Below are 144179 nucleotides of genomic sequence, written 5' to 3'. Positions count from 1 at the left end.
TCTTAGTCTTCTGCTGCGTGCGTTAAGTGTTATAAATATGATGTGATGAATCTTACGCATGCCCACAAGGTCTCTCTCTCCCTCTTCAGATAGCATTCACGCTACTGCACTAAGGAGATTTCCTGGCACGGCTTCTTGCCCGTCACACATAGTTAGGCTCTTGGTCAGTGTGAGAATGCTCGAGAGAATCTGCAGTAGATATTCTACGGTTGACCAGAAAAAGCATCAGAGCCTCATGACGTCGTAAATATCGTCCGGCAAACAATGTGTGAAAAAACAAAGTCTACAAACCTGCGGGTGAGCATACATTAAAGGTATGTGCTCAAGACTTGACGAAGCATTTACTAAGAATTACAAATCATTCACGAAAAATGACTAGAAACTTCTCTTATCTGCTTCACAACATACATCAGAAGAAAAAGAACGAGTAGGCAAGCATCAGATTTGAGAAACAAAATGGTGAAGAAGCTGCGACTTCACAGATACGTCTGATAGTTACTTAAAGAAGGGCAAATATAAAAATCCAACTTCAAGTGCAAGGTACATCTAATCTTCCTCTTCAGCCTCATTGTCGGCGATGTTGAAATATCTCAATTCGTAAATATTTCGATCCTTGTTGGAGGCGATAACTCGCAACCAGTCCCTAACGTTGTGCTTCTTCAGATACTTCTTCGTCAAATACTTTAGGTACCTGAGAAAATCACAAGAACGTGAACGGCCGCGGCGAACTAGGCCATATGCTAGGCCACTCGAGGAGAATGAAATGGACAAAATATCACATAACGCAGGGCAACAAGGCAGCACGTTACTATCATCCCATCCATACAATCTCTTCCGCATCTAGAGGCACTTCTTGGAGAAAGAAGAACCAGAATTAAAACGCAAAAAAAACAGAAGATCGAAGCCTGGACAGAGCAGAGAGAGCAGAAACATACAATTCTCCCTCAGGAAATCATTTCTTCGAAACAGAATCCATCGAAGGGAGCAGAAGCAAACGTTACCTCTTGGAGAAGGCACTCTCGGAGGTGACACTGATCTTGTTCTTCTCGCGGACGATGGTGACAGCCTCGCCGAGGACGCCAGCCTTACCGCCGACCTTGATGCGATCCTGGAGGAATTTTTCGAAGGAGGCGATGTCCATGATCTTGTCTTCAACGGGTTTTCCACAATCAATGGTGAAGGTGGAGGCCTTCTTCTTGCCCTTGGAACCTAAAGCCTTCTTGGCAGCTGCTCCAGCAGCTGGTGCCATCGCCACAACAGAGCTCTTGCAAGCTCCTCCAAGATTCACAAAATATGAAAGAGAAGTCTATCCTCAAACCCTAACCTTTCATCTATGCCCTTTTTTCACCTCAGTTACCCTAACCCCTCGTTTGTTAACTCCTGGTTTAGAGCATACGAGTCAAACCAGAATCGGACTCCATTCACCTTAAACCCCTATTTAAGAGCATCAGAGTGTTTCACCTGAGCTTGCTCTTCCTCCTTCTCCTCCCCTGCTCCCCCTCTCGCACCAACTCCTCCTTCTCCCCTCCCCCTCTGTCTCCTTAACTCCTTCAACTTTGGCCTTTCTCGTGGGCGGTGTATCCTTAGCTGCAGCCATAGTAGGGCTCGGGGTTTACAAAGGCTCACCTCTCCAAAGACTTTGGGGATGTGGATGACGGTAAGGAGGCTACGTGAACTGAGAAGACATAGCTCTCTAGGCCATAACTTTAGGCCGATGTGGTAATTTAATAGTTGGAGTAGTCGTCAGAGAGAAAAGAGGTGAGGTCGGTGGAGGGGCAGCGGTGCTGGGAAAGAAGATACAGGTGGGACGTGAGGGGGTATAGGGGTGGAAAAGAATGCTATGTTCTATCATTGAACAAGTTTTTTCTTTGCTGTTGAAGCCCTCTGAGGAAGCATATTGATTTAATCATAATCCTTGATATATCTCCTCAGGTGGACGAGTCAAAGAAAGGGTTCAAGAGGTGAGTGTTGAAACGCGGTCACCCTTGGAGAGGTGAGCCTTTGTAAACCCCGAGCCCCACTATGGCTGCTACTAAGCATGCGTCGCCCATGAGGAAGGCTCTCCTGGGTGACCCCATGGTCACCCTTGGAGAGGTGATCGCGGTGCCATACTTCGAGTATGCTACAAGCTTCGAGCTACAACTCCCATTGTTCAAGATTTTTGTGAAGCCCATGGGCCGTCGTTAAGAATGGACGCTAAGTCAAGGTCACAGCTTCCATATCTTTGTCTCATTTCCATCCCACCAATCTGACTTCTATCTCTAGGCTCTGACTTCGCATTTATTCCGTTGCATGCAGTTGTGTACACATTTCGAAGGGAGGTTCGAACTTCAACTACCCAAGGAAAGGAAGTTTTAGTTTTTGTTAGTTTGCCTAACCTGTAAGCATAAAATGATAGAACTACGTCTATTTTCGGCGTTTCTATGTCGCAAAATTGGCTTTGCGCTAATTCTACGACATAGAAACGCCGAAAATAGACGTAGTTTTGTCATTTCAATGAAAGCAAGCATAGAGCCACATGGCTCGGATGCTAGCTAGAACTCACACATGATAACACAAATGCCCCGCATTATGCTTGCTTTCAGTGAAATGACAGAACTACATCTATTTTTGGCGTTTCTATGTTGTAGAATTAGCGCAAAGCCAACACTACGACATAGAATTGTCGAAAATAGACGTACTTCTGTCATTTACGCTTACAGGACAGGCAAACTAACCAAAACTAAAAATTCCTTTCCTCGGACAGCCAAAGTTCGAACCTCCCTTCGAAATGAGTACACAACTGAAGCAGCGAAACATAAAGCAAATGCTTGCTTTCATTGAAATTTAAGTGTTGTGGGGATCCATATTATGTTAGACTCTGTTTTGAGAGGGTTTTAAAAGACAGCACAAACAACTTGCATCACAATTTGATTGGCATGTAAAGACGTCCCAGAACCTCCTTCTCTCACTCACCTCCTCTCTTCCCTTCTCTCGTCCACCTCCTTCTCTCTCCTACCTCCTCCTCTCTCGCCTCCTTCTCTCAAACATCAAGAGAATGCAAATAAGCATAGGTTAATTGAGTATAAGCATAGGTTAATCAAACAATTGACAAACCTAGCTAAAGCGATATGCAAAGGGAGAGAGAACAGGAGAGGGGCAAGGAGGGCCAGAGCTCAAAATTAGAATACCTTCCCATTCAAAAGCGTGAATGGTGACCGAGAATAGGGAGAGTGAATAGGGATTAGATTAAGCATGCAAATAGGGCATGCAACCTGAAGTTCAAAATCTCTTTCTACAAACAATGGGTGAAAGAAATAGGAAATGCAAACAAATCCCCTTTATAAAAGATCGGACTCAGAGAAAAGTGAGAAGTTTGGGCACCTTGAAAGAGTCTAGCACTCTCATTTAGCAACAAAAGGAGTGAGCAAAAATAATGAACATAGAGAGTAATATAAGGGGAGAGAGCAAAAATATTGAACATAGAGAGAGTGAAATAAGGAGAGAGAGCAAAAATATCGAGCATAGAGAGAGTCATATAAGGGGAGAGCAAAAAGATTGAACATACAAAGTAATATGAGGGGAGAGAGCAAAAATATTGAACATAGAGAGAGTAACATAAGGAGAGAGCAAAAATATTAAACATAGAGAGAGTAATAAGGAGAGAGAGAGAGAGAGAGAGCAAAAATATTGATATAAGGAGAATAGAGGAGAGCAAAAATATTGAACATAGAGAGAGTAATATAAGGAGAGAGCAAAAATATTGAACATAGAGAAAGTAATATAAGGAGACATGAAAAACATTGAACATAGAGAGAGTCATACAAGGAGAATAGAACAAAAATATTGGACATAGAGAGAGTAACATAAGGAAAGAGAAAAAATGTTGAACATAGAGAAAGTAATATAAGGAGAATAGAGGAGAGCAAAAATATTGAACATAGAGAGAACATAGAGAGTATAATGTAAGGAGAGAGAAAAAATACTAAACATAGAGAAATTAATATAAGAAGAGAGGTAAAATATTGAACATAGAGAGAGTAATATAAGGAGAATAGAGAAAAAATATTGAACATAGAGAGAGTAACATAAGGAGAGAGAAAAAATGTTGAAGATAGAGAGAGTAATATAAGGAGATCTTAGGAGAATAAGCAATATAATAGCATATTTGTTTGTGGCATATGTAAATGTATAAAGTGTGAGCATAGAAGCTAGTAAAATAGCACATTTGTTTGTGGCATGTGTAAATTTGTATGTGTTGTGAAGTGTTAGCATGGGAGCAATCATTTGTCTAGTTGATTTCCTACATCGCCTAATAAAAACAAAAGCATAGTTCTATTTCCCATAATTTTTTTTAAAAATATAGTTCTATTTGCCATTCATTTGCTCTCTCCCTTAGCAATTAAATTGCACATATTTATGTGTCATATGTGTAAAATTTTATATCCTTATATTTGTGTGTGGTATGTGTAAAATTTTGTCTTGTAATTTAGCAAAAAGTGAATTGTACGTGTGTGTGGTATGTGTAAACTTTTAGGTATGTGTTATGTCTCATAATCTAGCAAAAGTTGAATCTCACATATGTGTGTGGTATGTGTAAACTTTTATGTGTTGTACATGCATGTTGGATCCCTCCCCTGGTACTCAAGCACAACTTGTTCTTACAAACAAAGTACAGGAGGAGGTGACTAGATTTTATTAAGAGTAGACTGACAACCTGCGCTAAGCCGAGGAAGATTTATCAGCAGAGTGCAAGTCACTGTAGAAGTAGCTCGCGAAACCGCAGTTTATGACTAGTTGATTTAGTCCCACTCCAGGCCCACAATGAGTTCAATACAATTTTGCTAACCCACAATACGAAGTGGACAAGCTAAATGTGATCTCGAGCAAAGCCTAGGCAAATGTCGTAACCATTGCTAGGAAAAGTTTGAACTTGTAGCATGCCAGTAGTGCTTGTAGAAGCAGATCTCGGAGAATCGGCAAAGCAACAAGTAACTCAAGGCTCTCAAGCAGGAGAATGCGCACCTAAGGGAGGCTACCATAGATAGCCAAGCATTGAAGAAGGAGAACACACAATAGTAGGCCAAGATGGAGAGATATGGTCAACTCGAGCACTTAATCCATCTCCTCTAGGTATTTGGTGGCACCCAGACAACCTGCCTTGCCAACTGCCACTAGACAACGATGGCACAGATGGCCAGACTAGTGCATATAAGTCTTGCACTTCGAGCAAGAAGGTGGGCACCTCGAGTCAACACTCCACTTAAGGGGGAGATTCCTTGCAAACAAGAGCAACAAAAGGGATATCGGCGGAAGCACTCTTGATGCTACAATCAGGAGGCCGAGCAAAGAGTGTCGAGCGAGCTACCCAGACCGACTGCAGTTTTGAAGATGCAACAATGCAGGTCCGATTTCCGGTAGAGATAATAGATAATAGGGTGCAAACGGAGCAAACATTAGGGATGATGAGCCCATTTTTCCATCTAAGGATCTCCCTATTGTAATTCTCACCATGGAAGGTTTGTGTCACGTTCCGAATTGGGGGGAGATGCCCATCCGCTATTGGGTATATCGGCAACTGAAGAAATTGAGAGGTTTGCTCACCCCCCACAAAGTTTTGATGGTCCCATTCTCTCACCTAACTAACTCAAAAATGCTCAGTTCACAGCCCAACCTTGTGTTATGCTCGATGAAGATGATGGCTCTTGCAATAGTGGGTGTAGAACAGGTGCCAACATATAAACCACTAGGAAATCAAGGCTAGCTATTGTAGGAGAAGCGTGTGATGATGGGAGAATACCGAGTCATGAATACACAAGCACTTAGACAATGGACTATAGAAGACACAATTGAATAGAATAGGCAATCAATTGATTACTCACTTCTATTGAATCAAACTCTCTTGATACAACCAAGCCCGCCTCAACTTGTAGTGAATACTCCCTATCCTAGCAAACTCAAGTCAAAGGAAGAGAACTTGGCAAACTACTCTCTTATTCTCCCCCCTTCCTGTTACAATCATATCACTACCTAAAGAACCGCCTTCTAAACATGTATGCGCTTGGTGCACCAAACTCCATTAATTGATTGGTTGTGTCACTATGATCAATGATACCTCTGCTACAAAATTAGTGCTTGGCCGACTCCACTGCTTCCAATTGAGATTGATGCTCGGGGACCACATGCATGTTAGCCTTGCTCGAGGGCTAACATCTCGCCTCAGCTATCCTTGCCCATCTCCTCACGAACTAGCACGGATGACTCACTAGTCAAATGCAGCGACTCGTAGGTTAAATCCTCGTGTTCGTCGATGATGCCTCAAACTGGCTATTCGGATGACCAACCTCATCTGCAGTCATACTACAAGGAGGGACGTGGTGGCTCAGCATCGAAATGATGTCCCCTAGGTAGCCAAGGATAGATGTCGCTAATATCAATAGGAGGCGGGTTGGTGAGCCAATCCATTGTCCAAGCTTCAGCTATTGGGTCTTCAGAGGGTACATAAATATCCAGTGCTGCCATTGTAAAATTGGTATGGTATCAAACTGGACCTGACTAACCCACTCGTTCCACTTCACACTGGGATCCTTACATAATTCACGGATATTGTCTTGCATAGACTTTGCTTCTATGACATGGCTACTTATTAATTTTTTGAGCTCTTGTAAAAGATTGTGGTAGTAAATGGGTAGGTTGGGCATAGTTGGCTTTGGCAGCAAAACTGGCGTACTCTCACAAGGATAAACCTATGCTTGGTCTTGAAAATGTTATCTTGCTCCATCGCTAATTGTGCTCCTCAACAACACGGTTGAATGTTCTTATTGCTCGGCCATATATCGAGACGATCGGCCGTATGGGTTTGGTGCATAGAGTGGGGGGGAGCAAACATCTCGATTTCTTCAGTTTTCAGATATATCTAATAGTGGATGGGCATTTGCTCTCGACCCGTAACACGACACAAAACTTTTGTGGTGGGAACTGCAATAGGGAGATCCTTGGATGGAAAAATGCATTTGGCATCCGCTGTTTGCTCCATCTACACCCTTATATCGATTGTCTCTGCCAAAAATTAGACCTGCACTATTGCATCTTCAAAACTACAGTTGGTCTGGGTAGCCCCCTCCGCGCTTTCTACTCGGTTTGCTAATTGTAGCATCAGGAGTGCTTGCGTTGAGATCCCTTCTGCTACTTTTATTTGCAAGGCACCTCCCCCTTCAATGGAGTGTTGACCCGAGGTGCCCACTTGCTTGCTCGTAGTGGAAGAGTTATGCACACCAGTCTAGCCATCCGTGCCATCATTGTCTGGTGGCTGTTGGCAAAGTGGAGGTTGTCTAGGTGCTCGTTAGGTACCTAGAGGAGACATATTAAGTGCTGGAGCTGATTGTATCTCTCCAACCTAGCATGCAATCATATGCTCTCCTCCTTTAATGCTTAGCTCTACGCGGCAGCCTCCCTTAGGTGCATATTCTCCTGCTCAAGAACCTTGAGTTGAGCTTGAGATATCGCTGTGCTACTGATTCTCCAAGGCCTGCTTCTGCAAGCACTACAGGGCATGCTGTAGCTTCACATTTTTCCTATCAATGGTCACGACATTTTCCTGGGCTTTGCTTGAGATTGCATTCAACCTGTCCACTTCGCATTGCAAGTTACCAAAGTCCCCGTCTAAATCATCTCATCTTAAACTTTAGTTTTGCCCTCGAGTTGCTCCAACAGTGACTTTCACTCTGCTCATAAATCCTTCTCGGCTTGGTTCAAGTTGGCAGTCTGTCTTCAAAAAATCTAGTTACCTCCTCCCAGTAGTTCGTTTGTAAGGACAAGTTGTGATTGAGTACCTAGGACCCGCCACTGGCTCTCTACATGGTAGCTTGATCCTAATGATCCTCCTTGGTGAGAAGGGGTTCTAAGGGAAATGGTTTCACATGTGCGAGGCTCTGAAGAGGTGAAGGAGGTGGAGGTAGATCAAGTCAAGCCAGTGATAAGCTACCTCCCTATTGCTCTCCCTATTTCACATGTGTGTAGGGGAAATTTTAGTACTAAGGTCTTAGTTTCATGTCTGATGCACATACTTCAACATCTATTTATACAAAGGTCTTATGTAAATGACCGCTAAAGTATGTGTAGGTGTGTCCATGTGATTGTGAAAGAATATTCCATTCGTGAGTGAATCCTATTTGTTTAATGGTTTTAATTTGATTACTAACCTACCAAGGAGTCTTCAAGGTCACTTGCATGCTAAAGGGCCTTTTGTGTTTTGGTTTTGCAAGTGTTTCAAATGCTAGATTTTGTATTGTCTCCTTTTCTATGTGGGCTTTTTTGTGGGTGTGCAAACCAAAGATAGTAAATCTAGTGTCAGCTAGGGGTAGTGTTAGTGCATTTAACTAGGGCCAAAAAGGTTGGTTATGGGTTGAGTAAAGGGCTAGTTAGAGGGTGTGTTTAAAGACTTGGTCAAAGGGTCAATTAGGACTGGTTAGAGGGCCTATTTAACCTATTCTTTGGAGTGTTTCAAGGTGTATAATTCATCCCTGGTGTGGTTCTTCAAGTTGTGGCTTTACTCAATAGTAAAGAGCAGAGCTTTTATTTTAACTATTTTTACACTTTACAATAATGTTAATTTCCATTCAGATCTATGCTAATTTGATTAGTAACTTGCAGAGAGGAGTCTTTGGACTCACTTGCAAGATGGAGGGCTTTTGTGTTTTGTTTTGCAAGTGTTCCAAATGCTATATTGTGTTTGCTATCATTGTGTTTACAAGGGTTGCTGGTAGATATATTTTGAAGTGCTTATCATGTTTAAATAGAAACACATTTTTCAAATAATGGTATAAGGATTTTGGTTGAATGAATTTGTGTTGGTTTTCCATTGAAACAGATCTTCTTTTGTATCATCTTCAATATAGATAAAAACTAGATTCAAAACCCTAAATTGGTGTTGGTGCATCTTCTTTTATAATTGGAGAAGCTACCTCAAGTAATTCATATCGGCACTATGTTTGCATTCATCCATACATATGCTCACTTGCTATCAAGCTTCCTCATGCTTTCAAGCACTCCTATGCTCTTAAGCACATTTAAAGGATTTGTTTGCATCCTTTGACGTGTTCTTCTTATGCTTTTCAACATCTTGATATGCTTTCAAGCATATTCCTCATGTTATATGTCCTTTCTTTTATGCTTTCAATCATTCCTTTTATGCTAATATATCCTTTTAAACACTCCTTATATGCTTCTATGTGCATTTTTAACTTCTCAAGAGCTTATACAAGCTTTCTATGTGATTTCAAACATTCCTCACCTGTTACATGTGCTTACATTTGCTTTGTATTGTGATTTTAAAATTCCTCATGTGCTTATATGCTTTCTATTATGTAATCCTCATGTGCATATACATGTGCTCTATTATTCTTTTAGATAGGCATATGTGCTTATATGTGCTCTCTATTGGGCTTCAAATAGTCTTCTATGCTTATATGTGGTTCCTCATGTGCTTTCATAAGTCCTCATGTGATTTTATGTACTTTCTATTTTGCTTCAAGATCTTAAATGTGTTATAAACATTTCTTATGTGCTTTTATGATTCCTCATGTGCTTTTATTGTGCTTTCAAAAAGCTAAGATTGCTTATATGTGAGTTATATGTACTTTTTGGCATTCTTTGAATTATTCCTTTATGCCTATATGGGTCAAAGCATGATTAGGTGTAGTCAATCATGAAACTACTTTTGGGGTATATCACAATGTGTGTTGGTGGGGGGGATTACAAAATCGGTGGCCGCTCATGATGGAACAGACCATGTGCTCATTGGATTTTTTAAACTATGTGAAAGTAAGAGCCCTAATTCTTGCCATGTCCATTTTTTACTAGATGCTATCTTGCTACAAACTCTTTTATTGCACTAGCATTGCTAGCATCATTAGATCTATTATGGAGTGGTGGCATGTCACATTGGTTTAAATGCTATAATTAATCTAGTGCAACCACCACGGTGGTTTCTGATGCAAAACACATGGTACTGCTCAAGCCATGAATATGATTCTTGGTGGCGGCATAGGTTCACGCCAACCATTGCGTTGCTGAAATTTACTTGGAGTGGCCCAAGTCAACCACTGCAATGGCCATGTCAACTAGTGCAACTATGGAGGCCATAGTCATCTACTACAACCACCATCCTAGTTGGCGATGTAGAACATGTGGCACTGCATAGGCAAAAGCGATATATGGCAACCATCTCAAAGGGTGAAATTACAATGTAGGCATAGTGGCCCACGTCAACCATCACAATGGTCAAAACAAGCCACATCAACCACCACGATGGTTGAAACCAGCCAAGTCCACCACCACATTGGTTGAAGCCACCTCTTTGCATCCAAAAGTGGCACTTACCACTTTAGTAGGAGGTAGCGCACACTGGTTGTCATGGCCATCGTGGACCTACTGAAACTAAAAAATATTTGGAAAGTTGTATACAACCAACTTCAACGAGCCGTACAGAGGGAACCAGAGAAGTTAGAAGAATGAGTGCAAATATGAAATAAACACCTTTAGGATTGAAGGATAAGAAAAGACAATTACTATATCTAAATGCATTGGCATCCACTAGTGGTGCTAGAAAGAGGAGAATCTGGGCTATAAGGTTGGTTCTCCAATGTTCCAATGAAATTTGACTCCTTTGTGCTACATTGTTTGTGTTAAGTTTTGCATGTGTTCTTCTTTAGGAACGTCATGGAAGATGTGATGGGAAGAATGGATGGGGATAGTATTGACTGCTCATATTCTCTAGCCAGTTTATTGAAGTCAAGCGATGTCATAGGGATACTAAAGGACCCAAGACACAAACGCCTTTGTGTGCAAGTTACTGAAGATGTGATGAAGTATTTCAAGGACATTGTAGATGCAAAGGAGATGCTTGGAGCTTGTGATGTTGCTGGTGTAGTCATGAAGGTTACACATCTATTTTTAAAAGTTTCAAGTCTACTCTTTTGGGAAAGTATAAGAAGTATATGGTGCCACTACCCACACCTTGGTTTGTGAGACATGCACAGAAGGAAAGAAACCAACACATAAGAGAAATGCTTGGAGGGTACAATTGCGTAAAGGGCACAATGGCTATGAAGAGTCAAAAGAAATCAGGTGTGCAATCATTTGAGATGAATGCTTTCAACAATGTCTACTTGGATATTGAGAAACTCAAACAAGCAATGGTCAAATTCTATGGCATGAGAGAGGATGGTAAGAAGAAATCCATCACAGCATTGCACTTTACTTAGTTTCATTTTCTATATCTTATATCCTAACTATTATTCTCTTTAATTGTATAGAGTGCAATGGCAAGCCCTTTTTTTTTCAAAATGGATGAAGCTCAATTGGTCAAAGAACACAAGCTAGAGAGAGTGAGCATCTTCATTGTGAACAAAGCCTTAGCCTTTGTTCAAGGGGATAAGGAAGTTGAGAAAGATCTCTCAGTTCAATCTATTAAAGACATATGGTGGCTTGCAGCATTTGAGACTCCAAAAGAGTGCCATGAGACATTGAAGTTGGTTCTAGAGAGAAAATGAATTCCATCAACTATCTGAAGACAAGAGAAAGGGCAAACATTGACAATGGATCGCTATGGAACATTTCGAGTTGAATGGCACCTTACTGGTGATTTGAAAACCTCAAGTGCTTGTATGGTTATGATACACGAATGTTCACATGCCTTTATTGCATGTGTTCTCAAGGGAAGTAAAAGGCAGGATTATAATTGGAAAATGGCATTCTCTTTTGTAGCCAAACTCTAGTCCTGAATCATGACAAGAAGGATCCAAAGTGGGATCCCATATTGCCCATCCCAATAGAGACAATACACATATGTAGTTTAGATGCAAAACTATGCATACTTTTGAAAAGTTGTTATATTTGCATCTTTTTTATGCTTGGAAACTTATTTTGCCTGAGAAGCATCCGCATGTTGCATTTGGAGATGCTGAGAAGTTCTTTCAAAGATGGGATTAATGGAGAACATGTCAAACTTAAGGAGGACAAGAAAATGTCCAAGGCAACAAAAAATCTTCCTACCAAAGTGTCCATGGGTGGAGCGAAGGCAAGGAGGTCCTTATCCAATCACAATCTTGAGAAAGAAAAACATACATTGAATCAAAGTACCTTGTGTTGGGAATATTAGAAATCCTTGTGTGAATGCATGACTAATAAGGATTCATCATGATTCCTCATGTAGCAACTTTGAGAGCAAAAGTGTGGACAAAGTTAGATGCATTAATAAAATTATTTTGCCAGCGTTGAATCGATGAGATGTATTATGAAAGGTTCAGGATGGCTTTGAAAGAGTTTATGCAATTAATGGTGAAAGCATGGGGGGAGTTGAATCGATGAGATGTATTATGAAAGGTTCAATATGGCTTTGAAAGAGTTTATGCAGTTAATGGTGAAAGCATGGGGGGAGTTGCACATTATGCATTACATGGTAATCCTATCACTATCATAATCTTTAGCACTTGCTTTATTTAAAAAATTTGTTGCTGAAATGATGTTCATCATGTTTGCAGCATATTCTCTATGCACACAGAACAGAATTGGGGCCCTTTGTCCATTTGGAATATACAAGGCATGGAGAAGTCACACTATCAAGCCAAGGTAGCCTACTTCAAGAACTCAAGGCATGGTGGTGGTGTCACTCATAGCAACGCACTGCACGAGATGTTCGTTTGGTTTTTTAGATGTTTACTAGGTAGGACTTTGAAGGCTGAAAAGGCTAAGGCATTCAATTTTGCAAAAGTAGTTCAAATTGTATCAAAGAATAGAAGGCATTGTACTTGGAAGGAATCCATAGGAAGTCGAGGAGTTGCATGTTGGTTACAAAGTAGAGTTAGACAAGGGACTAGATGGGTCCATAGGGAAACCAAAGCTACGGTGTAATTGTATACTGTGGTGGGGGGCAAGCTTGGGAAAGGGGTGCGGAGGTGAGGCAGGGGCAGAGGGGTTGGGGGAGAGCGGCGGGTGGGGTGGGGAGGTGAGGTGAGGGGCAGGGTGGGGAGGGATCAAACACTAAACCTAATTGAAAGGGGCCTAAACAAGATGATGGGCCTATATAAAACGTTTTTAAAGGCCTAACTCTCATTATTTGATGGCAAGAGTGAACATTGCCAATCCAACAGGACGTCACCTTCGGCCTTTACCCCAGTCTTCTTCCTCCATCTCCACAACCTCCTCCCACTTCAATCCCTCTGGTGGCACCTCCTATGAGTCCCCCTAACTCGCATGAGCCAAGCATGAGCCCTTCCCTATCTCCCATGAGCCCTCACCAAACTCGCATGAGCACTTGTATGATCACCCTAACTCCCACGAGCCCTCCCTAGACTTGTATGAGTAGCATGCCTTCTTCCTCTAATCATCATGACAGATCTATTCATCTCTCTCCTCCCCATGAGAAATAGGCCTCCCCTCCCATGAGAAGTCCCCTGGATCTCCTCTAGTTGATCAAGGACAGAATGCATTTGAGCATCTCGCCGACATTAAGCCCTCTTCTAGGAAAGAAGATCGCAAGTCCACAATAATTCCCCTACATCCAATCATGGATATAGTACTTGTGCCACCAGAAGGGGTCCCTTTGCCATCATAATTTCCCTTCCTATTCTATAGCCAATCATGGATATAGTACTTGTGCCACTAGAAGGGGTCCCTTTGCCACCACCTGTGCCACCTCCAGCTCTACAGGAAAAAAAAAAGAAGATGCCACAAAATCCCCATCGCCAGGACACTTTTCAAGGTGCAAGTTTGAGATATGCATGCCATGAGGATTCAGAGGAAGAACAAGTAAGAGAAGCACATTAGGGGAAGTTCAAAGCTGATAGGAGGCCATGGAGCCGGCGCCCGGGTACTTGTACGGCCCAAGAGTGAGGAAGCCATATAGAGTGAAACCAAGAGCCACGTCCGAGAACTGTATGGCCATCAAGCAGCACCCAAGAAGCCTCAAACACAAAGATATCCTATCCTGAAAAAAGAGGATTATGAGAAGGAAAAGTAGGAAAATCATTACTTTAAATGTGTGGGTAAAGGTCATGCTTTTTGGAACTACACTAAGAACAAACAAGCAAGTGCTAAGGCCCCAAATAAACCTCCACAAAAACAAATAGATGTGGTGCAAGTGCTACCACTTAAAGGTACCAAAAAGTACATTGAGGTAGAGTTTTATCATGGGTATAGCACCCACATGTGTTTCTTATCATCAATAATGTGGTAGCCCACCTTTGGTTCTCATGATTTAATGAGGATGCATTATAAAATTAAGAGGTCAAAAGTAAGAATCATCCACACAATTTCTTAAACTACTCTTTAGTTAAGAAATTGAAGTTCCCTTAGAGTCTAAGTGCCCATAAATATGTGGTCTCTTTGGCAAAAGGCAGTGATAAAAAAGTATGGGACACCATGGTACATGGTGTAGAGGTGGAAGTTCAAGGCTATCAGGATGCCTTACATTTCCAAATTATGCATCTTGACAGAACAAACGTTGTTGTTGAGAATGGATATATAGTATTGGGCTTATCTTGTAGTGGAGTTATTTACATAACTCCACCACTTTTGAAAAGGATGGTAGAGTCTTCTAGATTTAGGAGAACATGATGTGCCCACTCTCCAAGTATTTGTTCAATGGAGTTGGAATGCATTCTACATCAATAAGAATGGATTTGGAATAACTTCTCCAAGTATTTGTTCAATGGAATTGGAATGACTTCTACATCAATAAGAATGCGAGGTATATTTCTATGAGCTTACTTTTATTGGTGATTTTATGTGTTCAACATGTGAAAGAAGTAAAATTGTTCTTGATAATACCACCAAATGCCTCAGACTCTTGCAATGGTGGTGAGTAGGAATGTCCTCTTACTATGGTGAGTAGGAATGTCTTCTTACTATGGGAGTCTCATTTTTCCATGTTGCCAAAGAAGTGTATTGGTTTCTTGAGTTGGACTTGCATATGTAAATTCATCCTTCACTAGGAAAAAAAATGGTTGCTGGATTGTCTCAAAAAAAAAGGTTGTTGGATCATCTCTAATCCTTGAAAATGGAATAAGCTAAGGTAAGCCATAGTAAAACGTTCTTAATGACAACTTATATTCCTTGGATGACTTTGGATGGTGGTTACTAAACTTGACAAAGAACTCATTTTAGAGCATAGTTACACATCACCCCTACTTCACTAAACTACTTCTAAGTATCACATTCACCAAAAGTTAGCTCTAGCTTGGGTTGTAGGAAAGGAATTTCTCCCATTGGTTATGCTAGTGTTACAAGTGCATTTAATTGAGAAAAGGATCTCTAAAGCTTGTAAAGGCCATCCTAGTGGATATAGGAGCATTTAATACATAAAGAAGCAAGAGATCCCCTCCTCTTAAAGAGAGGCTATACTTCCCTCTATCACATAAACTACTTCTCCCTTTTTTTTGAAGTGATTTGAGAAGGGCCATGCATGGCCACACCCTTATAAATGTAAGGTGAAGGCTACCATCCTCGTTGGTCCAATAATAGGGGATAGCCTTTACATGTTGCATCCACATTGACACAAAAAATTTGCATCAAGCATATGAAGTCTACTCACTTGATGGCCAACTGAGAGAATTCCCTCTGAAGTACACTTAGTGGTTCTCAAACCCACACCAATTGACCCAAATGTTCTCCTTCATCCATTGCACCAATCAGATTAAATTTTACTATATAAGAAATGGCCAGTAGGTCCATTTTTCCTATTCTTTATCCTCCTCCACCCTCTTCTCTCATAGCCCTATGTCGATAAGGGGCTTTGCACACATTACCATTTTTATATGGCCAAAAACATTATAGTTTGGGCCACACAGTTGATTTAAAGGGCACTTTTATGCACCCTTATATGCTCTATTTCACACCTCCATTTCCTAGGGTGCCAATTCAAGAATAGCTGCACCAACAGCTTTCATCCACAATGGTTAATCAAGCCTTCACATGTCACCAATTTAGACACTTTAGAGGGGAGGCATAGGGGCAGTAGCCAATCAGTCACACTAGTAAACCTCATTGTTATAAATTGAGGGGTAATAATGCACATGCATAGACAGCTTCCATTTTGAGACTCCCTTGGTGTGTTGCTAGAATGCAGTCCATTTGTGCACTAATGGGCTCATGAGAATGGCCTCTAATAGTATAAGAAAAAAGACTCATGATTGCTATCCCTACTCTGTCCTTGTTAGAGATTGTAGTAATAGATCCTATAGTGATAATACACTTATGCCTTTTTATTAGAGGTGCATGGATGATAAAATGAATAAGGGAAAGAGAAGTGAAATAAATTCTCTTTTCTCAACTGGATCTTCTTTTCCATTGACATAGGCACACTATTTGCCTTTTAAGTAGTTATTTACATCCAAAACATGTTAAATAGGGCCAAAGTTTTTGCCTTACCGTAGCTGGGTTGGTCCTCTCCTTTTTGGCATTACTCCAGGACATGCCTATTTTCATATGTATGGCTTCCATTGGTAGTCTGCTTACTTGATTTGCCCAAGTTAGTTGCAATGATTAGAAAGCAAAACATAAAAGCATTTCCTGATTCAAGACAAACTGTATGAACTTAAGGATAAGAATAAGGCAAAATTAAATATAAAAGTGTAGTTGATCACATTCTTTGACAAGCAACGCATGACACTGAACTGAAAACTTGGTCTCTCATTTGCTTATTCTCCACTTGTCCTTGTTGAGAGTTCATGCTCAACATCATGTGATCACGTGTGCATAGCACCATCATGTGATCATATGTGCATAACACTAACCTTATAGAGTGCTATAAAGGAAAGGGTTAGATCCCCTAACCCTAGCCCTAAATTGGTTTGTATATATTCTATTTTTTCAACTAAATCTAGTGTACAGTTAGTCATTTGTGGTGTGCTCTCTAGCTATGCCCTCTCTCCTCTTCTCCTCTCCCCTCTTCATATTTTGTCATGGTATCAGAGCTCCCTTGCCTTCCGCTAAGACATTGCAATTCTTAAGAGTGTGAGAAAGTGATTAAGAGTTCTCGAGTGTTCTCTTCCGCTGAGAGAACTTTTGTTTTCTTTGAGAGAAATTTATGTTCATGTGAGAATTCCGTCCATGAGAAATTGAGAGATTTTCGTTAATCTCCTTCCATTCGATTCACTATTTCTTGAGAGATCTGCTTTGTGAAATTTCCGTTCATTTCTTGAGTTCTTTGTGAGGATTATCTTCATTCCGCTTATACTCCGAGTGAGAGAGAAGGATATGCTGAGAGAAAGAGAGAGACAAATTCATGTTTATGCAGTTCAGATTCTCATTGAGAGACTTCATTTGTGTGAGGAATAGAGGACTCTAAGAGATTAGAAGAAAGAGCCTCCCTCTCATAGAGAAAGTGAGACTCCAAAGGGCAACTTCTACAAAGGCTATCTCCCAACAAGCGGCTTCTACGGCATACAGCCTTCAAGGCCTCTCAAGGCGACTTCTACATCGAGCCTAAGGCTCCTCCAGCCTCAACAACAGCAACGAGCCGTTTCATCTACAAAGAACGAGCCTCTCCTTTCAGCCGCCATATTGAATTCAAGCCTCCTCTATTTGCCAGCCTCCTTTGGTCGACAAGGTGACCCTGCTACAAGCACACGAGACCTTCGCTTCTATTCCTTCATCAACAAAAGGTCAATGTAACACTTCTTGTGAGCGACTCAAGCGCATGCAAGTCAGTGCTTCTCTAGTCGTGCCTCCTCAATGAGTCTCTCCAAAACGAGCTCTTTCGAACTATCTCTGCACTAGCTGACAGCAGCCTCCTACGGAATCGAATCTCCCATAGCAACTCCTTTGACAAGGCCCTCCACGTAAGCGACTCATCGCTCTAAGCCTCTACATTAAGAGCAATGCACTGCCTTCTACAATGGCCATTGACAGCAAACCAGCTTCCAAGCACTAGCTCCAAGAAAAGATAGCCCATCTACCAACTGAAAGCTGCTCCAGGAGCCTGCCCTTGTTCCTCCCTCAGAACCTACAGAAAACCATGTCTACTTCCTCACCAACCTCGACCAAAACATTGCGGTTATCATCCAAACAGTGTATGTCCGCAAAGATACACCCAACGGGCTCCTTCTCCATAGCTTGACATGATCCCATGGAATCCACACAGCGAGCTCCTTACAGTTGCATCAAACTGATGCCATCGATGGGCAACACACCATCTCCATAGTGCCAGCTTCTGTAGCTTCAACAAAATCCGATAAGGTGATAGAATCTTTTAGATCCCATTAGTATCTATGTTGATATTATAAACTACAAGGCAAAACATGGCTCGTGTGCCACATCACCTTATCTGAAACATGGCAGATAAGGCTGTCTCTCCTATTGACACGTGACACAATCGTCTCCATCCACGTGGCACCTTATCATGCCATGTCAAAAGCAACTCCAATTGCCATGTCAGCAAGCGTGCCTAGCTACCACGTCATTAACTCATCAGAGCTACCACATCATTTGCCATGTCAGCATTGCCACATCATCTGTTGACATCATCAGCAGTGTCACCTCAACTATCCACAGTCAGCACTGACCCCTGTAGGCACAGTTACCTCTTCATAGTCACTACATGTGACCACTTCTGCCACCTCAACACAGGGCTCTACTGGCACACCTCTTGCTAGGTGTAGTGCCACATCATCATTGCATGTGACCCACAGTGACACATCATCATTGAGCACCATTTGCACTCCTTTTGCCCCTCCACCTAGATCAAGTCGTATCTCTTGATCCAGGAAGAATTCAAGGGTGCTCCAAAAGGAAAGTCGCTTGTTTTTTCGTGCTCTACGTGCTCATCACATCACGCACATATTTTGGCACAAGTTACACTCACATTTGATCCTCGTCGACAAAACCATTTCCTTCATGCACATTTGCCTCTACATCGATGCATTTGACCTAGCATTTAAAAAGAACAAAAGAAAAGGAATTATCTGTTGTTCTTTCATCGATCGATGGTTGGTATAGATCTAGATCACCATAGAGGGGACGCTTTGAATTTTCCCAAGTTGCCAATCTAAGTGATGCCCGAAATTCTTGACTAGTACCCACTCGGAGTCAGTCCATAAGCTCACATACAGTTTCACATCATTACATTATCTGAAACCTTACATTCATCAATTTAGTGAGCAAACTTCAGAGAGTACAGAGGCATTGCAAATTGTTTCAGTGGGCAAATAGCATTTGATTTCACACACACATGCCACTATTGTAAAGCCCATTCGGCTATCTCATGACATTGTGCACATCATTTCAGCCTTGTAAAGCCTCTTGGCTATTCCCAACATCATTGCCACAAGCCTTGTAATATAGATCAGATTTTATATATTGCACTTCTATCTTCACCAATGGTTCAAAGATTTCACTTGGCACAGTCAGTGTATTTGCAATTGATTCATATAGAGATTTTCATGACACTTTTGAGTACGTTTCTTGCACCATATCTATGACTAACAACCTCAATCTGGAGGCATCTGCTAAGTTATACAACTCTAATTACAATACATGGAAATACCAAATGGAGACCATTCTTGTACTTCAGGACAAATGGGAGTATGTCGATGGGTCTACACCTAAACCATTAGACGATCCAGCCACCGGTAGCTCTACTCCACCTGTTGTCATAGCACTAGCAATGGGATCTACAACTACACAAATAGTTTTTGCACCAGTAGCAGATCCTACCATTGCCTGAGCTCAAGCAGAATGGGATAAGAAAGATAAGTATGCCTATCATCTGATCAAGCAGAATGTGCAAGATGTCATGCTAGGACAACTCAACACAGTCAAGACATCGAAAGAAGCATGGGATATGTTCGCAACTCTCTAAGAGTCCAAGAACACATCTAGGATTCTCACACTGAGAAACCAGATCAACCAGAGTTTCCGCAACAACAGCGAAACCGACGCTTATGTACTCTACATAAAAGACTACAACAATCAACTTGTAGCAGTAGCAGGAGAGACTATGAACCCTGTAGAAATAGTTCAAGTCATTCTGAATGGACTAGGAGAGGGATACAAGAATCTAGTCCATAGTATTGCCATCCAATGGCAAATTCTGACACTGGAAGAACTTCAGTCAATCCTTCTTGGTGAAGAACTCAGGACTCAGACCATCCAAGCACGAAAAGGTCATTCTAAAGATCAGGCATTCACAGCTTCAGACAGAAGCAGAGGTAGAGGCAGAGGCAGAGGTAGATCATATCAAAAAAGTGGTCATCATCAGCAACAAAATCAAAGTCAGCATCAGCATCAGAATCAGCAAAGAGGAAATCATTCCAACCGAGGAAGATTTCAAGGACGAGGAATTACATCCACCAATATGTCAAACATTCAGTGCAACTATTGTCACAAGTATGGACACTATGAAAGAGATTGCCGCAAGAACCAGTATGACCAAGGTGGTTAATCGAGCAATAATTGAGGAAATTTTCAAGGCAGAGGAAATCATCGTTGGTGGACATTCTAGTCACAATCATTTTGCAAATGAACATGGAAATATGTTTCTTGCAAGCGAGGAAATGCATTAGACTGATACAATGTACCTAAACACTAATTTCAATCCCAAAGAGGATTTCAGCTATCAAGTCGACCAAGTGGAACAAGATCCTTGGTACATCGATAGCAGTGCATCATCTCACATGACAAATCATTAGGAATGGTTCATAGAAATGAAGCCATTAGAAGGACAAAAGAATGTCATCTACACAGCAGAAAATACACCAAATTTGGTTCAAGGGATAGGTGTTATCCCTATGAACAATTTCACTGGTATGAAAGGATTGGTGAAAGATGTACTCTATCTTCCGAAGCTCAACAAGAACCTCTTGTGAGTAGGTCAAATGACAGAACACAATTACAGAGTCATCTTCGATGGTGATAACTCAGCCTTCATTTGATACCTAGGGAAGAGTGTTTGAGAGCTCAATTAAAGCCAATGACCTTCTTCCACTAATTGGCCACTCCTATTTGTGACATTAGGTGAGCTTCCTGATCCTACATGTTGTTTCAGACACTAGAATCGTAGATCTTCTGGTCTCATTTGGATTTTCTTGGGGAAATCCCTCTCACTGAATCAAATCACATAGAACCATTTGAGTGGAGTCCTCCAGTCGCTCATCCATGAATCTAACCTCACAAACACACAAAATTGTTTGCTTCAATATCTCACACCTAAAAGCATGATGGAACCTTCCCGATGCCACCATGCAAATAAGCATTCCCTCCCTACACTTCCATAGACTGTCACATGAAACATACGGCCATACCGCCCCCATAGAAAAGGACGACCATTTCTCATAGCCGCTCCATTGGTCTTCTGGCCTACTACTCACAATACTCCTTTCTATTGGAACGTGGGGAAGAATAGGTGCATTGTGGCAAGACTCAGTGAGAACACAAAAGATATTAAAAATGAGTGTTCTATTGATTTGAGAGGAAAGTCCCTCTTTTATAGAAATGGAGAGAGGGTGTCCTAAATCAAGTGGCACCTCTCCTACATCAATGGAGGTAACTCCTAAATCATAGGAACTCCACAATCATTGGCACCACCCCATGTGGGGGCCTTTGCATTACATCATCACCTGTGTCATGGCCTATGGCACTAAGTGTGTCTCTTCTACACACACACACACAACCATATGACTACTAGTGGATGCATACATGCACCTAGCAAGCCCTTGATCACACATATCCCAACATACCCCCCCTCAAGGGTTTGCTTCTTGCTATGTCAAGGATACATCTAGTCACATAGTTTTACATGCCATCTCATGGTGGTCAAGATAAATTTATGGCTACGATCTCATGCTAGCAAAGGTGCCCAAGGTTCAAGGTTTACAATAATGGGATAGACCCCCCCAAATGGTTATCCAACCTTGCATGTACAAGGATTAATCTTAGGCCTTTGTGTGGACCTAGTTTCTCATGTCTGCAAGAGGTACCATGGGAGCAAAGACATATCACATGGCCTATATCATATGGTGACTGTGGGGGTTAAAGGTCACTGTGCCTTTACCCCCGGTTATGTACAATACTCAAACACATCTATAAATGAATGAAAAAGAAGATTAGGGTGTTCTGCACCCACCAAAACTTGTGTGGCTCTTTGTTTCTCTCTCTCCCTCTTCCGTTCTTGCTTCCGTTGAGAGCACTCTCAACTGGTATAAGAGCCCAGGTGATCTAGCTGAGCGTGCGTGAATGCTTGAAGCTCAGCAGCTCTGTGGGAGGAAGGAGAAGCTCTATGGGAAGCTTTGTGGGTGACTTTACTTGCATCCGAGTGTGTAGAGACCTTGGAGGAACCTTTGGAAAAGTCACTTTGGTTTTGCAAAGTGGTTTTGAGAGCCTATTAAGTGTTTTCAAAGAAAAAGTCATTTTTTGAGCTTTTTCCTGTTTCGTTCGATGACAGAGACTCCGTATAGACTTGTAGAGGCAACTATTGCTTGCTTTTGGTATCCACTTCACTTCAGGAGCTTGGAAACATCTTCATTCTTGAATCTGGGATCATTTCATTGGATTTCTGACTCACTCTATCAGTTTCTCCGTTTTTCTTCCCGGGTGTTGGAACTCAAGTTTGGAGCAACCATTTGCAGCTCTGTCAGTTCCAGTGGACTCAGGAGTCCTAAAACTTTTATGTTGCTCATCATTCACACTCCGGTGGAGTTTACAAACAGCTCTGTTTCCAAAAACGTTTTTCAGTCCGTGTGTTGGACCCAGTGATTGAGACCACAGTTTCCAAAACCATCTGTCCCATTGCATTCTGGACGCCTAAAAACCCCTACCTGTCAGTTCTTACACGATTCGGTGGAGGATTTTCAGAGTTATAGATCTCTGTGTATTCAATTTCGTCTCTCTGTTATGCATTTTTCATTCTAAGGTTTTGAAACCTTAGATTTATGGCACATGGCAGTGGATAAGTGTTGACTCCCATTTCTCATTCATCGGTTGGGATTTTGGAGTTCCGACTGAAGAGAGATATTTGCAAATTTTCTTGCTAAGTCCGATTATGCAATGGCGCCCATGTTTTGAGGCATCTCAGGTTCTATTTTCAGTAGCGGTCATTACCGTGGGACTATGATTTCTTGAGCATACCTTATGCAGATCACTCTGGTTGCAGTTTGAGAAATGTGCGCTCATTCGTGGTGTGCATTGGGTTGCAGTGGATGATTTATAGGCCATTTAGATGCATTGCGGTCCTTATTGGATGCACTGATAGGCCCAAATTGCCTTATGGGATGCTATTTTTATGGACGCTTTGCACACGGATGCTATTTTATGCTGAGGGACAGCTTTGACACATTGCAGGTGATGCACTGATAGTGCTATGCTCTCTTGGATGAGATATTATTAATGCATATGCCAGTGGACGGTGTTTATGCTTGAGTCATTTGGCACTTATTGGCATTTTGGATCGCCATTGCAGTTGGCATTTTCTTTTGGGCCAGATTTGCTCATATGGATGCATAGTATATGCACATGAGTCAGATGCTTTGAGACATGAGTTTTGGTGATATTTCACTCTATTGTGGCATACACATTTGGGTGCACCTAGTATTTGGTGTGATTCTCTCTTGTAGGCACTAGCATTTGGGATTTTTGCTTCATTTGCATCATGGCATCCTCTTCCATGTCTAAAAAGGAGTTTTTTAGCATTAAAAGGATTGATGGGACAAACTTTTCTTTGTGGAGTGAACAAATAAGGGATGTGCTTATTCAAAAGAAGCAGATTAAACCCTTGGCAGGGATTGAAGCTAAGCCTGCAAATATATCTGAGGATGATTGGAATGAGTTGGATGCATTAGCAAAATATACTATTAGACTTCATCTTGCAAAGTCAGTTTATTTCACAGTAGTAAATGATCAGACTACGAAAGATTTGCGGAAGAAACTGTGTGCCACTTATGAAAAGGAAACTGCCTCTACTAAAGTTTGTTGAGAGTTGTGGTGCCATGAGCACATGTAGAGCAAAGGTATGAGCAAAGGGTAAGCTGCCACATGGCATGGAGGAGATATCCCACATGTGAGCAAGCAAAATGGATGTAAGTACCCTCACCTATAAAAGGGAGGTTCATTTGAAGTAATATCAATCAAGCACTTTGCACTATCTCAAGATTCTCTTTATGAGTCCAAGCTAATCTATCTTGGAACCTAATTGACTTGAGATACATGTCATGAGCACTCTCTTCATCATGTTTCCACATACGTTCCATCCACCTTAGAGCGCTCCATAGATCTTGAGGCACACATGTTTTGTCATGGTATCAGAGCATAGGTTTAGCTCTCCTAGTTTAGCTCATTAGTAGTTCACTAGGATTGCTCCCATTCCTAGATTAGTTTTTAAATCTAGAGAGTTCTTTAGAGTGTTTCCTGAGTTGTGAGAGAGATCTAGATTCATTCTTCTTGTGAAAGATTTCCGTCATCTCCTTTGAGAGTTATTCATTTCGTTTATTCCATTCCTTGTGAGGACTTGAGAGTTCTTTGAGAGAGTTCAAAGAAAAAGAGAGTGAGAGGTCTCTTATCTTTTCTTCCATGTGAGAAACAGGAGTCTCCATTGTTCAAGCGAGGAAAGGTTCAGCCATCTCCTAGTCAATCACAAGCAAAGGCCCATTGCTCTATGAGACTCGACTACATCTACAAGGCATCTCAAGCCTTGCATGCAAATATGAAGGCAGCAACCATTCACAATGAACGGACTCCACTATAAGCTCTCGACTGCTCTAGTGCTCACAGCTCACAGCCATCAATGGCTAAGCTCTTTCGTCCAGCAACCTTCAACGAGAAACCTTGTTCGTAGCTTCTAGCCATCAGAAGACTTCGACGCCTTCTGATCTAGAGCCCACGACTTGCAACAACGAATAGCCCGAACGGCGCCTCTCAACCAACGAACTCTACAGCCCCGTCTTCAAGCGAGTCGCCTCCCTCAACAAAGCCAACCTGAGGCTCCTGCAACTCCCTGCGCCATCTCCGACAACCGGTCAGCAACAGCCCGAACAGCGATGCCATAGACCTGGAACAGCGAAGCGCAAGCTTCATCGACCGGCTCCCCTCGACTGGCGACTACATACAACCACCTCTCAGTAGCAGCAATCCAACCGAGAGCCGCATCTCCTGAGCTCCTCCGTCGGCCATCGTTGCCGTCATCGTCTCTGCAGCAGAGAAGCTTCAATGCTTCCTCATGTTCTAAGGTCCTAACCTTAGGACACGTGGCAGCCTAAGGGAGAGACACGTGGCAGATAAGAACTCACCTTGGGTTAGTCTACAAAGGGCCACGTGGCAGATAAGGTGTCAAAGCTAACTATGGTTAGGTTCAGTTACTTGGGTTAGTTGAACTATGGTAAAGTTTGTGTAAACCTTGGGTTTAACCAAGTTGGGTTCAAAGGTCACCACAGTGTCACCTAAGCACACAGCCCCTGCCAAGCACAGTCCTGCAAGCAGCATGTGAATAGCCAAGCCACATCATCAAAGGCCCCTCCTCTTCACAAAAGCTTCAACAAGCCATAACTTCCAATCCAGGAAGAATTTGCACATGCTCCAAAAAGGAAAAGTGATCGTCTTTTCGAGCTCTACGCACCTATCAGATCAGAATCATTGTATGCAATTAGACACTGCCAGATTTGAAAGTATCATCAACTGGTAAGACCTTTGCAATGGCAATCCGCACACCAACTGTTGATAAGTTCACCGGGGAAGGATTTCACACATGGTCTACACAAATGAGATATCTCCTGATGCACCAAAAGTTTTGGAAGACTGTAAAAGAAGACATACCCACTGCACAAAATGATGCCTGGAAGGAAAAAGATGAAGCAGCACTATCACTCATTGGATTGCACTTGGGTCCAAACATAATTCATCATGTAGACTCTAAGGATCATGCCAAGGATGCATGGGATGAGTTGAACACAGTGTTTGGTGCAAAAGCCAAAAACCAAGAAATCTATCTTAAGATTGAATTCTATGGTATGCACATGGGCTTCAATGAATCCATGGCACAATTTGTCAACAAAATCAAAAGCATTATGACTCAACTAGAGGAGGGCATAAATGCAAAAGTAGGAGAGAAAGATGCACTTGCAATTCTCCTTAAAAGCATGCCTGCAGAGTATAGTTCATTGACAACCACTTTGAAGAATTTGCCAGATCCAAAGTTTGAAGAATGTGTATCCTCTCTTCTTGAAAAAGAAAGAGAGTTGAAGGCATCGACATCAACATCGACATCAACACACAACAGCTATAATGAAGAACAAGCACTATTCAGTAAAACATCAGTGAAATGCTACCATTGCGGAAGGATGGGTCACTATCAAAGTGACTGCAGATTGAAGAACAAACCAAAGTGTCACCATTGCAAGAAGCTCGGACACAAGGAAGAAGATTGCAGATTGAAGAATCAACAAGTCAACTACGTGGAGTCATCATCAAGCCATGAGCCAAAAGGTGACATCAATGGAATGTATTGAAAAGCAAAAACCTTGCCAACCTTGCCTATTATTTTTTTTGTAATCAAGCCTGACCACCTGAGAGTAGCTATGAAAGCACCCAGGGGAGGTATTGACATGTAAAAGCCACACTTGACCACCTTAAGTAGCAATGCATGCACTAAGGGGAGGTGATGGATTTGTAACTCACATCTGACCACCTTGCAGTAGCCAAAGGATTATGGCACCAAGGGGAGGTGTTGAGAGTTGTGGTGCCATGAGCACATGTAGAGAAAAGGTATGAGCAAAGGGTAAGCTGCCACATGGCATGGAGGAGATATCCCACATGTGAGCAAGCAAAATGGATGTAAGTACCCTCACCTATAAAAGGGAGGTTCATTTGAAGTAATATCAATCAAGCACTTTGCACTATCTCAAGATTCTCTTTATGAGTCCAAGCTAATCTATCTTGGAACCTAATTGACTTGAGATACATGTCATGAGCACTCTCTTCATCATGTTTCCACATACGTTCCATCCACCTTAGAGCGCTCCATAGATCCTGAGGCACACATGTTTTGTCAAAGTTTACCTCATGAACAGGTTGTTTGAGCTACAGATGAAGGAAGGGGTCTCCATTGCTTCTCACTTGAATGAATTCAATATTATTTGCAGCCAGCTTCAGGCTCAGAAGATGAATTTTGATGCGGAGACTAAGGCAATATTTCTCTTATGTTCATTGCCATCCTCATGGGATACCTTCCGTACAGCCATCAGTAACTCTGCACCAGGTGGAGTACTAAAATTTGATGATGTTGTGGGTAGCTTGTTGGCCGAGGAGATTAGACGGAAGTCTATGGATGGCAACAAGCAGGATGCAACCTTAAATGTGCAAAGGGGCAGATCACAGTTCAGGGGGAAGTCCCAAGAAAGAGGGAAGTCTTGTAGCAAATCCAGGGCACGGAACATTGAGTGTTACCACTGTGGTAAGAAGGGCCATATGAAAAAAGATTGCTACAAGCTGAAAAGAGAGCAAAAGGATAAGAAAAAGAATGCAAATTGGGGTGCAAATCAAAAGGAAGAGAGTCCAAGGGAGGACAAAGGAAAAGTGAAGATCGAGGAGATCAAAGCAGTCACACATGATAGTGACAATGACATTCTCTTCATGTCTAGTTTATCTGCAGAGTTGCTTACTACTTCAGATGATGCATATTCCCAGGATTGGATTTTAGTGCTTCATTCCATGTTACTCCCCATAGGGAATGGTTCTCCACTTATGATAGTGGAAAGACAGGCTGTGTGCATCTTGAAAATGACTATGCATGTGACATAGTGGGAGTAGGTAACATAAAGTTTTCTTTTGCAAATGGGTCTGCATTTATTTTGAAACATGTGAGACATGTGCCTAAGTTGACCAAGAGTCTTATTTCAGTGGGTCAGCTAGATGATGTTGGTTTTCACACCACTTTTGGCTTTCAGAGTTGGAAAATTCAGAAGGGCTCTATGCTTTTGGCCAGGGGTGCCAAGTGTGGGACTTTGTATCCCTTACATGTATCAGGGGTATTTGATCATGTTGTTGCAATAACTGACAGCTAAGCACTTCTTTGTGGCATTGTAGGTTGGGGCACATGAGCCAGAATGGAATGAAACTCTTATGCCATTTGGGTTATGTACCGCATTTGAGTTTCTCTGATTTTGAATTTTATGAGCACTGTCTCTATGGGAAGCAGACTAAATCAACCCATAAAAGAAGGGGAAAGAAAGAGTTTGAAAAGCTTAATTTGGTGCATTCAGACGTATGTGGTCCCATGCTTACACGGTCATTAGGCGGAGCTGAATATTATGTGACATTCATTGATGATGCAACTAGGAAAGTGTGGGCTTATGCTATAGCTCGGAAGAGTGATGTGTTCCAGGTATTTTAGAAATGGCTGGCCTTGGTTGAGAATCAGTCAAGTAGAACACTTAAATGCCTACGGACTGACAATGGTGGAGAGTATCTCTCTCATGACTTTCAGCATTTCTGTGATACACGTGGGATTAAGAGGGAGCTCACATCCCCTCGTACTCCATAGCAAAATCCAGTTGCAGAAAAGATGAACTGTACCATTCAAGAAAGGTTGCAATGCATGCTTTCCAATGCAAGTCTTTCTAGTGTTTTTTGGGCTGAGGCAATGAAGATTGCAGTGCATGTGATCAATAGATCACCTAGTAAGAGTTTGGATGGTGATATTCCTAAAGAGGCATGGGGTGGCAAGAAGCCCTCTTACTCTCATATGTGTATATTTGGGTGTGAGGCATATGCACATGTGCCAACAGAGCTTCGAAAGAAGCTAGATCCTAAGTCTAGGAAATGCATCTTTCTGGGTTATGGTGAAAGAGGAGAGATGGGCTATCGTCTCTGGGATCCAGAAGCAAAGAAAATCATACACAGCCATGATGTAGTCTTCAATGAGAAGAAGATGCATAAGGCACCCATGAGGGATGTGGAAATGAGGAGAATCACTTTCCAGGATGTGAATTCACCTGCATATGTTGATAGACAGCAAGCTGTCCATGCACCAAATGTGCAAGAAATGGTACCACCAAGTACTCTCACAAGTATACAATCAAGGGTAGATGATGGATCATCTATTGGTGGAAATGATGAGCCAAATGTGGCTGATATGCAGGTGGGACAGCAAGCTGAAATGCCCTTGAGAAGATCATCTAGAGTGTCTAGACCGCTTGATAGGTTTGTTCCAGGGGTAGACTATGTGATGCTTACTGATTGCGAGGAGCCTTCTTGCTATAGAGAGGCTATGATGCGCGAGGATCAATGTAAGTGGGAGTATGCTATGCAATCAGAGATGAGTTCACTTATGAAGAATAAGACTTGGGACTTGGTTTCTTTGCCACATGGAAAGAAAGCATTGCCATGTAAATGGGTCTACAAAATGAAGGTCACAGGTGATGATTGGCCTAGGTACAAGGCCCGTTTGGTCGCTAAAGGGTTCAAGCAAGAGAAGGGTGTGGACTTTGATGAGATATTCTCTCCGGTTGTGAGGATGACCACACTTAGATGCATGCTTGGACTAGTGGCATCAGAGGATATGGAGCTTATGCAAATGGAAATCAAGATAGCTTTCTTGCATGGGGATTTGCATGAGGAAATTTACATGGTGCAGCCGGAAGGCTTTGCAGAAAAGGGCAAAGAGCATTTAGTTTGCAAGCTGAAGAAGAGTCTCTATGGTCTTAAGCAAGCGCCTAGAGAATGGTATCAGAAGTTTGATGCTTTCATTCGGCCCCAGGGTTTTAGAAGGAGTGAAATTGATCACTACCTCTACACTAAAAGGGCTAAGGATAATAGCCTGATAATCTTGGCACTATATGTGGATGATATGCTATTGGCTAGCAAGAATACTTATGAGCTAGATGCATTAAAGGCCAAGTTGCATGAGGCCTTTGATATGAAGGATTTGGGACTTGCAAGTCATATTCTTGGTATGCGCATCACGCGTGATCGGAGTAGGAAACTCCTTTCGCTTTCACAAAAAGAGTATGTTACAAAAGTATTGCAACGTTTCAATATGGAGGGGGGGAAGGCAGTGAGTACTCCATTGCCTCCATATGTGAAACTGAGTCATACAGATAGTCCCAAATTAGATGAGGAAAGGGCCATGATGGCCAAGGTTCCTTATGCATCAGCAATTGGGAGTCTTATGTATGCTATGATAGCTACTAGACTAGACATTGCATTTGCAGTGGGAGTTGCTAGCCAGTATATGGCTAATCTAGGAAAGAGACATTGGGAGGCAGTTAAGTGCATCATGAGATACATGAAGGGTACCAAGGAGATGTGCATCTGCTTTGGTAGAGGAGACATGCATGTACTTGGATACACAGATTCAGACTATGCAGGAGGGCATGTGGATAGTAGGAGATCCACTTCTGATTATGTGTTCACCTTTGCAGGTGGTGCAGTGTCATGGATGTCTCGTGCACAGAAGCGTGTTACTTTGTCTACCACAGAGGCTGAGTATGTTGCAGCCATAGAGGGTTGCAAGGAGGCTATATGGCTTGATCGGCTAGTGGGAGATTTGGGGATTCATACAGGTGTACCGACATTACATAGTGATTCCATGAGTGCTATTCAGCTAGCACGGAATCCGGTCTTTCATGCAAAGACCAAACACATTGAGGTCAAGTACCATTTCATCAGGGGGTACTTGAGGACAAGCGCATAGAGCTTGTCAAGGTTCATACAGATGATAATCCTGCAGATATGCTGACGAAGAGTCTACCTAGTCAGCGGTTTGAGTATTGTCGTGTATTGATGGGCATTGGATAGTATGCTCACTGGTTGTTCTCCCTTAAAGACACATTGTCCTTTAAGTGGGAGTTGTGGGGGTTAAAGGTCACTGTGCCTTTACCCCGGTTATGTACAATACTCAAACACATATATAAATGAATGAAAAAGAAGATTAGGGTATTCTGCACCTACCAAAACTTGTGTGGCTCTCTATTTCTCTCTCTCCCTCTTCCGTTCTTGCTTCCATTGACAGCACTCTCAGGTGACCAGAGGTGATTTACAAAAGACAAAACGCATAACATTCTTTTTGGAGTACTATTCTAGGCAGAGAACCTAAAAATTTGACTAAATAAAGCTCAAAAGACAAAGTGCTCAAAAGGCAAAGTCTTCATCTTCTATCACAAAGTTTGATTCTTCATTTGTTGATGGAGTTCTCTGTTCAACCAGATTTTCTTGTTGTTGATGTAGCTCTTCTTCACATGATATGATCCATTCTCTTTGGAGATGTAGTGGGAGTCATTCCTCTCCTCTTCTTGGGCTTGTCTCTTGGGAAGCAAGTGTAGAGAAAATCTTTTTAGGTGGCAATACTCCATAGTATGATTGGGTACTCCATAGATGGCATATATCTTTTTATTGGTGTTCACCTTGATGAAATATTCACCATTACAGGGCTTTACTCTCATTCTAGGCTTCTTTTGGAATGCTTTCCTCTAAGATACATAATCAATGTTAGAGGAAAAGGAACAAAGGTAGGCCCAATGCCCATATCCTACAAAGCCCCACAAGTATAATTGGTTGGAGAGATAGTTAGATACCCCAAACTCTTAGCATAAAGGAAATACAATAGTACTTTTATCATCCAAGATTAGGATTTCTGCTACTGAATCACTCTCAGAGTCTTGGCTTGTATAAATCAAGCTTTGTATTTCTCACTTAATGAATACTTGTTCTCATGTAAAGATTTCCATAGTGCATGTAGACAAGTATGCAAGCAATGTAAAGTTATATCTAATAAAAAATACTCAACTCTCTTCTTGAAGAATTTGATTTCTTCACATAGGCTTCAGAATTCAGAATTGCTCACAAATCAAATCCATCATATAAAGAATTGTTGACTAAAGACTATTTGACCACTCATATAGAAGTTTTGAATTAGTTACAAATGTGGTCAAAGTAATTAGATAGAGACCATATCAGTGGTCAACTAAAGCAAACATATATTGAAATTTTTTATTTTCACAAAAGCCCCAAAACATAAGTTTGACCAATCAACATTTTGATCACAAAACTGTCAAAAATAGAGTCCAACAACAGGCAAGGAATGGAGGGTGTAATTGACACTAAAGAGAAAAGATTTTAGAGGGCTTTTAAAGGTAAATGGAAGATTGAATACCACAGAGAATCCTCAGCCAAGGAGAGGCGCAATGTTGCGTCAGTTTGTCTATGAGAAGTGCCATTCTTGACTGGTTTTTTGTCGATTTCTCCTTTGTTTGTGAACCAAATGTGCTCAAACTTGAACAGCAGCTAGCTCATAAGGTCGCCCAGCCTCCCCTAAGAGGAATTAGAGAGATTTGTCTCCAACAGCTCATAATTGGCGAAATGGCCCAGACTGAGTATTGTGTTAGCACGGGCAGTTGTAGCGAGTATTTGTTAATTCCTCCTAGACAGAGGTTTTCCCTAGCATGGAGATGCTTCAGTTTAGAGGATGTGGGAAATGGTTGCTTAATGGAGGAGAACAGAGCTAAGCAAAATATGGAGAGAAAGAGGGTAGAAATGAAGAAGAAGTTGGAGGGTGGAGAAGAAGATGATGAGGTGGCAGTTTTGGAAGCTCTAGATGCTCATGGAGCTCGGAGTGGCTCTGATACCACATGTTGGAACATGGGGAAGAATAGGTGCATTGTGGCAAGACTCAGTGAGAACACATAAGATATTGAAAATGAGTGTTCTATTGATTCGAGAGGGAAGTCCCTCTTTTATAGAAATGGAGAGAGGGTGGCACCTCTCCTACATCAATGGAGGCAACTCCACAATCATAGGCACCACCCCATGTGGGGGCCTTTGCATTGCATCATCACCTGTGTCATGGCCTATGGCACTAAGTGTGCCTCTTCTACATGCACACACAACCATATGACTGCTGTTGGATGCACACATGCACCTAGCAAGCCCTTGATCACACATATCCCAACACTTTCCTACCACTAATCAGTGTTCTCTCTTACCAACAATTACCAATCTGCTTGCCCTTTAGAACTATCAAGCATAGCCTACCACTAACCAACATGTTCTCTCTCACTAACAACTGCCAATCCGCTTGCCCTTCACAATACATGCATAACCAAAAACAACCCGCACGTCTGCATAACACACAGACATAGAGAACTTCGAATCCGCTTTTGCTTCAGGGCTGTTGACCAAAACGACCGAATACCAACTATCACAATAGGATTCCCAAAGCAAGCAACACCTCCACAACAACACATGCATGCAGAGTACAACCACAAATCAAAGAACGCTCTCAAAGATACGATCTTTGGAATCTGCCATCTCAATATCTAGATCCAAACAACAAGAATCTCATAGAGCATACACAACCATCACAATCGATTGCAGCTCACAGAATGCCTAGCAATCTGTTCTTTTATAAGCACGAAACCATGCACAGAATGCATCTCTAAATCGATTCAGAATAGATAACTATTTGTCTAACACAATGGGCCCCCTCCATACAGGTGCGTCATTTGTACGAGCAGAAACCTATGAGTAGTTTTATCTGAGTGTGTTTTTTAAGAGATTTAAAAAATGGTATTTCTTTAGGAAACATGGTTTTTACACTTTTATTTTCACAAGAACTAGATCTCTTTATCATAAATATATATAGAATAGTTACTCATTCACTTTCACATAACATAAATTTCCTTGTTCATACACATCCTTTGTACCCAATTTATTACCTCAAAAGAGTGTTGAAAAATATAATCTTTAAGAAAAATCCCTCACAATCACTCTCACTATAATAATATTATGCATATATAATTACTTATTAAATATATTCATGTCAATATGACAAGAGCTTTCTAGTGTTTTTATATCATAAATAACAAGATATGTATGGATATGTTCTAAAGAAGTTAAAATTACTATAAATAAGTATTAATCAATGGACTTATGTATCTACTCTCATATAATATATGCAAGATTTAAGATAGTATATGCAAGATTTTGTAAAATTTAACACCCTATATGCTCAAATGGCCATTTCTGGTCAATTTGAGTGGTTGAATGACTATTGGATGTGAAAGTTATGTCACTTTTAAGGTAGTTTTGCAAGTGAAACTACCTTGGGAGACCTAATTCAAAGAGGTTTCACTAGCAAAACTACCTTAGATGGCTTGCTTCAATGAGTTTTGTTTGGAGAAACCTTTTCATAAAGATAGGTTCCTTTAAGTAAAAGTTATAAGAAGAATCACAAGGGAATTTTCATAGAGAAATCTACTCTACATGTGGTTTCTTCAAAAGCCATCCCATTATGTAATTCACCATCCCAAAAGATTCATGTAAAGATTTGTGTATGAAATAGGCATTCCTATAATACTTTGCATATTTCTAAGTGAGACTATGTTTTCTTGAGATCTATTTTTGTTGTATTTTACATAGTTGGAAGCTCTTTTTTTTCCTTCGCTTGGACGCTCGAAAAATGGCCGCCCCCTCCATACTTTGCTCTATGATCTTTGAAAGAGAGCAATCCAAGAATGGTTGCTCTCTTTAATGATCAATGATGCCTATCTCTAGAAATAAAAATCGTCATTCACCTCCATGATGAGATGCGCCCTTCTTCTATCTATAAATAGAGCGACGACCCGATGAAGACTTTGATCCCATCGTTCCACCTTGTGTGCCGACTAACACAGGCACCCATCGCTCATACGAGCCGCCCATCATGCATAGGAGCCCATGTCCTAAACCACCATAGAGCGCTTGCCCACCACAGACAACAAAGCCACATTCAAAACCTCCACATAATAACAAACAGCCAACCTAAATTCCCTCCAAATCCCTAAACTTAAGATTAAAAGGGGATTAAGTTTGGTCACGTTGACCAAACTCAAACGACAAATGCGGATGACGCATGTTAGGGCCACCCACCTAACTGGGCTAATCCCTAAGGGCCCTTGCAAGGCCAAAAAATGCTCAACCAGTGTGACTTTGATTATCAACTCCAATTAAGCAAATCTATCTCACATGAACCAAATGGTAGCATTCAGTACATTAGAGATATGTGACACAATTAAGAGTAACTATAATTGTATGATTTTCACAAAATTGTATATTCACTCTTCCAAGCTCTCAAGAAATTTACCAATGGGACCTTGACCAAATCTCTACAATAACTATGCTCTCAAATACTCCTGCACAAACATAAGAGCCTCGTCTTCTTAGTGAGTATACAAGTACAAATGCACAACACATCCCATGCACACCCAAGTGTAATCTAAACCATATGATCATGGTTTGTTGAATTGGACCTCTTTATGGTTTCATTGAACTGGACCTCTTTCATGTTATGGTTTGCTAGCTTATTGATTAAATCAATTCCTTTTGGCCACATCTTTGTTATGCATGTGCATGCACACATCTCCTAGGATGTAAAAGATAAAACATTCACACATGCATCTCTCAACTTTAACAATAACAATGATGCAATACCTATAACAGAAGATCAAACATATAAGCATGATAAAATAAACCATAGAACTAAACCTAGAGTTCACATAACAAAATATGAAAACATAGTTAATATCTACCAACATGTGTGCTTGTGTACGTAGGCATGTACATTTCCTAGGATACGAAGAGAAAAATGCACACGTGAAATATCTAGAATAGATAAATAAACCATAATACTAAACCCAGTGGCACATAATGGAAGATGAATACATATAGATGCCTACAATCATGTTCTAAAGGGAGAAAGAGGAGCAACAGAATAGCTAGAGAAGAGGAGCAAAAGCATATATAGAGAAAGAGGGGGAAGGAAAAAGTCCATTTAAATATCACTATATTGTGGATATTCTTGAAACTTGAAGGTGGCTTTATGGACAATCAATAGTAAAAACATCAAAAGTTAGGTAGAATGATGCTTTGCCACCTTATCTCAATAATACTTATTAATACCCATGTGAGTGGCAAATACAATTGCATAATCATCTTCCAACTTACAATTCTCATCCAAGCATATAATATGATCCATGGCGATTGGCACAATGACATTGTCACCTTTATTTTACCAGAGCCAAAGCACACCACAAAATAAAATAATATCATGGATTACCATTTTTAAGGCCTAGTATTTTTTGTTTGATTTCATTGCTCAAACCCATCCTCAAAACTCTCTTTGTATGTATCTCTCTCCATCAACCACAGATATTGAAGGGTACCAAACTATGGATAGTGAAGGACCCAAGCTTGAAGTCTCATACAAGAGTATCGTAAGGGTAACAAGATCTAGCAAGCTTTAAATCTCCAAAAGATGTTAAATCTTAAAGAGGTTATGAGTTTCTCTTTTTTTCCTTGTCAGAGGCATATTTGCACACCTATAGTATTCCTTGTATAGGTTATGTACTGCCTCTAGTGGACATTCACATCCTCTCTCTCTCTCTCTCTCTCTCTCTCTCTCTCATGGGAATCTAGAGCTATTCTAACCATTGAGTCAACCATAATATTGTGCAAGACTAGCATGTGCATGCATGAACACACATGCGTGCACGCAAACACGCACGCATGTGCACTTGCTAGTATACAAAATATAAAACATAAAACATGCACATGCAATAAAACCACAACGATTATATTCCCCTTGCACACATGCCATACCTATAATAGAAGAACGAACAACACTACCTAACGAAATAAACCAGACATATAAATAGAGTGGAACATAACAAAAGATTACACACACTAGATTCCCACAATCATGTTAAGAAGAGATGAATGAGGAGGTGGTGGAGGTGGTGGAGATGAAAGAGGAAAGGAGTAGAATGAGGAGGAGAAGTTGAGAATAAGGAGAATAAGAAGAAGCAACAGTAGTAGAAGCAAGAGAAGAAGTAGAAGCACTAATACCATATGGTCATCAGCAATTCTTTGAGTACTTGTGCCTATAGGTCTCCCTTTTGGATCTACATTGTAGTTGAGAGAATTTTGTTTAATTATAGTGGTATAATCTTTTGTCCAATACTAAAAAAATATTCATTTCACTATGAAATGGGGTTTGTCAAGTCTTCACACACACACACACACACACACATACACATTCATCCCCTTGGGGATCCTTGCATTCATTGGATCTTGACAAGACTTTGAAGACCCTGATAAACTTTATTGGCTTTTGCCCTGGTCGAGGGTATTGAAATGTATGTTACAACTTCACATTTATAGGATACAACACTGATGGTCATTTTCTACAAGGCTTAGTCACAAGAGAAAGTTATATTTCTTCTACCTCGCAAAACAAGACACCTCATGTATATAGTTCAATGTTAGCCCCATAGGACGAGGAAGACTTGACAAACAACATGTGAAGATAGTGGGAGAGAAGGAAGAAGTCTCACTTGCAGCTTTCTCACATACACAATGGGGGAATACACACAAAGGTGGAGGCTGAACACAGTTTTCCTCTTCTCAGTTGTGAAAGCCAAAAGAACTCTAGTACAAAGAAATAGAAGAACCCTATATGTGGGTCTCAAACCAAACTCAGCTAACTAAGGTGGCATACTAGCTAAGCCATGAGCTAGAGTACATAAGGATAGCTGTCATCCAGCTATTATTCATGGGCAGTGTACCAACCGCATCTGCAGCTAACAAGTCGGTGACATAAATGCACAACGGTCACCCTGGCATATCACGAGTGGAGCTCGATATCTCAACACTCCCCCTCGAGCTCAATCCCAATTCCTGCACACCAAGTAGGTCTTTGAACTTGCGTAGCTTCTCTACGCCCAATGCCTTCGTGAATATGTCAGCTACCTGATCCTCTGTGCTGACATAAACTAGAACAATAAGACCTAGTAAAACCTTCTCCTGCACATAGTGATAATGCACCTCAATGTGCTTTGTTCTAGCATGATATACTGGGTTATTTGCCATGTGTATACTGCTCATGTTGTCACAATAAATGATAACTGGCCCATCTGTAGACTGATGCATATCATAAAGTAGCTTATGCAACCAAGCTACCTCACATGTAGCCATTGCTGCACCCCTGTACTCAGCCTCTGTGCTCGACAAGGCAACTGTAGGCTATTTCTTGCTGCTCCAAGTGACTGCAACACTGTTGAGATATGGTGCCATGAGCACATAGATTAAAGGCTAAGGTATGTGCTAAGGAAAGAATTAAAGTAGCCACCCTAGGATGTGGACTACATGATGTGAAGATGTGGATTAAGGATATCCACAAGAAGAGATGTGGATCAGAGGATCCCACAGATGTTGACTATTCAAAGGGCACTCTCTATATAAGGGGCCTATCATGTATTGTTGAGTACAAGAGAGAAATGCACATACACTCAAGATTCTATTTATGAGTCCAAGCTAATCTATCTTGGAACCTAATTGACTTGAGGTACATGTCATGAGCACTCTCTTCATTATGTTTCCACACAGGTTCCATCCACCTTAGAGCACTCCATAGATCCTAAGGCACACATGTTTTCTTATGGTATCAGAGCTTAGGTCAAGTCTCCTAGATTAGTTGTAGGCTTGCCTTAGGAGCACATGTTTTCTCCTAGGTTAGTTTTAGTTTTTTAGATTGAGAGAACTTCGTCCATTGAATGAAAATTCTACTCATTGCTTTGAGATATTTCCGTCATTCCTGAAGAGAGAGAGAGAGAGAGAGTTCCTTTTAGAGATCTATTTTGTGAGATCGATCAATGAGGAGTTGTTCTTCTTCTTGTTCTTAGAGAGAGATTGTGAGAAAGAGAGTCTCTCATTGTTCAGTTTGTTGAGAGCTTTGAGAAAAGTTTCCTATCTATTGTCATTCCAGTGCTCCAAATCGACTAGTCGACCAGCCGCGGCTTCTAGCCTTGAAGCCGCCAAGCGCTATCTCTGCAAGCTTATCAACTAGCCCAGCAGCTATCTCAACAAGCCAGCCTCCAAAGCACACAGGTTGCCACAAAGCCTTCCAACTCTGACTCCTAGGCTTCAGCCATCGCCAGCCACAAAGACTGCCTCTCCAATGATGGTCGATTCAGCTCGAGCAACTCCATCTGCAATTGCAACTAGCCAAAATGGCTCTTCCACCCTCGTGAAGGACTCGTATGCATGCGCGTTGGATCTTCGATTGCCACGACCATTTGTAGTGACCATTTGCTCAAGGGTGACCTCAAGGTAGCTTCCACAATGGTGTGACGGTAGCTCCATCTACAACGCAATATAGCCCAAGCCACTCTGTCTACAGCCATGCTCGATTGCCATATCTGGCTCCCAACGTGCGCTGCCCCACAGCTCCATATCTGCAGCCTAGCGACTTTCTCAGCCTGAGCACCCACGAACGGGACTAGTAGCTCCAAAAGCAAAAGAACCGATGTGAGCAGCGGCTCCTCCTACAGCACCTACTCTAGCAGCTCGTCCAAAGTCTCCTACAAGACTTGCCCAAGCGTAATTGCCACAGTCGAATCCTGATGAACAGCGCCCTCGCTAGCACTACTCTAATGCCATCGACCGACTTCAGCAACGAGCTCATGCAAAGCAACAACTCCCTGCAGGATGTGCACAACTAAAGACGCTTTGCCTTAGTGTTCACAAGCTCAGTCTGTGAGCTAGCTATTACTGAGCACCTACGGGCTCTCCTGTTGAGAGATATGGTGCCATGAGCACATAGATTAAAGGCTAAGGTATGGTATAGGAAAGAATTAAAGTAGCCACCCTAAGATGTGGACTACATGATGTGGAGATGTGGATTGAGGATATCCACAAGGAGAGATGTGGATGAGAGGATCCCACAAGTGTTGACTATTCAAAGGGCACTCTCTATATAAGAGGCCTATCATGTATTGTTGAGTACAAGTGAGAAATGCACATTCACTCAAGATTCTGTTTATGAGTCCAAGCTAATCTATCTTGGAACCTAATTGACTTGAGGTACATGTCATGAGCACTCTCTTCATCATGTTTCCACACAGGTTCCATCCACCTTAGAGCGCTCCATAGATCCTGAGGCACTACTTTGTCATGGTATCAGAGCTTAGGTCTAGTCTCCTAGATTAATTATAGGCTTGCCTTAGGAGTTCATGGGTTCTCCTAGGTTAGTTTTAGTTTTAGTTTTTAGATCGAGAGTGTTGTTCTTGAGTGTTCTTTGCAAGAGAAATTTTCGTTCCATAGGTTTCTTTGGAAAATTTCCATTCATATACTCTTTCCTTTGTGAGAGATAGATAGGGAGAGAATAGACATTCTAGTTTGAGGGAAAGCTTGTCACCTTTCATCTCCATCTCTAAAGAGCTATGACACAGTAAAGAAAGTGCTATCTACAAGCTCCCAATCTTGAACCACTACCTACAATGAACACGGCTTTACAAGGCAGCCTTGCATAGGGTCCAAAGGCTCACACTTAGCTCACGACAGATTCCATCATCGATTGCCTACTCTACAGAGGTATTTATGACCCACAGACTGCTCTATCCTCTCAAGCCGGCCAACAACTTCTGCAAGATCCATCCATCTACAAGCAAGCAGACACAGAGATTAAGACAAGGCTTTGCAATTGCTCCCGCGACACCTTTGAGTGGCAGTCTATAGGCTGCCATAGCTTCACACAGCCAGCGGCTACAAAGCATGTCCAGTACACGGCTTCAGCACCTACGCTCCTGCAGTGCCTCCAAACCCACTGTCAAACGGTCGCCAAAGTTGATCGCGATGCCAACCATCTATGCGCCAGCAGTGACTCAGAGTCTCCGACAAGACTCTATGCTCCAAGCGATCTCTAGAACTCACTCCAGCGCTGCTCCACTCTTAGCTCCCCTGCTACATGGCCCATGCAAGCCACCTCTTCAACAGCGATCTCCTGGCTCCAAACGACTAACCAACTTTGGCAACACAACGCCCACAGAAGTATCCCGTGACTCAACAAACGGGCAAGCTCCAATGCTTCTCCATCCACCGCAAAGACTTCTCCAATCGGCTCTCCTCCAACAAACTCTGCCCAGGACACCGGAGACTCCACAACAAACATTTCCAATGCTCCTTCAACAACAGCCCATGGTTCTAGTCCACCGGCCAACGACTACTCTGTCTGCATAGGCTACCCAAACTGTAGCCAGTCGACTCCTTAACTTCTCCTATGCCAACGAAGCTCTCTGCCACAGCCATGCCTACGTGTATGAATTGGATTTGGCCACACAGCTTATGCAATGAATATCCAAAAGGGGAAGAGAGCTTGTGCAAACAATCTCCAAGAAGAGCGTGTGCGTCGTTCACCCACAAAAATCTGAAATCATTGGAACCCGCAAGTGACGTCCCGCAAGAGCTTCGACTTCAGCAGCGTTTCAAAGCTTCAATTTTCTGCTACAAGGGACATGTGGCAGATAAGCCACACTCACCTTGGTAAACAAATTGACACATGGCAAAATTAGATTTACTATGGTTAAGTTTGATCAAACCTTTGGTTAATGCAATTGCAGTTAAAGGATTGCCACATCACCACAGTGCCACCTAAGCACATAGCCCTTGCCAAGCATAGTTTGGAATTCAACATGTGAACAACCAGTGACACATCATCAAAAGCCCTCTTCTTCACAGAAACTTCGACAAGCCGTAACTTCCAATCTAGGAAGAATTTGCACACGCTCCAAAAAGGAAAAGTGATCGTCTTTTTGAGCTCTATGTGCTTATCAAGTCAAAATCATTGTTAGCAATTAGACACTGCCAATATTGAAAGAAATCAATTGGTAAGACCTTTGCAACAAATGGAAAAGCAAAGCATGATTGCACACATCGTTGTCATAAGCATGCCAAAAGCTCAAGTGCATGAGATGACCATAGCACAAAGCATGGCATCCACACATAAAGCATCAAGGCACATGGAAGAACAAAGCAACATGCATGAAGCTACACCAAACAAAGAAGCAAACGAGTCGTCATCAAGCCATGAGCCAAAAGGTGACATCAATGGAATGTATTGAGAAACAAAAAACCTTGCCAACCTTGCCTATATTTTGTAATCAAACCTGACCACCTAAGAGTAGCTATGAAAGCACCCAGGGGAGGTATTGACATGTAAAATCCACACTTGACCACCTTAAGTAGCAAGGTATGCACTAAGGGGAGGTGATGGAATGTAACTCACATCTGACCACCTTGCAGTAGCCAAAGGATTATGGCACCAAGGGGAGGTGTTGAGAGATATGGTGCCATGAGCACATAGATTAAAGGCTAAGGTATGGTATAGGAAAGAATTAAAGTAGCCACCCTAAGATGTGGACTACATGATGTGGAGATGTGGATTGAGGATATCCACAAGGAGAGATGTGGATGAGAGGATCCCACAAGTGTTGACTATTCAAAGGGCACTCTCTATATAAGAGGCCTATCATGTATTGTTGAGTACAAGTGAGAAATGCACATTCACTCAAGATTCTGTTTATGAGTCCAAGCTAATCTATCTTGGAACCTAATTGACTTGAGGTACATGTCATGAGCACTCTCTTCATCATGTTTCCACACAGGTTCCATCGCTCCATAGATCCTGAGGCACTACTTTGTCATCTCCCTCTCCTGCATAGACCGCATATCAACAAACGTCCACGCTCAGACCAAGCTACTATCAACACACAAAAGCTCCAGTCACCTAAACGGAGGTCACGCCCAGTTGCAGCAATGACCACACCTTGCGCAATCTCCCTGGCTTCAAAGGTAACAAACCTACGACTCGGCCTGCAGACTAGCCATATCGACTACCGAACATCCTCATGCATTTTGGGTTCCCGTCCCATCGCTCCTGCTTTGCGAGCCGCGAGATCTCCACCGGCCTTCACGAAAGCCTCTCCAACACTCTTTTCGTAGTGCAGCCAAGCAAAGGTTTCTCTTCTAAGGTCTAACCTTAGAAAATTGACATGTGGCAAAGATAACAACTAACAATGGTTTATGTATTTAACCTTGGTTGACTATGCATGGTTAAGTCACCTCACCCTCTACCACATCATCCATGACACGTGTTAGGATTAGATATGACCATGGTTAAGTTTTTATAGACTTGGGTTAATTCAGTTCAGTCATAAGATTACCACGTGGCATAGGGCCCCCTTGCCAAGCAAAATTTGTAAGCTGCATGTGAACAGCCTGTGCCACATCATCAAGGACCTCTCTTCTTCACAAAACATTCGACAAGGCGTAACTTGCAATCCAGGAAAAATTTGGACACGCTTCAAAAGGAAAAAGTGATTGTCTTTTCGAGCTCCACGCGCCTGTCATGTCAGAATCATTGTATGCAATTAGACACTGCCAATATTGAAAGAATTCAATTGGTAAGACCTTTGCAACAAATAAAAAAGCAACGCATGAATGCAGAAAGCATGCCAAAAGCACAAGTGCATGAGATGACCATAGCAGGAAGCATGGCATCCACACACAAAGCATCAAGGCACATGGAAGAACAAAGCATCATGCATCAAGCTACGAAGTGAACGCCATCGACATGAAGCATTGAAAAGTAAAATCCTTTCCACCTACAGCCCATATGTTTGTAAATCAAGCCTGACCACCTGAGAGTAGCTATGAAAGCACCCAGGGGAGGTATTGACATGTAAAAAACCACACTTGACCACCTTAAGTAGCAATGCATGCACTAAGGGGAGGTGATGGAATGTAACTCACATCTGACCACCTTGCAGTAGCCAAAGGCTCATGGCACCAAGGGGAGGTGTTGAGATATGGTGCCATGAGCACATAGATTAAAGGCTAAGGTATGTGCTAAGGAAAGAATTAAAGTAGCCACCCTAGGATGTGGACTACATGATGTGAAGATGTGGATTAAGGATATCCACAAGAAGAGATGTGGATCAGAGGATCCCACAGATGTTGACTATTCAAAGGGCACTCTCTATATAAGGGGCCTATCATGTATTGTTGAGTACAAGAGAGAAATGCACATACACTCAAGATTCTATTTATGAGTCCAAGCTAATCTATCTTGGAACCTAATTGACTTGAGATACATGTCATGAGCACTCTCTTCATTATATTTCCACACAAGTTCCATCCACCTTAGAGCACTCCATAGATCCTAAGGCACACATGTTTTCTTAAACACTCCCAAAAGAGAACACATATCCACTGGTAGATCGTCTATCAAAAATACTACCAACCCAATCAGCATCAATGTATCCATGCAACTGTATCTGAACGCCAGCCTCATAAAATAGTCCATACTACAACGTGGACTTCACATACCTGAGTATGCGTCTAGCCGTATCCAAATGTGGTTTCCTTAGAGCCTGCATAAACTGACTTACCAATCCAACAGCGCATAACTCAAATCTGGCCTGGTGATAGTCATATAAATCAAACTTCCTACTATGCGCCTGTACATGGTAGGGTCTTCCAGAAGCTCACTTGCATCTGCGCTCAGCTTCACATTCTGCTCCAAAGGAACTGAAATAGGCTTACAGCCTATCATCCCATATTTAGACAGCATGTTCAATCCATACTGCCTCTGCAAGAGCCATATCCCACTTGGTGATCTAATCACCTCAATGCCCAAGAAATAATGCAGCTCTCCCAAATCCTTCATCTCAAACTTTTGCTTCAATAGCATTTTCACATAAAGGATATCTTTATTACTATCACCTGTGATGATCAAATCATTAACATAAATGACAAGTAGCATAATACCTTTCTTTTTCTCACATAAAGTGAGAAATCTGCCTTGAAAATCTGAAAGCCAATAGTGACGAGATAATGTCCTATCTTGTCAGACCATGCTCTAGGTGCTTGCTTTAAGCCATACAAGGCTTTCTTCAACCTCCTGCAAACAAACTCAGGATGAACAGCATGAACATAACCTAGTCGCTGCTCCATAAAGACCTCTTCTTGCAAATCACCATGCAAGAAGGCATTCTTTACATCCATCTGATGTAAAGACCATCCCTTTGATGCAGCCATAGCACTGACTGCTCTTACGGCTGCCATCCTTGCAACCGGACTGAATGTTTGTTCATAATCAATGCCATATGTCTGTGCATACCCCTTGACAACTAATCTTGCCTTGTATCTCTTCACAGAACCATCTGCATTATGCTTCACCTTATAAACCCACTTACAGCCAATTGCATTCTTGTCTTTAGGAAAAGGCACCAATTCCCATGTAGCATTTGCTTCCAAGGCATCCATTTCTTCATCCATGGCTTTCTCCCATTTTTTTTTTCCCATGGCTTGCTCAAAAGAAGTGGGTTCTGGTTCCTATATCACTTTGACCATATAGGCATAGTAAATGGCTGTAAATCCCTCATATTTCAGCCTATCCACAGGATACCTAGCTCTGGTAGACCTGCACAAAATAGGCTCACTTCCAAGTGCTCTCAAAACATCCCTGGTCTTCCTTACTCCAGGTGTAACAATAGAAGGAATACCCAACTCATCATCAATGCTCTGTTCTGAGCCACTGGATTCACCATCCACGTAAGACTGACCTGCATTCACATCAAACATAGGCTGATCTACCTTCTCTTTTCCTTTTCGTGATACCTACATACCACTATCTGCATTGCTTTGAGGAGATTCTCCTGACCTCAATCTGCATGTCCATGGCAAAGTATGTGAACCACTACTAGAGGACACTGCAGGCCCACTAATATTTTGTGATTGCTGCTGTGAATTGCTGCACCATTTTGTGCATCTATATCATCAATCACATTTATTGGTTTATACCAGCTACTCATCTCATCAAAAACATCATCTCTACTCATTGTAAACTTACGAGTAGAAGGGTTATAGCATCTATACCCTTTCTGCTGCAGTTAATAACCAATAAAGATGCACTTCTCAGCTTTTGGATCCAACTTGGACCTCAACTCATCTGACACATGAACATAAGTAATGCAACAAAAAATTTTCAAATGAGAAATATCTGGTTTCCTACCAGTATACATCTCCTCTGGCGTCATGCCATGTATTGCTGGAGTGGGAGTCCTGTTCATTATGTAAACTGCTGTAGCAACTGCTTCAGCCCAATAATATTTTGGTAGGTCTTTTTCATTTAGCATGGCCCGAGATACCTCTCCAATATGCATGTTTTTCCTTTCTGCAAGTCCATTTTGCTGTGGGATATGATTGCATGAATATTGCTGCTTTATGCCATGCTCCTGCAGGAATCTTGCAAACTCATTTGAGAGGTACTCATCTGACCTTAGGCATTTTATTTGCAGGCCTGTTTCTTTTTCAACCATAGCTTTAAAAGCTTTGAAATGCCCAAACACTTCACTTTTCTTTTTCATAAAATACACCCAAACTTTTCTGCTGTAGTCATCAATAAAAGTGACAAAGTAATGACAATCTCCAATAGATGCAGCTTTAGTAGTCCACACATCAGAGTGGATTAATTCCAATGGCTTCTTACTCTCTTGAACATGTTTAGGAAATGGTTTCCTTGCCTGTTTTTCAAATTGACAGGCTTCACATACCTTATGCATTTTTGCAACCTTGAATTTAGACAATCCTGCAACAATGTTTTGGGCCTGCATTGATTTAAGTCGTTGTACATTAACATGACCAATGCGTTTATGCCAAATATCAATATCTACAACTACACCGGTCCCATGTGCAAACATTGCTGCACTCAATTCAGGCATGTCCGCATCCAACGTAAACATCATGTCCTTCTTTCCTTTTGCTATCAAGCGACCATTATTTTTCATATCCTCAACAAAGCATCCATGAGGATTAAATCTAACCTGCAAGCCCTACACTCAATCATTTGACCAACAAAAACTAGATTCTTGGTGATATTCGAGACATGAAATACATCAGACAGATATTTCTTTTCCCATCCTGCATAGACAAAGGAATTTTACCAATCTGCACAATAGGATGTGCAGTATCATCACCAGTCTCCACAAATCCTGATCTATCCATTTTCCTTGCATCCTACATCCATTTTGCATGACCTGTCATGTGGTTTGACGCACTTGAGCCAACATACCGCACATCATTTCTTTCTTCTGCACTTGTCATAGAATTGGTCATGTGCTGCACCATAAACAGATGCTCATTTCTATCATCACTCTGTCTACTAGAAGATGCATAATTGCATTGCTGTAATTTTCCATTCATAATGTCATTCTGCTTTTTGTAGCAGTCTTTAGCCATATGACCCATTTTACCACAATAGTAGCATTCAACATTGCTGTTTGTATTTTGGCCTCTTTGCCATCCACCACGACCTCTTTGGCTCCCCCTGCCTCTAGAGTTACCACGTCCTCCTCCATAGGACTGGTTTTCTTGAGTTTGCTGCACATTCTGATTTCTACCACGGCCTCCAGATCGGCCTCCTCTACCTCTGCCTCTACCTCTTCCAGCATTTGAGTAGAAGGACAGTTTCTTTTGAAGTTCCTCCTGAAGAAGATGCATCATCATTTCTCTGCTCTTCAAAAATTAGAAGAGCAAACAACTCCTCAAAATCAGAAAATTTTTCACGAACGGCAATGGATGTCTGGAACTGTGCATAATCCTTTCCTAGACCATTCAAGGTCACAGAAACTAAATCATCATCTTCCACTGGCGACCCAATGGAAGCAAGTGCATCTGTAATTTTCTTCACCTTCATGTGGTAGTCATTGATGCTCATATTTTCTCTCTGCATATTGTGCAACTAGTGCTTGAGCTGCATTTTCCTGGCTTGCATATTTGTGCTGTACATTTTTGTCAAAGTATCCCATGTCTCCTTTGACGTACTTGCATCCTGAATATGCACAATCATAGAATCTGAAATACTGATAGACAACCAGTACATAAGTTTTATGGCTCTCTCATGCCATCCTTTAAATGCCTGCATTTCCTGTTGATTGGGAACATTAGGAAGAACTTGTTCTTCTTCATTTCCTGTAATGAACTCCCAATAGCCTTTTTCCATAAGGAAATTCGTCATTCTAAACTTTCATGCTTGAAAGTTGTTCTTGTCAAGCTTTTCAGTGACAATCTGTGAAAGAGAATCAAACGCCATTACAGAACACTACAAAATATTATGTCACTGCAAAAAAACACAGCTTCTGCCTCACAATGGCAAATATGCAAAACTGACGAAAGTGATATTTGACCACACAGTCACTTCCTAGTGACGATTTTGCATCAACAAGCAATAAGGATGATTCTGTAACTCCCAATATCTCTACGCACAGGCATACGATGCAATTTCTGCGATAACTTTTCACCGACTTGCAGAGCAGTGGTCGCATAGAAAAAACAGGACCTTTTTCTCAGTGCTTGCGGAGAACTTCCACCTCCAAAACGGGACTCGAAATGACCTCGAATCAAAAAAATAGTCACCGAGGACTTCACCCTCGCCCGCAGCATATATTACCCTTGTCACACCGCGAAGGGCGTCTCAATATGAGACAATGCACTCTCGCACTTTTTGGCTATGCTACCTGCAGAGATTTGCTCCCAAACTCGAAAAAGAAAGGCAACACTAGTCCTCTTACCAGGACACCGCGAACTTGGTTTGCTTTCTTGAGCTCATTACCATGAACCAGGCTCTGATACCATATAAAGATAGCGGGAGAGAAGGAAGGAGTCTCACTTGCGGCTTTCTCACATACACAATGGAAAAATACACACAAAGATGGAGGCTAAAAACAGTTTTCCTCTTCTTAGTTGTGAAAGCCAAAAGAACTCTAGTACAAAGAAATAGAAGAACCCTACATGTGGGTCTCAAACCAAACTCAACTAACTAAGGTGACATACTAACTGAGCCATGAACTAGAGTACATAAGGATAGCTGTCATCCAGCTATTATTCATGGACGGTGTACCAACCGCATCTGCAGCTAACAAGTCGGTGACATAAATGCACAGCGATCACCCTGGCATATCACGAGTGGAGCTCGATATCTCAACACAACATATCTATAAAAAATAGACATTGCCTTGCCTTACACTACTGCTTTATGTGACAAATACACTATATATAATACACAATCCCAAAATGCTAAGTGCAAAGGATTTTGGCTTGATCAAGATTGTTAAATATTTTGGCATGATTTCCATGTGTAAAATTCCTTACTATTGCAAAACAAGGAAAATAAACTAAAGAATGTTACATGCCTAATAATGATGCGACAATCCGATTTAAGGAGTGACCCAAATTCAACTAAGCCCAATATAAGCTAAGCTAACTTAGTCCCATTATAGCCTAAATGTTTTCTTATCCTCAAGGTAGATCCTATGAACACTTGGTTGCAAAAGTTACACATCCACTTCTTAATTGTAACAACATCCTACTGGCTTCGCAAGACTTTGCCCTCGTTCATGAGTCTTGTTATACCGTTACTATTGTCCTACCCTATCTTCTCTCTCCACCATGATTGTTATCCTTTAAAAGAGATATATAAACAAAGATCCTTAATATGTTTTCAACAATTCAAGACCATGTCATTAATATGTCTTCAAAAAACTATCTAAACTATCTAAACTTCTCTCTCCACCATGATTGTTATCCTTTAAAAGAGATATATAAACTGAGATCCTTAATATGTTTTCAGCAATTCAAGTCCATGTCATTAATATGTCTTCAAAAAACAATCTAAACTATCTAAACTAAGGTAACCATACCCACCTACAACATATATGTTACATTGACGAATAATCAAGAAAAAAGGAGCAATGAACGCAAACATACCAAACCACCACGACGGATGTTGCAATGTGCAAACAAGACCAAAAAACCACCACAACACTACAAATGGACCTCAAGCTAGTTGAATCAATGAAGGCCTACAAGCAACGAAAGTAAGAAATTGCATGAATGATTTGAATTGGTGCTAAGAGGCATGGAAATTGATTTCTATACTTCAGTGGTGTGTAAATGAAATGAAAGATTAGTCACAACAACCAACCTCGGGAAGTGGATGAGGGCAAAGGTAGTACAATAACGAACCAATGAACAATCGAATTGCGAGCAAGAAGGCAATCACAATCTTGTAGACAAAGCAGAAGGCAATAGCAAATGATGGCAACAAGTCAAGAAAAGAAGGTTGATTGCGAAGGCAAGAGTACTTTTCGATTGTGTGCATCAGCTCCATAGATATACAACAAATGCATTTGAAACACAATAATCAATAAAATAATGCATACAAACTAATACATGGTCGATTACATTGCTAAAGTAATGGTTGTGCCATGAAATTAAATGGAAAGCAATCGTTGTGAAGAGCCCACAGTCCTTTGGATGTGATGGAGAGATAATAATGACACACTCGCCAACAAACGAGTCGGAGGACGAGGATGAAAAAGGAGGGAGAGGACTAGCGGCGGCAGGATCAAAAAAATCAAGACTATACGAAGAGAAGGTGGACATAGAGGAAAAAGGAGTAGGACATAGAGAAGGAACAAGAACTTGAAGGATGAGGAGAATAAGAAGCATAAGGAGAAGCAGCAGCAGCAATATATTTTTTCCCCAAAGAAAAGTCTTATATTTAAGTATGACAGAAACTCCTTGAGCGAAGCTCAAGAGGCAAGAAGTTCCTCTCTCTGGCTTATAGATAGACGACGAAGTTCTGGTGTAAAAACAATATATCCTTGAGAAATTTTAGTTCTATGTCTGGCCATTACAGTTCTCCAGTATATTGATGTTTGTATTGCACCTTTTCCAGCATTAGTACCAGGATGAGTACTGTTACTGCTCTTCCTGTGTATGCACTTGCGTGCATGCATGCTTGTTGGGGTCAGAATTAGAGTGTGTGGGCACAAGTGAAGAAGCACAAGACTGTAGATGTTCCCATGCAAGGGTTGTCTCTGCTATTTACCGATGAGTATATTCAGTTCCAAAGGATGCATAAAAATATCTAGCAATCTCAAGCAAGCCTAAATGCTTTGCGCTTGGCAGCTTTGCACATTATTGTATACAACTTAATATGGCCGCGAGGCAAAGAGAGGCAATGATGCATAACTACATCCAAACAAGCAATGCTTCAAAGAAGCAGAAGCAGGTGTTATTCAAGACTGATACATAATCCTGGATTGAATAAATGCAAAATTGTGTAGGAGTGGCTTTTGAGCTTACAGAAGAATGAGAGAATCCCAAATAATTGGGCAGTGCTTGAATCCTAAGCATTTCCAAAAATAAGTAACAAAGATAATTAGGCCTCCATCACTTTTACCAAAGGCTCCATTGTTGATTTATCATCACAACTAATCTCTCCATGTATTTCCTCTAACGCAGTCAGCTGATTATCATTTTCTCCTGCAAGATCCTCTAATACATCCAGCTGACGTAATGCTTCATAAACACCAATACCAGCAGAAACTGCAAGATTCAACGATCGAACATATGTGTCCAACATTGGAATTCTCACTTTCCCACCTCCGTAGTTTGACTCATCTGCACAATCTTCTAGTGCTTCAGGAGAAAGGCCACTGGTTTCAGAGCCAAACACAAGCCAATCACCGGCTTTGTACTCCTTTGCCTGCGCTTCGCTCAACATAAAACCACAGAACTGTATTTCAGTTCCAGTAAAGTGCTCTCTTTCTCCACAAATAACAAGAAAACAAACTCAAAAATACCCAAGAAATAGTAAGACCGTTAAAGACGCAGTTACCTGCAGGTATTTTATATTGTCTACCTAAAAAAACTTACGACGTCATTTCCTACATAACCACTGGGCATTCTTAAATATTCAGTTTTGATAATCAGTGCGCATGCCTTCCCATGTGACCCCTTCCATCAAGAGAAACGGAGGCGAAAGCATTGTCTCAGAATGCAGATGTCATACTTTTCTAGTAAGTGTGGAATCCCTCACTGCTTTCATCACTATATGAGAACAGAGAAAACTGACTAAGAATGTTACATGAGCCACACAACCATCTGGTGAATGCATGGAAGTCTGGACGGTTTCACAGAAAGTAATTTCAGTTAGCAGCCTGAAGGAGAGTTGCCCATCATACATCACTTTTTAACAACTGAGGCCTTCTGACCTGGTTCCTCAGGAAATGCACCTATGCTTGAGCCACTCTATAGATGTGACACTCCCAAGAGTAACATGATACTTTCCTTATAGAAAATCCATTATCATAGACACTGTACATGCACCACACAAGCATACACAATAGACACAGTAAGAAGGGGCAAGTGAGATGGGGGTCAGATTACCGTGTAAAGGCATGTTCCTCGCTTGGTAAAAGCTACAAGCCTTTTTTCCCCTTCCTGCATGTTAAATAGCTTTTAAAGTCTGGAAACTCTTGTGACTGCCATGCTTGGAACAATCCAACACAAACTCAATCGGTCATGACATATAGAACATTGTTCAAATACCTGTTGCCTGAAGTAATGCATGAATTCACTCCAAGAAGGATGCACCTTCACTACAACAAATCTGAGCTCATTGTCAAGGTGTATTCAACACTGATCCCAAACCTGTGCATCTGCCTTTCAGTATAAGTAGCACTCAATGCTGTGCTTGAATCATTTCCATGATGAAAACATGGACATCTGCATGCAATCAATGTCATGTGTATATTAAAATATCAGGAACTCCTTATAATATGTATGTAGCATATTGCAAACTTAATCGTAGCACTTTCATGATGCTTGTATTTAGGACTAAGAGACGTAGCTGAGAAACAATCTAACTCAATATAAAATATCATGTTCTGACAAAAAGGCTTCCAATAAGGTAAGATCCATCTTGCAGAAACATTGAGAACAGATACGTGTGACATGAACTAATCCAAACCCAAAAATGACTCACCTGGATGTTACTCAGTAGGGAAAAGAGGAGGGTATGAATCCTCATACCCACAACCATTACAGGTGTTCCTTTCTAGGGATTGGTCATCTGTGGCATCAGTGGAGGGTCAATCCTATTGAGAGGAAGAATCTATCGTGTCATGTCTGGTAGACCGATTCTTGAGAAATGACTCATGTCATGTCTGGTAGCCCGATTCATGAGAAATGATATTGATGAATAAATGCAGCAGAATACAGATTGTAATATCTTGTATGCAGTTCAGAAGAAGCTCCGCGCAATAGACCATTGTTGTCCCTGTCTGAAGGTTTTCCATTCATATATGGCCATTTCAACCTTATGACAATTCACCACAAGGTCGAAAACCATAAATTCCATCAAGGATGGCTACTATGCCATACCCACCCATGTCATCAGTCAGTGGTATAGGCCATAGGATAAATGTATGCCACCCACACAACTTTGAGCACTGTCCGTACTCCAGAGGTGAAGAGCACACTAAGGTGAGACAATGGCTAGCACTTTAAGACAGGACTAATAGAAAAGTAGTACACATTCTCTTTATTCAAGCTACAATAGCCTGTGAAGACTAGAGTACTTTATTTTAATCTCTACCCAATGAGCGTTTCAAAACAAAAAAACTTAGAAAAATAGCTGATATAGCAATGCAACATGGATGAAAACCTCAAAGTGTGAAACTTTCATGTCCTACAAAGAATATCTAGATGAATCTAGGAAAATGTCACACTCATCCTCTAAAAACAGACAAATAGTATGATTTCAACCTCATGATAATCACCCACAAGGTTGAAAACTGTAAACACGCATACCATTGATTCGCCTGAAAATGTGTGTAGACCATGGTGTAACGTATGGTCTCACACATACAATATATAAAACCACAAAACTACACAAACATGAGCATCACTTATAAAAAAGGCTTAGTTCAAATTTCAGTCAGCACTTTGAACATGAAGGGCAGACGTGACATAAAATGTCAGAATGGCACATCAACATGCCACGCATCCATTGATATACAACATGGCATGTCAGCGTGGCACATTGCCTGTAAACTGGTCTACTATAAATTTGTAGGGCACTTGCACATGTGGGTGTATGTATGTATGTATGTATGTGAGTATGCTTGTGTGTGTAAGCATCTATGGAAATTTATACTGAGAAAGAAAGAAACAACAAACAAAGAAAGATATATTAACATCCTCAGGAGGCCTTGCGGGCCTATGAGACAAAGTACATCAGGCAAAAATAACTCATACAAGCCTCAAGGGACTCAAGCAAAGGGTGCGCTATGGCCCTTGCTGAGTGCTATACTAGGCTAAAGAGCTCAAACAGAACTCAAATGCAAACTGAAACCTGAAAGCAAGCCGCTCAAAGGTATGTCACAGATTTCTATGCATTTGAGTCAGCTCCAGAACACAGTGGGGTGGAGGAGGAGGAGCTAGCTGATATGAGGGCAATATGGACCAAGAGAGAGACGCGAGCAAGGGATGCAAAGACTGGCCAAGGTACATACAATCGAGGTCAAGCCTATCTCAGCTCTCCTCAGAGGGGACCGCCAGAGATGAAGCATCAATCTTGACATAGGTCATCGAATCTAGAGGTCGACGAGACCACGTCCCCCGCCCAATAGCGCGGACGCAGGTATGAGATATAACCTGTGTTGTCACCTCATGCTGCTCTCTGATCTTTAGTAATAGTGTCTCTCTGTGTCGTCGCATCTCGAAGCAATGTCCCTCTTGGAAGAAGCAATGGTATCGTCCCTGGATCTCATAGTAGGCTGGGCAAGAGCATAGAAAATGCTCCTCTGTCTCAATCTCCCCCAACATGCGTAACCTATATATCCACTGCTCTCTAGGTATTCATGCCGCCCTCCCTGCCTTAATCCTCAGCTGAAGGGACGAGACTTGCATCTGCCCAATGGCAATCCTCAGTGAATGTGAGACTCTTCTGTCCTTGTACTGGGGTTTGATAATGAGTCCATCCTCCGATACTTTCAAAAAGTGGTCGCGATAGAACTGGATCTTGGTGGGAACTCCCTAAGTCCAAGACGTATGGAGCCAGAGGAGATCTAACCATGTGATACAGTTAATCTCATCTCGTTGGATCAACTCGTGTGGTGCATCCATGTTGTATTGCAAGGAGGGAAGCCGGTCCATCTAGATACCATGACTAGCAAACCATATGGATATACCATACTGTATCAACCCCACTCTCCGCTAGTCGCCTAGATGACTCTAGTGCTAGCCTCAGTAATCTCCAGTGGGGTATGGCCCAAACTCTGTGGAGGAATGTCATTGTCTGAAAAATGGCATCAACCTGGAGAGTTGTCATGGCAAACTTCGTCTGTACTTTCTAATGAGGAACTGAGGGATTCATCCTAGATACCATAGTCATTTGTAGCCGGTCAAATCTCCTCCACTCTGCTGCTGCAGGAAGATCACTCCTCCAAAAAGGTGCTGCATACATGACAGTCGGCCTCACTAGGGTGTTGAAAAGGCAATCCTTCCTCGGTGGATCCTGGACATGCACCTGGAAGCACTGCCTCTCTAGTCAGGCCAAGGCACCGCACCCTCCTGTGAATCGTGCTCTCATAAAAACTAGCCCTGTGAATACTGCCCCTAGGTATGTGTAGGACTGCACCATCTCCACTGGCTCACTCGGTAAGTGAAGCTATGTCAGTGAAGCACTGCATGTGAGTTGTTGAAGATCATAACCTTGTGCACGTGTGCATATGTATATGTATGTATGTGAGTATACATATCTGTGTGGTGTGTATGTGTGTGGGGTGTTGGAGGGGGGGGGGGGGGGGGGGGGGGGATGGATGCACATGTGCATGTGAGTAGTATGAACATTTATTCTACAAAAACTAGAAAAGTTTCAACATTTCGACACATTTTGGGCAAATGTTTATTGTGACCTTCATTCAAAGCCGGATGGGCCCTATTGGATGATCTAGTAGGTCCATTCCAACTATGACCAATCTAACATCTAAAAGACTATTTACTCTAACAGATTTCAAAGCATGCAAGTTACTCGCCTCCTTATATAGAGCGGTCCCGTTTTTAAGAGAGATTTTGCAGACCCCACCACCAAAATACACTTCCACTTGGTTTGTCTCTTTTTCTATAGTGGGAGTGGCTGCTTTGACCAAGCTGCATCTTGAGCTGGTATTCAACTTAACTATTGACCTTAGACTCTACCCTCTATATGAATTGTGTGGTATACCCTCTCCATTGATACCAAATCAAAGTTGGTTGGTTTGTTAGAAAAATAGAGATAGGTTGCTTGCTTAAGGCCAACACGACTCTGCTACAGACTATTCACCAAGAGCTAATGCAGAACACATGTGCTTTACTTAAATATAACAAGGCAACTCAGGTCTGAAAGAGTACTTAGTGTATAGCCAAAACAGAAAGATATATAGATGAATCTCAAGTACAAAAAACTTGTCGCGTCTCATGTTGATCTTTCAATATATTCCAAGCCTCACTCCCCTTGGATGTATGCTAAATCAACATCAAGACAGGTTCATTGACACTAGTAACAATAACACAATTGCTTGGGTCCAATGATACAACTGGTTCCGGATCCAATCATAGAACAATTTTGGTTTAGGAGCTCATATGCATCCAATATGGTGCTGATCTTGAACTTCCAAAGTGTGCAATTGGTCCCATCACGCTTGCCTTTGGTGAAGGCCAGTGGACGACTTCGCACGATTTGCACTTGAGTCACTCAATATGCCAGACTGCTGGTGGCCATCACTACAAATGTTTTCTACTACGGAAAGCTCATTGAACTTGCACCAACATTGTTATTCAGAGCACCTGTGCTCTGATACCATAAAAGAAAATGATATACAACGGAAGATAACAATGAAACACAAGTACACAACAGAAAAGAGGAGAAAATAATTTTTTTGACATACCAAAATGTTGATGCAACAGATGGCTGTTGTGTTGTCCACCCGTGCGCTCTCGAGAAGAGGTTAGATGGTGATCTAGATAGATGCTGGATGGAGGACTATGAACATTGAAGATTGGAGTTGACTCAAGATAAGAGGGGCAGCTATTATAAAGTGCACCATTGAGGTTTGACAGACTGGCCGACTACAGATGCTTTAGAAGTCTTATCATCAAGCCGATCGTTTACAAATCGTACTGTTGGCCGGGGGCCGCCGCATGCCCTCAGACCCCCGACTGTGGGGGCTGCCCCCCCCCTGCGACACACTTCTTGGGGGGTGTTAGAAGCTCTATCCCACTCAACTAAATGTCAAGTCCACATGGACCGTCTCATAACCATCTAGTCTACAAACTAAGACCAACTTCCAGTGTCTAGATTGGGGCCCTCCCAATATCCGGTGTCCATCCTGGCTCCCCCCCCCCGCGCGACACACTTCTTCGTAGGTCTTAGAAGCTTTATCCCACTCAACTAAATGTCAAGTCCACATGGACCGTCTCATAACCATCTAGTCTACAAACTAAGACCCACTTCCAGTGTCTAGATTGGGGCCCTCCCAATATTCGGTGTCCATCCTGGCTTCTCATATGGGACTTACAACTTTGGGGACTTGGAATACTGGTAGATAATTACATGAGAGGTGGACATTTGAGCTAACTCTAACAGACTGCTCGTATGACATCATGTGCAATGCCCAAAGCTCGGAGTCCTGCGACGAGGTGAGCCTGTGATACTAAATCGAAGGTGTTCCAAAAGTCTACAAAGCATAGCCTAAGCCGGATCCGCATGTATCGGGCATGATAATGCAAAGGATATTCTTGGAGCTTGCGATGGTGGTGGTGTAAGTAGTGAAGCCTTCTTAACTCCATTCAAAATTTTCAAGTCCATTGCTCTAGCAAAGTGAGCAAAACTTGTTGATTAAATTTTATGGCATCAGAGAAGATAGTCATAAAATTTCAGTTGAGAATGCAAGTTATGATTATCTACATGGAATTCAGCTGTGGGCGTGAATTTTTGAGATGTCCATCTTTGGGGAGGAGAGAGAGATACAATTACGTCACGCGAAATATACGGGAGTGAAAATGTATTTTAAATATTTACCATATTTTACAAGGTTGCAAAACATTCATTCACATAGTATTGAAAGAATAATGTTTTCTCGCAGTACTAAGTGTAATAATGTCAAATTCAAAGACATAAAATAATAGATATTTGAAAAACTAAAAAAATAAATCCTTTTCAGGCACCGTAGGGGTGTAGCTTGTAGTTATATATTTTATTTTTGTTATATTTATATATTTATATATTTATATATTTATATTTATTTATTTATTTATTTATTTATTTGGCTTGTTAAGTATCTTTGTAGATAGAAATTTCTGCTTTCGTGTACTGGTTTTTATATACGTATATAAAGCATTTGAGATTGGGGGCCGAAAAATCATCACGATCCCGTAAACCCCTAGCCAGGATTAGAACACAACGTTTCCAGAATTCTTGGGCAGACCTACAGCAAGCCAAACAAAAGCCATGGAAAGAACACCGATGCTTTCAGCAGGGAAGATAAGTCAGAGGCAGAAGACAGTATATTTTTATAAACCAGTAAAGTATACCATTTAAAATCTGCAAGCTGCTTCTTTTGTGTATTACTCTTATTATATACCTTTGTAAGACTAGAATATTACTCTTATTATGCCCGAAAGGTCAGCATTGGAGTGAAACGTGAGCATCTACACACCCGGATCCAGCCCTTAATCATATTTGAAACCAGAAGACAGAAAAGTCTTAACAACAAGTAGAATCGCATTTAAAATCTGCAAGCTTCTACTTTTGTTGCTTATTAATGTCAAAAAGGGTCAGCATTGACATTAGAAAAGCCTACTTTCACAAAATTATCGACTATGTGCATATAGTCTTCTTTTATTTATGTCATCAAGCACATCCCTGAAGTTCCAGAACTATTGAGCAGAAATCAAGAATGACATGTTTTCTCAGCTCAGGAAAGTTTATACATGATCCATTTCCATAAAATAGGATTGAAAAGAAATGGGTAAACTAACAATATCAAGCTAAAAAGGGCATAAAGAAGAAAAGGGAGAAGGGGAGTGTGATTCTCTCATGCTTACGGCGGGAGGAATATTTTTTGAACAAAAAATAAAGGAAAGAAGCATGTAATGTACGTAGAGATAGAATTATTGGCAGAGAACCATCAATAAAACAAGCCACAACACATCCCAAAAGGTAAATCTTCCCTCTATCTGAGACTGTTATTCTTCATCTTCCCATGAAACCAGTCCTGGTAATTCTTCAAGATGGTGCTAAACCTTACACTGCCAACAGTTCTTCCTACCAATTTTGAACACATGTTTCAACCTCTCACCAATGATGGACGGGCAAAGGCATGAGGAGAAAGATACATAACAACTCTTACAGTCATCAAAATGTACCTAGCCAATTCCACATAACCTTTTGCTAAATATAGCTAGTTATCAGCCAGCAGATTTCCTCATTTTACCAACTATAAGACAGAATGATTAGAAGGCACCAGGCTGCAAAGCAGGATACGGCCAATAATCTAAGCCAGCACGCTTCAGTTTTGCATCGTCGATTTGAAAACCTAATGGCTGCAAAGAAATATGTAGTTAAATTACTGCCAATGCAGAGCCAGTACCAATACTTGTTGAAAAAAGCCAAAAGAAACAAAACATATCAAAAAAGTACAAACTGCACGAAAATTGTGCTTAGGCCTTCATCAGATCAATCCACTTGGGAATCCAGCATCAAATCATGTAAACAAAGAAAGAATGCAGCATTCTGAGGGAGAAAATTCCACTGATTCATTTTGAAAAGTTATTCTGTTAAGAAGAAATAGAGGGGGACACAGGTTAAGGGTGAATGTAAGAAAGACAAAAAAATCAAAACTTCTCATATGTACTTGCCACAATGAGATCTATTAGACCCATGCCCCATGGTATTCATTTGTAGAAATGGCATAGAACACGGCCATCAAGTACAAGGGTTTGCTATTTTTATATATTTTACATGTGCAGACCCCTAATTCTTGCTCTAAGATATTAATTTTTCCTAGCCTGTGAAGCCATAAGAATATTACAAGGTGTGAGCAAGATACCCACGCTAATTAATTGTTTTCATTTTTCAACAATGATAGTACAATTTCAAGTTGCACTTGCGAAAACAAATATTTTTTACTTTCAAATAAATTAATTATAAAACATATTTTAAAGTCAAGTCATAATCAACGACTGCCCAATGATTACTCCACGTGTGTGTGTGTGTGTGTGTGTGTGTGTGTGTGTGTGTGTCCCCGACAGCGAACTAGGCAGTGCAGGCAAGAAGCCAGTAATGGACCGTTGTCTGCTATCTGGATCAGTAACCTATCGTGCCCCCCTGGCTGCTACCCGACGTCTGACAAGCGCCATTGTAACCCCAGTCGGCTGCACCCCAGGCCTGAAGAGAAAGGATATGTCAGTGAGTGTGATCTGTGCGTCTGTCCTCTGCCTAATGTGTCGCGTCTCAGTCTCAGGGTCTCTGCATCCGTGAGAGCAGGAGAACCTGTAATTTCTCCACTCGAGTCCACTCTATGTCGGAGAGGTTTGGTCCCCAACAATTGCTACCGTACTTGCACGCAAGTCGCACCGAGGAGTCGAAAAGGAGAACCTTGGTCCGCGAGTCCTGAAAGTGCGAGTGGAAGCATTGTCTCTCCAGTTGGGCTAGGGAAGCATAGCCTCTACTCGGGCGGGCCTGCATCGCCAATCTCATCGTGAAGATAGGTCTTGAAAACAGAACCCCCAACTATGTGTATGATGAAACGATCTCAACTAGTGCCCCATCAAAAGTAAAGTGCTCTCTGTGTGCGGCTGCTCTAGAGGTGTTGAAGATCATAACCTTGGTTTACCCAGGTTGACCCTCAAGTCATGAGACTCGCAAAAAAACCAGTAGTGCATCTAGATGTCTCTGGAGCCCCTCAACAGACGAGGATAATAGCACCACATCATCAACGTACAAAAAGATCTGGAGCAAGTAACCAGCGAGAGAACAACCAGCGCCTCCCAGTGTCCTCATAAAAGACTCCAGCTCGTCTATGTAGAGGCCAAACAAGGTCGGTGAGAGCGAACAACTTTGTTTTACCCCAATGGTGCTCAGGATCTCATATGTCCATCCGCCCCCCGTCCAAACCCTGCTGAAAACCCTCTTATAAAGTGTCATAACAGCCCAAACTATCTATGGCCCATACCCCAGCTCCTATGACCTCCTGATGAGACGTACTCGAGGTACAGTATCAAAGGCTTTGCGAAAATCCGCAAAGCGAGTGAGAGGATATGATCCATGGTCCAGTGGTCACGCCAAAAGCCTGCCTGCCCATCTCCTCTGAGTCCCTGCATCTCTGCATAGTGACTAACCTCCATATCTAGCACTGAAGCATATATCTTGGACATGACATGCCCAATCATAATGGTCCTATAGTTACTTGGATCCATGGGATCCCTTGCCTTGTGGATAGGTGTGATAGTGTTAATAGTCCAAGTGTGTGGGAAGCCGAGACAAACTCCTTCATTAAATAGCTTTGCTAGGATAGGGGCCAGGATATCAATCCCATATGCAACAAACTCGGTGCATAATCCCTCATGACCCTTCGCTCGGCCACCGCATCTTTGATGCTCCCCTTAGTGAAAAGAGTGCAAGAGGTAGGTCGTGGTATGTGCAAGAGATCAGGTGTGGGCTGGTCGGGGATGTCATAAAGTGTGCAGGCATAGTAGTGCCAAACTTGAGTGTCTGTGAGTGGTGAGGGGGACCGCCGTTCAAGAAACCATTGCCAAAAGGCCTTGGAATTATTACTGAAAAGGATGTTCAGTAATTCATCCTCATTTTAGCGAACAAAGTTTTGTTTCTTTTGGCGAACTAGACGACGATACTCAGGTAAGGTGTCTGGTTCACTTGGTAGGTAATATCAGGATTCAAGTCGGGGTTGTCAACGAAGAGCCTTACACTCATCAACGTACCACCTATTACATGGCACAAAACCTAAAGGCAGTGTACGGTTAGAACATGTGGTGTACGCGAAGGCATGAAGGACAGCTTCGTGCAGTGATCGGCTAATCAACGTGGCCCGGTCCTCTAGGAGGAGTATATGGTCAATATAGGTGAGTAAAGTGTAAAGCAGTGCAGAGTATGTAGCCAGCCTTTGACTATAAAAGGCAGTGTATCTTACTCTACTTTCTCACAACACCAAAATACAACCACCATGTTCCATTGCCATTGCCCAAACACAATACTTAGAGCATACAATTCCACAACATAGCATCACTGAATCATACAAAACAAGGGAGGCTAGAATACCCCTACTCAATAAGCATACACAGTGACACTTGTTGGTCCCAACACTTGGCGCCCCTTGCGGTATTTATTTATTCATTAGTTAGTTCAATTACAAGGGACTCCCTTCTTGAACTCACCCGCAGGGGCAACCCAATGCAATGCCAACCCGTGGCTGTGCAAGTGACCAACTCCCAGTGCTATCCTCTTGGTTCCCTTCAGTAGCCAAGCATAACACAAGCATAATAACCCAACATCATGCCAAGAAATGCATCCACACAAATCATAGCCATCACTAAGTCCAAGGCTTGCCACTGCTTCCCCAAAAAGAGAGTAACACAACCAGTGCCCCAATCCTCTTCTAGGCCAATGGCAGGGCAGTGTTTGGAAGTGCTATCAACAATATTAAAGCTAAGATACAACCTTTAAGGAGCTCCACCTATAATATGAAGTAGCCATGCTCTCCTTTCTACTAGATGTCACTAGTCTCCAAGCACCCTCTTTAGACCGGAGGTTTGATGGACAATGTGCAACCAATGGATGGCACCATGTTGGAGATCACTTCAGTGATGTAGGAGTGAAGTCAGAATATGATGGAGAAGGGGGTGGAATGATGAATCCCACCTCTTACATATCCAAGAAAGGCCCAAAAATGGCCAACAAGCAGCCTAGCCAGCCACATGGTGACTGCCACAAGGCCCGACTATTGTCATGACAAGAGATATCACTAATCCGTGATTAGTAGACATTAGAACATTATCATATATTATACGCCAATGGTACAACATGTATTTGTATTTATGATAGACAATGACCGAATTGTTATGGCGGTGGATCATCTGAGTAGATAGGGCTAATCAAGCTCAAGCCACTGCTTCACGCGGCATCAAACTTAGACATGTGACTTATTTTATTAATAAAGATGTGCACAAAGGTGCACTGATGGTAGATGCATGGGTCATATGCTAAGGGTAAGTGTGAATGGAAAGATGGAACTTGAGTGATCTCAAGGGACATTAATGAAAGGGACCCTTCATTGTGAATCTCACGTAGCATTCTCTCTCCCACCTTGCACATAGGTCAGAAAGAGATATACTCTCACGAAAACGCTCTTCCCCCATTGGAGGGCGAATTGGCATTCAAATTATGTATGCATTGCACACATTTGCATTCTTGAGAAGTTTGGTTCTTCACATTTGGTATCACAGTAGTGACAATCCACGATCTGGATGAGAAGAGAAAGAGAAGAAGCGAGCAGGAGAGTGGGCGCAAGCATGCTGGATAGAGGCACGGGCATCCAACACAACGCAATAGAAGAGTCCGAACAAGCAAGCCACATGTGGGAAAGGTCTGTATGAAAGCGCCGAGGAGAGTGTACGAAAGGGAGCCATACAAGCACGACATGCATGGGAAAGGGAGTACGAAAGGAGGCACACGGGTGACAAAGATCCGTATGGACGTGAAGGGCTGCATAGCACAGACGAACCAGGGTATGAGTGCTCCTTCTGCAACTCAATTTTGAAAAGAGAGGTGGATACAATCCTTAATTGGATTAGCCATTTTGAGCTATATTTTGCCCATCAAGAAGATCGACCACAAGAAGCTTGCTCTTGCCACACTACATTTACAGAAGGATGCTTTGATGTGGTAGTCCTTATTACAAACAGGAGAAGAGCCTATTCTTCAATGGTTCAAGTTTGTAGAGCAATTAAAAGCCACTTTCATGCCTCCGAGGCATCAAGAAGAATTGACCTTCCGTTGGGGAAGGTTCAGACAATTCAATAATGAGAGTAATGCTGAATTTACAGCCAGGTTCTGGAAACTCTCTTTAGAGTTACCTGAGAAGAGCGAGGGTAATACAAGAAAGAAGTCTTTAGCAACCATAAGCCCAAAAGTGAGGTATGAGGTTGAAATGTTCAACCCAAGTACCCTTAGAGGCCTCACTAAATTGGTTGAGATTGCTGAGAGGAAATTGAATCCTCGTAAACCCTTCAACAAAGGAAAGGAGAAAGCTATTGTACAAAATGTTAACAGCCAATCACATCCTCGATGGATACCTTTTCCTTCCATGACTAACGATGAGAAAAAAAGGCTGATTAAGAGGGTAAATGTTTCGGATGTAAGAAACATAAGCCAGGGCATCCATGGCATAGATGTCCTACTCTATTAGCCAAAATTGCCAATACTATCTAAGCAAGAGGGTGAGGCTTCTACCTCCTCATCCCAAGGATCTGAGGTGAACATAGAACCAAGAGTAAATGCTATACATTCAGCCAACATCGGTGTATGGATGTGTGAACTGGATAGGAGAAGGTATATTCATTGTAGAGTACAGATAGAGGATAAAGAATTTTCTCCTCCATGTAGAGCATCTTATAGGATGAATAGGGCTAAAATAGAAGAGTTGGAAAAAGAGATTGATGATCTATAGTTTCTATAAGACTAAACAGTTATCCATCACAAAATCATCTATGGTCAAGGTCTACCTAGTTCAGTAACACATTTGGGTGAGAATCTTTTTAATACTGACCAATTTGTTGAGAATATGCTTCAGCTTATTGAGCACCTTATTGTAAAGAGATTTTAGCAGCTAGGTATTGAGAAGAGGATTTTGAGCACGAAGAGATATTGACAAGGCAATGCAGTGGTACTTTTGCATTTTGAATGTTCAACATCAAGAGGAACCAGAACTTGAAGATGAGATCTAAGTTCAGCTACACAAGAGATCGTGTACTATCAAGAGAAGACTATTTGCAAATTATAAAAAGGAGATGCAAATGCAAAAGTAAAAGAGAAAAGCATGCACAAGAGAAAGAGACAAGAGAGGATCCAGAAGAGAACTTCTACCCATTCAAGCAAGAGGGAGTGTCATGACAAGAGAAATCACTAATCCATGATTAGTAGACATAAGAACATTATTATAAATTATATGCCAATGGTGCAAACATGTATTTGTATTTATGATGGACACTGATCGAATTGTTATGGGTGGATCATCTAAGTAGATAGGGCTAGTCGAGCTAGAGCCACTGCTTCATATGGCATCAAATTGGGACATGTGACACTTATTTTATTAATAAAGATGTGCACACATGTATCTAGGTCCTAGGGACAATAGAAGGGAAGGGTGCATTAAGGTGCATTGAATGGTAGATGCATGGGCCATAAGCTAAGGGTAGCTGCAAATGGAAAGAAAGAACCTGAGTGATCTCAAGGACATCGATGTTGGCTGAATGCTATACCTTCATTGTGAATCTCATGTAGCATTCTCTATTCACCTTGCATTCATTCGCCATCTCTCTCCCACCTTGCATATAGGTCAAAAGTAGAAACAAATACTCCCACGAGGGCGCTCTTCCCCCATTGGAGGGCCAATTGGCATTCAAATTCTACATGCATTGCACACAATTGCATTCTTGAGAAGTCTGGTTCTTCACAACTATTACATCAGCACCGATGAACAGCCTACCTGAGTGCTACGTGTGCAATCTTTCACATCAGCCAACTACCATGTGGATTGCCGACAGGTTCACTTCATCATCTAACTGTACGAATGCTACAGTCAGGATGCCACATTCCGCAACGTGTCATATGTCAAGTGCCATATCAGTACCCACAATCCATGTCATCACAAATGGCTGCAAGACAGCCATGTGAGCAGCAACATTTGCTGCCACATCATCAACATGCCCATCTGAGTGGTGGATGGCTGAATTTGGGCGGCTATCCAAAGGGTGGAGCATCGACGCTCCAATAGGTCAGTGCTTACAATGAGATCAAGGCCCAAAACATCAGGATCAAGCTCATTATTTATAGTCTTCATAGAGCAGCGTCAGCTGACCCAAACTGTAGGAATGCGCTTCCTGCATTCTAAAATGTCATGTCCAGGCTTGCGACAATAGTTGCATCTTTTCTTCTTTGACTTATCTGCTGTATTTTTAGATGCATGGGAGGAATTGCAGCTGCTATGCGCAGATTTTGGCTTGCCCATAGGCTTGGAAGCCTTGCCTCTTCCTGTCTGCTGTGAAGCAAATGCATGATCAGGAATAATGGCTTGTCTATTAGCTCGACTTTGCTCTTCTTGCAAAAGCAAAGTAACTAGCTGATCAAAAGAATAGTGGTCTGGATTACCCATGGCCACTAATCGAAGGGTCGTACTAAACCCTTGGTATGTATTTGGCAGTCCATTCAATGTGGTACTGACAAGCTGTGAATTTGGCACCACCTCATCAATGTTGGCAAGTTGTTCCATGAGGTCCTTGACCTTTGTCAGGTATGCATCCATAGAGTCACCTTCATTCATACTGACTTCCTGTAATTGCCTTCTCAAATATGCAACATGAGCTTCATTGCGAATCTGATAGAAAGAGGCTAATTTATCCCAAGCATCCTTTGCTGTCCTGCAAGACCAGATGTGTGAAAAAATGATTCTCTTGCATTTGAGGCATCAGGAGGAGTACCCCCTACAAAGGGACCAGCAGTAGAGACAACCACTGTAGCATTGGCTGGCCTCAGATCAACCCCAGAAACGATATTCCACAAATGCTTTGCAACTAGAATATGTTTCATAAGATAAGACCACATCGGATAGTTGGTGCCATTCAACTTATCATCTTCACGAAGAACGCCAAATAGATCTTGATTGTTCCCAGCCATAGCAAATGTGATACCCTGAAAGAGACCTGAAAACCCAAAAGCCTCAAGGCAAGCCTCAAGGCTATCACTGCAAAAGCTGGCTGTCCAAAAAATGACAGCAAATATCTGCAAATTTCCAACCCAAATCAAAGAGCAAATGCAAATCTAACCCAAATGTGACTGTGGCAGGCAATGTTCACTGCAAAAACAGCAAATCTGGCAAAAGCCCCAAATTTAATGAGGGCAAATAGGCCAAAAAGAGGGCAAATGCAGAAAAGCTCCAAATTTTGCTGAAATTTTTGCAAATGTGACCCAATGTATGATAATCTGACCCAATGTATAGCCTCAAGGCTTGAAACTGTTTATTGTCCCAAACACCAGTTGAAATTGAGCTCCCAACACAAAAGCCCCAAATTTTGTTGACCTGAGTGATGACGTGGCACAATGTGACAGTCCTGAACCTGAAATTAACTGAAAACTTCAATTTTTGGAAGGATTTCAGTTGTCAACCTTGTTGAAAGTATTGTATTGACAGGTTGAAGGTCCAGATGTCAAAAGCCCTAAATTTTTCTGTTGGAAATTAGGGTTTGACAGTAAAAACTGTCAAAAACAGTAAAAATGCAAATGTTGCTTGCGAATCAGCTTTTGGTCCTTTGAGATTAGGACTGAGACTCAAAAGGCCTCTGTAGGTAGAGTATAACAAACCACGAAGCCGCTGCAGCAGGTTGAAGTGCAAAAGACAGCTGGAGTGTAGCTGGAACAGCCCTTAGACACCTCGAACTTAGTGCGTGGCTGGTAGTATCTCCTTTGGAGGGCTCTAAACAGGTCGCGATAGCAGAACGTCTTAAGCAGATGCCTGTGGAGAGGTCACGGGAGCTAGGCGCCTGGATCTGGGTTTGGTTAAAGTCGCGGGAGCTAGGCGTCTGGAACAGCAGTACAAAGGTGACGATAGATGGTCACGGGTACTGTGGAGGACCTCGAAAATGCTGCAGCTGAAGCCTACAAGCAGTCGCCTCAGTCTGGGAACAGCAATGAGGCGCTTTGTGGCGACGAAAAAACACTGGAAGCCTTGGACAGCAGCTGGAGGAAATGTACGGGATCCGTACGTATCTGTATGGACGTCCGTACAATTGTACGGACAGTACGGAAAAGAGGCGCAGGAAGCAGATCTAGGCTCTGATACCACTGAAGGGTCACGTAGACAAAAAAGAGCACGTACAAGGTATAAGGGTCGATGAGAAACGCCGTCACGTCAACTAGGATATATGAAAAAAGGAGTACAAGGTACTTGTACCTAGACCTAGGACTAAGTGTCCTATGTGGCCTAAAAGGCACTAACACTACAAGTGCCTATATTTATGCCTACAAGGCACATACCATGGCCTATAGGGCATCACTAGAACCACCAGGAGATGGCCTACAAAAGAGAGCGAGCACAGGCTCATGACCTGAGTAAAAGGAGGAAGATCACGCTATCTCTCCGTGTATGTAGGAGACAGGAGTTGCCTCCACGCTGGAGTCACGTAGAAGACTCCGACAAATGTAAGGCATGCATAGGGTAGTCGCAAAAGTAGCCAATCACCACATCTCTACTTGCATGAGCCAATCACAGACACGCTGCCAGAAAACTCCCACTCTAGTTGCCACCTCCAACTACCGACAAGGTCGAGGGACCCTTCCAATACGTGCCACAAAGGACTCCCCATGAGGGTCGTATTCCAACACAAGTGTGCATGGATATGTTAGAGATTGTATGGCCACCTCCCCATCATCTGTAAGTCCCCATATGAGGAGAGTGGGGTGAACCAAGGATTGATGTGGCTCCCATATGGGCAGCAATTTGACTGCCAAGTGGGCAGCAAGCTCACAGAAAAACCAGAGGCATGGAGCTGCCACATGGGAAGCACATAGGCTGCTATGTGGACAGCACAATCAGATGCTTACCTGGCAAGGCAGGGTCTCTTTGGAGGTCCAGAACTGTACGGAACTGCCACGCAATGATCCAAGACAGTGGAGCATAATTGTACGGTGATATAGCTTGGAAGGCCACGTCAACATCCCGGGAGCCTGCAGGGAATATATGGACAGTTTGCGCCTGTTGTATGAGTGCCTGCGGGAGTCTTTATAGAGCTGCTGTAGAGTCTTTGGTGCAGGAGCAGGTCCAGTCAAAGTGTGAGGTACCGGGAGATGAAAGATGACTGGCTGCAGCAGGGTTTCGACGGCTGGAAGATGCTCTGGACAGAGGCAAGATGCATGGTTCTGTTATGTGCCTGTTTGGAGAAGGGTTTATGGGCCTGAAAGAAGCCTTGGTCAGGTACGTGGCCAGGCAGGGCCTGCAATACCTCAAAAAAAGGTGCCTCCACCAGTCGGTTTCTACAGACTGGGTGGGTCCGTTCAGAGGGCTGCTGCATCAGCCACATTGAGGGGGGGGCTACCAGCCCCTATAAAAGGGGAGCCAAAGGGGCTCATTTCTCATCCACTTGAGCAGCACATCTCCAGTAGACTGGAGCAGCAGGTCAGCATTCTTTGGGCCTACATCCAGGAGGACAAAGAAGGGATGAGGAGCTGCAGACAGAGCTTGGAAGGGGCTGCACACCTAGGCTGATAGTCAGGGCAGCAAGGTGCAGGGATCAAGGCATGGTGACTAAAGTCTATAGACGCTCAATGAGGAGCACGCAGGCTTAGGGATCTAGAAGTGCTACGGAGGTAGTAGGACAACACCTTTTGGTGTTTGGTGGGAGTCTAGACTCCTTTTGTATTGTGTCCTTTCGGACAGAAACATATTTTGTTGGTTCTATATCTCTTGTGGAGCATTGTCTATTTACTGGCTTCCAAATATGTATGTTGAGTACACAAAGCAAAGAATTTTTGAATTACATAGTTAAACTGTTAGAAATGACCAAATAGAGGGTATCCACAGCGGAAGACTGACAGATGGGCCCACGAATTCACACAAAGGTGTTTGAACTACGGAATCCAAAACCCCTTTACTTGTGTGTACTCGACATACATGTGTGCAGACCATTTATAGACAATGCTTCCCTGCGCCATATGGCCTGCTCCATAGCCACCTTCCTGTGCCATCTGCTTGAGCCTGTTTCAGCCCAGATCTCTGGCCGCTGGTCTCCTCCTTCCAGGAGCCTATCAGTTCCCGCCTTCTGCCTACTGTTTTGGCTCTGCACCAGCCCTGGATCCCGCCCCTAGATCTGCCGTACCAGCCCCACATGTGCTGCACCTGTCATGAAGGCGCCTCCAGACCCATGTACTCCTGGGCTGTACCAGCTCTTCCAAGACATCCAATCTTGACCTGACTCCTTCGGGATGTCCACGCAGTCTTGTACAGGCCTCCATGCTCCAGACAACATGTTCCAAGCTCCAGATCTTGCTCGGAACTACTGCAAACTGATCCACCTTCCCACGTGTCTGCTCTGTACAAGGTCTCTCCACTAGGAGCTCCACTCATGGCCGGGTAAGTCTCTGATTGTGCTGCTTACACGGCAACCCATGTGCTGCCCATGTGGCAGCCTCATCAACCCTTGTTTGCTTGCTTGTATGCTGCCCATATGGCAGCCAATAAGCTGCCCATGTGGCAGCCCCAACCCTAAGTCTACCTCCCACACGCTCTCCTCATATGGGGGCTTACGAATGGGGAGGTGACTTTTCCAACATAGAATTCCTCGGCTATCTATCAGTCTTCTGCTACTAGTACCCTTTGTTATGGTCATTTCTAATCGACTACCGAAGATGAGAAACTCATGCAAATTTCCATGTACATGCATTCTCTCTCTCTCTCAGACGAGCTCCTATTCTCTCTCTCTCTCTCTCTCTCTCTCTCTCTCTCTCTCAGATGCCAAGGGAGAGTAGAATATGCCAACTATGTGATCAAGGTATGGTTGAAACAGAAGAACACATGGTAATGATATGCCCTCACTATGCACACATTAGGGAAGAGTTCAATCACCTCCTTGAGGGACATAACAAACTGGCTGATTTGCTGCATAAAGGGTCACCTTCAGCTTTAGGAACATTTGTGTATAAGCTCTTCAAGCATAGGAATCCACCTGAATCCTAGAAGGTCGTTTCTCTTTCCACCCTCCCATCTTCGGGAGGAGCTTTCATGTACTTGTGATATTGTATTGCTCAGGTCCCATAGGCCGGTTTTGGTCTTCAGAGGACGATAATATATTCTTCTTCTTCTTCTTCTTCCCCCCCCCAATTCGTACCTCGTCCGTACCTTATCCGTATCTCCATACCTCGTCAATTCCTCTGTCGTCCGTACCTCTCCCCCGTCCGTACAGCCCGTCAGCAAGCAACCAATACCGTACAATTCGTCAGCAACAGCCCGTACCTCTCCATCCGTACCTCTCCCTCCGTACCCGTTAGAAGCAACCAAACTAGCCCTAACCCCGAGTTGGGCTAAACCCCCAACCCAACCCGGGGGTTAGGTTAAGCTAGGGGGTTCAACAGACAACCAACTATGGACTGGCCTACCCTCTCCTCCAGGTCCCCCTCAACTCCTTCAACATCCATCAGGACTCAGTACTCTACAATTGCAGCCATGACACCCTCTCCATATGCACGAAATTACCAACAAGAAGGCTCAAAACAACCCATCCTTGGGCAACTGGATCAGATTTTTTATCTGCAGCAAGTAGTGAGAGAGCTACGATTGGAACTGGCAGGAGTAAAGGCTCCACCTCACATTCTGGAAGGGCCTGGTAAGCAGGCAATAATTGATGAGGCTGTAAAATCTTGTAAGGATTCCCCCCCTACCCCGCAGCTAGTCTCTACAGTCAAAGATCTTGTTCACACTGAAGTACAAACTGCTAAGAAGGAAGTGATTGTGGAAGTGGACACCAAAGCAAGTAAGTCTCATATTCAAGCAGAGATTAAAGAACACGAAGCTAGATGTGATAATGCCCTGAAGATTAGAATAGGGGGATTCCCAGAAGATTGGTACAAAGAGGAGGACACATATAGTGAAATATTGACAAAGATCAAAGCAAGCTTACCCAACATTGAAAGGGTGGATGATGATGAGCAGGGTGATGACGACTCCAGGCCAACTTCTATTTTGCACTATAAAGGTCATGCAATCCTTACACTGAAGTCAAAAGATATGCGGATCAAGCTTCTTCAACAATCTTACGAGTTGAAGGGCACCAAAGTATGGATAGCAGAGGAGCTTACACAAGCTCAACTTAAGATTAAGGCAACTGAATTGAGCTAAAGTCAGGGCTGCCAGAAAGGATGGAAAATGGACAGTTTACCGTGAAGGCATAGCACTAATCAGAGAGTTCAAATCAAAACTGAAAGACCTTCAGTCTTAAACTGATGTATGGTTGTTTACTCTTCCAGACTATCATGTAGGTACTCTAAATGATGTGGGTTGCTTTTTGCACTCCTTGGGAGCTGCCATGTGCCCTCCCTAAAGCAGATGTACTAAAGGGTTTCTTGCTGTCCCATAGACCTTTTAGTCTCCAGTGGACATTAATAGACTCTCTCTCTCTCTCTCTCTCTCTCTCTCTCTCTCTCTCCGGAGCAAACTTGTTGGTATTGTCATTTTGTGTCGTGTGTGTGTGTGTGCGTGCGTGCGTGTGTGTGTGTGTATTTGTGTGTGTTTGCGTACGCAAATTTCACCCAAAAAAAAGTGTGTTTGTGTACGTGCACACGAGAGAGAGAGAGAGAGAGAGAGAGATCCTCAATCAACTTTGAATCAGCCTTACTGGCTGCTTGGCATTTTTGCTACCAGGTAAAAAGCTCTCTTCTCACAGTGTAAAGTCACATCATAGCCAACTTTTATGCTGCTCATTGCAGACAGACTTCTTAGTATCGTCTTGTGATCTTGTCATTGTGTGTGTGTGTGTGTGTGTGTGTGTGCGCGCACGCGCGATCCTCATATCAGCCTTCCTGGATGATTAGCGTTGTTGCTATAGAGTAAAAACTCTCATGTTCTCTCTCTCTGTCTCTCGAACATGTTTCAAAGGCACCAAAAGTCATCGTCATTGTCATGTGCACGGATTGGTATCTGACGTGTACTAGGTACACAGAACTAGCTCAGGTTAGCCTGGGGAGGCTTAGAGCTAGGCAGGCTTGATTCTCGGGTTGAGTGGCAAGGGTACGAACTATTTATAGGTCTTCGCTATTTTTGGCGCCGGGGCCCGAGTCTATAAAAGAGGCCCAGGGGGTTCAGTTCTCGGTGTGCAGTTGGGAGCAAGTCTCGTTCCCAGGTGCTAGGTCTGATCCTGGATTGTGTCGCGGACGCGCGCCTGCATCTTAGCGTAGCCCAAGGCCCAGTGGCAGATCCAGGGCTTCACAGCGCCACCTGGTGGTATGGGACACCAGGCTGGTTTGGATCTGATTGGGAGTTCGTGCCAGTAGCTCAGCTCGTGGCTCGGGGGGACATCTTCTGATTCGGGATCACATCCCGTAGATGTCACGGTTGGGTGGTGAGCAGCCTGCTCAGTTCTGATGTTGTGTGTGGTTATTTTGCAGATCAGGGGTTTCAGGAGTGCTGGGACGTGTCAGTTGGTATCAGAGCCAACTCCTGAGGTAGGAACTCCTGATGCGAGAAATTTGACGGATTTCTCTTCCAGGTATGCCCTAAAATTCGAGATTTCCTGCTGCGTTTTTGCTGTCTACCTGGGGTAGAAGGGGTGAAGAAATATCTGGGAAAGGAAGAAGAAGAGGAGTGAAATAGAATCGAAATTTCTGAAGGCTACAGAGAGAAGTCTGAGGGAGGAGAAGGAGAGCAGAAAGGAAGGAGAGTAGGGCAGGAAATATACAGCCAGGGAGTAGAGGATGCGGGGTGTAGGAAGGGGCGCAGTAGGCGAGGCAGTAGCGGCAGGACAGCCTGTGCAGTAGGCTGTCCACAGTCAGCGCAGTAGGCTGTCCACAGCCTGCGCAACAGGCTGCGAACAGCCTGCGTCTAGGGCTGCGTGCAGCCTGCGCAGGAGGAAGGTGCTTTTTTGCGAAAAAAGCACCCCTCCAAAGTTGGAGGGGCTCAGGTGCTTTTTTCGCAAAAGCACCCCTCCAAAGCTGGAGGGGCTCAGCCTTCTTTGGAAGCCTAGCTTCCAAATCGGGCAGCCCTGCACCCTATATAGATGGGGGGCTGGGTGCTAGACAACCCACCAGCAGCCCAAGATTCGAGACGTTACCTCGAGATCTGTGCCAGCCAGCCTCGCCCTTCAGCAGCGCCCTGTTCGAGCAGTTTCCCTGCATCCGCCTTGCCTGCGTCAGCCCTGCACAGCTCCCAAAATTTCCGTACCAGTCCGTACAGTTACAGCGACAGCCGTACAGCCTGTACGGACTGTTTCGCCTGCTCTTGTACCTGCTGCTGCTCCGTACAGCGACTGCGCCAGCTTCTGCAGCCACCGTACGGACTGCGTCAGCAGCCTGTAGCCGTACAGGCCACGTCAGCAGTCCGTACAGCCTCTATTGTCGACTGCGCATCCGGTTTGCAGATTCGGGGAGGCACCAGGACTCGTGGTCTTCCAGATTCCAGCATCCTTTCTGTCAGATTTATCTGGGACGGTTTTCTTCTACTCCATCTCCCTCCGTGCTCCGTTTCAGTTATTTATTTCTCTCCGTTTGTAATCGAAACAGATTTCAGCCATGTCTGATGCTCCAAATCCCGAGTTCACTATGGGAGAGCAGGAATTAGATTACACTCCAGTGGGAGAGGATGATCAGGGTCTCTATGACGACCTGATAACTAAGAAAGCCTTCAGTGAGTTCACGACTGCTCTGGATGGTAAATTTGAGCAGGTCAACGCTAATCAATCGGGGTTGACACAGCAACTCCAAGGGATACAAGCCACTTTGACTCTTCTGGCTAGCACGGTTCAGGCACTCACGCATGTGGATGCCATGGCCTCCGTGCTAGGCCCGAATATCACTCCGGATCCCTTTCCAGGTGACCAGAAATCAAGAACAAAGGAGGTGGTTGACACTTGGTTGCACAAGTGGCAAGTACACTTCCAATTTCACCCCTATCCAGACGAGAAAAAGATTCAGCTAGCAGCAGGGTTTATGTCAGGTAAAGCCTTGCTTTGGTGGAAAGAACTCCAGCCTAAGCCTGACACTTGGACAGAATTTGAGGGTATCTTCAGGAAGGAGTTCCTGAAGAAGGAAGATGACTACGATATCGTCGGCAAGCTCAAGGCCCTCGATATGTCAAAATTGAATTTAACTTTTGAAGTTTATCTTCAAAGATTTAGGGATCTGCAAACCAGGGCCACCAAAATGGATCCTGTAACCTTGTTAGGTTTTTTCGTGGATGGTTTGCCAGACTCCTATGAGTTACAGATTAAGAATAACAAGTGCACAACATTGCAGGAAGCCATGACATATGCGCGCATATATGATGATACCATGGCCGGTATCAAGGCAACCACGGTTACCGAGACGAACGGAAAGAACAAACGCAAGTTCTTTCAGCATGCAAATGGTATTGCGGAGACGAAGTCTACGGACAACACCTCCAGGAAAAGCTTAACTCCTGCGAAGAATGGTAAGGCCCGTTTCCTTCGCACTCTCAGGCTCAAGAAAGAGGGCCGGTGTTTTTATTGCGAGGAGCGGGGCCACACGAAGAATGAGTGTCCTAAGCGGAAGAACCAGAAATTGGTGCTAGGACCGAAGCTCCAGGCAGGTCCGCGTACCGCAGCCAAGGGAGCCAACCAGGTTACGATGACAGGTATTTCAGTAAATGTCATTACCTGCCCCCTTTCTTGTAATTGTACCTTTAATACTTCGTTGTTTGGTTCCCATGATCTTTTCCGAGTTTATGGAGAAGTTAGGGACCAACCGGTTCACATTCTCTTTGATCCGGGCAGCTCTCACAATTTTGTTAATTACAAATTTGTGCAGAAGATGGGGCTGTCCACAGTACCTAGCGACCACACCTATGAGGTGCAGCTTCCAGCCGGGAAGCAATTTTGGGATCGCAAGGTTGAAGCGCTTCCCATCCGGATTCAAGCCTACACAGGAGCTCTCACATGTTATGTTATGCATCTAGAGCATGTAGACTTGCTGATCGGGATAGAGTGGTTTAAAACCCACAATATCCAGATTGGATGGACGGAGCATAAACTTTCTTTTGTAGACAAAGGCACCCAATTTTGTATTCAGTGTGATAAGATTACCCCTTCTCAGGGGCCTATTGTATCTGCGATGCAGCTTCGGAATATATTAAACAATTCTCATTATGATGTCTATCAGTGTGTTTTGATTCCACTTTCTTCATTTGTTGTTTCGGTCATTAACAAAAATGAATTAAGTGTGTTTGAACACCGAGAATTGAGAATGTTGTTAGATAAATTTAAGGACGTATTCCCAGCTCAACTGCCGGAAGGTTTACCTCCAGAACGGGCAGTAGATCATCGCATAGACTTAGTCCCAGGGGCTCAACCTATCAGTGTACCACCTTATAGGATGAGCCAGGTAGAGGAGGATGAGTTAGCTACCCAGCTTCAGGATTACCTGAATATGGGCTATATCCGCCCAAGTAAATCTCCTTGGGGTGCACCTGTCCTATTAAGAAAGAAGAAAGATTCTTCTTGGAGAATGTGTATAGATTATAAACGACTAAATAAAGTTACAATTAAGAACCGCTATCCTTTACCTCGTTCTGATGATTTGATAGACCGTTTGGCCGGAGCGAAGTATTTCACTAAGATTGATTTGCGTACGGGTTATCACCAAATCCGTATCTATGCTAAACACATAGATAGGACCGCATTCCGGACTAGGTATGGTCATTACGAGTTCCTCGTATTACCTTTTGGTTTGACCAATGCTCCTGCTACTTTTCAGCAGATGATGAACGATTTGTTCAGAGATTATCTGGGCAAATTTGTTGTAGTGTTCTTAGATGATATCTTGGTATATAGTAAAACGCTTGAGGATCATATAGGACACCTCCGGGTTGTCTTACTTGTTCTAAGACAGCATAAGCTTTATGCCAAGATGAGTAAATGTGACTTCTTTATGAAGGAGATCATTTACTTAGGACACAAGATTTCTTCTGAAGGTATTAGCATTGATCTGGATCGTATCCAGAAGGTTTTAGAATGGCCTATCCCTCAGACTGTGAAACAACTTCGTTCTTTCCTAGGATTTACGGTATTTCTTCGGAAGTCAGTGCGTGATTATTCACATATCACGGCACCCTTGACCAACATATTGAAAGGTCGTGGACGCAGGTCTACCCAGCCAATCTCTTGGAATGATGCAATGAACAACGCTTTTGAAACCTTGAAGTTTTCTATCAAGGAAGCACCCGTTCTTGCATTACCCGATCCTACCCGGCCTTATGTTTTAGAGGCCGATGCGAGTGATTATGCGATTGGGGCAGCTCTATTCCAAGAGGGCAGACCTGTAGCTTTTGAGAGTAAGAAGCTCGACGACACTCAGTATCGTTGGCCCACACTTGAGAAGGAACTTTATGCAGTAGTGTATGCTCTCAAGGTATGGAGACACTACTTGTATGGTTCAAAGTTCCTTGTATTGACTGATCATCAGTCAATTAAGTATGTGTGTGATGGATCAGCATTGAGAGGAAGGAAAGCTAGATGGGCAGAATTAATGCAGGATTTTGATTTCGAAATACGTTATCGTAAGGGTTCGTTGAATAGTGTGGCGGATGCCTTAAGTCGAGTTAAGTTTGTAAATGCTTTGTCATTTACGGAAATATCCTCAGACCTATTTCAATCCTTGAGAGGGCTATACGCAACTGATAGTCATTTCAGTTCTTATTGGCAGAGAGTCCAGGATGGGAATTCCATGGTTGACCAGGACTCAGGGATTGTGCCACCTAGAATACAGGCGGCGGGAGGTCAGTGGATGATTAGGAACGGCTTGCTGTTCCGGAATGAAAAAATTTGTGTGCCTGATGTTCTGGACCTAAAATCCAAGATTCTCTGGGAGTGTCATGATGCTCCTAGTGCGGGACATCCAGGTATACATAGGACTCTGTCTCTTGTGAAGCATACCTTTTATTGGCCTAAGATGCGTGCATTTGTAGAGAACTATGTGGTAGGTTGCCGAGTTTGTCAGGTTACTAAGGCTGAACGCCTTAGGAGCGCGGGCTTATTACAGCCATTACAGATTCCAGGTAATAAATGGGAGAGTATTTCCATGGATTTTATTACTGGTTTACCTCGAACGCGCAAGGGTCATGACTCTATTTGGGTCATAGTCGACCGTTTGACAAAAATGGCTAGATTCTTACCTACAAGAACAACTATTTCAGCTGTTCAGTTGGCTCACGAGTTTGTGGACCACTTGTTCAAGCTGTATGCTTTGCCATCTGACATAGTCAGTGACAGGGACTCAAAGTTTACAAGTAACTTTTGGACACTTGTATTTGAGAAGTTGGAAACTACTCTAAGTATGAGTTCCTCAGATCATGCACAATCTGATGGCAGTACCGAAAAGGTCAACCAGTTGGTTGAAGACATGCTTCGGGCATATGTATCAAAGAGACAGTCTTCATGGGAAGATTATCTACCCATGATTGAATTTGCTTACAACAGTGCAAAGCATTCTAGTACAGGTTATAGTCCTTTTATGCTTATGTACGGGTTTCAACCTAAGTCACCAGTTATGGTAGGATTACAAGGGATTCAAAATGATGCTGCTAAGAACTTCTTGCAAGACATGCAGGAAATGTTGCAGTTTGCCAAGGAGACTATTAGAAGTGCCCAAGATCGGGACAGATTTTATGCTAATAGACATCGTTCACCCAGAGAGTTCTCTGAAGGAACGATGGTATATTTGAGAATTCCTAAGGAATCCAAGAGCCTAAGTACTGGTTTGGTTCCGAAATTATCCCCCAGATACTGTGGCCCATTCAAGATTATTAAAAGAATTGGACCAGTTGCATATCGACTAGAATTGCCTCCTGATGTTAAAGTACATCCAGTCTTTCATGTCAGTAGACTGAAAGAAGTATTGGGTACAGATGATCAAATTGTTTCTCCTCATGAGATTATAGAAGTTACAGATTTAACTTTTATTCCTCACGAACCTGAATCTATTCTTGAATTCCGTGAAAGACAGATTCGAAATCGTACTATCACGGAATACAAGATTAAGTGGAAGGATCGTGTTGAGGAGGATGCAACATGGGAGACATTACAAAACCTCCAAAGAACATTTCCGGATTTCTTAGTGAAGTCAGGAGTGAGTTCTTAGAGGAGGGGGAGTATGTCATGTGCACGGATTGGTATCTGACGTGTACTAGGTACACAGAACTAGCTCAGGTTAGCCTGGGGAGGCTTAGAGCTAGGCAGGCTTGATTCTCGGGTTGAGTGGCAAGGGTACGAACTATTTATAGGTCTTCGCTATTTTTGGCGCCGGGGCCCGAGTCTATAAAAGAGGCCCAGGGGGTTCAGTTCTCGGTGTGCAGTTGGGAGCAAGTCTCGTTCCCAGGTGCTAGGTCTGATCCTGGATTGTGTCGCGGACGCGCGCCTGCATCTTAGCGTAGCCCAAGGCCCAGTGGCAGATCCAGGGCTTCACAGCGCCACCTGGTGGTATGGGACACCAGGCTGGTTTGGATCTGATTGGGAGTTCGTGCCAGTAGCTCAGCTCGTGGCTCGGGGGGACATCTTCTGATTCGGGATCACATCCCGTAGATGTCACGGTTGGGTGGTGAGCAGCCTGCTCAGTTCTGATGTTGTGTGTGGTTATTTTGCAGATCAGGGGTTTCAGGAGTGCTGGGACGTGTCAGTCATGCCCCTTAGTTCTCCTCATTTGGGGGCTCACAAATGGGACATTGACCCTCTAATTCCAATAAATGCAAGGAAAAAGAAAAGATGATCTGTAATTTTAATTAAGAAATACAAATATCACATTCATGGATGCTTGACTTCACCATGTTACAAAGATACAAGCCTTAAATCATGCACACTCCCCCCAGCCTACAAGCAATGAATCGTATGAAGTCCCTACTTGCATCATCAATGCCCAAAAAGGTTATGTTAATTCTATGAAGAGTCTTTGGCCACCAAAGAGGTACAAACCATGTATTCTAACCTCATTACCTCAATAAGATGCAGACCCACAGAAGCAGCAGCACATGTTCTTGCTATGCAACCGGTATTCCCTGCAATCTGCAACTCCCAGACACCAAACCACCAACCCAACAAGAAAAATAAATGGACTGCTACCTCAATTCACATAATAACTTGATTACATTCAATGATGTTCCTCTCTGACTTCGCTATTTCCAATTTTGTTCTTAATCTTTAATAGACAATTTTAAAAATCGCAAACTCAATTGAAGTTTCAATGATGGTCCTGTGCCAGCTAGAGGCAAGATTCCCACTAGCCTCAAAGTTCAAGGACTCACATCCTAAAACAGTGATGCAATTGTTAGGAGAATAAATTAAACCACTGAGATCACATCAAGCTTTAAACCCTACTCAATGTATGCACGCAAGCGTGTAAGAATTCCACATACAGATCTAACATAGAGATATAGCAACCAATGACTGAAGGCAAATATAGGAATTGACGAGTTTTACTTGTTCTTAGAGGTTACACTCAGTATCACTGAGACAGGATTCATTGATCTAGGTATGACTATGAACATGCCCGATATAGAGCAAGGATCACGAGCCTTTTATGAAGCTGAAGAACAACAGATGTTGCTCCGATCATGTTGAGAACAAGGTGGTTGCCACCATAGAGGAAGAGAATAAGGAAAGCCAGCTTTAGGTAGAATGCAAGGCAGTTGGACACACATGGATATGAGGATGGTTACTAGTATGATAGGTACTTCAAGGAGGTACCCAATTTGTAGTGATGGGAAGCAAAACATAGAATGCTTTCTGTCTATGCATTGACGTTAATTTCAATTGCATGCTTTGGTTATGGTGCTTGTTCAAATGGACCATGAAAGCCTTCCATAGGGATTCTCAAGATAGAAGCATTTGGAGCCATTTGCATGTCTTCTAAAGATGCCAATATCATAGACTTTGTAGAGATGGTGATGCTAGTGGATGCAAGCAACAAGGATAATTTTCTAGGGTGGATCAAGGGCATGACGTTGGACAGGAAACAAAAGGGATTAAAGGTGACCTTGGTACGCTAGTCGAGGCTGATGAGAGCTTGATTGTGGAGGAAAATGGAAGCAATTCTAGAGCTTCTAGAAGGAAGCCACTTCGTGCAGATCTATGTGGAGCAACCACAAGGATCTTATTGTATTGGTTTCATGTGTTTGAGGTTGTGTTTGCAGCTCTGATGACATCAGCAGTATGGCATAATGCAGGCGCAGTCATTTGACTGCCACATCAGCAAGAGCAGTGAATGCATGCAGCATAGGTGCCACGACAGCCTAGTCAGGTCCCGACAGTAACCCAAGGTCAAATCTAGAAGCAGTTATTTCAAGCTGCCTACACATTGGTTGGCCAATCACAGACCAAGTCGGCCTGCAGTAACAAGGACAGCCTATAAAAGGCCCTCCATTACCTATTCTACCTCATCAGCAAATGTGCTACTCAGCCCCCAGCCTCAGCAAACAACAATCCACTCACAGCATCTTCTACAGCCCTCAGTCCCCCTTTACATGTGCATGGACCATATCTGAAATGTGCTTTAGGCGCACAAGACTAGATCAGGAAGCCAAGGAGGCTTGGGACTAGGCACGCGATACTCTCGAGTTGAGTTGCAAGGGCACATATGATTAGGGTTTAAATTAGGGTTTGCGCTATTTCTAGCGCACTGGGCTCAAGCCTATATAAGGAGACCAGCTGGGATCATGCCAGTTGGTTTGTCTATCAAAGTTTGGGAAATTCATTTTTGAGCAGAGAAGGTGGATTTAGTGCAAGATTACCCTAGGCACAGAAGGAGGAAATTTCGTTTTTCAATAGAATAGGTGGAAATTTCGTTTTTGAGTTGGAATCAGCAAAGAATCATAGGAAAGGTGTGCAGAAGCTTGAAATCGCTTAGGAAATCTGATGCAGGACATGAAGTTTATATCCTACTTGACTGAGGATTTACTCACAAATTTAGTAACGATAAACTAATGCAGAGGCTCCAAATCCCAACCACATCTAGTAATCACTTGTATTAGGTCTAGCTGACGTCAAGTGAAGGAAAACTTTGGGATCAGAGGATTTTGAATCTTATTTATTTCAGAATACATGGAAGAGTTTCCGTTCCTATGTTATGTTGATCCCAAAAGTTGCGCTTTCTAAAAGCAATTAGCTTTTGGAAGAAAAGTTATGTTTTGGGGAAAAAAGCAGTCGTTTTTTTGGAAAAGCTTTTGAAGGAACTTTATGGGGAAAAGTATTGGTTTTAGGGAAAGTTATGCTTTCTAAAAGCAGTTAGCTTTTGGAGGAAAGCACAGCTTTTCAAAAGCATAGCTTTCCAAAGCACAGCTTTACGGCCAACCCCACAGTCATAAAACCAAGTCCATCCCTTTCCTTTCACTTCAAACATCAGTCTATGCTCTTGGGGCAGCACTTCCATCCACAAGAGTTTGTACTACACCACTTGCGATTCATAGTAGGAGTTTCCATGAGGCTTGCGCATCATTTCCAGCATATTTTCTCTTGCTTGTCTACTGTGATTGTTGCAGTTTTCTTCCCTCTCACAGCCCAAATTCCCACTTTCAGAATTTGCATCTTGGTTCTTACTCTACCTCCCAGGCAGTTTTCGGGCTTTGAAGTTGAAATTTGCTGCCCAAGCGATTTCAGTTTTCTCTCTGCCTGCAACCTTCCAGTGTCAACAATTTGCAGAAACTTCCTATGGCTGATCCCAATCACTCTTCCCATGATGAAACTATGACTTTGGATCATGGTTGAGGACCTGCATGCAGGTGATGATCAGGGTCTATATGATGATTTGGTCACAAAGGACGCTTTCAAGACTTTTTGACCACTTTGGACGCAAGATTTGATGCGGTTACCTTGAATCATTCACAAGATTCAAGCACTATAGACTTTCGTCACATTAATGACCAACAACATCCAGGCTCTTACTCAAGTAGATGCTATGGCTTCTGTGTTGGGCCCAAACATCACTATTTGGAAGAACAAAAGGCCAAACCAAGGAAGTAGTAGATACTTAGCTACACAAGTGGCAGGTACACTTCCAATTTCATCCCTATGCTGATGACAAAATAATTCAGCTCACAGTAGGATACTTGTCAGGCAAAGCACTCCTTTGGTGGAAGGATTAAAGCCGAAACCTACCACCTGAGCTGAATTTGAAGAGACTTTCCAGAAAGAATTCTTCGAGGAGGAGGAAGACTACAGCATTGTGGGCAAATTTAAGGCCCTTGACATAGGCAAGCAGAATCTCACTTTCGAGACTTATCCATAGAAATTCAGATGGATCCCATCACTTTATTGGGATTCTTTGTTGCTGGATTAATTGATTCATATCGACTTTAGGTTAAGAACAACAGCAGTACCATGCAGGAGGCCATAAACTATGCGTACATATAGTGACGAGGCAGCCAGCCATTCGAATATAGGAGGGAAAGGACAAGTCTCTGGACAGCCCTTTCAAGAAGAAGCTGAATTCGACAAAGGACAATCAAGATCCTTTGTGTCTCAAGAAAGAGGGACGTTGTTTCCAAAAAAGAAGGGTTCACTGCAGGGACACTAAACCAAAACGAAGTCAAGGAGGGAAGTCTAAAGCTGCCACCAGACTTCTTTGACAGGTATTTCAATTAATGCCATTACTTGCCCTATTTCTTGTAATTGCACTTTTAATCATAATTGTTTGGCTCCCATTACCTTTTTCGAGCCTATGGAGAAATGAGGGATCAACATGTACACGCTCTTTTATCCGGGCAGCTCTCACGATTTTGTGAATTACAAACTTGTGCAGAAGTTGGGACTCACCATGACACCTGGTGTCACACCTACGAGGTGCAGCTTCCGGCCAGGAAGTAGTTTTGGGATCGCAAGGTTGAGAACGTTCCAATCAAGATTCACGCCTACGATGATGTTTGGCACGCTATGTTATGCACTCAGATCATGTAGGCTTGCTCCTTGGGATAGAGTGGTTTAAAATCCACTCTATTCAGTTTGGTTGGGACAATCATACACTTTCTTTTTGCAAAGAGGCACCCAAGTATGTATTCAGTGTGATGACATTCATCCCTCCAAGGGATCCCAATTCATTTGTTGTTTCTGTTCACCGCAAGAATGAATTAATTGTGTTTGAGCGAATGGAATTAAAGAAGCTGAATTTAATGATGCATTTCCAACACAATTGCCGAAAGATTTACCTCCACAAATGATAGTCGACCATCGCATACACTTAGACCCTAGTGTTCAGCCTATAAGTATTCCACCTTATAGGATGAGCTCGTCATAGGAGGATGAGTTAGCTAGGCAAGTTCAGGACGACCCGAAGATGGATTATATACGCCCACCACTACATCACCTTGTCTTATTAAGGAGGAAAAAAGATAGTACATGGAGAATGTGTGTTCATTATAAACGATTGAATAAAGTGACAATTAAGAATACATATCCTCTCACTAGATCTAATGACTTAATAGACACATTGGCCGGAGCCAAGTATTTCATTAAGATTGATTTACGTACTCGCTATCACCAGATCCGCATTTATGTGAAACATATAGAGAAGACAACCTTTTGGACTAGGTATAGCCATTACGAGTTTCTCGTATTACCTTTTGGATTGACCAATGCTTGTTGGAAATACAACCCTTGCATGGTGGCTATCCTTTGCATGGAGGGCAACATTTGGTTCGTGAGATTAATGACATGTAGCAGCACGACAGATTGCATGGAGGTGGATAGAGCAGTGACAAGATGCCTGGCTGGTATTTCGCCTTCACTCCACCAGAATCTTCAGACTGATGAAGCTGTAATTGCGTTGTGGGAGGATTATACACATGGCTCGTTGCATGGGTCATCGAGAACGTCTCAATGATGGTGTGTGTGATGCTATGGTCTATGTAGCTAATGTTCTCTACTTGAAATAAAGTATTTTGTTACCTCAAGACTCTTTTCTTACATTCTTCGTTGCATATATACTTGTAGTGGTAGATCTAGATTTCCCGATTGGTATCAGAGCTTCGTTCGAGATGGAGATGAAGAAATACTCGACCAAGCTTGTGGTTTTCACATGGGAGAATTTCCCTGCATGGCAGCTTGGAATGCGCCTATACTTCATGGAGAAGGGTCTCTGGTCTATTGTTTCGGGCACTGAGAAAAAACCCACGGAAAGGCAAAGCAAGAGAAGCAAGAAACATCCGACACAAAGAGTCAATGGGAGAATAGAAATGAGAAGGCATTCAGAATTCTTGGCAAAAGGAAGTATCATCACCACTTGGATTTTGGAAAGTCAATACATGACAATTGGATCACCATCGAGACGTTGTTTGGCTCACGCTTAGAAAAATCGAAAGTTCTACTTAAACAACAATTTTTATGTCTGTCTATGAAGGAAGGAAATACTCTAGGTGAGCATATGAACTGCATGCATTCAATTTTTCGCCAATCATCCGATTTGGGTGTTAGGGTTGATGACGATGATTCAAAAGCAATTCTATTATCGAGCTTAGGGTGAATGCAAACATGCGTCCTACTAGATGAAGAGTGTTGCCAAATATCCTATGTGGAAGAAGAGCATGCATATGCCGTAAATAGATAAAAGAAAGGTTCAAAGAAAGGTGAGTGGAGGCAACTCCACTGTGACTACTGTAAGAAACCAAGTCACACCGACGACTTCTGCTACAAGAAACATGACGATGTAGCTTCCAAGGAAAAGGTGAACAAGGAGATTGTGCATGTTGTAGAGGAGTTTGCACGTTTGTGCGTTGATAGCTCGAGCTCAGTCGATGACAACTGGGCCTTTTAGGTTGGTGTTTGCACTTTGATTTCAAATAAGAGACTCCTGGCGATCCTTGCAACAGTCTTGATTATCCTTGCAACTTGGTTTTGGGTGTTTCTCCTTCTATGATAGTAGATGGTGGATTTTCACAACCCGTTATGACTTAACTCTCATTTGATTTTGTTGAGGAGGAGTCTCTTTTTGGATCTTTTATGCTTTACTTTTTAAGCAGGAAGCAATTTGTTTTACCTCAGATTTGGTGAAGCTTTTTTAATCAAAATTTATGTGTCCTTTGCCCCCATCTTCGGTTTGAGGGGGCTGTTGGAAATACAACCCTTGCAAGGTGACTATCCTTTGCATGGAGGGCAACGTTTGGTTAGTGAGATTAACGACATGTGGTAGCACGGCAGAATGCATGAAGGTGGATAGAGTGGTGACGAGATGCCTAGCTGGTATTTCGCCTTCACTCCACCATAATCTGCAAGCTAATGAAGCTGTAATCGCTTTGTGGGCGGATTATATACATGGCTTGTTGCATGGGTCGTCCTGAACGTCTTAGTGATAGTGTGTGTGTGATGTTTTTCCTTGTAATTCTTTCTTTGTGAGCTTGAGGTCCTCCAACAAGCCCCGTAGGGATGAAGAGAACCCAATAAGGTCTCTGTAGCTGAAGTTCTCTACTTGCAACAAAGTATTTTGCTACCTCAAAACTCTTTTCTTACATTCCTCATTGTATATGTGCTTGTAGTGGTAGATCTAAATTTCACAATGCTCCCACAACCTTCCAACAAATGATGAATTACTTGTTCCGCGATTATTTGGGCAAGTTTGTCATCGTGTTCTTGGATGACATCTTGGTTGACGTTAGAGGACCATATTGGTCACCTCCGAGTTGTCGTAGTCTTACTAAGACAGAATCAGTTATATGCCAAGATGAGTAAATGTGACTTCCTCATGAAAAAGATCATTTACTTTGGACACAAGATTTCAAGAAAAGGGGTTAGCATTGATCTAGATCGTATTCAAAAGGTTTTGGAATGGCCGATATATCAAACTATGAAACAACTTCGTTCTTTCCTAGGATGTACTGTCTTATTAAGAGGTGATTATTCTAAACTCACGGCTCCCTTGACCAACATACCGAAAGGCCGTGGACATCAGTCCAATCAGCCTATCACTTGGAATGAAGAGTTAAACAAGGCTTTAGACACATTGAAAGTTTGTGTCAAGGATGCACCCGTCCTAGCATTGCCCGATCCTACCCGGTCTTATGTTTTGGAGGATGATGAGAGTGATTATGTGATTGGGGTAGCATTATTTCAAGAGGATAGACTAGTAGTTTTTTAGAGTAAAATATACCTATGTAAGACTAGAATATATCCAATCGTATAAATTTAGATTTTTTGTTGTTCTAAAGTCCAAAACTCTACACAGAAAATAAAAGAGAAAATGAAAGAGAAGAAAAAAGAGGTAACAAATTTTTTTGAAAAACAAAAGGAAGATATATACTAAGCAAGCAAAGCAACACATGTCGTCATCAGTTCCCAGGCATAAGCGGCTATACTAGGTTTCTAAAGACCAGCGGAGTCTCTTTATGCAAAATGACAAATCGTTGGCCCAAACTAGAAAAGGAACTTTATGCGGTAGTGTATGCTCTTAAGGTTTGGAGACACTATCTGTATGGTTCCAGATTTGTTGTATTTAGTGATCATCAATCCACTATGTGTATGATGGGACTGATTTTAGGGAGAGAAGACCACATGGGCAAAGTTAATGTTTTGAAATCTGGTATTGGAAAGGTTCCATAAATAGTGTAGCAGATATTTAGTCAAATTAAGATCGTAAATGCTACCTCATTTACTGAGGTATTCTCTAATCTATTCCAATCCTTGAGAGGGCTTTGCACAAATAATAGTCATTTCAGTTCTTATTGGCACAAGGTCCAAGATGGGAGCTCCATAATTGACCAAGACTCACGGATTGTGCCACCTAGGATACATGCGGTAGGAGGTCGGTGGTTGATTTAGAATGGATTGTTGTTCCCAAATGAAAATATTTGTATACCGGATGTCAGACGTGTTGGATCTTAGATCCGCGAGTGTCATGATGCACCTAGTGCAAGACATCCAAGGATACACAAGGAATTGTCTCTTGTGAAGCATACTTTCTATTGGCCTAAGATGAGGGAATTTGTTCAAAACTATTTAGTAGGTTGCCGAATTTGTCAAGTGACCAATGATAAACGCCTACGCAGCATGGGTTTATTACAAAGTATTTCCATGGATTTTATCATGCGTTTGCCAAGAACTAACAAGGGTCATGATGCCATATGGGTTATAGTAGATCACTTGACAAAGATGGCTAGGTTTTTACCTACTAGATCAACCGTTACAGCAAGTCAATTGGCTTAGCTGTTTATTGAGCAATTATTTCATTTGTATGGGTTGCATGCTAACATAGTCAGTGATAGGGACTCTAAGTTTACGAGTGACTTTTGGAAACTTGTCTTTGACAAGTTAGATACCACTCTTAGTTTGAGTTCCTCTGAACATGCACAGTCTGATGGCCAAACAAAACTAGTAACCAAGTTTTGGAAGATATGCTTCATGCATATGTTTCCAAAAGACAGTCTTCATGGGCAGAATATTTGCCTATGATTGAATTTGTTTATAATAGTGCAAAGCATTCAAGTACAGGTTTTAATCTTGTTATGCTTATGTACGGCTTTCAACCTAAGTCACCAATAATGGTCAAATTCAAGGAAGTCAAGAATGATGCTGCAAGATCATTTTTGCAAGATATGCAATGTTGCAGTTTGCCAATAGAAGTGCCCAAGATAGGGACATCGTTCCCCCAAAGAGTTCTCTGTAGGAATCACGGTATATTTACATGTTCCCAAGGAATCCAAGAGCCTAAGTACTAGTAAGGTTAGAATAGTTATCCCCTAGATATTGTCGTCCATTTAGGATTATAAGATGAATGTGCCAACTTGCATATGAACTAGAATGCGCCATACAGCCCGTACACTGCTATCCGTACCTTTGCAGGTTTTCTTTGCAAGGTCTCCTTGCAAGATCATTTTGCAGATGTTTCTTTTTGCAAAGAAATTGGGGCTTCTGAGTCCTTTGCAAGCACATTGCAATTTTGGAGTGCTTTTCATTCTTGGACAGACATTGCAAGCAGATTGCAGATTTGTCCAGAAATTGGGGCTTTTGGTCTTACATTCCAATTTTGCAAACAAACTTGGGGCTTTTGCAGACAAAGTGCAATTTTGACAACATTTGGGGCTTTTAAGTCAATTTGTCCTCTTTCAGTTGCAATTTCTTGCAGGAATTTGGAGCTTTTGCATTTTGGATGCAATTTGGCAATGGATAGACAATTTGGGAGTTTTGCAGGCAATTTTGAACTCAGATTGAGTCACATTGCAGACATTTGCCATTTTTTGCAGACAGATTTGGCAGATTTTTGGCGTTTGCAGAGCATTCTGGTGCATTTTAAGCCTTTGATAGGCTGTGACAGCAAGCTGTCATTTTAGGCAAATTTTTTTTTGACTTTGGTTGTGCATCTTTGATCCCAGGAAGGGATTTCACTTGTCAGATTTGCTGCATTTTTTGTTTTATCTGGCAGATATGGCTCAGAACAACCCCAATGAGGTTTTTGGTGTTCTTACACACGAGGATAAGTTGGATGGCACCAACTACTCCTTATGGAGCTTTATAATTCGCAATATCTTAGTTGGCAAACACCTATGGGATTATGTCAATGGAGATGAGACAAGGCCAAAGACTGTGGTTGCACCTACCACTCCTCCTCAACAAGGTGGAGGAAGAGGTAGAGGTCAAGCACAAGGTGCAGGACAAGTGTTCGGAGTAGCAGTTGCTGCTTTGGTGCCTCCCACACAAGAACAGCAAAGGTGGGATTCACGTGATGCACAAACTCTTTCAATTATTTGCCTTTCTATCAAAAGGTTTATCATTCCAGTCATGCATGACCTCGAAGACAACTTGGGATATTTTGGAGAGCATGTAGAAATGATGCCCGGGTCTCTTTCCTGAAGAGAGAGCTATCTCACACACATATGGATGAGGGTGATTCCATGAATGCTCACCTTACCAAGCTTCAGAATTTGAGGGAACAATTGCTGAATATAGATGAGATCATTCCTGATTCAAAAATGATTATCACCACTCTAAATTCTCTTCGTGAGTCATATCTCGGTTTTCATACCTCACTGAATTTGTCATTGAGGGAGAGAGACAATCCTCTCTCTTTTCATGAGTTGGTAGGACTCTTGTTGCAAGAGGAGAAAACTAGGAAGAACATGGCCACACGGGCTGGCGAGCATGCTATGCTTTCAAAATTCAAGCCTAAAGGGAAAGGGCAGCAAAAGCAACATGCTAATTAGCCTACACATCAGCATAAAGCTGATTCCGTATAGCCCTCTCACAAGGCTAAAGGTGATGCAGAGAAGCCAACGAGGAAGGGTATTTGTCACTACTGCAAGAAGCCGGGTCACTATATTGGTGCATGCAAGAAGAGAATAGCAAAGGAAAAGAAAAAGGATTCGGGTATGCTTGTCTCACATGCATCAGCCCCTAGTGCACATGAAGGAGCGGATGCTACAGCTAACTTTGTGGAAGAAGATTATGCCTTTTTGTCTTGCATTTCAGATTTTCAAGTGGCTGATTCAAATACTACAACCACTCTTGAGAATGATTCTCATGCTTTCCTGACTTGCAGCTATCACCCTTCGAAGGATGCATGCACTTTCAGTGTCAATGAGACATTGAACACATGGTATTTTGATAGTGGTGCATCCAAGCACATCACTTCCAAGAAGAGTCTTTTTGCATCTCTACATGCACCACCCACTGGAAGGAGGGTGACTTGTGCAAAAAATTCTTCTTATTCAGTGTGTGGAGTGGGTGACATTATACTTACCTCCACGAATGGCACTTTCTAATGTTTTTTATGTGCCTGGTATCAAGAAGAATTTACTTTCAGTGTCCTCGCTCAGTCGAGGAGGATTTCAGGTCATCTTTGAAGATGCCAAGTGTGTAGTCCGAGACAAAGAAAATGATTATAGTCTGATGTTGTCTGGCACTTTGTATCGGGGTCTTTTTCAGCTTGATGTTTATGAGAAAAGATCCGATCTTGCACTTGCAGTAAACACTCCCACTGCTGCCATGCAGAATGCGGAGTTATGGCATGCCAGATATAGACACATGATATGGCATGTGGAGTTATGGCATGCGGGTTTTTTTCTCTACTTAATAGAAGTCTATTTCTTTTTTTTTTTTTTTTTAAAGGAGATGGACACATGAGCTATGGCAGCTTGATGACACTTCAGAAGCATGCTATGGTTGATGCATTGCCTCCTTTGGAGTCACCTCCTCCTCATGCCTGTGAAGGATGCATCCTCGGTAAGATGCATACATTTCCCTTTAAAAAGGATGGTGCAGTACGAGCTGTAAGAAAATTACAGCTCATACATAGTGATGTCTGTGGTCCCATGAGGACACCTTTGGGTGGTTATCTGCAATATGTCACATTTATAGATGACTACACAAATTACACTTGGGTCTATGGCTTTTTTTTTTTAAATCAGATGTGTTTATGCATTTCAAAGACTTTGTGGCCAAGGTTGAAAATGAGACAAGACTCAAGGTGCAGACACTTCGCACTGACAAAGGGGGGGAGTATATGTCTCATGAATTTGAGGCATTTTTTAAGGAGAAAGGCATCACACATCAGCTTATAGTGAGGCTTACCCCTCTAAAAAATGGCAAAGTTGAGCAAAAAAATAGAACTCTCATGGAGATGGATAGATGCATGCTCACTAGCAAGAAATTGCCTCACAGATTATGGCTCAAAGGGCTCATGTGTGCCAATTATGTTTTGAATCAGGCTCCCACAAAGGCTTTGAAGACAATCACTCCCTACGAGGCTTGGCATGGGAGAAAGCCTTAAGTGGATCATTTTCGTGTCTTTGGATGTGTTGCATATGCCCACGTGCCTGTGGAGTTTTGACATAAGTTGTTAGATAAGGCACTGAAGTGTATCTTTGTTGGGTATAGTGCAAAAAGCAAAGGCTATTGTCTCTACAATCCTGCCACACACAAGATTTTTGTGAGTAGAGATGTAATTTTCTCAGAGAATTCAGCTCATACACATGCTGAATTCACTATTCCAGCTTCTTCAGATGATGTTTTTGAGGGGTTTCTTCCTATTGCTTTTGGTTCCCCAGCTGATACTCATGCTGAAAATCAGCATTTACAGCAGCCTCCTCCTGATCCACATGCCCCAATTCAGCCACCTACTGATTTTGTTCCTCCACAGGCAGTGGATGATGTTGTCAGGCAAGAGATTCAAGAGATACATGCAGCAAAAACAGTTCCAAACTGGTTGTTACAGACTCTCAGGGAGAGTAGACTTGAGGCACCTTTGCCTGGCAAGACTCGTAGTGCAGCAAGGCACGCAGGGGGGGCTCTTTCTATTGAATCAGCTTATGCAGGTACTCTTCTTGATGAGGAAGAACCTGATACTTTCGAAGAAGCCAAGGATAATGTGCACTGGATGAATGCCATGCACAATGAATTGCAGTCCATTGAGAAAAACTTGGGATGTTGTGGATTTACCACCAGGGAAAAATGCCATTGGTACCAAATGGGATTTCAAAGTGAAAAGGAAGCCAGATGGGTCCATTGATAGGTTACAAGGCACGGCTGGTTGCCAAAGGATATGCTTAGAAAAAGGGCATAGATTATGAGGAGACTTTTGCTCCTACATCCCGGATGACAACTATCAGATCAGTTATTGCCATGGCTGCAACTTTTGTTTGGAATGTTTATCACTTGGACATAAAAACAGCTTTCCTTAATGGGGACTTGCAAGAAGACGTTTATGTCAAACAACCTCCTAGCTTTGAAATTTCGGGCAATGCACATCAAGTTTGCAAATTGAATAAAGCTTTATATGGGCTGAAACAAGCCCCACGTGCATGGTATGCCAAGATTGATGCCTTCCTGGCAAGCAAGGGGCTATACAAATAGTCCCACTAAAAGCACCCTCTACATCAAGGATGGGGGGGATATTTTAGTCATCATTCTTTATGTAGATGACATGCTGCTTACAGGGTCAAATGAGAAAATAATTGCAGATTTCAAGGCTGAATTGAAAGCTGAATTTGACAAGACAAGCGTGGCATTGTTATGTCTCAATCCAAGTATGTGCAAAAGCTCTTGGATAGATTCAACATGTAAGATTGTAAGCCTAAGGCCACTCCCATGGAGCCAGGGCTGAAGCTTACTATGTATGATGCAGGTGAATTAGTGGATGCCACACTTTACAGCCAGGCGGTTGGATGCCTCATTTATTTGTGCAATACACAGCCTGATATTCAGTATGTAATGAAGGCCAAAAGTGGGTCAAGTTAGTGGGGGTTAGGATAATTAGTATTTGGGTTTGCAAGATAGAGGGGTCTAAAGGGCCAAGGAGGTACTATATAAGTACCATCCTCTCCTCCCTCTAACTATCTCTCTATCCCCTCATCCTTCTCTCTCTTCTCCCCTTCTCCTCTCTTCTCCTCCCTTCCTTCTGCTATTCTCTCCCATCTCCAAATCTGCCCCTCCTCCTAGCTTTGAAATTTCGGGCAATGCACATCAAGTTTGCAAATTGAATAAAGCTTTATATGGGCTGAAACAAGCCCCACGTGCATGGTATGCCAAGATTGATGCCTTCCTGGCAAGCAAGGGGCTATACAAATAGTCCCACTAAAAGCACCCTCTACATCAAGGATGGGGGGGATATTTTAGTCATCATTCTTTATGTAGATGACATGCTACTTATAGGGTCAAATGAGAAAATAATTGCAGATTTCAAGGCTGAATTGAAAGCTGAATTTGACAAGACAAGCGTGGCATTGTTGTCTCAATCCAAGTATGTGCAAAAGCTCTTGGATAGATTCAACATGTAAGATTGTAAGCCTAAGGCCACTCCCATGGAGCCAGGGCTGAAGCTTACTATGTATGATGCAGGTGAATTAGTGGATGCCACACTTTACAGCCAGGCGGTTGGATGCCTCATTTATTTGTGCAATACACAGCCTGATATTCAGTATGTAATGAAGGCCAAAAGTGGGTCAAGTTAGTGGGGGTTACGATAATTAGTATTTGGGTTTGCAAGATAGAGGGGTCTAAAGGGCCAAGGAGGTACTATATAAGTACCATCCTCTCCTCCCTCTAACTATCTCTCTATCCCCTCATCCTTCTCTCTCTTCTCCCCTTCTTCTCTCTTCTCCTCCCTTCCTTCTGCTATTCTCTCCCATCTCCAAATCTGCCCCTTCCCCTTCTCCACATTGGTATCAGAGCACCCTTTTCTGGCACCTTTGCGCTTCCCTTTCACCCTTCAGTCGTTGAGCTGCTGTCCAACTGTGAAAATCGAAGGGCACAGCCAAAAGCTTTCATCCAAGTGCAATTGCAAAAACCACCAGTGCATGCTACAGACACAATCCAATCCTGACGATCAGTGCTGACGCTCGAAGCAACGCCTAAACGACAGCAAGCCCTCTTGCATCTACTTTTGAATCAGCAACCAGTCACAAACCACGAGCCAGCTCTTCCGTTTGTGATCCTACCTCTCTCGTTATTTGGTTTGACTGATTGACCCGCAAGCTGCGTTGAGGCCTTCAAAGATCATACGTGAGGTTTTCACCCGCAAGCTGCTCGTCAAGGATCCCAAGTCATACGTGAGGCCTTCACCTGCTAGCTGCTCGTCAAATCGTCAACCCAGTAGCTGACCTCTCCCGCGACACCGTCCATGACTCTATGATTCTGTCACGACATGCTCGCCCTTGCAGTGCGTCGCCGTGACACCACCGCGACCCGTCGTGACGCCATCCCGCCGCCTTCGTCGCGCTGCCGCTGCTCGCCTTTACGCCGCCTTTCTTTTTTTGCTTCCCTACCTTAGACCTTAGTCCAAGGTCCTAACTAGGGTTAGTCCGTTAGGTTAGGTTCAAGTTTGGTTAGCTAGGTTAGGTTTAGTTAGTTGGGTCGGTTAGGTAATTGGGGTTTAGTTAAAGGGTTAGGTTAGTGGTTAAGGAAACCCGGGTTGAGCTAAGTTTTACTAGGGTTAAGTTATACTAACCAAAAATGTCTTAGTGGTCCTAAGTGTCTAAGCAATCTTTAGGTTAGGAGTCCAAACTGTCCTAGGTGACTTAAGGAACACCCCCCCCCCTTTTTTTTTTCTTTTTTTTTTTTAAAGAGAGACAAGAAGGACAGCTCTTCACAGCCCCTTCTTAGGGCCTTTTACAGCCCCGTTTGGGATCTTTTGGACTCCGTTTTGAAGCCTCTTCATCAACCTTCCTCTTGAGCTTCTCCATTAACATTTTCAGTGTTTTTCACACTACATTTACAGCAGATCTTTGCCTTGCATTCGTACTTGCTTGTGGGGGCAACCACCTCTGTCAGATTGAAACTGTCCTGTAGGGAGCTAGCCTAGTGCATGGCAACTTCTTCACCCACCTTCTTCCAAGCCTCTCCAGCGCTTTGAGATGGACACGAATTGAGCATACGTGCATGCATTTGGCATAGTGGGACAGCAACAAAGCTTGGTTACACACCATGGGACAGCCACATGCCTTTGGAGGCATCATGGGGCAGCATGCCTCTAGTTTCAGAAAGCTTATGCAGAGCTTTCACCAGCATGCAAAAAGCTTAGGGAAGCTTCAACATAAGGAAGATTCGCAGTCCAATGGAATGCTTTTGATTACCATCCACAATCTGTTGTACCCCATTACATTGGATGCATTGCATCAGGTATTTTCTCCTTTTGGGCTTATTGAGAAGATCGCCATACATCAAATTTCAAGTGGTCTCCATGCTGAGATACACTTTTGTCTCACAGGTTAGTGCATTGCAAGCACGTTAACACCTTGCAACGTCGGGATATATATGATGGTTGTTGTACCTTACATATTCAGGTGTTCGAACGGACACAGAGGTTATTCTATGCTAAAAGTGGAGATATGAATGCCATCGACCAGCCAACTATTGTTGAAGCTATAAAGCCTAGAGCAGTTATGACACACACTCAAAAAGCCTATGAAAATAGCTGCCAAATTACTAAGGAAAATGCATTTCTGCCAATGCTTGTAAGGCAGTCCAGCCATGTTATGCCACTCCCTGACACGCAGCACCATGTTTCAGAGCCATTGACGATGCCTGTGGATGCAAGACCAAAATCTGGTGGTTTTCAAGTGATTCCAGCTGCAACTACTGAAGGATTTTGTGGGGATCAGTATTCTCATGAAAACAGCAGCTCAATTGGCAGGAAGGAATATGGACAGCAAGTACCAGATGTTGGCATTTTGGGAGCACCCAAGAGCTTGGCAATGCACACGTTTGATGACTCAAGGGCTAAATTCATGGATGCTTTTTTGGCGATGCTTCATTGCATGACCCAAGCTGAGGCAATGAAGCAAATGGGCCAACAAGTTTGCGAGAAGATCAGAGAGGTTGTGCACACTGCAATGCAAGAGCCCATGCTTTCTCCTATGGACTGAAACAATGGGGATGGGAAGGATACCTATTCCAGGAATCTCAGGACAGACGATGACCCCATTTTTAGGGAATCCAGGGAAGAGGCTAGGAGGTCTTTTGTTAGCAAGGATGATGCTCCTACTTTGACCAGACACCAAGTTGGAGCTATGATGCTGAGGGGAGTTATGCCAAAGGCTATGCAAGCCTATAAAAGTGGGCAGCAAATATCTGAGAAGAATGCAGTCATGCCAATATTGGTAATGCAGCCAGCACAGCCCAGCCATGCTATGCCTCTCCCTAGCATGCAGTCAAATCACGTTTTAAAGCCATTGAAGATGCATCAATATGCAGGACAAAAATCTGGTTGTCTGCAGGCAATTAAAACTGTAAATACTAAAAGATTCTGTGGGGATAGCTGCTCAAATACAACCAACAGCCCACATGATGGGAACATAAGTGGACAGCAAGAGAATGGCTGCTTTATCAGTGGACAGCAAGACATGGACTGTTATTGCAGTTTGCAGAAACAATATAATGCCCTAGATGGTGCTCTTACAGTTCAGCATACTAATGGAAGAAATGCATGTATGCAGGGTGATGGAATAAGCCAACATAACAATGTCAATGAAGGCTTGATCAGTGAAAAGATTGTTTAGGAATCAAATGAGGGTGAGCAAAATCAAGATGGATATGTTGACCAGCAAGGTAAGGATGTGGATGCGCTTACAATTGCTACTTTTAGGCATGCAAACTTTGAGGAGGTGAGTATGGAGCATTGTCTGGTCTCTACGAAGGAAAAAAGAATAGAAGACCATGCAGGTGTTAATGCAAATATGCAAGATGCTTTTGGGAAAGCCCATCCCTCTAGCATTTATTTCTTGGATATGTTTCAGCACAATGCCTATGAGAGAAGTTGGCCTCAATCTCAGGCAGACATGAGGCTCTACAAGAAGTCTAGTCCACAGCAAATGCAGCCTGGACAAATTTATGGGAATGGATGCTATATTCCCAACACACATTGGGTTGCGGGACGAGTGGGACACTTGTTGAATCTATAGTATGCTTACATGGGCCTACCTAGATAATTTGTCTTCAATGCATCATGGCAGGGTGGCTGAACAAACCTATGTGGGTAATATCATGGCAGGGTGGCTGAACAAACCTATGTGGGTGATATTGGCATGCAATGAGCTGGAAATTCAGAAATACATGAAGACATTCTTTGTCCAGCAAGTGGCAGAGATGAGTCAGCAAGTGAACCCCCAAGATTCAGCTGTTATGATTGCAGCCCAAATGCAGTGTGATGCTGTGGGGTTTGGGCCAATGTTTACATATTTATTTTCAGGGCATCATGATGCTTTATATTGCATGCAGTTATTCCAGATGTTGGGATCACAGGAAGACAACCCATTTGCTTGCCAGTCCACTCATGGCCACCTGCAAAATGCCATCACATATGGGGATCATGGTATTGAAATGATTGGTCGCTTGACAGAGAGATTTTCAGGCTTGGATGGAAATGGGTCCACTTTACTGTCAGATTTGAGCATTTCGGCTATGGAACAGATATTTTTGATGCAATCATCTTTAAGGGGCAATGTATTACACAACCTTATGTACATGCCACTATTTCAGTCCATTCACAATGAGGATTTATGGAACCTCATTTATCAGCTGATTGGAAACCCTACAATGATATCAATCTTGGGAATTGTCCCTTGTATGGAGATCTTAAGCAGAGGCAGCTTTGCAAGAAAACTAACCGAGCTTGAAGGAGCCACATTGCACAGAATGATTGCACGAGAATGTATGGCTAGGCCTTGTCAGTCCAATTTTAATGTTCATGTTGCATGCAACCTGTTGGTGTTGTTTGGGAATAGGCCCAGAAGCATGCAGCCAGTGAATGGTAATTTTGTTACAGATTTAGTTGCAGCACATCTTGAACATCAACATATTCAAGCTCATGCCTCACCTTCAAGAAAGAAGGGGTACTCATTAGAGTGCTTGATTGGATCTTGGTTAATGGTATTCAAGGATTATGGCAGAGATGACTTGTTCAAGGGTGCTCACATGCAATCAATATGGAAAGCATTTTCTAGACTAGGGGTCAGCACATGCATTTTGGGACACACATGGCTGATTGCTTTTGGGACATGTGCATGTTTATGCTGTCTTCTTGCTACAGCATTGACATGCACATGGATACGTGGTGGGACCATGCTTACATGACTCCTAGTAGGCCTGACTTTCCTCTTTCAGATTTTGTGGCTGTTTGGAGGCTAGACATACCATGTTTCAGCACATACAGTTTCTCGGGAAGACATTTGATGGATATGTATTCCAGCATCCAAGTATTACAGCCCTAAGCTGTCTTATATGTGAGCCCATGGCATGCTGAAGGATTAGAGACAATTTTGGAGCTGTTTGAGCCCAAATACAGCAGCTATGATGGTGAATTCCAGTCCTTCCCATTTGGTAAGGATAGCATATACCTAGATGAATCCAGGAACATTCCCAAACTCATCCTCTAAAAACACAACATAGTGCAGTTTCAATCTCATGATAGTCACTCATAAGATTGAAAACCATAAACTCCATCACGCATAGCAGGGACTTGGTAAGGGTAGCATGATTAAAGATGCAATGCCAAGACAGTTCATTGAAGCTATCAAATGGGGTATATGGCATAGCCATGAATGCTTCCCATGTGGAGACGAGTGGGCAGCAAGGCACAATGGGGTGTGCACAACAACCACCATGGGAACATCCAAGACTTATGTGATTATGAAGCTTTCGGATGATGATCGTGCTAGGATGGATTATCACCCACATGATCCTGGAGTTGCCACAACACTCAAGGCACAAGGAAATATCACTTTCCCTTTTGATCCTGGTGGCATCCATGGAGTATGCTTCGTTTTACCAGCATGGGGCCTTGGGGTCTTACCATCACCTGCAATTTTGAGGAAAATTTTTTTTTTAAAAGGAGGGATGGTTGTAATGAAGGCCAAAAGTGGGTCAAGTTAGTGGGGGTTAGGATAATTAGTATTTGGGATGTTTGCAAGATAGACGGGTCTAAAGGGCCAAGGAGGTACTATATAAGTACCATCCTCTCATATACAAGGGACCTTTTGACGTGACATCTAATCCTATCTACTCTCCCTCCTTCCTGCTACCTACTGCCTATGCTCACACTCTCTCACCTCCCTCTCACTATCTCTCTATCCCCTCATCCTTCTCTCTCTTCTCCCCTTCTCCTCCCTCCCTTCTGCTATTCTCTCCCATCTCCAAATCTGCCCCTTCCCCCTTCTCTACACAGTATGCAGTATCTCAGGTGAGCAGGTATATGCACAGCCCAAAGACAACACATTGGCATGCTGTAAAACGCATCTTTCGTTACTTGCAAGGCACAAAGTCTTATGGCTTGATGTTTCCCAAGGGAGGTGACTTGCATATGCATGATTACAATGACTCAGATTGGGCTGGAGACTATGACACTAGGCAGTCCACAAGTGGTAATTGTTTTTTTTTGGGCAAAGCTTGCATTTCTTGGGTGAGCAAGAAACAATCTACTATGGCTACTTCCTCATGTGAAGCTGAGGACAAGGCAACTTTCACAGTGATAGTTGAATGTGTTTGGCTGCGTCGTTTGTTTGTTGATCTTTATCTCTCATTGGAGGGTCCTCCAACAATTCTCACTTATAGCCAGAGTGCTATAGCAGTGGCAAAGAATCCTATGTTTCATGCTCGCACGAAGCACATTGAGGTGGCTCATTAGCATTATGTCAAAGAGAAGTTGCATGCACGGGAGATTAGTATGATACTATGTAGACTACTGTATGTTCTAGTTTACTTGTGTTCATGCAGTGGGGTGCAATCTAATGATAGTATGATCCGTGCACACCCTGTTGGAGATTTGTAGGTCACCTCCCCACCTATGAGCCCCCAATTGAGGAGAGCATGGGGTAGGTGCACCAAGAGAGAGTCAGAGATACCACGTGGTCATCCACAGGGGCAAAACTAAATGCACTGGCAGGGCTGCCACATGGGCAGCGTGCCTTCTGCCATGTGGGCAGCAAGGACTAGTTGAAAGGGTGTCAGATGGCTGCAGCTGGAGCAGCGTCAGCCTGGAGCAGAAGAATCAGTGTAAGGACAGTAAAACGGAGCTGTCAGGTCCAGTTCAGAAGTCTGCAAGCAAATCTGCAGAAATGTGCAGCAGACTGAAGCATCCAGGGCCTGTTTGGAAGGCACCGGCAGGTCAGGGAAGTGCAGGATACCCAGCAGCCAGGCGCAGGTCTGAGACACTGACATGTGACCCAGATTGCGGCATGCGCAGCATTTAGAGAGCTTTGGTCTGCAGATCAGGTCGGGCCAGTTTACAGACTGGGTCAGTTATTTTTGAAGGGTTTCCAAGCCTATATGAGGCCCCTCAGTCTTAAGCACACTGCATCCTATCTATTCTACAGTGCCACCAGTTCTGGCTATCTACCAAGGCAGCAGGGAGGCTGAGGGACCATCCAAAGGACAAGCAGTACAGCCAGCAGATTACCTACAGGGTGAAGAGCAGTACACTGCACAGGTCATCGGAGTTTGGCTACAGTTCCAGAACAGCAAACAGTGGAGCGCACATCTATAGCCCACAAGGAGGTAGGAGACACTTGCCTTGCCCTGGAGGTACAAAAATGGTCTCATCACTCACACCTGATGACAAATACTTTGACCTACTATGAGCCTTGCCCTAACTATGTAAGTCATGCAAATGATAAATTATTCATTTAATGACAATCTCACAAAAGGGAATTTGTTTTGTGTTCAAGCATGCGGACTAGGGCTGCTAAATTACCTGTGCCAAGGAAACCATTGTCTGGCCTCAGAGACTTGCAAATGGATGCAAATGCGAATAACTACACAGTTTCAACAGTATCCATTAAAACTTATAGTCTTGACCACTGATACTGATATGGTGATGTTTCTATTTCTTTTCAATCTGTTTTAGTTGCTGTCAAAAACTGTTTCTTTGGCTATCACGAACCTCGTTTGCAGTCCTGTAGTTTGTGATAGTATGTTATGAAAACTCACACCTACTGTTAAAAGTCTCTTCCTCACCAAGTCCTTGACATGGAAACTGCTGTGGTACAATAGATAAGGTTTTAAAATGTGATTCTTTTCTCAGTTACGTCCAAGCATCATCTCTGGAATGTGACTTGTATAAACATTTTATCTCACTTTTTATGCAAACCAGTACCTTCAAAATCAACAACCCTTGAGAAATAAATAAGAGCATAACAAACAATAGACATTTGTAATTTCAAATACCTGTGGTGAGAACAAAACTACTTGTAGATGGCTCTTTTTTTTTGAATCCTTGACATTCTCCCCTATAGTGGAAACCCAAGGTCTCAAACTGTCTTCTGTAGCAGGCTGCTTGTCCTGAGATGCTGCACCATTCAAAAATCAACCAATTTGCCCTTTGAAAAGGGATCTATGCCGTAAGAGCTAAGGACAAAAAAAAAAGAACATAAAAATGGCACCAACGTCCTTACTTTTTGGGTAATAACAGCAGACGTGACACGCCTATTGGAAATTAACATTTTTTAAAACACTATATTATTGTCTTCTCAAGATTGTTGAATCATGTGACAACAAAATGCAATGATAAACAGTAATGACTCCATGCTAGCGCTAAAGCTATAAGCTAAGCAGTCGTTATTTTGCTCTATAACATCCTCACATACACTTAAAAGTGTTAAAAATACAAATCCATATTGGTAAGTGTTTTTTCAAGGCGAATGACTTTACACAACCGTACCACTGCACCTACCATGATTTCAAAAGCCAGAAACGTTTGCGCACAACTTGATCATCTAACTTAACTAATTCCAAGCAATAGATACCATATTAAAAACCACAATGTGAGAGGTAAGCCACCCGCTAGGAGCAGAATGAGGTGATAACAGAGAGAGAAATCACACACTGCATTACAGCAGAATACCTGTGACACAGAAGCGCCTGGAAGTCGGTGCAAAGATGGAGCAAGGCCGGGTGGACCTCCATTTTTTATGCGAAGAGCGATCAGGCTGGGGCGAACAGAGGTTGCGGGAAGCGCGAGGAGGGGCAAAGCCAATAAGCCGAGCACCACAAGGGAGGAGAGACTTATAGAAGCAGTTCATAGGTGGAAGGGCAACAAAGCCTCCTCTACTCAGGGGGTAGGAAGAGGCCATGCATATGAAAGTGGTCACTTCCATATGAGGTAGAGGGGCTAGGAGTTGATCCACGTCAGCAATTAACATGTAGGCAAGTCAGGAAAATTTTAACACTTTGATATGACGAGTACTCACAACCCGTGCTTTGCACTAGCAAAGATGCATGACCATCCCCCATCTGAAGGTGGATCTTCCCTCAACCAACCTCCAGAATGATCGATTCTTAAATTGCTAATCAATTCACCTTGCATGCTTGGATTGGCTTTTGAAATTTTGGCTAAGTCTTATCCCATGGCTCGTCCGGCACGGAAGCGTGGCTACTAGAGCTCGAATGAATTGTTCTAACTTTCATTTGGTTGCGATGGTGCTAGGTGAGTCGGCATACCTCTCCATTGGATTTGCATAGTTGATTCTTCGGCATGAGATTGGAAAAAAGACGTTGGCAACTTCGAGGATCCCTCTGCGTCATATTATTTATATTACAAGAAAGACCTCTTTGTTGGAGACTTGTCTTTTTTACAATTTGTTAATATGAGAAGGATTGTTAAGTTGACTTCTACCTTTGTGATCTTTGAGAAGGGACTTAGTAATAATGGATGATTCCCATTTGTGATTATTTAAGGAGACTCCAACTTTAGCAATTTGTCAAAAGGAGTTGAATAGGAATGGATTACTCCCACTTGTGATTTGAGTATTGAGAGTTGCACATGGGTGCATCTAGTTCACTTGAACATTTTGTTGGAAATGGAATTTGTCTCATAATGAAGTAGGATAGATCGTTTGCTAGGATGAACACACACACACACACTCTTATATTTTGGTGAAATCTCTACAGCTTTATATTACACAGAGTAGGCCCTAGAAAGGTGCTGAGAGTTGTGGTGCCATGAGCACATGAATCAGAGGCTAAGGTATGTGCTAAGGAATGTATTAAAGTAGCCACCCTAAGATGTGGACTACATGATGTGGAGATGTGGATTGAGGATATCCACAAGGAGAGATAGGGATAAGAGGATCCCAAATGTGTTGACTATTCAAAGGGCACTCTCTATATAAGAGGCCTATCATGTATTGTTGAGAACAAGAGAAGAAATGCACATGCACTCAAGATTCTGTTTATGAGTCCAAGCTAATCTATCTTGGAACCTAATTGACTTGAGGTACATGTCATGAGCACTTTCTTCAATATGTCTCCACATAGATTTCATCCACCTTAGAGCGCTCCGTCGATCCTGAGGCACACATATTTTGTCATGGTATCAGAGCTTAGGTCTAGTCTCTTAGATCAGTTATAGGCATGCCTTAGGAGCTCATGAGTTCTTTTAGGTTAGTTTTAGTTTTAGTTTTAGATTGAGAGTTCTCTTCTACCTGGAGAAAAAGCATGCCAAAAGCACAAGTGCATGAGATGACCATAACACAAAGCATGGCATCCACACATAAAGCATTAAGGCACATGGAAGAACAAAGCATCATGCGTCAAGCGAAGAAGCGAACGCCATTGACATGAAGCATTGAAAAGCAACATCCTTGCCACCTTTAGCCCATATGTTTGTGATCAAACCTGACCACCTGAGAGTAGCTATGAAAGTATCCCGGGGAGGTATTGACATGTAAAAAGCCACACTTGACCACCTTAAGTAGCAATGCAAGCACTAAGGGGAGGTGATGGAATGTAACTCACATCTGACACCTTGCAGTAGCCAAAGGATCATGGCACCAAGGGGAGGTGTTGAGAGTTGTGGTGCCATGAGCACATGAATTAGAGGCTAAGGTATGTACTAAGGAATGTATTAAAGTAGCCACCCTAAGATGTGGACTACATGATGTGGAGATGTGGATTGAGGATATCCACAAGGAGAGATGTGGATCAGAGGATCCCACATGTGTTGACTATTCAAAGGGCACTCTCTATATAAGAGGCCTAACATGTATTGTTGAGAACAAGAGAAGAAATGCACATTCACTCAAGATTATGTTTATGAGTCCAAGCTAATCTATCTTGGAACCTAATTGACTTGAGGTACATGTCATGAGCACTTTCTTCATCATGTCTCCACATAGGTTTCATCCACCTTAGAGCGCTCCATCGATCCTGAGGCACACATATTTTGTCAAAAGGGAACATGCAATCATAGCATCAAGCAGCTAACCTATTTGATGAGCACATAGGAAATCACAGAGTGATGTGAAATATTGACCAATGGTGTCAATATTGAATATTTTTTTCAAGTAATAATGTGTCTAGTATACTTGAACTTTTTGTAATGGACTTGTATTGTTCTATGTTTGTTCTTTTTTTAATTTTGCACACGCACACACACACACACAAGGCATGAGTGCATAGATCAAATATGCAAGTATGCTCGTACACAATTACGTGTCTACATGACGATGACAATTAAGTATGAGCATGAAGAAATGAAGAAAGGAAAAGAGGAAATATAGGCCTTTGACCATAAATGCATACTTCTGCATTGAGAAGGACATATATATGACTAGGGGTCAAAAAGGGAAGGACATGGACCAAAGATATTGACATGAGAATGATTATATTCATCCCCATGGTGGGAATTCTCCCCAGCCCTTCAATTCTAGCATGACTTGTCTACTCGAAAAGCCTTCATACAAGATCCAAAAAAGATAGAGGCCCTTATGCATAACCATATATGGGCATGTACACATGAATATACATAAGGGCACACACACACACACACACACATATATATTAGTGTATTTCCTTTTTATATACAGATACATATAGTCATTGGGGACCTATGGTTACCTCATCGGAGGTCCTTAATGCACAAGGACTAATATGCGAACACCTTTACCCCTCTAGGTTGATTTTCCCACCTACTACAATAAAAATAGATTTGCACATGCACACACACACAAGCGCGTGCACGCACGCATACACACACACACACTTTTTCTCGATCGTCCATGACACCATACAGAGTTAAACGTGTGTATATGACCCTTTATAGAGATATATACATGAGCAGGTACATAGACAAATATACACAAAACTTCCTTTAAAGATTGAAGTATAGCATGCATGTGGAAATATGAAAATACTGGAAAAAAACAAATATCCTCATATTGTTGGATGGGAGAGGTAGCGTAGAATAAGGGCCTTGCCCTAAAAAGATTGTGAAAAATATGGAGGGAATTGAATACGAGATAAGGGCTTTGGAGTGGAGTAAATGGCGAGAGAGCTTTAGGGAATCGAGTACAGGATAAGGGCTCTAGAATGGATTCAAGACATAATGGGGAAAGTGTCCAAAGCCCACTACCTTGATCCCAACAACAGATACATTAGCCACGCTTGGAGAAATGCAAGCATTTATGCCTGGACTTTCCCGCCTCTTGGAAAAAGTGTATCCAAAGCCTTCTACCTCTTGCTTAGGGACCTCCCAAATGCTAGACAGACTTACCAAAGGGACAGTGCCATAGAGCCACCTAACATCTCAGGAGAAGCGATAGTCTCACACCACGAGAATGGAGATCATCATGGGCTAAGCGTGGCATGGAGACTATTCAACCTCCTACTACGTACTAATGTTGTCTCATTCTGCACGCTTTATTCAAATGCACCCTCCTCTCTCTCTCTCTCTCTCTCTCTCTCTCTCTCTCTCTCTCTCCAAGGATTGAATGTGTAGACAAGTGAATCTGAGGCTTTGACGAATGAAGCTAGCATGCAACTCGCAAACCAATATACGTGGCATCATATTGGAAAGAACACTTTACATGATAGCTGAGGACAACATGCTACCACAAACTTTGATGGAAGCTTCCCAAGTTATTTAGCTACCCGCATCCTTTTCCTCGCATTCATCTTCTCTGTCACATGCCCCTTGCCTACTATAGCCCCTCTCTGCACCTTGTGGGTGCTCATGCATGGTCTGATTGTTCCATAAGAGCATGGGGAGGACTAGGTTGGGTAGTGGAACATTGAGACAATAATGTGCGCATGTCGAATACTATGAATCCCCCCTAACGTGGACCATGACTCTCACTTTTTCACTTTGTATGGATTAAGACTACATTGGTTGTATGAGACGCTTGTAACGTTCCCTGGTTTGCTCGATTCTTTGAATGTTGGATTGCACTGACATTCTGATCATTAGCAGAGCTATATGCTTTAATGTAAATGGTAGGGAATGAGAGAATACTGCTAGTGGGCTACCAACATTAGCGAAAGCTCCATGAAATCCCTAGCCTCGGTCTCCCAAGAAAACTTTACGTGACCACAAAGCTTGTAGTAATAATCTCACAGAGAAATAAGGCCCCATCTAGCTAGGTAACACTGAAAGATGTTGAGATGCCACAGATTGCGCAAAACCTTGTGACCTTAGGGATATTTGTTATACACTAGCAGATCGAGCATACGCCCTCTCCTCGATGTGCTTGTTTGAATGGTGCACTCTTCTGCATAGGATTCCTTTGCTTTGGCTTGTATGTATTCTTGTATGTATTCACTGCTTCTTTTAACGAGTTCCTTGCAATCTTTTGTTCAAGGCTCTCATAACTACGCAAATAACTAGCTCACTACTTGATTGGTTGAGCTCTTCTAGAGCTCCCCTGCCCCATGATCAACTATTTTAGCAATCAGAATGGCGTGTCTATCATTCCCCCCTTGCTCAACTCATCTGCAGCATGACAAACGTCCTAACATTTTGGTCTATCACGGAGGGTTGTATTAGCATTAGCTGGGATGAACATTCATACCCGCACAAATAGGTCTCAAGAGTCTGAAAAAGTTTTACTTAAAGTGTAAAGAATTAGTAGCAACCCATTGATGTAGAATCAATCATAACCATGACTCTTTTGAATTGGCTTCAAATATTCCTATATTTTTCTAGCTTACTGAGATTTATTTGAGATGGACTAAGTAGTACTAACCCCTATCATGGAACTTTGGTGTAGAACTCAAGATGTTTATGAAGTGATTCATAATCTGATTGTGATTGTTGGAGTAGTCAAGTGACTTAATGTGCTTCCCTATTTTTTTTAAATATAAAAGATGACCCTGGCACACATGAAATACTAGGACTTATCAAAAAAACCCTTCTACATGGTGCTTGCCCCCTTTATAAGAGACACTAACATGTGTAGGAAGGGTTCTAGACAATTATACTTAAAATAGAAATTGAGTGGTCACTGGTCTTCTTGAAATAGGAAACTGTTCTACTTTGATTTTAAGGCTTTGAGTAATAGAAAAGTAGAAAGGATATCTTTTTACCCTTAAGGGCCGATATAAAACTTATGGGCCTAATGGTATATTCTTACTTTTATGCCCTTAAGAATAGAGACAGGATGTGACCATTTTTGATCTTGTACGATGGATAAGAACAAATTATGGAGGGTGATTGGTTCCAAAAAGGAGCCATTGAATAATAAGAAAAAGGGAATAGTATTTTTTGAAGTTTTTGAAGACACTTTTCTACTACAGCCGCTACTTGATAACTTAAGTATTTTTTACAGTATTAAGAAGATTCAACAATGATTTGTATACTTCCTTTGGACAACGACTCCTTTTTTCACTATTAAAATGTTGAGAATGAAAGGGATAACAACCGTGGCTGAGCAACGAAGCCTCGGTTAAAGCATCAAAAAATGGTTCTAACTCTTGTTCTACCTTGATTGACACGGGTGAGTTTGGCCACCTTTCCCAACGTTTTTGATGCATAAGGATGACATAGGAGTACATCTTCCATGACAATACAACACTACCTAGCTGCATTTTTGGGCTTACTTAAGGCCTTAGTAGCAGTTCTATCTAATATAGCTTTTCCTAGTGAAATAGGAGTATAATTTCCAAGGGTTTTTAAAGAAAATTTGATTTTTTGAACTTATGAGGTTTGGAACTTGAAGAGAAGGAAACATGAAGTTCAGACTATGAATTTTGGAGGGATACAATTTAGAACTACATTTTCAAAAAGACATGGTATGGTTGTGGCTGCCATTTTGAAATTAATCAAAACATTTTCAATGGATAATCAAAGTCATGTTTGAGGTTCCTTCAACAATTGAAATGTAAGGAATAATGTTAAGGTGAAAGGAAGGAACCCCCTTGATATAGTTCTTATTGTTTGAAGACAACATATTTTACAAGGATGAAATTCATGATGGCCTCTTGTGAAATTGTTTTTGTGTTTTGGATATGATTAAATGGTCATGGCCTTCAAAAGCAAATATATATATATATATATATATATATATATAAAAGGTGGGCTTCATGCCTTACGTTATCTGATTTTACTAAGTCAGAAGTGACAAAAGAGCAAAGGAGTAGATTAAGGAATTTAAATAATAGGCAAGGCAACACACACACACACACTTACTCTTTAGTGAAATATCTATAGCTTTATATTACACAGAGTAGGCCCTAGAAAGGGAACATGCAATCATAGCATCAAAAAATCTCATTGTAAGACAAGTATATAGGATTATCTATCTAACGAGCACATAGGCAATCATAGCGTGATATGAAATATTAATATTGAGTGTTTTTTTCAAATATAATGTGTACAATATACTTGAATATTTTGTAATGTAGTTGTAGTGTTCTATGTTTGTTCTTTCTTTAATTTTGAAGTATCTTTATTTTGTATTTTCTTATGCATAAGTCATACTATTAAAAAGACACTATCCTACATTGTACTTGTAATTTGTTACTTTAATCAATCTTTTGTTGAATAATATATTATCTACTTTAGATATCTTTGTGCCTATATTATGGTAGAGATTAGCTTCTTGTAGTTTCAAGGGCTTTTTTCTTTGTTTTGTATTTCATGATCTTGTTATTTTCAATGATCCCCAAGTACTTTGTTGTTAGATTACTTTGGTCTTGTATAGCATTTAACTATATTATAGGTTCAATGTGGCCATCATTTTGAACCAAACTATAATATTTATATCAAATGCTTGTGAAATCCAATATAATATCACTGAGTCACCTCATAGTCCACCTTCTTTAGAAATTGTAGCCATTCTTAATAAATATTGGTCCCTGCTATCAACTTGTGTAATGTCTTTGACTAGTCGAATGATAAATGTATTTGTGTATCTTCAAGTGCACTTGTATTGATTTGTAAAAGTATTTCATGGTATATTTAATTATTTCTTAGATTGTGTGTACATAATTAAGCAATTAAGCAATGCTATATAAAGGCAATCTCTTACATTGTAGCTATTTGTGTCTTAACACAAAACCTAGTTTGCATCTTGTTTGCATTTTCTTGTGGAAAGTTCATGGTTAGATATCATTTCTTAGAACTATTTAATTCTTCAGTTTCAAATTTTATATCTTTGTTTTGTTTGACAAACCTTTTTAGTGTGTTTTTAAACAATTATTGGTTCATAGTGTTGACATTTTTAAAAACTTATCATTCTTATTCGTTTGAAGAAATTGTTGGCTTATTTGGTGCGAATAAAGTGCTATGTTTTTTTCGCCATTCTTCTATCCAATTTATACCAAAACATCAATTCTAAACCACCATGAGTATTCTCTTATTCACATTAATAAACTATTATTTATGGTGTTCACATTATGTATCTTGGAAATTGGTTTTTCATCAAATAAAACCTATATAATTGTAGCATCTATTGACCCTGGGTTAGGCCAACTAGTATGCAGTCACCGAGCATAGAGCATGGATAGTGGGAGCAGTAGTCAAATAGCATTTTACAGCAATGGGTGCAGATGATTTCGGAGTATCGACCTATAGGCGAGTAACAGCGAGTGCACTGAGCGCGTGCTTAAATGGAAGGTGGTTCTTAGGTAGAAACTAAGTTATAATAGGCAGGGAAGAGAACAAAACAACAGTGTGCCAAGTTCTCCTCCTCAGACCTGAATTGCTATTTAGTGCAAGATGAGGTGGCTTGGTTATATTACGCATCTTGTTTCAATGAATAGAAGATTACTATCTCCTTTTGTACTACTAATTGCCATTTCACTAAGTGTTGATATATGTAACTGTATGTTCTCTCGTCTCCATACGGTTTCCTCTCGATAGCTATGCCCGTCCTTCGAGTGTTCAACATTGGCACCTATTCTACATCTGAGCACACCTACCTTAGAATTGCAAGAGTAAGATCTTCACTTAGCATAGCATTAGATTGGGAACTAGACCGAGTGCCCCTAAGTTAGTCGAGTTGGTGGTAACAGGGAAGTGTCAACATTTTGACGATTTTGCTTGGGAGGGTCAAGTAACTTTCAAGTTGACAAGCTATCAGGGTAGGAAATTTAGAGGACTGAGTTGGTAAGCTTAGTGTTGGTGGGAAAAGGAGATTTCATGATTACCCATGACAAAGAAAAATAGTTGTTGAAAATCGTGGGTTACTATAGGAAGTTTATTCAAGTAACTCTAAGTGAGTGGCATTAGAGTGCTTGAAGGCTGGGGTGTGGGACACATAATATAATCGGATTGTTTTCCGATTGCTTCTTGCCGCCGCAAGAAATATTTAACACATGCTCGAAGAGAAGAAGAAAATACATAGTTAGACATGAAGAGTATCTAAGTTAGAGGCAATGGTTACATCCGACTATGCGGAGTGGAGCAGTCTCGAAATCAGAGCTCAATGCTCAAAGGAGGCTAGCAGGAGCAATTGTCCAACAGGAGCGATGCACACAAAAGGAGAGACTCTGCTACGCTACCCCAAGGGAGGAAGTTGACTACTATGCAAAGCCAGAAGGGCCAGAACAATGGTGTCAGGCCAAGGCATCCCAGAATGTTGGCGCCACCGTCGTGGCAAATGGAATCCAAGCACTCATCTATGGAGAGTTTGGATTTCAAATGGATGGCCATTTCTTTGATCAAACAACAGCTAGAATACGAAGACCAACTCAAGGAGCGATGCAAATGTCATCAATGTTACTCGGCTATTGTACCTGAAAGAGTATGACCAGGAAGGTATGAAGCTAGAAGACTAGCTCTACAACAGATGGACAAAGAGCCCATCAACATGAAGACATGCGTGCTTCGGATGGAGAGAGACACCACCGTAGATCCAAGGTAAATGAAGAGCAACTAAGGCAGTTCACTTGAGTTCCTCTCACAATATATAGAGAATCTACTCGGTCGACAGGTATATGTCAGGTGATACCTTTGAGACTTGAAGATAGTACCAATCGAGTTAGGAGTCTACAACGACCTCACAATCTAGAAGGTACCAAGGAAGAGCAAGTGAGTTAGTCCTTCTGAATGGTAGAACTACCTATTTGGGTTTTGGGGCGGAGAAATTCAAGTCCAACTCCAATATTAAGGCAAAGTTTTAAAATTTTAATGGTACAAATGATAAAGATCCTTACAGTCATTTGCAAAGTTTTTTGCATGTTTGCCATATCAATGGTGCAACCACAGATGAAGAGTATATGGGCTATTTCCCATGTACCTTAATTAAGAGAGCTCAAAGGTGGTTCAATCAATTTCCAATTGGGTATTTCCCCAATTGGTATGCCATGTCCGAAGCTTTCTTGCGAAGGTTTTGATTAAAACTTAATGAAGAAGATGTGAGAACAAAGTTGAGTGAGCTAAAATAGAATAAAGGTGAGTCTATCCAAGACTTTGTTCTTAGGATGAGGGCTCTTATCAATCAGTTGAGTACAACTCTAGATGACAAGCCTATGCAAGCCTGGATAATCATAGGATGTACCCAGGTTGATTTATGCCAGCAGATAGTCAATCCGACTAGAACCTATGAGGAACTGTTGAACTAAGCTATTGCTTTGGAGAAAAGTGAGGGCACAAAAACAAAAGTAAAGAAGAAGGAGGATGAAAGTGATGATGAGGAGACTTCCACTAAGAAGGATAAGTTGAAGAAAGCCCTAAAAGAATTGGGTATCTGAGGTAAACCAGGTAACAATGAGAAGTGGTGCAACAAGTGTTCTAGAGGTGGACATGTGGAAGAAGATTGCAAGACTAAGTAAGTATTACAATACTTGTACCAAGTTCGGGCATGATGACTCATAATGTTGGTTTAATGGCAAAAATAGACAAGTATTGATACTATACTCGAGCCTCTGTTCCAAGAATAGAATTCGCAACATAATGTACCGCCACACCAACTCGAAGGAGCTACACTCTCTAGCATTCTAAGTTGCCCTGTGTCAATTCCGATTGGAATCTTATTATGGAATTGTCCCAATCTCTAAGAGAGTTTCAAAGGCTGGATTGAACTCCCAAATCCCCCTCCACCTCTGGAACCTCTTCCTGTACTATCTTGAGAATCTTTGAATCCATTCTCATCTTCTATGGGTTCTCTAAGCGCAATTCAGAGTTGGAGGTTGCAATCTATTCACTCCACACTTCAGATTGCCATGGTCCATCTACAACATAGTGTGATTTTGGCGCAGCAAGGAGTGGCTTTCCACTACCTCATCGTAGACAATCTTCATGCTGTCAAGCTGCTCCTCTAGACTGTCTTGCTTGGCAGTGAGATCAAGCCTACCTTAGACCAGCTATGTGCACCTCAAAAAAGCAAGTTAGCTCCTACCAATACTGCATTTGAAGAAACAATTTGTGATCTAAACCTAGGGACGTGAAGCCAATAGTTGTCAAGGTAGTCTAGAGCTTGGGTAGCATGGGCCATATTCATTTGCCATTGTGACTTGGTGCCATCATGATCATCCTGCATCAACATAGGATTGGGTGAAAAATGATCAAGAGGAGACAAGGTTCAAAGAGCTATAGGAGGGACAGGGAGTGTGATAGTGCAGTTGAAGTTGGAGTGGCTACCATTACTTCACCAATTTTATGCTCTTGCTTGTTTTCCTTTTGTTGCTCGACCAGTGTCTCTTGCGGTTGCTCAGTGTTAGTCTTGTCACCTGTAGGAACTTCTTGGTACCTACTTCACCTGTGGATGACTTGTTAGCCCTATCCCTGACTTTGATTGCTCCTAAGAGGTGCCCTCACCATTGTTAACCTCCACATTCTCCTAACCACTATGGTCCCTATGCTCCTGGGAGCCATGTTTCTTAAAGTGTTGCTCGCTGTCCTTAGCTCCAAGTGTTTCACCTCCTCCAATGGGCGCGAGAATGGAGTTTGGCCACCACTGTACCTCATCAGACATGAGTTTGTAATGTACCATACACAAGTGGGATCCGAGCTTGCAGTGGTTCTGGCATTTTGGGTGCATTTCCTGACAGCCTTCAACTATGATTTGAAGGTCTTCTCAAAGATGGAAAATCAATCCACTTGGTGGTCATCTTCTAATGCTTTTGACCATCTGAGCCACATATTATTGTGGCATATACCCCAGGCTCTTCCTCAAGCCGATGAACTCCCAAAATTTTTTTGCAGACTACTCAGAGGCCTTTGCCAAATGCCTTGTTGATCAGATATCCTTGTGAACCTGAGTAGCTGCCATTGTCAAAATAAGCATCATAGCATTTGGTGGCTGCTAGTTGACCCAGGGATGGTGGTGTCTTCATCCAAAGAACTTCCAAAATTTTGGAGCTTATGCTGGCATGTGCATCTTGAATGATCATGATGTAATCCTCATTGTCGTAGGATTCAAGGATCTCTTCTACCAATGTTTCCTTCCACACTTGCTCCCAAGCTAATTCATGAACTTTAGGAGTTTGTTGCTCCTCAGGCTCCCTCTTACAATGTCATTGCTGAAATCTGCAATCGGGTGTGGAGGCGAGACACAAGAAGGTTCTTTGCTTCTTTTATGCCAATTGTTGCATGCCTTGTGCTCTTCCATGATAATGAACATGGTATAGATTGCAACAGACCATAGTGGCAACGTAAGGGATAGGAAGGTAATCAAAGATGAAGACAAAGAGAGCAAGCAGATGATATGAGAGTGTAAGAATAAGTGATGAAAAGAACAGAGAGCCAAAGTTAATTTATGATGACCATCTGCTAAAAATGGATGTTCCATGACTTGAATGGTTGGATGATTAGTGAAACATCCCCTTCTTAAATATTATAAACCAAAATCAATGTCTCCATAACAGTCAAACTACCATGTGTGTGCATGTAGCATATCCCTTCTACTGTCACCAAATAGCTGTAGGCATTTGTATTGGCACACAATCAACGAAGGCATTTGCAACCAAGGGACCTGTGACTGAGTTTTGTGTGACCGAGGAACCAGGCGCTTGGTAAGGCTTCACTTTTCTCCGATTATACAACTCAAGAACACATTTCCTTGCAAATCCTCAAGCTATACCACTCCGTTGGGAAAGACTTCAGTCAACCTGTAGGGCCCATTCCATCCAAGATTTTAATTTTTTTATAAGGGGGTCCCAGCTTAGGATTATATAGTAATACGAGGATTCATTTTTCCAAGTGCCTAGGCACAACATGCTGTTGAGATATCGAGCTCCACTCGCGATATGCCAGGGTGACTGTTGTGCATTTATGTCACCGACTTGTTAGCTGGAGATGCGGTTGGTACACCGCCCACGAATAATAGCTGGATGACAGCTATCCTTATCTACTCTAGTTTGTGGCTCAGTTAGTATGCCACCTTAGTTAGTTAAGTTTGGTTTGAGACCCACATATAGGGTTCTTCTATTTTCTTTGTACTTGAGTTCTTTTGGCTTTCACAACTAAGAAGAGGAAAACTGTTTTCAGCCTCCACCTTTGTGTGTATTCCCCCATTGTGCATGTGAGAAAGCCGCAAGTGAGACTCCTTCCCTCTCTCCCACTATCTTTACATGGTATCAGAGCCTTGTTCGTGGTAAGGAGCTCAAGAAAGCAAGCCAAGCTTGTGGTGTCCTGGTAAGAGGACTAGTGTTGCTTTCCTATTTCGAGTTTGGGAGCAAATCTCTGCAGGTAGCACAGCCAGAAGTGCAAGAGTGCACTGTCTCAGATTGAGACGCCCTTCGCGGTGTGGCGAGAGCGCAGTATATGCTGCGGGTGTGGGTGAAGCCCTCAGTGATTTTATTTTTCTGATTCGAGGCCATTTCGGGGCCCGTTTTGAAGGCAAAAGTTCTTCGCATGCACTCAGAAAAAGGCCCTGTTTTGGCTGTGCGACCACTGCGCGGCTAGTCGGTGAAAAGTTACCATAGAAATTGCATCGTATGCCTGTGTGTAGAGATATTGGGAGTTGCAGAATCATGCTTGTTGCCTGTTGATGCAAAATCGTCACTAGGAAGTGATTGTGTGGTGAAATACCACTTTCGTCAGTTTTGCAGATCTGCCCGTGTGAGGCAAAAGCTGTGTTTTTTGCAGTGACAGAATATTTTGCAGCGTTCTGTAATGGCATCTGATTCTCTTTCACAGATTGTCACTGAAAAGCTTGACAAGAATAACTTCCAGGCATGGAAGTTTAGAATGACGAATTTCCTTATGGGAAAAGGCTATTGGGAGTTCATTACAGGAAATGAAGAAGAACCTGTTCTTCCTAATGTTCCCAATCAATAGGAAATGCAGGCATTTAAAGGATGGCATGAGAGAGCCAGGAAAGTTATGTACTGGCTGTCTATCAGTATTTCGGACTCAATGATTGTGCATATTCAGGATGCAAGTACGCCAAAGGAGGCATGGGATACTTTGGCAAAAATGTACAGCACAAATACGCAAGCCAGGAAAATGCAACTCAAACAGGAGTTGCACAATGTGCAGAGAGAAAATTTGAGCATAAATGACTACCACATGAAAGTGAAGAAAATTGTAGATGCACTTGCTTCCATTGGGTCGCCAGTGGAAGATGATGATCTAGTTTCTATGACCTTGAATGGTCTAGGAAAGGATTATGCATAGTTCCGGACATCCATTGCCGTCCGTGAAAAATTTCCTGATTTTGAAGAGTTGTTTGCTCTTCTAATTTATGAAGAGCAGAGAAATGGGGGTGCATCTTCTTCAGCAGGAACTTCAAAAGAAACTGTCTTCTACTCAAATGCTGGCAGAGGTAGAGGCAGAGGTAGAGGAGGCCGATCTGCAGGCCGTGGTAGAAATCAGATTATGCAGCAAACTCAAGAAAACCAGTCCTATGCAGGAGGACGTGGTAACTCTAGAGGCAGGGGGAGCCAAAGAGGCCGTGGTGGATGGCAGAGAGGCCAAAATGCAAACAGCAATGTTGAATGCTACTATTGTGGCAAAATGGGTCATATGGCTAAGGACTACTATAAAAAGCAGAATGACATTATGAATGGAAAATTGCAGCAAGGCAATTATGCATCTTCTAGTAGGCAGGGTGATGACAGAAATGAGCATCTATTTATGGTGCAGCATATGACCAATTCTGTGACAAGTGCAGAAGAACGAAATGATGTGTGGTATGTTGACTCAAGTGTGTCAAACCACATGACAGGTCAGGCAGAATGGATGCAAGATGCAAGGAAAATGGAAAAGCCAGGATTTGTGGAGACTGGTGATGATACTGCACATCCTATTGTGCAGATTGGTAAAATTCCTTTGTCTATGCAGGATGGGAAAAAGAAATACCTGTCCGATGTATTTCATGTCCCGAACATCACCAAGAACATGGTTTCTGTTGGTCAAATGGTTGAGCAGGGCTTGCAGGTTAGATTTAATCCTCATGGATGCTTTGTTGAGGATATGAAAAATAACGGTCGCTTGATAGCAAAAGGAAAGAAGAAGGGCAGGATGTTTACGTTGGATGCGGACATGCCTGAATTGAGTGCAGCAATGTTTGCACATGGGACCGGTGTAGTTGCAGATATTGATATCTGGCACAAATGCATTGGTCATGTTAATATACAGCGACTTAAATCAATGCAAGCCCAAAATATTGTTGCAGGATTGCCTAAATTCAAGTTTGCAGAAATGCACAAGGTTTGTGAAGCCTGTCAATTTGGGAAACAGGCAAGGAAACGTTTTCCTAGGCATGTTCAAGAGAGTAAAAAGCCATTGGAATTAATCCACTCTGATGTGTGGACTACTAAAGCTGCATCTATTGGAGGCTGTCACTATTTTGTCACATTTATTGATGACTTCAGTAGAAAACTTTGGGTGTATTTTATGAAAAAGAAAAGTGAAGTGTTTGGGCACTTCAAAGCTTTCAAAGCTATGGTTGAAAAAGAAACAGGCCTGCAAATAAAATGCCTAAGGTCAGATGGAGGGGGAGAGTACCTCTCAAATGAGTTTGCAAGGTTCTTGCAGGAGCATGGTATAAAGCAGCAATATTCATGCAGCCATACCCCACAGCAAAATGGAATTGCAGAAAGGAAAAACAGGCATATTGGAGAGGTATCTCGGGCTATGCTAAATGAAAAAGATATACTAGATTATTATTGGGCTGAAGCAGTTGCTACAGCAGTTTATATAATGAACAGGACTCCCACTGCAGCAATACATGGCATGACGCCAGAGGAGATGTATACTGGTAGGAAACCAGATATTTCTCATTTGAAAATTTTTGGTTGCATTGCCTATGTCCATGTGCCAGATGAGTTGAGGTCCAAGTTGGATCCAAAAGCTGAGAAGTGCGTCTTTATTGGTTATTCTCTGCAGCAGAAAGGGTATAGATGCTATAACCCTTCTACACGAAAGTTCACAGTGAGCAGAGATGTTGTTTTTGATGAGATGAGCAGCTGGTATAAACTAGTAAATGTAATGATTGATGTAGATGCACAAAATGGTAATGCTACACAGAATTCACAGCAGCAATCACAAAATATTAGTGGACCTAGAGTGTCCTCTAGCAGTGGTTCACATACTTCGCCATGGACAGGCAGATTGAGATCAGGAGAATCTCCTCAAAGCAATGCAGAGAGTGGTATGCAGGTATCACGAAAAGGAAAAGAGAAGGTAGACCAGCCCATGTTTGATGTGAATGCAGGTCACTCTTATGTGGATGGTGAATCCAGTGGCTCAAAACAGAGCATAGATGATGAGTTGGGTATTCCTTCTGTTGTTACACCTGGAGTAAGGAAGGCCAGGGATGTTTTGAGAGCACCTGCAAGTGAGCCTATTTTGCGTAGGTCTACCAGGGTTAGGTATCCTGTGGATAGGCTGAAATATGATGGATTTACAGCCATTCACTATGCCTATATGGTCAAAGTGATACAGGAACCAGAACCCACTTCTTTTGAGCAAGCCATGGGAAATGAAAAATGGGAGAAAGCCATGGATGAAGAAATGGATGCCTTGGATGCAAATGCTACATGGGAATTGGTGCCTTTGCCTAAAGACAAGAATGCAATTGGCTGTAAGTGGGTTTATAAGATCAAGCACAATGCAGATGGTTCTGTGAATAGATACAAGGCAAGATTAGTTGTCAAGGGGTATGCACAGACATATGGCATTGATTATGAAGAAACTTTCAGTCCGGTTGCAAGGATGGCAACCGTAAGAGCAACCATTGCTATGGCTGCATCAAAGGGATGGTCTTTACATCAGATGGATGTAAAGAATGCCTTCTTGCATTGGTGATTTGCAAGAAGAGGTCTTTATGGAGCAGCAAGCAGGTTATCTTCATGCTATTCATCCTGAGTTTGTTTGCAGGTTGAAGAAAGCCTTGTATGGCTTGAAGCAAGCACCTAGAGCATGGTCTGACAAGATAGGACAGTATCTTGTCATTATTGGCTTTTAGATTTTCAAGGCAGATTTCTCACTCTATGTGAGAAAAACAGAGAAAGGGATTATGCTGCTGGTCATTTATGTTGATGATTTGATCATCACAGGTAGTGATGAAGATATCCTTCATGTGAAAATGCTATTGAGGCAGAAGTTTGAGATGAAGGATTTGGGAGAGCTGTGTTATTTCTTGGGCATTGAGGTGATTAGATCACCAAGTGGGATACAGCCCTTGCAGAGGCAGTATGGATTGGACATGCTGTCCAAATATGGGATGACAGGCTGTAAGCCTATTTCAGTTCCTTTGGAGCAGAATGTGAAGCTGAGCACAGATGCAGGTGAGCTTTTGGAAGACCCTACTATGTACAGACACATAGTAGGAAGTTTTATTTATATGACCATTACCAGGCCAGATCTAAGCTATGCTGTTGGATTGGTAAGTCAGTTTATGCAGGCTCCAAGGAAACCGCATTTGGATGCGGCTAGACGCATACTCAGGTATGTGAAGTCCACATTGCAGTATGGACTATTTTATGAGGCTGGGGTTCAGATACAGTTGCATGGATACACTGATGCTGATTGGGCTGGTAGTATTTATGATAGACGATCTACCAGTGGATATGTGTTCTCTTTTGGGAGTGCTGCAGTCACTTGGAGCAGCAAGAAACAACCTACAATTGCCTTGTCGAGCACAGAGGCTGAGTACAGGGGTGCAACAATGGCTGCATGTGAGGTAGCTTGGTTGCATAAGCTACTTTATGATATGCATCAGTCTACAGATGGGCCAGTTGTCATTTATTGTGACAACATGAGCAGTATACACTTGGCAAAGAACCCAGTCTTTCATGCTAGAACAAAGCACATTGAGGTGCATTATCACTATGTGAGGGAGAAAGTGTTACTAGGTCTTATTGATCTAGTTTATGTCAGCACAGAGGATCAGGTAGCTGACATATTCACGAAAGCATTGGGCGCAGAGAAGCTGCGCAAGTTCAAAGACCTGCTTGGTGTGCAGGAATTGGGATTGAGCTCGAGGGGGAGTGTTGAGATATCGAGCTCCACTCGCGATATGCCAAGGTGACTGTTGTGCATTTATGTCACTGACTTGTTAGCTAGAGATGCAGTTGGTACACCGCCCACGAATAATAGCTGGATGACAGCTATCCTTATCTACTCGTATGCCACCTTGGTTAGTTGAGTCTGGTTTGAGACCCACATATAGGGTTCTATATTTTCTTTGTACTTGAGTTCTTTTGGCTTTCATAACTAAGAAGAGGAAAACTGTTTTCAGCCTCCACCTTTGTGTGTATTCCCCCATTGTGCATGTGAGAAAGCCGCAAGTGAGACTCCTTCCCTCTCTCCCACTATCTTTACACATGCCTATCATGCCAAGATTTTCTTGAGTGCTAAATCAACTACTGCGACCATGTTGCTTGGAGGCATAGTTCATTTGGGTGGCTTAGCTCATGTAATCGCCCGTTGATTGCCTTGGATTCATCTAAATGATGCTCAGTTGCCACCTGGAGACTAGAAGCAATAAATTCCTACTTCTAATCCAAAAGTCATATGAAAAGGTCTTAGACACACTTGATAGACATTTCAGTAAGCCCAAACCATAGCATCAAGTTTAACATCCCAAGCACTCTTATGAGATTGCATTGTCTTAGTCAAAATTAAATTGAGTATCTTATTAGTGGATTTAGCTTCTCCGTTACATGAGCATAATAAATGGTTGAAATTTCATGCATAATATTGAATTCATCCTTCGGTAACAATTGCATAACTTCAATGAGAAAATGTGAGCCTTGATCACTAACAAGCTGTATGGGGCATCCATATCTGCAAATTATATTCTCAAAGCAATGCTTTGAGTCGAGTTATCATGAAGTGCCTTAGCTTTATCCCACTTAGTAGCATAATCAACAGTAGCCACTTAGTCACATAATCAATAGTATCCACTAAAATATACTTATTTTGTGTGAACCTGACAGGTTTGAAAGGACCAATAAAATCCAAATTGCATCTTTGGAAGGGTTCCTTAAGGATGAGTAGGCTGTAATGGCATAGGTTAACTTGGCAATAGATGTCCAATACATTGGCATCCTTAAACTTTCCGACCATAAACTTGCTTGCAAAACTTTCCTTGAGGTCAATTCTCTGAGAAAATGTCCACCTAATGGAGGATTACCAGAGTGAGCTTCTTGCAAAACTATAGCTTGCTCGTAGGAAATGTGTCCTCAGAAAAATAATCCATCAATTTGGCATACTTATGCTCATAATAATCAATTGCAAAGAGTTCGGCATCTGGAACTCCAGTAGTGTGAGTCCCTTAGTAGATTTTGGGGCAAGTACCCAAACAAACAATCAAGTCCTACATGAGTTTTCTCGAGCTTACGAACAATTTGAAAATTGAATTGTTATAAAAGAAGCATCCAACACATGATACATTCTTGAATGATAGTTTTGCTAATCAAATAAAGCAACGCCTGATGATCAACATAAAAAACAAAAGGGTCGTCAACTCTCAAGTAAATAATGCCTTAGTTTTTGCACACTGAACATCATGCCCAAAGCTTCTTGCTTGGTGGTGCTGTAGTTAGACTCTATGGGAGTCAATAAATAATTGACTAGCATAATACACTAGATAATCCAGATGACCATCTAGTTAAGCTAAAATAATTCCTAATGCATACCCAGAACTTGGGGCGACAACTCAATATGTATTACGTTACTACCCTCGTCCAAAATCCAAGGTATGGGGACAAGGTCCATATAGAATATGCTTGGATTTCCTTAAAAAATTTCAAATATGCAAGGGAAAAATATGAAAATCTAATGTCCCTCCCCCCACAAAATATAACAAGATTTTAATATTTGTGAGATATCTCAATAACAGAAGTGGAACGAAAGAAGGTGAGAGAGAGGGAGAGCCAAAAGAGAGAGACACACAAGTTTTGGTGGGTGCAGAACACCCTAATCTTCTATATCATCCATATATATATGTGTGTGTGTGTTTGAGTATTGTACATAATTGGGGTTAAGGTACAGTGGCCTTTAGCCCCCACAACCTCCCACTTAAAGGCCAATGTGCCTTTAAGGGAGAACAACCAATGAGCATACTATCCAATGCCCATCAATACACAACAATACTCAAACCGCTAACTAGGTAGAATCTTTGTTAGTCATCTGTATGGACCTTGAAAAGCTCTATGCGCTTGTCCTCAAGTACCTCCTGATAAAATGGTGCCTGACCTCAATATGTTTGGTCTTTGCATAAAAGACCGGATTCTGTGCTAGCTGAATAGCACTCATGGAATCACTATGCATGTTGGTACACCTGTAGTATGAATCCCCAAATCTCCCACTAGCCGATCAATCCATATAGCCTCCTTGCAACCCTCTATGGCTACAACATACTCGGCCTCTGTGGTAGACAAAGCAATGCACTTCTGTGTGCGAGACATCCATGACACTACATGACTTGTAAAGGTGAACACATAACCAGAAGTGGATCTTCTGCTATCCACATGCCTTACATAGTCATAATCTGTGTACCCAAGTACACGCATCTCTCTTCTGCCAAAACCGATGCACGTCTCATTGGTACCCTTCATGTACCTCATGATGCACTTAATTGCCTCCCAATGCCTCTTTCCTAGATTAGCCATATACCGGCTAACAACTCCCACTACAAATGCAATGTCTGAGTCGTAGCATACATAAGACTCGCAACCGCTGATGCATAAGGATCCTTGGCCATCATGGCCCTCTCCTCATCTGATTTGGGACTATCTGCCTAACTCAGTTTCACATATGGAGGCAATGGAGTACTTATTTCCTTCCCCCCCTCCATATTGAAATATTGCAACACTTTTGTAACATACTCCTTCTATGAAAGCCAAAGGAGTTTCCTACTCTGGTCACGTGTGATGAGCATACCAAGAATATGACCTACAGGTCCCAAATCCCTCATGTTAAAGGCCTCATCCAACTTGTCCTTCAATGCATCTAGCTCATAAGTGTTCTTACTAGCCAATAGCATATCATCCACATAAAGTGCTAGGAGTATCAGGCTATTATCCTTAGCCCTTTTAGTGAGAGGCACTGATCAATCTCACTTCTTCTGAAACCTCAGGATAGAATGAAAGCATCAAACTTCTGATACCATTCTCTAGGCACTTGGTTAAGGCAATCGAGACTCTTTTTCAGCTTGCAAACCAAATTCTCTTTGCCCTTTTCTTCAAAGCCTTCTAGCTATACCATGTAAATTTCCTCATGCAGATCCCCATGTAAGAAAGCTATCTTGACATCCATTTGCATAAGCTCCATATCCTCTATTGCCACAAGTCCAAGCACACATCTAAGTGTGATCACCTTCACAACTAGAGAGAAGATCTCATCGAAGTCCACACCCTTCTCTTGCTTGAATCCTTTAGCAACCAAATGGGCCTTGCACTTAGGCACATCATCACTTGTGACCATCTTGTAGACCCATTTACATGGCAATGCTTTCTTTCCATGTGGCAAAGAAACCAAGTCCCAGGTCTTATTCTTTATGAGTGAACTCATCTTTGATTGCATAGCATACTCCCACTTGTGCTGATGCTCATGCATCATAGTCACTTTGTAGCAAGAAGGCTCCCCGCAATCAGTAAGCATCACATAGTCTGCCCTTGGAACAAATCTCTCAAGTGGCCTAGACACTCTAGATGATCTTCTCAAGGGCATTTCAGCTTTCTATCCCGCTTGCATATCGACCACATTTGGCTCATCATTTCCACTAATAGATGATCCATAATTTGCCCTTGATTGTATACCTATGGGAGTACCTGGTGGCACCATTTCCAGCACATTTGGTGCATGGATAACTTGTTGTCTATCAACATATGTAGGTGGATTCACATCCTAGAAAGTGATTCTCTTCATTTGCACATCCCTCATGGGTGTCTTATGCATCTTCTTCTCATTGAAGATGACCACATCATGGCTTCATATGATCTTCTTTACTTCTGGATCCCAAAGATGCTAGCCCATCTCTCCACTTTATAACCCAAAAAGATGCATGTCCTAGACTTAGGATCTAGCTTCTTTCGAAGCTCTTTTCGCACATGTGCATATGCCTCACACCCAAATATATGCAAATGAGAGTAAGAGGGCTTCTTGCCACTCCATGCCTCTTTAGGAATACCATCATCCAAACTCTTGCTAGGTGATCTATTGATCACATGCACTGTAGTCTTCATTGCCTTAGCCCAAAAACCACTAGAAATTCCTATTGATCCCATGTGCATCATAAAAATGTTGAAAGTCATGAGAGAGATACTCTCCACCATTGTTAGTCCGTAGGCATTTAAGCCTCATTTAAGCCTTCTACCTGACTGATTTTCAACAAAGCTAGCAATTTCTAAAATACTTGGAACACATCGATCTTCTGAGCTATAGCATAAGCCAACACTTTCCTAGTTGCATCATCAATGAATGCCACATAGTATTCAGCCCCGCCTAATGACTGTGTAGGCATGGGACCACATACATTTGAATGCACCAAATCAAGCATTTCATGCTCTTTCTTTCCCCTTCTTTTATGGGCTGATTTAGTTTGCTTCCCATAGAGAAAATGCTCACAAAATTCAAAGTCAGAAAAACTCAAATGCGGTACATAACCCAAACAGCATAAGAGTTTCATTCCATTTTGGCTCATGTGCCCCAACTTGCAATGCTACAAAGAAGTACTTGGCTGCTCGGTTATTGCAACAACATGATCATACACCCCTGATACATGTAAGTGATACAAACTCCCACACTTGACACCCCTAGCCAAAACCATAGAGCCCTTTTGAATTTTCCAACTCTGAAAGCCAAAAGTGGTCTGAAAACTAGCATCATCTAGTTGACCAGCTAAAATCAGACTCTTGGTTAGATTAGGCACATGTCTCACATTTTTCAAAAAAAAATGTAGACCCATTTGCTAAATAAAACTTTATGTCACGTGCTCCCATTGTCACATTATGTCACCTGCTCCCACTATGTCACATGCATAATTATTTCCAAGATGCACACAACCTGTCCAATGTCTTTCCATTGTCATGAGTGGAGAACCATTCCCTATGGGGAGTCACATGGAGTGAAGCACCAAAAAAATCCAATCTTGGGAATATGCATCATTTGAAGTGGTAAGCAAGTCTGCAGGTAGTCTAGACATGAAGAGAATGTCATTGTCATTACTGCATTGATGTCCTCGATCTTCACTTTTCCTCTGTCCTCCCTTGGACTCTCTTCCTTCTTATTTGCACCCCAATTTTTCCTAAAGAAACCCTTTCATCTGACCTGGGGTCTAAGCAACTTCCAATCTCTCCACATTAACCTCTAAAGCCTTGAATCTTTAATGATACATTAAATAGAGCTGATAGGTCAAGGTACTCTTTCTAGACTTGTTTTATTCAAGGGCTTTCAACAAGCATTTTACTTTGTCTTACAGCTAACATTTCCATATCCACCAAACCAAGTCCACCCTCATTTTTTGGTAAAGTACAAATCTCTTGACCGGTATTCTAGAAAAATGTCATTGAGAAAGGTATGGACAAAGAAGACTAGCAACCACAGATGGCCAAAGAATCAATAGACAAGAAGAATGGTGTGCTTTTGATGGAGAAAGATGCCACTATATTTCCCCATCAAACAAGAAGAACAACATTCTTCTAATGGAGAGGGAACAGTTACCTGAAGGGGCAAATGTGGAGTAGCTAAGGCAATTTTCCTGAGTTCCTATCGCCATGGATAGAAATCTTACCTACCCTACTAACGTACATTGACCTAGACCTCTAATGTCTGAAAATATTCCAATGGACCAGTTGTGTGTTGGTTGACAGGGACCCCATACAGATGAAGGCAAATATGACAGATGGAGGTCTAGTAATCCTATTCTTCTAAGTGTACAACCTGTTCACTCCAAGTATAGAGCAAACAAAGTGGAAGCACCTATGGAACGAGTAGCACAGTCTAAATCTAGCTCCAACATCAAAGTAAAATTTTAGAATTTCAAAGGTACTGATGACAAAGACCCATATAGTCATCTTCAAAGTGTCTTGTGGGTTTGCCATATCAATGGTGCACAACAGATGAAGAATACATGGATTTTTTTCCATGTAATTTAATAAAAAATGCATAGAGGTGGTTCAACTAGTTTCCAATTGAATCTCTATAGGAATGCTTGGGACATAGCATACCAATCAGACTTGGATATTTTCCTGATTGTGGTATGCTATGTCCCAAGCATTCCTGCATAAATTTGAACAAAAAATCAAGGAAGAATATGTTCGCACAACTCTAAGCAAGCTGAAATAGAAAAAGGAGAGTTTATCCAAGACTGTGTAATTAGGATGCGAGCTCTTATCAACAATTAGCTGACTACTGTGTCAGATGACAAGTCTATACGACCCTTGTTGATTATGGGGTGCACCCACATGGACTTGCATAAGCCAAAAATACTCAATCCAACTTAAACCTATGAAGAGTTGCAACCGAGGTCTTTCTCTTGAAAAGAGTGGAGGCTTGAAAGGTTGGACAAAGAATAAAGATGTCGATAGTGATACTTAAGAAACACCAACAACGAAAGATAAGCTCAAGACCAAGCTAAAGAAGGCCTTGAGGGAACTGGGCATTTGAGGAAAACCAACCAATAGTGGGAAGTGGTGGAATAAGTGTTCTAGAAATGGACACTTAAAGGAAGAATAAACAATGAAATATTGCAATACATGCACCAAGTTTGGGCATGACGACTTGGAATGGTTATTCAATGGTAAAAATTTCCAAGTATCATCGAACCAGGTGACTGCTTATACTCAGCCTACAAGTGGCAAACTACCATGCCCCGAGCAAAAATATAAGAGTAAGAATGGTAAGAAGAAGACAAATCCATCTAAGATCAAATGTTTCTAATGTGGATAAAACCATCTCCATTTTAATTGTCCAATTTGGAATGAAAATATGTAGTTCCTCAAAACTAGAATGAAAAGGAAAGAAGTGGATCTAGAATGCTGAGCAGTTGTAGCCAAGCTACTAGATGCTATGGATGCCTAAGTGGTTCCTATATCTAAAGGTTTAATTGTAACCTTTGCATATGCGGGTCCCTCATACAAAGATACCAATGGGGAGGCACAAAAGAAATTCACTACTAAACTTGCCAAGGATATAAAGGGAAAAGCACCAATGGTGGAGATGCCAGCCGAGAAGTCTCAACTACCCATGATTGAGCAAGGCAGACCTTCAAAGCCTAAGGAAAGTGCACAAGAACTAAGCACTTCATTATGATCTAGCTCAAAGCTAGCCCGAGTATGGAAAATATTCCAAAATTTGAAAATCAGTTTGACATTTGCTGAATTGATGTGGATAGCTCTATATTACCGTAATTTCTTTACTCAATAGATTAAAGAGTCATCCAAGCAACCAAAAAGGTAGTCTCTTTAGTCATATACCTATCATTGACTCCCCAATGGTCGATGAAGAAGTGTTAGTGGTCACCATTAAAGTAAAAAAGTAGACCATACCAGATGTGATAGTAGATGGTAGTTCAGGAGTAAACATTGTTTTTGACAAGATTGCTAAGTGGTTAAAGTTCAAGACATTCAATCCATCTCCTTTTCGAGTGTATTGGTATTTTGATTGGTCATATCATTTCACAAGATGGTATATGGACCGAGCAAGGTAAAATTTATGCTATTCAACAAATGTTGTAGCCTAAGAATCTAAATCAATTGCATTCTTTTGTGGGCTTCATCAATTTTTACAAGCGTTTTATTAAAGATTTTGCCAATATTGCAGCTCCATTGTATGAGTTGACTAAAAATGATGCCAAGTTTGAATGGACTACTCAGTTGTTTGTGGTCTTTCACAAAAATCCAAGTTGTGGTGGCTACACCCATTTTGAGGCAACCCAGATGGGTTATCATTTTTCATTTGCATGTGGATACTTTTGGATCCTAGAGTTCCAGCTCCCTTTAGTAAGAATACCTATCAAAATCTTGAGCATGGGATTAATTTAACAATATGCGGCGATGAGTAGAAATTAGTCAAATTAGCATGGTTGTGTTCTACACTAAAAGAGCTTCAAATATGTCTTTATGCCTTGAAATTTAGGTAACATGTAAAAAAGTAACATTAATTTGAAAGGAGATGGGTTTTCATATTTTAGTGTTAAAAAAAAAAAACCCCTCATCCAAAAGCCCCCCCCCCCCCCCCCCCCCTTGGGCATCACCCATTATGAAAAATATGTAGAAATTGTGGGGGTTGAAGGCCATTGTACGTTAACTCCAGTTATGTACAATACTCAAACACATATATATATGGATGACATAGAAGATTAGGGTGTTCTACACCCAACAAAACTTGTGTGACTCTCTTTTGGCTCTCCCTCTTTCTCACCTTCTTCCATTCCACTTTTGTTGTTGATCTCTCAATTGGTATTATAGCGCGGGTGTTCTAGCTAAGCCCGAGTGTGAGCTTGGAGCCCAAAGTCTATTGCTACATCTTAGTGAGAGGAAGGAGAAGCTTTGTTGGGTGACTTTACCTGCATCCTGGTATGAAGAGACCTTACAAAAACCTTTGGAAAGTCGCTAGAGTGGTTTTCTAAGCTTTTGGATGGTTGTTTGAGCAAAAAACGTGGCTTTGGGAGACTGATGAATTTTCTTGTCTAGGTGAACCATTCTCAATCATGGGTGTTTTATCTGGCTTAGTTGCTCATTCCATGAGCATTTTGGAAGTTTTGTGGGCATTGTGAGGCTCAAAAGCTCATTTCGTAGAAATTCATTCTCTTTCTACGTCTGGACACTCCGTGAACTCATGACTTAAGGAAATACCTTCAAATCAATTCCAGACTTAGGCAACTTTTGATCAACCCCGGAGAACAACCAGGAGCAAGAAAGACAAATCAAAATCACCCATTTTGCTTTCTATGAGACCCTGCTATGTCTATGAGACCCTGCTACGTCTAGACGCTTGTGATTCAGACCCTCTCGCTTAGTCCACCATTATCCATTCTGTCTATTCCGATGAATCCGAGATGAGCTAGAACTGAGCTCTACAAAGTTTTGTGCGATTTGGAGTATCTCGTAGGCAATCTCTCTTTGAGTAGATGTTCTTCTTCTCTGTTGCAGATTTCTTAAAATTTCTACACATGTGCCTCGTGGCATTTTGGCTAAGGTTAAGTTTCCTAAGGTTTTATTTGCAAGTCAATTGTAAGAGTTGACTCCCCGTTTCCCATCCATCGGTTGGGATTTTAGAGTTCCAGCAGAAGAGAGATATTTGCAAATTTTCTTGCTAAGCTTGATTATGCAGTGATGTTGATGTTTTGAGGCAACCCAAGTTCTATTTTCACTAGCGGTCATTGTGGTGGGGCCATGATTTCTTGGATATACCTTATGCAGATCACTTTGGTTGCAGTCTAAGCCATGTGTGCTCATTTGTGGTTTGCATTGGGTTGCAGTGGATGCTTTATAGGCCATTCAGATGCATTACAATCCTTGTTGGATGCGTTGATAGGCCCAAATTACCTTGTGGGATGCTTTATTGATGGATGTTTAGCACACAGATGCTATTTTATGCTAAGGGATAGCTTTGGCATATTGCAATGGCAAGTTGTGCTATGATCTATTGGATGAGATTTTGTTAATGCATATGCTCATGGACAACATTTATGTTTGAGGCATTTTGGCACTTATTGGCATTGGGATTGCCATTGTTTTGCTTTTGCAGTTGGCATTTTCTTTTGGGCCAGATTTGCTCATATGGATGCATAGTATATGCACATGAGTTAGATGCCTTTTGATGCTTTGAGCCTTTGAGGTTTGGTGATATTACCTTCCATTTTGGCATACATATTTACTTGGTATTTGGTGTGATTTCTCTCTTGCAGGTGCTAGCTAGAATTTGGGATTTTGTTTCATTTCCATCATGGCATCCTCTTCCATGTCTGAAAAGGAGTTTTTTAGCATTAAAGTTTGATGGGACAAAATTTTCTTTGTGGAAAGAATAGATAAGGGATGTGCTTATTCAAAGAAACAGATTAAACCCTTGGCAGGGATTGGAGCTAAGCCTACAGATATGTCTAAGGATGATTGGAATGAGTTGGATGCATTAGCAAAGTCTAGGTTCCTTTTCCCTCTCTTTTGATGAAGAAGTTCCCTTGACCAGATTCCACAGATTGTACTTCATCAAGTGGAACTTGATCTTCATTTACGAAGTGTGAAATCCTTGGCCATTGAATTTTTCAATGGCAGCGTGGGTGTTCATCATCGTGAGGAATCACATATGTTGGCCAAATCGTGGATAGATATTCACCAAAGAAGTGTGCTGATTTTGGTAATGAATTCGTTGAAGAAGATGACGGGCAGCTTCAGAGATGGGGCAGCCATAAAATGCGCAGCACTTGCAGAAAATAGGAGCGACCAAATGTAGCACGTGTAGGAAACAGGGGCTGGGAAGATTCAGCAATGTGGCGATGCTGAAAATAAGACGTGGTAGCCTAATGTGGGGCAGCAACAGGAGCGGGCAGAAACTGATAATGGTGGACAGAAATCGAGGCAGCCTTGGCAAGGAGAATTAGAGATATGGCGGGAAGAAGATGGCTGGAAGAGGTGCGCCCAGATTTGGAGCAGCATCAGGGACAAATAGGAGCGACATGATGTAGAGGCGGGTAGCAGCAGGGTAGTGGCAGCCTGATGTAGAGGCGGGCAGCAGCAAGAGAATGGCGAGGTAAGTGAGAAGAGGTGGCGGGCAGCAAACACGAGGGGAGCGGCCAGATTTGGAGGAGAAGATGGCAAATGAAGAGGGAAATCGTGGGCAGCTACATGTTGATGAAGACCACAGGGAAGCTCCAGCTCCACATGAAGGGGTACGGGAAGGGAAGCCTTCCAAGGAGAGAGAGAGAGAGAAGCTTCTCTTTCTGGCCTCTCTCAACTCAATTCCTTGGAAGGCAAGGAGGAAGGGGAGCTGGCTGTGATACCACATGAAGGTGCAAGAATGGAATGGAAAGACATAATGAAAATGCTAGAGCAAAGCATAGATAACCAAAGTACTCACATGATGGAAAGCTTGATGTAGATGTTGACTCCTCTGATTTGACACAAGGAAGTACAACACTCTTATAGAGTGCACACACAAACTAAAGTACCTAGTGTATATGGGATAACTCCCAATATGACACGTGGCACTCTCACACAAACACTGGAACACTCAACTTGACTTCATGTTCTAACAGGATGAAGGTCCATCACTACAAATGGAATCTGAGGACTCATCTATACAGAGTTTGGATTTTGAATGGATGGCCATCTCCTTAGTAGAGCATTAGAATGAATGAGAAGACCAACTCAGAGAGTGATGAGAACATTTCATCAATACTCGACTATCATTCAAGAAGGATTGTGATGAGAAAGGTATGAAAATAGGAGAGCGGCTACGGCTAATGGACAAAGGATTCATCATCATGAAGACATGCATGCTTCTAATGGGGGGAGAGGTGCCACCAAAGGTCCGAGGTGAATGAGGAGCAACTTACTTCGCCAAAACTCCTCTCACAACACATAGAGATACTACTCGACTGATAAGAATACATCAAGCTGTACCCTTAAGGCTTGAAGATAGTACCAACTGAGCTAGGAGGAATCTATAGCAACCTCACAACCGTGAAGATGATTATGATAGCTAGGGAGTTAGTGAATCAGTTCTTCCAAGCGAAAGACCTATCTACTCATGTTTTGGAGCGCAAAAGTTTAAACATCAAGGTAAAGTTCTAAAATTTCAAAGGTATGGATGATGATGATCCTTACAGTCACTTGAAGAGCTTTTTGCATGTCTACCACATCAATGGTATAACAACAAATGAAGAGTATATGGACTATTTCCCATGTACCTTAATTAAAAATGCTCACAAGTGGTTCAATCAGTTTTTGATTGGTTATTTTTTTGATTGGTATGCCATGTCCAAAGCTTTCTTACAAATGTACTAAAAGGTTATTAGAGGACAAAGCTAAGTGAACTAAAGCAAAACAAGGGAGAATCTGTCCAAGACTTCATGCTTAGGATGAGATATCTTATTAATAATTTGAGTACGATTCTAGATGACAAGTCTATGCAAGCCTGGTTAATCATAGGTTGTACCCAAGTAGATTTGTGCAAGCCAGAGATAGTCAATCCGAATAGAACCTATGAGGAACTACTGAATCGAGGTGTCACCTTGGAGAAGAGTGAATGTTCAAAGAATAAGGTGAAGAAAAAGGATGCTGACAATGACAACAAGGAGACTCCAACTAAGAAATATTAGTTGAAAACTGAGCTGAAGAAGTCCTTAAAAGAATTGAGCATTCGAGGTAAGCAAGGTAATAATGAGAAGTGGTGTAATAGATGTTCCAGAGGTGGACATGTAGAAGAGGAGTGCAAGACTATGTATTGCAACACCTACACCAAATTTGGCCATGATGAGTCAGATTGTTGGTTTTATGGGAAAAAATTACAAATTGTCAGCAAACCAAGTGGCGGCTAATAACTAAACACTGAGTGGTAAACCACTTGTCTTGAGCAAAAAGACAAGGGTAAGAATGGTAAAGAGAAAATTGATACATCTAAAACCAAGTGTTTCTATTGTGGAGAAAATAATTTGCATTATGAATCCTAATTGTCCAATCTGGGTAGAGCACTTGAAGTTCTTGAAGAATAACATGGAAAGGAAAGACGTGGATCTAGAAGGCTGAGCAATTGTAGCTGACTTGCTAGATATAGTTGATGCTCAAGTAATCACTCGGTCAAGAGGGCTAGTGACAACTGTTGAAGGCACTGATGCTTCAAGTAAAGACATTGATTGGAAGGCACAGAAGGAGTTGGCAGTTAAAATTGTAAGGGAATTAAAAGGATAAACTCTACAGTGAAAATTCCTGAGTAGACTTAGTACTTTGTTATCGAGTGAGGAGAATCCTCAAAATTTGGGTCCAAAGAATTAGAATCAGACACTTTACAAGAAACTAGTGTAGAGTTAGCTCGAGCATGGAAAACATTCAAGAATATGAAGGTTAGTCAAACCTTTGTTGAGTTAGTACAAAAAGCTCCATACTATTGTGACTTTTTTGCTCAGTAGATCAAGGAGTCATCTGAGCAACCAAAGGAAGTGTAATCCTTAGCCACTATGCCTATGATTGATACTCCAATAGTTGATGAGGAAGTTCCACCAATTACTATTAAGATTAAGAAGCAAACTATACCAGATGTGATAGTGGATGGAGGATTATGAGTGAGTATAATTTCTGAAGAGATTTCATAGAGGCTGAAGTTCAAATCATATAAGACATCACCATTTCAAGTACGCATGGTAGATCAATGACTAGTTGACCCCAAAGGTATGCTGCAAGATGTGATCATTTCAATAGGCGGCATCTATTATACAATCAGTTTCATCATGATTTCTATGGAACGACATACTTATCCAATCTTGTTGGGAAGACCTTGGTTAAAGAGTGCAAAGGTGCTTTGCAAAAAAAAAAAGAGTGCAAAGGTACTCCATGACTGGGTACATAAGAGATGACTATTAAGAAAGATGGTCAAGATGTGTGTATACTAACCAATCCTTGGAAATTCTTGAGTTGTTGTTGACCTAAGAATTTGGAAGTCAAAGATCCATTTCCACAGGATGTTGAGTCTCGGCTAATGGAGTTGCATATCTTACCTATTAGTGAGATCGATATTTTTCAAGTGGCTAAAGACATCAAGCAGAAGCTAAGAGATAAGCAAATTGCTAAATAGAAGGATCTCTTTCCAAGGAATTTCACTCAAGACATTGAAGGAGAGAGGGAAATTTCTGAAATGCCAGTGACTATTACTTGACTCGGTGGAATTGAATAGTTAGTTCCAGAACCGGCACAAGAATTGAATCTTGGAACACAAGATCGCTCGACTATGGTAGTGGTGAGCGCTAATCTGAGATTTATTCCTTAGAGATAAGGATGTGTTTGCATGGAGTTACACAGACTTAAGGGGAGTTCCTCATGAGTTGTGTCAGCATAAAATACCTTTAGTGCCACATGCTAAACTAATATGACAACAAAGGTATAGAATCAATCCCAATTATGCCAAGCAAGTCAAAGCCAAGTTTGGATCAACTCTTATGTGTTGGGTTTATTTATGCCATTGACTGGAGTGATTGGATCTTTCCTATTGTGGTTGGGCCTAAGAAAAATGGCAAACTCCGAGTCTGTATGGACTATAGGAAATTAAATGCACAAATAGATCCTGATCCATTTCCCATACCCTTAATTGACTGAATTTTGGATCAAGTCACAGGACATGAGATGTACTCATTTATAGATGGTTATAGTGGGTATAACAAGATTACAATGGCTCCATAAGATCAATAAAATGCTTCTTTCATTATAGAGTGGGGCGCCTATGCAACCAAACTGATGCCTTTTGGATTAAGAATGCCCCATCAATGTTCCAAAAGTTTAAGGTTACCACTTTCTGAGATTACATTACCGAGTTCATTGCTATTTATTTAGATGATTTCTATGTATATTCCTCAGATGTCAATCATCTGGGATACCTGGAGAAGGTTTTTTTGAGATGCAGACAAGTAGGTATCTCTTTAAATCTAGCTAAGAGTGTGTTTTGTGTCCGAGTTAGTATTCTACTCAGCCATGTTATTTCCAAGGATGGTATCATAATTGAGCCAAGTAAAATTAAAGCCATACAGCAGATGCCTGAGCCTTAGAACTTAACTTACGTTCTTTTGTGGGGTTTATTAATTTCTACCACAATTCATCAAAGACTTTGCCAAGATTGTAGTGCCTTTGTATGAATTGACAAAAAAGAATGATAAGTTTGAATGATATTGAGCTGACTATTATTTTCAATGATTTAAATAACCAAGTAATGGCTACTCCGATTTTCATACAATCAAAGTGGGATGTTATCTTTCATGTACATGTGGATGCTTTTGGTTTTGCTTTAAGTATCATTCTGGATCTACCAAATGGTCATTGGATTATCAAATATATTATTCTAGCTGATTGTTGACAGCTACTGAGTCAAATTATAGCACTACCAAGTGAGAAGCTTTGGGAATGGTATTTAGTGTGCAAAAACTAAGGCACTATTTACTCAGTAACCACTTTGTGTTTTATGTGGATCATCAAGCCTTGCTTTATCTTATTAATAAGACTATCATTCAAGGATGGCAATGCTTTGCTACAAGAATTTAACTTCAAAATTATTCATAAGCCAGGTATGGAGCTGACTGTTTGTCCAAGTTACCAGCACCCGAGAAAACACATGGATTGATATGGAATTGCCAGATGCTGGATTGTTTGCAATTGATGATTGTGAGAATGAATATGCTGGGTTTATATCAGATTACTATCTAAAGGTATGTTTCTTGAAACCATGCCTCAAGAAAAATGTAGGCAACTATCTTTAAAGGCTTGGAAATGCAATTTTATTGGTGGACAACTCTTTCGTTAGTGTGCAGATGGGATTCTACACCATTGGGTGTTACCACATGAACAAGCTATTGTGTTATAGGAGGCTCACTCGGGTCCTTCAAGAGGACATTTCCAAAGGGAGTTAATTCTAGAAAAGTGTTGCAAGTGACTTATTTAAGGATGCTCAAACCAGGTGTGTGCAATGTGGTGTTTGCCAATGCACTAGAGGGTTATTAGCTAATCAATCTATGCCTTTGCAACCAACCAGACCATGGGAAGCCTTTTAGTGCTAGGGTTTAGACTTTATTAGTCCTTTTAAACTAGCCAAGTTCACTCAAAATAAGTATATCATCATTGCCAGTGATTATGCGACTAAGTGGGCAGAAGCTAAGGCCCTCTGAGACAACTCGACTCAGAGTATAGCTAAGTTCCTCTATGAAAATATCATATGCAGGTATGGATGCCCTTTGCAGCTTGTCAGTGATCAAGGGATGCATTTTCTCAATGATGTGATGCACTTACTAAAAGAGAAATTCAAAATCATGCATATAGCCTCCACAACTTACTATGCTCATGGTTATGGTGAAGCCGAGTCAACTAATAAGACATTGAAACTCATTCTCACTAAGACAATACAGTCCACTAAGGGTGAATGGGATATCAAGCCACCCTCTACTTTATGGGCTTATCACACTGCTTACAAGGTAACTACAAATCTTACACCGTTTTGTATGGCCTTTGGCCTTTGGCTTAGAGGTAGTTGTTCCCTTATAATTTGTTGTCCCAAGCCTTTGAGTTGATATCAAGCATCATTTAGGTGAAGCTGAGGCAATCAAGGGGAGTTTACATCAGCTAAGCACTTAGATGAGTTATGCCTCCAAGTTGCCTAGTCACAGATGGTAATACAACGTAAAAAGAAGGCCTAGCACAATCGACATATTGTGGCTAAGCATTTGAAGAAGGGTATGCTTGTGTTACTCTATATTGCTAAGTTGGGGCCTATCAAAACCAATTTTAAGTTGGGTTGGAATGGACCCTATGCCTAATGGAAGTTTTTGACAATGGGATAGTGCAACTTGCAGATTTGGAAGGAAATGTGTTTTTCAAGTTGTACAATGGAAGCAAGGTAAAGCCATACCGAGCAATGAGTTCTTCAGACAAAGAGAACGTGGAAATAGATAACTTAGTTAAAAATTTCTTAGTAAAATTTTCAAAAGGCAACATGCCAACTAGCTGTTTAATTGTTGTGGAAAATGGATCGTGCTCTACCATGTGGCATGATTAATGTTAAAGACTTATTCATGTGGAATCATCATGCTAAAGCAAGGCAGGCTCATGCAACCATTGATTTTTTAGGAACTACAGTTGCAAATACGAATCGACTACATTTGGTCAGGATCTCTACTGATCAACCTCATTTGCAAATTTAGTATACTTTGCCATTGTCATCTTCATCTTCAACAACCTTCTTTGTGCTTCCCCTTGCTACAGCTACCAGTGCCACTCTCCAAATTCTGATAACTTCAATTCAAACACTTTGGAAAAACATACAGGAAACCAATATCAATTAAAAAATGGCAATGTTATATTGTTGAAATGGTCGCTACTACTATTTTTGGACTAAGATTGACATGCCATAAATCCATTTACAAATCATCCAGAGACATAACAAGTGGAATATTAGCAATATCTTCGGCAGCTATAGAAGACAAGGGTCCCATAGGATCACCATCATCATCTGAATCACACGGTGGTTTGATTTTGGACCAAAAGATGATCTTTGGATCAATTTTTAAAAGATCAAAACAAATGGACTCAACTTCTATGGCTTGTGCTTTTGTAAATACCAAGGACATCACTCTGCTTTCATAGGATAATGCATGCATTGTCACAACTCCTTTGGTGAAGAAGTCAACTACAAATTGATCATCCTTGCAAAAACACATGATGCTTTCTTTCATAATGCGGTCTTTGATGGCCTCCTATGGATCCTTTGTTTCCTCCTCCTCATAACTATCAACCATGATATTATCCTCAAGTATGTTGTAGGGCTTGGCAACTTGCAAGAGGTGATGAATCTGGCATATCCACCATCTGAGCTCAAGAACGTCAAAATGCCAAATGTTTCAGTTAGACCCATGAGCACCTCATCTTCTGTGTGAATGACACACACAAGTCTTCCACTCCAAATTGAACACTCTTCAATGCCATTCTTGAGATTGGCCATCTCTGTCATATTCAAAAATGACAAAAGAACAAACTATGATAGAGATAGTGTGGACCGCATTACACCTTTAATTAACTTCCTAAATGTAGCTTTATTCTAATTAATGTTTTTTGCAAACCCTTGTGTAGTGTCAAGCACACACAAGTTGATAGCAAGTCCATTTGGAAAGTATCATGACCATTTGGAAAGTGTCATGAGACAAAAAGTCATCACTTTCCATTTCCATATTGACAAGAGAGACCGTCCATGGAAACACTTTTTTGACTTGATACTGTCATCATTTCTTGCATCTATTAACCATTCAACATAGCTAATTGCAGCTAGTGGGAATTTAGATGTTGATATGCCAACTTGTAGCTTTTCCTTTAGCCATGTCTCACAAATTCCATGGAATCTTTGAAAAGCAACGAAAGTAATACCAAAATATCTTGCAAAGTTATCCCATGTTCCAAAGGTGGGATTGGATGTTGTGAGGTGAATACTTTCATAAACTCCTCTCTAAGTGCTTTGTCTTGCTTCATTCCCAGTGCCCTTTGAGCCATGTCGGTAACATCCTTGTTGTCTCTCTTGGACTTGATGAGTACAATGTTGCCTGACTCTATCTCCTCTTGGATCTTTCTCACATTGTCATCATCCAATCCCAACAAGTGTCTCATATATGTTATGCTTGATTGACAACCTCTCTCCTGCACTGATCTCAAAGTTTGTATCCATTTTTCATATATGTCATCCTCATAGGTCACCATATGGGTGTCTTTGGTGGCAAAGTTGGCACCCATTGACACATAATAGATGAGATCGAGTCCAAAATCCACAGACAAATTACCATTCTTTCAAAATTGATGACACAATGATTATTCTCACTTAAGAGAGAGTGGCACTAGTGCCATTCTCATGATTTGCTATATGAAAAATGGCACTTGTGCTATTCCTCCAAGAGAGTAGAGTAAGAATGACACCATTGCGACTCTCTCTTTTGTGAAAGGATGGCAATAGGTTCAATCTCCAAAATAACTTGAAACTTGAAATGAAAAATATACTTGAAAATTTCATGAACAAATATAGCAATAGAAAGGTAGGAATACTTGTACATCCCAGTTTTGGCGATCTGCATGACCTTTCACAAGTCCTATGGCTAGTTTATTTGGTTGCCCAAATGCATTCCATTGGGCCCTCAAATGCTGCAAGGTGTCAATGTATGGCTAGTTCTTTAGAACTATTTGAGCCTCCATGTTAGCCATCAATGATATCTTGTAGCTCACACCGGACCGGAGCATTGATAAAAATCCATGACTTCCTCCTTGTAAAGAAGCTCTTCCTTGTAGCAAACAATTCTCCTTGTGGTGCACTTTCCACGAAAATTTTCCTGCAAGTATTGAGTGCTGGCCTACAAGTATCCAATAATTATATTCCCATAATCTTTTTTTCCGTACCTTATCCTTGCGCATTGGAATGTTTGAGTGCATGTGGAATGGCATGAGATATGCACATGTTGCTAGGTGTTTTGACATAGTAACAAATTTGTGGACCAATTCATTTACATAGGAAAGAGTCAAGGTTTTGTACACATATTGACTTGGTGCTTTATGGCAATTCACAACCAGAATTGACACCTTGAACTCAAACCCAAATGGGAAGTACTATCCATAAATCCTGACAAGCTATTATCCTTCTTCTCAAAATTTTCAATTTTCTTTTGAATTGCTTTATAAAATCAATATTCTTCAAAGCTTTCTCATGTGGCACTATTCTATCTTCTATTCCAAACACATTTGGCTTGTCCTCAAGAGTTCTTATATCCCCAATTATCTCTGTGTCCATTCCAATTGTGTCTAACGCCTTCTCTTTAGCCATTCTAGTGCTAGATAGTGGACTTGACTCTTTCTCCTCAGCCTTCTCTTTGCCTTTTTCTTCAATTCTCTTGAGTTTTTTTAATCTCTTATTACTCATGGCATTTTCTTCGTTTAAAGTCTTTAACACTGCAAAAAATATATCCAAGATTTGAGTGTTGTTTAAATTTTCATGGTCAATGGTCTAGCCCTTGGATCCCATCGAGACATCCATACTGGATATCATCCTGGCATTGTCATAGCAAGTGGGATCCAAAAGGTACATTGTGCAAACATCGAGACGAACCTCAAGGCGATCCGTTTCTTGGACTTTAGCTTCCACCATCTCTTTAACCTCCCCCACATCTTCAAATGAAGTTTCTGGGAGATGAACAAAACAATGGATCTTCTTGAGCTGCTGTAGTTCACTACTGAATATGTCCAAGTACCATCCCTTTCCAACAAAGATTCCGTCAAAAGTTGTCACCTCTGAAACCTTTCTCTTTCCTTTGGCCATTCCTGCATGTTCAATTAGAGAGAATTATATTGAAAGAAAGTAAAACTCACATAGTTTTGGTAGAGATTCGTACTAGTAATAGTATCTAGAATATGATTTTGAAATGTCTAAGACATTTGCTTGATGTAGAGTCGCATTGGTGCCAATCTCCATATGACACATAGACAATGGTAGAAGTGTCATTCTTAGCAATCTCAAATGAATATTGGCAACAACACAATTCTCTATATCCTCTGATAAGATCATTGCCATTCTCCTAGTATTCAAATGAGATTGGAAGTAGTGCTATTACTTCTCTAGATCAAGATGGAATGAGAATGGCACTAGTGCCACACTCCAAATCTAAAATATGAACAACATTGATGTCATTCCACATGTGACTAATGTGAACAATGATAGAAGTGCAATTATCTAGTGCCATTCTCCATGCCAGTCACATTGGAGAATGATGGGACTACTGAGAATGGTAGTGCAATTCTATTAAAATTCACAATAGAGATTTGTAGAGGATGGAGATTCTCCGAGTCCTTAAATGAGATTGGCATCATTTCCATTTAAATTCATATTGTAGAATGTGGCATTGCTACCATTCAAATGAGAATGGCACTAGTGCCATTGTAGTGCATGTAAGTTTGTATGGAATGGTTTTGGTGTCAATTTGAGTGGCATAGAGAATGGCATTGGAGACTGGCACTAGTGCCATTCTCCAATGTCCTTCTAATCCATATGAGAATCGCACCAGTGCCATTCTCCAATGCAATTATAATCCATGAGAGAATGGCTCTTGTACCATTCTCCAATGCAATATTTCACATTTATTTATGGAGAATGGCACTGGTTCCAATTTCTCATAAATATTATGCATTAATCTTTCATATTTGTTTCCATCATTCAATTAAGCATGGCACTACTACTAATCTATTAAACCTTCACATAGAATGAGAGTGACATCAATGCCAATCTCATTGGAGTCAGTCACATGAAGATTGTTATCAATGCCATTTTCAAAATATGAATTAGAATGGCAGTATTGTGATTGTCCATGTGACTGACACCAAAGAGATTAGCACCAGTGCCAACCTAATTTATATTGTGAAGAATGGCATTGGTGCCATTCATATGAGATTGATAAAAGTGCCATGACACCAGTGCCATTCTCCACAAACTCGCATGAAGAAGTGTAATAGTGTCATCCCAATACATGAGAGTTTAAGGAGAATGGCACATTGCCATTCTAGTTTAAATTTAACTAACACTAACACAAACAATATGACAATAAATACTTACATTTTACTCTTCTACGTTTTCAAAAGAGACAACCATTATATCTAAGGATGGATAAATGAAAAGAAAATTTACTACTTAAAACTCAAGTTCAATTTACTAAAACTATCCCTTCATGTATTACAAAGCATATTACCTACATCCATCTTATATTATACATGCCATCTGGCTCAACAATAGAAAATAGAGAAAAAAAGTAGGAACAATTTGCCTTAAACAAAAATTGTATTGATAAAAAAAATTGGTCTCCAGAGAAGACATTATCATATATAGATCTATAATCAAAATTGGTGTCCAAAAGAGATATTCTAATGTATATGTAAAATAAAGAAGCTCACTACTGCTTTGGTTTACTATCACTAGTATCATCCTCCTCATGTCTAGAAGGGTCACTTTGGACCTCATCTTGTACATCTTGTTCTAAGTACTGATACTCCCCCTGGACGATATACCCACAGTCCAAGAAGATGTCAACGCAATTCATTATATCTTCACGGTCTCCTCCTTGTTGATTTTTGGCTTATACCGATTTCTCCAAAGCTTGCAAAGGTCCCTCAAATTAGATCTTACAATCCGCAAAAGTAATGCTACTCCCATGAAGATCTACCTTGACCCCATCCATGTGCATGAACTTCTACATTGAACTTTATCCATTCTCATCGTGCTTAATTTTCTCTTCAACATGATATAGCAGAGAGTCCAAATACCATATGATGGCAACATGAGGGAAGGGGTTTGGGTTTAGGAAAGAAACTCGGGGATTCAGAGTATCCATTAATCTATTGAAAAACAACAAGCAAGTAAGGACATATAAAACATATTACAAACCAAGAATGTAAAAAAGGAGAAAAGAAAAAGAAAGAGAGGAAAAGAGGAAGAGATGAAGAGGAAGATGAAAGACAGAAAAGAGGAAAGAGTGGTGCCAGTATGATTGGTGTCAGCCACAAGAAGATTCACACCAATGCTGTGAATCTCCATGTGGCTGACACCAAAGAGATTGGCACAAGCACAAAACTAATTCAGATTGTGGAGAATGGCATTGGTGCCATTCCGTTGAGATTAGCATTGGTGTCATTCACATGAGATTTGCACTAGTGCCATTCTACACAAACTCACATAGAGAATGGCATCAGTTCCATCCTAATCCATGAGAGTTTGTGGAGAATGGCATTGGTGTGATTGTTTAGCATGGCAATACTGTGACAAAACATGCGTGCCTCAGGATCTATGGAGCACTCTAAGGTGGATGGAACGTATGTGGAAACATGATGAAGAGAGTGCTCATGACATGTATCTCAAGTCAATTAGGTTCTAAGATAGATTAGCTTGGACTCATAAAGAGAATCTTGAGATAGTGCAAAGTGCTTGATTTATATTACTTCAAATGTACCTCCCTTTTATAGGTGAGGTTACTTACATCCATTTGCTTGCTCACATGTGGGATATCTCCTCCATGCCATGTGGCAGTTTTCCCTTTACTCATACCTTTGCTCTACAAGTGCTCATGGCACCACAACTCTCGATACCTCCCCTTGGTGCCATGATTCTTTGGCTACTGCAAGGTGGCCAGATGTGAGTTACAAATCCATCACCTCCCCTTAGTGCATGCATTGCTACTTAAGGTGGTAAAGTGTGGTTTACATGTCAATACCTCCCCTGGGTGCTTTCATAGCTACTCTCAGGTGGTCAGGTTTGATTTACAAAACATATAGGCAAGGTTGGCAAGGTTTTTGTTTCTCAATACATTCCATTGATGTCACCTTTTGGCTCATGGCTTGATGACGACTCCATGTAGTTGACTTGTTGGTTCTTCAATCTGCAATCTTCTTCCTTGTGTCCCAGCTTCTTGCAATGGTGACACTTTGGTTTGTTCTTCAATCTATAGTCACTTTGATAGTGACCCATCCTTCCACAATGGTAGCACTTCGTTGATGTTTTACTGAATAGTGCTTGTTCTTCATTATAGCTATTGCATGTTGATGTCGATGTCGATGCCGATGCCTTCAACTCTCTTTCTTTTTCGAGAAGAGAGGATACACATTCTTCAAACTTTGGATCTGGCAAATTCTTCAAAGTGGTTGTCAATGCACTATACTCTACAAGCATGCTTTTAAGGAGAATTGCAAGGGCATCTTTCTCTCCTACTTTTGCATTTATGCCCTCTAGTTGAGTCATAGTGCTTTTGATTTTGTTGACAAATTGCGCCATGGATTCATTGAAGCCCATGTGCATACCATAGAATTCAATCTTAAGATGGATTTCTTGGTTTTTGGCTTTTGCACCAAACATTGTGTTCAACTCATCCCATGCATCCTTGGCATGATCCTTAGAGTCTATATGATGAATTATGTTTGGACCCAAGTGCAATCCAATGAGTGATAGGGTTGCTTCATCTTTTTCCTTCCAAGCGTCATTTTGTGCAGTCGATATATCTTCTTTTATAGTCTTCCAAAGCTTTTGGTGCATCAGGAGATATCTCATTTGTGTAGACCATGTGTGAAATCCATCCCCGGTGAACTTCTCAACAGTTGGGGTACAGATTGCCATTGCAAAGGTCTTACCAGTTGATGATACTTTCAAATCTGGCAGTGTCTAATTGCATACAATGATTTTGCTTTGTTAGGTGTGTAGAGCTTGAAAAGACGATCACTTTTTCTTTTTGGAGTGTGTGCAAATTCTTCCTGGATTGCAAGTTATGGCTTGTTGAAGCTTTTGTGAAAAAGAGGGGCCTTTGATGATGTGGCATAGGGATTCACATGCTAAATTCCATACTGTGCTTAACAAGAGGTTGCGTGCTTAGAAGGCACTGCTGACTGTGCATGTTGATGTGGCTTAACTAACCCTCACTCTAACTTAACCATGGCATATTGGATTGACCTGATCGGTAGTTTGACCAACCTTATCTGCCACGTGGCCAGAAGGTGACCTAGCCTCTGACCCATGGGTTAACCTCACCTAACCTTGGTTAGATGCTATCTGCCGCTTGTCTCTTTTGTGAACCTTAGAGAAGAAAGGTTTGAGGCGATGACGATGACGATGTAGCCTGCTGGTTGGAGAAGTTGTTTGAAGACGTTCTTCATTGGAGACATTCGGTGTTGGCCCGAGAGAGTCGACGGGCTGCTGGGCACCTGTTGACACTGCTGGAGATTGCTTGAGAAGGCTGTTGATGAGCATTCGTGCAGAGTCAGGCTGGAGT

At 41.9% G+C, this 144179-nt stretch overlaps 2 protein-coding genes across 2 annotated transcripts; both read right to left on the bottom strand.

The window, feature by feature from the left end:
• Nucleotides 1-361: 361 nt before the first annotated feature.
• On the bottom strand, nt 362-1308 carry LOC147882084 (large ribosomal subunit protein eL22y-like). Its single transcript, XM_087401325.1, has 2 exons — nt 1002-1308; nt 362-691 (listed from the first exon to the last, which is right to left on the bottom strand). The coding sequence occupies exons 1-2, from the start codon at nt 1247-1249 to the stop codon at nt 547-549; spliced, it is 393 nt and encodes a 130-aa protein (XP_087257451.1). The 5' UTR covers nt 1250-1308; the 3' UTR covers nt 362-546.
• A 49214-nt stretch (nt 1309-50522) lies between these two features.
• AGL26 (tRNA (cytidine(34)-2'-O)-methyltransferase) lies at nt 50523-102303 on the bottom strand. The gene is made up of 7 exons (XM_087401324.1): nt 101957-102303; nt 101281-101402; nt 79651-79719; nt 59204-59262; nt 52225-52285; nt 52063-52116; nt 50523-51379 (listed from the first exon to the last, which is right to left on the bottom strand). The coding sequence occupies exons 1-7, from the start codon at nt 102252-102254 to the stop codon at nt 51053-51055; spliced, it is 990 nt and encodes a 329-aa protein (XP_087257450.1). The 5' UTR covers nt 102255-102303; the 3' UTR covers nt 50523-51052.
• Between the last annotated feature and the right edge of the window lie 41876 nt (nt 102304-144179).

Source organism: Dipteris shenzhenensis, chromosome 30 (assembly GCF_047967505.1).
Source record: "Dipteris shenzhenensis isolate YYH24624 ecotype China chromosome 30, Dip_SZ_1.0, whole genome shotgun sequence".
Taxonomy (NCBI): Eukaryota; Viridiplantae; Streptophyta; class Polypodiopsida; order Gleicheniales; family Dipteridaceae; genus Dipteris; species Dipteris shenzhenensis.
This window is presented reverse-complemented; position numbering and strand designations above follow the sequence as displayed.

What these genes read in the sequence shown, in the direction of transcription:
- AGL26 (XM_087401324.1), bottom strand. Translation starts at nt 102,254, where the DNA reads ATGTTAATTGCTGACGTGGATCAACTCCTAGCCCCTCTACCTCATATG. An exon ending in GCTGGCTTAGATTATTGGCC is followed by an intron (nt 52,286 to 59,203) that starts GTATCCTGCTTT and finishes CAATGAGCTCAG; the next exon opens with ATTTGTTGTAGTGAAGGTGC. An exon ending in GAGGAACATGCCTTTACACG is followed by an intron (nt 51,380 to 52,062) that starts GTAATCTGACCC and finishes AGCGAAGCGCAG; the next exon opens with GCAAAGGAGTACAAAGCCGG.
- LOC147882084 (XM_087401325.1), bottom strand. Translation starts at nt 1,249, where the DNA reads ATGGCACCAGCTGCTGGAGCAGCTGCCAAGAAGGCTTTAGGTTCCAAG. An exon ending in GAGAGTGCCTTCTCCAAGAG is followed by an intron (nt 692 to 1,001) that starts GTAACGTTTGCT and finishes TGATTTTCTCAG; the next exon opens with GTACCTAAAGTATTTGACGA.